Consider the following 126,999-nt stretch of genomic DNA (forward strand, 5'->3'; position numbering starts at 1 on the left):
GGATGTGAAAATAATGTTCATGTGTTACAAAAATAAATAAATATTTTCTGTGGTCAGTGTAGACACTCCTGAAGGAACAACAGGAGGAGGGCACAGAGCCTTAGGAGGTGACAAAAATTAATCAAAAGATAACGTTTGAGTTGAGAACTACAGTGAGGTCAATAAGTATTTGATCACCCTGTGATTTAGCAAGTTCTCCCACAGGGGTCTAAAATTTCCATCATAGGTGCATTTCCACAGTGAAAGACAGAATCTGAAGAAAAATTCAGCAATCAAGTTGTACGATTTTTTAAAAACTATTTGTATATTACTGTGACAAATAAGTATTTGATCACTTGATTATCAGATAGATTCCTGACCAGCAAAGACCTGCTGTTCTGCTTTGAAATAGTCCAACTCCACTCTGCTCATGATTCTAAATGAGTGGCACCTGTTTGAGGTGGTTAGCCTGCATAAAGGCACCTGTGCCCCACAATCAGTCAAGTCTATCAACCAACATGGGCAAAACCAAAGAGCTGCCAAAAGACACAAGAGACAACACTGTGGACCTTCACAAAGCTGGAAGTGGCTACGGGGCAATTGCCAAGCAGCTTGGTGAGAAAAGAACAACTGTTGGAGCAATTGTCAGAAAATGGAAGAGGCTAATGATGACTGTCAATGTCCCTCGGACTGGGGTCCCTCGCAAGATCTCACCTCGTGGGGTATAGATGATGCTAAGGAAGGTAAAGAATCAGCCCAGGACTACACTGGAGGAGCTGGTTAATGACCTGAAGAGAGCTGGGACCACCATTTCCAAGGCTACTATAAGTAATCCATTAAAACGTCATGGTTTAAAATCATGTATCACACGGAAGGTTCCCCTGCTGAAGTCAGCCCATGTCAAGGCCCGTCTGAAGTCTGCCAATGATCATCTTGATGATCCAGAGGAGTCATGGGAGAAAGTCTTGTGGTCAGATTAAACCAAAATAGAACTTTTTGGTCTTAACTCCGTTCGGCGTGTTTGGAGGAGGAAGAAGGAGCATCATCCCAAGAACACCAAACCTACAGTGAAGCACAGGGATGGAAGCATCATGCTCTGGGGGTGTTTTTCTGCACAGGGGACAGGACGACTGTACTTTAAGGAGAGGATGAACGGGGCTCTGTATTCTGAGATATTGGGCAAAAGCCTTACCTCAGTCAGAGCGTTGAAGATGGGTCGTGGCTGGGTCTTTCAGCATGACAATGACCCTAAGCACACAGCCAAGAAAACCAAGGAGTGGCTCCGTAAGAAGCATATCAAGGTTCTGGAGTGACCTAGCCAGTCTCCAGATCTAAATCCAACAGAGAATCTTTGGAGGGAGCTGAAACTCCGTGTTGCTCAGCGACAGCCCCAAACCCTGACAGATCTAGAGAAGATCTGTATGGAGGAATGGGCCAAAATCCTTGCTGCAGTGTGTAGAAACCTAGTGTAGAACTACAGGAACAGTTTGACCTCTGTAATTATTAACAAAGGCTTCTGTACCAAATATTCAAGTTGTTTAACTCAAGTGATCAAAACTTATTTGTCACAATAATATACAAATAGTTTAAAAAATAAAAAATAAAAATCGTTCAACGTGATTTCTGAATGCTTCTTCAGATTCTGTCTCTCACTGTGGAAATGCACCTATGATGAACATTTTAGACCCCTGTGGGAGAACTTGCTAAATCACAGGGTGATCAAATACTTATTGACCTCACCGTATGTTGTAATATTGGCCAATATCAAAAACAAAAAAAAAAAAAAAAAAAAAAAAAAGGTAGTTAGCAGCTTTGAGAGTAGGGGCAGTAACGCAATAAAGTTTGGAACGTAATATCCAATGGGAAAGATGGTGAAGATCTGAGACCATCAGGAAGCTTCTTCCAACGTCGTTCTACCAGCTAGATGTTTCTGCAGAAGCAACACCTGCTGAGCGTTGGAACCACAAGTAGATCATCTAAAATGGTTTCACGGTTTCCCAGATAATGAAACCATTTCAAACTAGTTTTAGTATTTAAGGTCAACAATCCTGAAATGGCACCAGTGTAAGGACTGGAGAGGTCAGATGTCCAGGATCAGGCTAAATGCTGCAGATTTCTAACATCATTAGAGCAGACAGAACATCATTGTAGTGTTTGAACCTGCAGGAGAATGACAGAAATCTGTATCCTATTTTGAAATGAATTGCACTGTTATGACATTACCATACATGTTTTTCCATATTCATTTTTCTATTAGTCAATAGTGTGATAGAAAGACTAAGTTGAGACTGACACAAGACAACTGCATCTGGTTTCTGGGAGGAAGGGAAGGAGGATCCAGAACAGCAGATCCTCAACAACAAAGTTTTTATTCTCAAAGACAAAACAAATCAGACTTTTATTGGTCATAACATTTGTTCATTAGCAGCAGCTGGAAGTCATTCTTTCTCCAGCTGACTGGAAACCTCTAGTCTCTGGTTTGCTTGCATTCAATGGAAAACCGCTCCTTCCAGATGATCCATTGGGCGCCTTGTAGATCTGCTTCCAACAGAATCATGACCTCCAGGGTTTGGTCTTTTCATTGGGTCAGGACTCCTGCTGCTCCTCCTGCTTACAGATCTGGAGTAACAACAAAAAGGTTAAGAAAAATAAGTGTGTAACAATTTTACTGCACTCACCCACAGAAAAAGTCATTTCTGTTTTAACCAAAATCAGAATAATGTATGCAAAGGCTGAGACAGACAGAGCAATTTAAATAAAATGATAAAAAAGTAAAATTAAATAATTTTATTTAAATAAAATATATATGTTAAAAACTTAATCTAGCCACAGGGGTTGCAAGCCAGTTACTTCTGTGCCGGTCCCAAGCCCGGATAAATAGAGAGGGTTGCGTCAGGAAGGGCATCCGGCGTAAAAATTGCCAAAATAACAATGGGAATCATCCACAACACTTTAGACATACCGGATCGGTCGAGGCCCCGGTTAACAACGACCGCCACCGATGCTGTTAACCTACAGGGTGTCTGTGGAAATTTGACTACTGTTGGTGGAAGAAAGAGGGGAGGCAGAAGGGTCCGTGGCCAGAGAGAGAAGGGAAAAGGCAGGAACATAGGTTTGAGAATAGGGACTCTTAACGTTGGCACAATGACAGGGAAAGGCAGAGAGCTGGCAGACATGATGGAGAGAAGGAAGGTAGATGTACTGTGTGTGCAGGAGACAAGGTGGAAGGGCAGCAAGGCACGTAGTATTGGAGGAGGATACAAACTGTTCTATCATGGTGTTGATAGGAAGATAAACGGGGTAGGAGTGATTCTGAAGGGGGAGTTTGTAAACAGTGTTCTAGAGGTGAAAAGAGTCTCAGACAGGATGATGAGCCTAAAGTTAGAAATTGAAGGGGTGATGGTGAATGTAGTCAGTGGGTATGCGCCACAGGTTGGCTGTGAGTTAGAAGTGAAGGAGAGATTCTGGAGTGAGTTGGATGAGGTCATAGAGAGTATCCCCAGAGGAGAGAGAGTTGTTATTGGAGCAGACTTTAATGGGCATGTTGGTGAGGGCAATAGAGGTGATGAGGAGGTGATGGGCAGGTTTGGTGTGAAGGAAAGGAATCTGGAGGGACAGATGGTGGTGGACTTTGCGAAGAGGATGGAAATGGCTGTGGTCAACACTTACTTCCAGAAGAGAGAGGAACATAGAGTGACATACAGAAGTGGTGGTAGGAGTACTAAGGTGGACTACATCCTATGTAGACGAGGTCATTTGAGAGAGGTTAATGACTGCAAAGTGGTGGTAGGAGAGAGTGTAGCCAGACAGCACCGCATGGTGGTGTGTAAGATGACTCTGGAGGTCAGGAAGAAGAAGAGAGGGAAAACAGAAAAGAAGACCAAGTGGTGGAAGCTACAGAATGAAGAAACTTGTGAGGAATTTAGGCAGAAGTTGAGGCAGGTCCTGGGTGGTCAGGATGAGCTTCCAGAGGACTGGGAAACTACAGCAGAGATTATCAGGGAAACAGGTAGAAAGGTGCTAGGTGTGTCATCTGGAAAGAGGAAAGACGGTAAAGAGACTTGGTGGTGGAATGAGGAAGTACAGGAATGCGTCCAGAGGAAGAGGTTGGCTAAAAGGAAGTGGGATGTAGAAAGGACTGAGGAAGGTAGACAGGAGTACAAGGAAGCGCAGCGTAGAGTGAAGAGAGAGGTGGCAAAGGCCAAACAGAAAGCTTACGATGAGCTATATGACAGGTTAGACACAAAGGAAGGAGAAAAGGACTTGTACAGGCTAGCCAGACAGAGAGACAGAGATGGGAAGGACGTGCAACAGATAAAGGTGATTAAGGACAGAGATGGAAAGGTGCTAACAACCCAGGAGAGTGTACAGAAAAGATGGAAGGAGTATTTTGAGGAGCTGATGAACGAGGAAAATGACAGGGAAAGAAGGGAGGAAGATGTGGTTGTTGTGGAGCAGGAAGTAGCAGAGATTGGAAAGGATGAGGTTAGGAAGGCTCTGAAAAGGATGAAGAGCGGAAAGGCCGTTGGTCCTGATGACGTACCTGTGGAGGTATGGAAGTGCTTAGGAGAGACAGCAGTGGAATTTCTAACAAGGTTGTTCAATAGGATTTTAGAGAGTGAGAAGATGCCTGAGGAATGGAGGAGAAGCGTTCTGGTCCCGATCTTTAAGAACAAGGGTGACACGCAGAACTGCAGCAACTATAGAGGAATAAAGTTGATGAGCCACACAATGAAGCTGTGGGAAAGAGTAGTGGAAGCCAGGCTTAGGAAGAAGGTGGAGATCTGTGAGCAGCAGTATGGTTTCATGCCCCGTAAGAGCACCACTGATGCCATTTTTGCTTTGAGAATGTTGATGGAAAAGTACAGAGATGGTCAGAAGGAGCTGCATTGTGTGTTCGTAGATTCAGAGAAGGCGTATGACAGGGTGCCGAGGGAGGAGCTGTGGTACTGTATGAGGTCGTCTGGAGTGGCAGAGAAGTATGTCAGAGTAGTTCAGGACATGTATGAGAGAAGTATGACGGTGGTGAGATGTGCTGTAGGTCAGACAGAGGAGTTCAAGGTGGAGGTGGGACTACACCAAGGATCAGCTTTGAGTCCCTTTTTGTTTGCTATGCTGATGGACAGGCTGACAGACGAGGTAAGACAGGAATCTCCCTGGACAATGATGTTTGCGGATGACATCGTAATTTGCAGTGAGAGTAGAGAGCAGGTGGAGGAACAGCTAGAGAGGTGGAGGTTTGCTCTGGAAAGAAGAGGCATGAAGGTCAGTCGTAGTAAGACAGAATACATGTGTCTGAACGAGAGGGATCAAGGTAGAAGCGTTAGGTTACAGGGGGCTGAGGTGAAGAAGGTGCAGGAGTTTAAGTACTTGGGGTCAACAGTTCAGTGTGATGGGGAGTGTGGATAAGAGGTGAAGAGGCGAGTGCAGGCAGGTTGGAGCGGGTGGAGGAAAGTGTCAGGAGTGTTGTTTGACAGAAGAGTGCCAGCAAGACTCAAAGGAAAGGTGTACAAGACAGTGGTGAGACCAGCTCTGCTCTATGGGTTAGAGACGGTAGCAGTGAGACAGAGACAAGAGGCTGAGATGGAGGTAGCAGAGATGAAGATGTTGAGGTTCTCCTTAGCAGTGAGCAGGTTAGACAGGATAAGGAACGAGTACATGAGAGGGACGGCTCATGTTGCCTGTGTTAGCGACAAAGTCAGAGAAGCCAGACTGAGATGGTTTGGACATGTTCAGAGGAGGGATGGTGGATATATTGGTAGAAGGATGTTGGAGATGGAGCTGCCTGGCAAGAGGACGGCCAAAGAGGAGATATATGGATGTCTTAACAGAGGACATGAAGTTGGCTAATGTTAGGGTAGAAGATGTTCATGATAGAGTGAGGTGGAAAACGATGATTCGCTGTGGCGACCCCTGATGGGAAAAGCCGAAAGAGAAAGAAGAAGATATATGTTAAAAACTTCCTCTGAAAAACAGACTAAACCTTCATTCTTCAAGCGGGACGACACTCTTCACAGTCCTCCATGTTGGACTGTCAACCTGCAGATGAGTTTTTTCCAGCCATTTAAGTTTTTAAGTTCAGGGACTTTTTGACAAAGTATTTTAAAGAATGTCATGTTCTGCATTCACCCCATCTATTTTTTCTGATTGTTTTCTATTCACGGCCCATTGAAGGACCACGGCAGGGATTTCCCATTTCTAACAACTGGATGTGGTTCACGTTTTACGTCGGATAGTCACCCGACAACCCTCTGCATTTACCCGGACTTGGGACCGGCACATGAAAGCGTTGGAGAGCGCCCCCTTGTGGTTGCATTACCTAACCACTAAAGTATTTTTTCTAACTAAATGTTTTCATCTGTTTCGGGACAAACTGCCACACTTGGGTAATGTTTACATCACCAAGCAATGTTAAGTTATTCATTTAATTTAATTTTAGGTCTATATAAAAATAAAAGCCTTCACATTAGATTTGTTATTAAAACCAACTGCTTAGTTGGGATGTTTTTTTCTAGTTAAACCGTTGTTTTACTTGTCTAGACATTTAGGTTTTTTGTGTTGCCACAAACTACAACTATTTTTTATACGCTTAAAACTCTTTAGTCTAAAATCTTAAATTTTGTTTATTTTTTAAAGTTACTCAAACTTCAGCTGCACTGTAGAGGATTTTTTTTAAATACACAAAGCTAAAACCAAGTTTAAGACCAAACTAAATGCATTTAAAAACCTTTAGTACTCAAGTAAAAATGGTCACTTTACTAATTACTTTAGCTTCCATTTTTTTTGCTTCAGAAAATTACTCCACACAAAAATACAGTTCCACATTCACAAGCATTAAAGTAAACAAAATAAAATAAAGTGATAATGACATTGGTCAGCAGTGATTTGGGTCTCACTGGCACAGGTAGGGTCCATCTTTGGTGCAGGTCAGTGTTCCAGCAGGTCCAAACAAACCAAACGCTGAAGAAATGTTTTTCCAAGTCTTTCCAGAGTGTGTTGATTATTCTGCAGCAATTCTTTAAATAAAAGACATCAGCCTCCTCAGATAGAGGTAAAAAGCCTTGAGGTCCAGCTTGGCTCCAAAGTCGCATTATCCATGTTTTACAGGACTCATTGATTTGGGGGGTGGGGGGGGGGTAATTCCATTTATGATCATCTGTCTCCATCTTCTGAGGTTAGAAGAATTCCTATCCCATCCAACATTACTCTGGACTCCAGCTTCCTTGTGGTTGTAAAGTTCTAGAAAGTGTCCATTTGAACAGTTGAGTACATTCATACGTTTTTAGAGCTTATGGAAGTTTCTCCTTTTACCAACAAGTTAAGATTTTTCCTCTTAAGGCTCAAATGAGCCTTTGCCTTTACACTTAAGTGCCAGCGTTTTCCCATCAACTCAAATATCCAGAGCAGAGGTTGAAGAAATCCAAACATTGAGATCAAAAGTTGAACATCTAAACATCTTTTCTGGTGGACATTTTTCCAGAACAATCCACTCTTCAGATGATCAAGATTCCATATGTTTAAAATAAATCTGACGCGTCACCTCTGCTGCACCGCAATCAACCTTGGTTTGTACTGAAGTGTATTTTTGTGTCCCAGTGAAAGTTTTACATTGGACAAATCAGCCTCGACCACAAAATGCTTTGTTTCAACAGCAACTTCACCCTTGAAGTAAACCTTTTGAGGCAACAGTTGTACCTTTAGAAAAACACTCGTTTTGTTTGTTTTGCAACACAACAGAATTTCTTCCACACAAACAGAACCTCACATTCAACCCAACATTAAGAGATGTGCAAAGTTAAATGGACCCATTTAAATGTTCTGGTAAATGAGGCAAATGCAAACCCACCCTTGAATCAAGAAACTTCAAGATTTAGATTTTGTAAATAAAGAAATGCTTTAAAACCAACAATGCTCAAATCAAACCAGAAAGTTTGTTTTTATACAGAAAATAAAAGTGTGCACACAGTGGACTGCCCCACCTGACCATGTTTAAAGCAAAGTTGGTGTCATCAACAAAGAAATGCCGACACCTGGAGTCCGTCAGTGAGACTTTTCCAAATGAAATTCCCAGGCACTTCATTCTACCCTCAGAAAGAAAGTTTGTTTTTTGCAGTGTAGCAAGAACCGCAGAAGAGCAGCCAAATGTTCTTCTACGTGCCTTCAGTCACTGTGTTTGATATGTTTAGTTATCCACACGTCGCTGAACACACTTTGGTGCCAGCGGTTTCCCATCAACTCAAATATCCAGAGCAGAGGTTGAAGAAATCCAAACATTGAAATCAAAATTAAACATCTAAACATCCTTTCTGGTGGATATTTCCCCAGGAAGAAACAATCCACTTTTCGGATCATGAAGATTCCATATCATTAATTTTTTTCCCCCATCTTCTAATCTGTTTTTCCCCTTTTTGGGTCATGGGGCTGCCGAAGCCCATCCCGTCCACATATGTTTAGAAATAAATTAGTGCACTTAGTTTGTACTTGAGTGCATTTTTGTGTCCCAGTGAAAGTTTTACATCGGACAAATTAGCCTTGACCAGAAAATGCTTTTTTGTTTCAAGAGCAACCTCACCCTTGAAGTAAACCTTTTGAGGCAACAGTTGTAACTTCAGAGAAACACTCGCTTTGTTTGTGGAATTTCTTCCACACAAACAGAACTTCACATTCAATCCAACATTAAGACATGTGCAAAGTTGAATGGGCCCATTGAACTGTTCTGGTAAATGTGGCAAATGCAACCCAACCTTGAATCAAGACACTTCAGTAGGTTTCTCAAAAATGCTCAAATCAAACCAGAAAGTGTGTTTTTGTATAGAAAACAGAGGTGCAAACGGTGGACTTCTCCACCTGACCATGTTTACTTCAAAGTTGGTGTCATCAGCAGTGAAATGCAGACACCTGGGACCCTTCAGTGAAAATTCCAAATAAAATTCCCAGGCAGTTTATTCTACCCCTGAGAGAAAGTGGTTTTTTTCTTTTTTACAGTGTAGCAAGAACCGCAGAAGAGCAGCCAAACACTGAGCGGAACACTGTGTTCAACACATGTTTAGTCATCCATGACATGCATTGATGAACAACTTACTGTGGATAGATCTTAGAAAATATTGGTGCTTTTTGGGGTGGAATTTTTTTTTCAAGCAGGTCCTCATAACTCACCCACTCAAAATGCAGGAAGTGTGGATGTTAAAAAATAAAATAAAAAATTAAATAAAATATAAAACATTCTATTTATCACCAATGATTGGCAGTAAAAACCCAGTAAAACAGTTTTTGATCCTGGAGCAAACCCCACTCAGAGTTCACAAAACATTTTAACCTGAAAGAAATTTTTTTAACAAGCCTTTCAGGCTTGAGACATTGACTTTAGGTAAGAGACGCACCTTTGTAGAGATCAAACAATTATGGTTTGTGTAACACACATTACACAAACCAAAGAGTTAATAGGTTTTTGATTTTATGAATACAAAAATGAGACCAACCAACAAGACCTGAAAAGATTAAGCTTGAAGCCCATTGAAAAGAATGCTCTAGCTGGAACCCATATATACTCAAGTCAACCATGTTGTGGTGTGATCAGAGTGCAACAGGGAAAACATACAAGCTCATGAAATTGAGGTGGACTTCAGTCGACCATGTTTACCTCCACATTCCTTTTGGCGATGAGGAACTAAAGAGACTTTGAGGCTGCAAGAACATTTCCCACAAAAAATGAGGCAGCTTATTCTGCCACCAGAAAGAAAATGAGACCAGATTGAATTTTCATCATGACAGAAAAGTGTGTCGACTGTACGCATATTCATGCACAGTCAACCCAAAAGCACAGGTTTGACCATCGTAAATACAGTTGTCTCTAAGGGCATGAGGCAGCCGAGGTGTTTCCAGGCCAGCCAAGAGACGTGGTCTCTCCAGCATATCCTGGTCCTCCCCGGGGAGGCATCTGGATAAGATGCCCGAACCAACTTAACTGGCTCCTTTTATTGTGCAGGAGAAGCGGTTCTACTCAGAGCTCTGCGGGTGACCGAGCTTCTCCCCCATCTCTAAGGGAGCGTCCAGCCAGTCTAAGGAGAAAGCTCATTTCAGGCGCTTGTATTCAGGACCTCGTTCTCATTAGAGCTCATGAACATAGGTGAATATTGGAACGAAGATCGAGCGGTATATTGAGAGCTTTGCTTTTTGGCAACACGTCATTAAATGCATTTCATGGTTGCAGAGCTTAATTTTGGAATGGCTGGAAACAAAAAATAAAAAAACATTTAACCTTTAAAAAAGAAAACTAACGTTAGAATGCACTCCAGAACAGCTCTCGTGGTGAACTCCCAACCACACAAACCACTTTAACCCTGAAAGAACAAAAGAGTTTAAGTTCGTTCAAAAGAATGTTGTGGCTGGAGGCCTGATCTTCAAGGTCCCATCTTAAAGAAGTTAACCTTTTGAACAAAAGTCAACCAAGTTTGGGGCTGAACAGAAATTTTTTGATTAAAAGACGAAGATGGAATATACCCACAATGTTGCTGACAGAAAGTCAGAAGCTTGAGGCAGACTTCAACCATTTACTTCACAGGGAAGTTGCTTTGGGCTTTAAAGAAAGGCAGTTACCTGGAGGATGCATGACAAAAACTCACGCCAAACAGGAAGGTTTTTGTGCCACCACAAAGAAAAAACCCAAATGAAAAATACATTGAAGCATCAAAAGGCAAGGTTCTCCACAGTCAGCTTTTGTTTTTAAAATGACCACGTTTGGCTTTAAAACCTTCAGTTTTAAAAATATCATTATAGACCATTGAATGAGCTGCTGCTACCCAAAGAAAATAAAAACCATAAAATAGTTAAATTAAAAAGCTCTTACAGGCCATTGAAATTTACCTAGAGTTCTGAGATCCAAGTGCTCATTACCATTGTCTTTAGGTGGATAATGCTGTCGTGGTCTGGGAGAGCGCTGTGGTAAAGACATGTGGTCGAGCCAGGTCCTGTAGTAAAAACAGTACCAGAAAACCGTTTCTTTACCAGGACATAGCAAGATACCTCTTAAAAAAAACAAAAAACCACCAGGTATAAAGAATTTATGTGAGTGTAAGTTCAGTGTGTACAAATGTTTTTCCCCCCCGAGGTTAGGCGAGCACTTGCTCAAAAAACAGCGTAGGATGTCACGTGCAGTGTGGACTGAGGTGATGGTAGTGTGTTTTTCCCGAGGTTAGGTGAGCACTTGCTCAAAAAACAGTAGCGTAGGATGTCACGTGCAGTGTGGACTGAGGTGATGGTAGTGTGTTTTTCCCGAGGTTAGGTGAGCACTTGCTCAAAAAACAGTAGCGTAGGATGTCACGTGCAGTTTGGACTAAGGTGATGGTTGCATTTTCCCCGAGGTTAGGTGAGCACTTGCTCAAAAAACAGTAGCGTAGGATGTCACGTGCAATGTGGACTGAGGTGATGGTAGTGTGTTTTTCCCGAGGTTAGGTGAGCACTTGCTCAAAAAACAGTAGCGTAGGATGTCACGTGCAGTTTGGACTAAGGTGATGGTTGCATTTTCCCCGAGGTTAGGTGAGCACTTGCTCAAAAAACAGTAGCGTAGGATGTCACGTGCAATGTGGACTGAGGTGATGGTTGCATTTTTCCCGAGGTTAGGCGAGCACTTGCTCAAAAAACAGCGTAGGATGTCACGTGCAGTGTGGACTGAGGTGATGGTAGTGTGTTTTCCCCGAGGTTAGGCGAGCACTTGCTCAAAAAACCGTAGCGTAGGATGTCACGTGCAGTGTGGACTGAGGTGATGGTTGCATTTTCCCCGAGGTTAGGCGAGCACTTGCTCAAAAAACAGTGGCGTAGGATGTCACGTTTAGTGTGGACTGAGGTGATGGTTGCATTTTTCCCGAGGTTAGGCGAGCACTTGCTCAAGAAACAGGGTAGAATGTCACGTGCAGTGTGGACTGAGGTGATGGTAGAGTGTTTTTTCCGAGGTTAGGTGAGCACTTGCTCAAAAAACAGCGTAGAATGTCACGTGCAGTGTGGACTGAGGTGATGGTAGTGTGTTTTTCCCGAGGTTAGGTGAGCACTTGCTCAAAAAACCGTAGCGTAGGATGTCACGTGCAGTGTGGACTGAGGTAATGGTTGCATTTTTCCCGAGGTTAGGCGAGCACTTGCTCAAAAAACAGCATAGAATGTCACGTGCAGTGTGGACTGAGGTGATGGTAGTGTGTTTTTCCCGAGGTTAGGTGAGCACTTGCTCAAAAAACAGCGTAGAATGTCACGTGCAGTGTGGACTGAGGTGATGGTAGAGTGTTTTTCCCCCGAGGTTAGGTGACCACTTGCTCAAAAAACAGCGTAGAATGTCACGTGCAGTGTGGACTGAGGTGATGGTTGAGTGTTTTTTCCGAGGTTAGGCGAGCACTTGCTCAAAAAACAGCGTAGAATGTCACGTGCAGTGTGGACTGAGGTGATGGTATTGTGTTTTTCCCGAGGTTAGGTGAGCACTTGCTCAAAACACAGTAGCGTAGAATGTCACGTGCAGTGTGGACTGAGGTGATGGTTGAGTGTTTTTTCCGAGGTTAGGCGAGCACTTGCTCAAAAAACAGCGTAGAATGTCACGTGCAGTGTGGACTGAGGTGATGGTAGTGTGTTTTTCCACGAGGTTAGGTGAGCACCTGCTCAAAAAACAGCGTAGAATGTCACGTGCAGTGTGGACTGAGGTAATGGTAGTTTGTTTTTCCCGAGGTTAGGCGAGCACTTGCTCAAAAAACAGTGGCGTAGGATGTCACGTGCAGTGTGGACTGAGGTGATGGTTGCATTTTTCCCGAGGTTAGGCGAGCACTTGCTCAAGAAACAGGGTAGAATGTCACGTGCAGTGTGGACTGAGGTGATGATTGCATTTTTTCCGAGGTTAGGCGAGCACTTGCTCAAAAAACAGGGTAGAATGTCACTTTCAGTGTGGACTGAGGTGATGGTAGAGTGTTATTCCCCGAGGTTAGGTGAGCACTTGCTCAAAAAACAGCGTAGAATGTCACGTGCAGTGTGGACTGAGGTAATGGTAGTGTGTTTTCCGAGGTTAGGTGAGCACTTGCTCAAAAAACAGCGTAGGATGTCACGTGCAGTGTGGACTGAGGTAATGGTTGCATTTTTCCCGAGGTTAGGCGAGCACTTGCTCAAAAAACAGCGTAGAATGTCACGTGCAGTGTGGACTGAGGTGAAGATTGCATTTTTTCCGAGGTTAGGCGAGCACTTGCTCAAAAAACCGTAGCGTAGGATGTCACGTGCAGTGTGGACTGAGGTAATGGTTGCATTTTTCCCGAGGTTAGGCGAGCACTTGCTCAAAAAACAGCGTAGGATGTCACGTGCAGTGTTGACTGAGGTGATGGTAGAGTGTTTTTTCCGAGGTTAGGTGAGCACTTGCTCAAAAAACAGCGTAGGATGTCACGTGCAGTGTTGACTGAGGTGATGGTAGTGTGTTTTTCCCGAGGTTAGGCGAGCACTTGCTCAAAAAACCGTAGCGTACAATGTCACGTGCAGTGTGGACTGAGGTGATGGTAGTGTGTTTTCCCCGAGGTTAGGCGAGCACTTGCTCAAAAAACAGCGTAGGATGTCACGTGCAGTGTGGACTGAGGTGATGGTAGTGTGTTTTTCCCGAGGTTAGGCGAGCATCAGCTCAATACAAAGCGTAGAATGTCACGTGCAGTGTGGACTGAGGTGATGATTGCATTTTCCCCGAGGTTAGGCGAGCACTTGCTCAAAAAAACAGCGTAGGATGTCGCGTGCAGTGTGGCCTGAGGTGATGGTAGTGTGTTTTTCCCGAGGTTAGGCGAGCACTTGCTCAAAAAACAGCGTAAAATGTCACGTGCAGTGTGGACTGAGGTGATGGTTGCATTTTTCCCGAGGTTAGGCGAGCACTTGCTCAAAAAACAGTAGCGTAGGATGTCACGTGCAGTGTGGACTGAGGTGATGGTTGCATTTTTCCCGAGGTTAGGCGAGCACTTGCTCAACAAACAGCGTAGAATGTCACGTGCAGTGTGGACTGAGGTGATGGTTGCATTTTCCCCGAGGTTAGGCGAGCACTTGCTCAAAAAACAGCGTAGAATGTCACGTGCAGTGTGGACTGAGGTAATGGTTGCATTTTTCCCCGAGGTTAGGCGAGCACTTGCTCAAAAAACAGCGTAGAATGTCACTTGCAGTGTTGACTGAGGTGATAGTAGAGTGTTTTTTCCCGAGGTTAGGCGAGCAACTGCTCAAAAAACAGCGTAGAATGTCACGTGCAGTGTGGACTGAGGTGATGGTTGCATTTTTCCCGAGGTTAGGCGAGCACTTGCTCAAAAAACAGCGTAGAATGTCACGTGCAGTGTGGACTGAGGTGATGGTTGCATTTTTCCCGAGGTTAGGCGAGCACTTGCTCAAAAAACAGCGTAGAATGTCACGTGCAGTGTGGACTGAGGTGATGGTTGCATTTTTCCCGAGGTTAGGCGAGCACTTGCTCAAAAAACAGCGTAGAATGTCACTTGCACTGTGGACTAAGGTGATGGTAGAGTGTTTTTCCCCGAGGTTAGGCGAGCAACTGCTCAAAAAACAGCGTAGAATGTCACGTGCAGTGTGGACTGAGGTGATGGTTGCATTTTTCCCGAGGTTAGGCGAGCACTTGCTCAAAAAACAGCGTAGAATGTCACTTGCACTGTGGACTAAGGTGATGGTAGAGTGTTTTTCCCCGAGGTTAGGCGAGCAACTGCTCAAAAAACAGCGTAGAATGTCACGTGCAGTGTGGACTGAGGTGATGGTTGCATTTTTCCCGAGGTTAGGCGAGCACTTGCTCAAAAAACAGCGTAGAATGTCACTTGCACTGTGGACTAAGGTGATGGTAGAGTGTTTTTCCCCGAGGTTAGGCGAGCAACTGCTCAAAAAACAGCGTAGAATGTCACGTGCAGTGTGGACTGAGGTGATGGTTGCATTTTTCCCGAGGTTAGGCGAGCACTTGCTCAAAAAACAGCGTAGAATGTCACTTGCACTGTGGACTAAGGTGATGGTAGAGTGTTTTTCCCCGAGGTTAGGCGAGCAACTGCTCAAAAAACAGCGTAGAATGTCACGTGCAGTGTGGACTGAGGTGATGGTTGCATTTTTTCCGAGGTTAGGCGAGCACTTGCTCAAAAAACAGCGTAGGATGTCGCGTGCAGTGTGGACTGAGGTGATGGTTGCATTTTTCCCGAGGTTAGGCGAGCACTTGCTCAAAAAACAGCGTAGGATGTCGCGTGCAGTTTGGACTGAGGTGATGGTAGTGTGTTTTTCCCGAAGTTAGGCGAGCACTTGCTCAAAAAACAGCGTAGAATGTCACGTGCAGTGTGGACTGAGGTGATGGTTGCATTTTTCCCGAGGTTAGGCGAGCACTTGCTCAAAAAACAGCGTAGAATGTCACTTGCAGTGTTGACTGAGGTGATGGTAGTGGGTTTTTCCCGAGGTTAGGCGAGCACTTGCTCAAAAAACAGCGTAGGATGTCACGTGCAGTGTGGACTGAGGTAATGGTAGTGCGTTTTTCCCGAGGTTAGGCGAGCACTTGCTCAAAAAACAGTAGCGTAGGATGTCACGTGCAGTGTGGACTGAGGTGATGGTAGTGTGTTTTCCCCGAGGTTAGGCGAGCACTTGCTCAAAAAACAGCGTAGGATGTCGCGTGCAGTTTGGACTGAGGTGATGGTAGAGTGTTTTTTCCGAGGTTAGGCGAGCACTTGCTCAAAAAACAGCGTAGGATGTCACGTGCAGTGTGGACTGAGGTGATGGTTGCATTTTTCCCGAGGTTAGGCGAGCACTTGCTCAAGAAACAGCGTAGAATGTCACGTGCAGAGTGGACTGAGGTGATGGTAGTGTGTTTTTCCCGAGGTTAGGCGAGCACTTGCTCAAGAAACAGCGTAGAATGTCACGTGCAGAGTGGACTGAGGTGATGGTAGTGTGTTTTCCCCGAGGTTAGGTGAGCACTTGCTCAAAAAACAGCGTAGAATGTCACGTGCAGTGTGGACTGAGGTGATGGTAGTGTGTTTTTCCCGAGGTTAGGCGAGCACTTGCTCAAAAAACCGTAGCGTACGATGTCACGTGCAGTTTGGACTGAGGTGATGGTAGTGTGTTTTTCCCGAGGTTAGGCGAGCACTTGCTCAAAAAACAGCGTAGAATGTCACTTGCAGTGTTGACTGAGGTGATGGTAGAGTGTTTTTTCCCGAGGTTAGGCGAGCAATTGCTCAACAAACAGCGTAGAATGTCACGTGCAGTGTGGACTGAGGTGATGGTTGCATTTTTCCCGAGGTTAGGCGAGCACTTGCTCAACAAACAGCGTAGAATGTCACGTGCAGTGTGGACTGAGGTGATGGTTGCATTTTTCCCGAGGTTAGGCGAGCACTTGCTCAAAAAACAGCGTAGAATGTCACTTGCAGTGTTGACTGAGGTGATGGTAGAGTGTTTTTCCCCGAGGTTAGGCGAGCAATTGCTCAAAAAACAGCGTAGAATGTCACGTGCAGTGTGGACTGAGGTGATGGTTGCATTTTTCCCGAGGTTAGGCGAGCACTTGCTCAAAAAACAGCGTAGAATGTCACTTGCAGTGTTGACTGAGGTGATGGTAGAGTGTTTTTCCCCGAGGTTAGGCGAGCACTTGCTCAAAAAACAGCGTAGGATGTCACGTGCAGTGTGGACTGAGGTGATGGTAGTGTGTTTTTCCCGAGGTTAGGCGAGCACTTGCTCAAAAAACAGCGTAGAATGTCACGTGCAGTGTGGACTGAGGTGATGGTTGCATTTTTCCCGAGGTTAGTCGAGCACTTGCTCAAAAAACAGTTGCGTAGGATGTCACGTGCAGTGTGGACTGAGGTGATGGTTGCATTTTTCCCGAGGTTAGGCGAGCACTTGCTCAAAAAACAGCGTAGAATGTCATGTGCAGTGTGGACTGAGGTGATGGTTGCATTTTTCCCGAGGTTAGGCGAGCACTTGCTCAAAAACCAGTGGCGTACAATGTCATGTTTAGTAAGGACTGAGGTGATGGTAGTGTTTTTCCCGAGGTTAAGCGAGCACTTGCTCAAAAAACAGCGTAGAATGTCACGTGCAGTGTTGACTGAGGTGATGGTAGAGTGTTTTTTCCGAGGTTAGGCGAGCACTTGCTCAAAAAACAGCGTAGAATGTCACGTGCAGTGTGGACTAAGGTGATGGTTGCATTTTTCCCGAGGTTAGGCGAGCACTTGCTCAAAAAACAGCGTAGAATGTCACGTGCAGTGTGGACTGAGGTAATGGTAGTGCGCTTTTCCCGAGGTTAGGTGAGCACTTGCTCAAAAAACAGCGTAGGATGTCACATGCAGTGTGGACTGAGGTGATGGTTGCAATTTTTCCAAGGTTAGGTGAGCACTTGCTCAAAAAACAGTGGCGTACAATGTCATGTTTAGTATGGACTGAGGTGATGGTAGTGTGTTTTTCCCCGAGGTTAAGCGAGCACTTGCTCAAAAAACAGCGTAGGATGTCACGTGCAGTTTGGACTGAGGTGATGGTAGTGGGTTTTTCCCGAGGTTAGGCAAGCACTTGCTCAAAAAACAGCGTAGGATGTCGCGTGCAGTTTGGACTGAGGTGATGGTAGAGTGTTTTTTCCGAGGTTAGGCGAGCACTTGCTCAAAAAACAGCGTAGGATGTCACGTGCAGTGTGGACTGAGGTAATGGTAGTGCGTTTTTCCCGAGGTTAGGCGAGCACTTGCTCAAAAAACAGTAGCGTAGGATGTCACGTGCAGTGTGGACTGAGGTGATGGTAGTGTGTTTTCCCCGAGGTTAGGCGAGCACTTGCTCAAAAAACAGCGTAGGATGTCACGTGCAGTGTGGACTGAGGTGATGGTTGCATTTTTCCCGAGGTTAGGCGAGCACTTGCTCAAAAAACAGCGTAGGATGTCGCGTGCAGTTTGGACTGAGGTGATGGTAGAGTGTTTTTTCCGAGGTTAGGCGAGCACTTGCTCAAAAAACAGCGTAGGATGTCACGTGCAGTGTGGACTGAGGTGATGGTTGCATTTTTCCCGAGGTTAGGCGAGCACTTGCTCAAGAAACAGCGTAGAATGTCACGTGCAGTGTGGACTGAGGTGATGGTAGTGTGTTTTTCCCGAGGTTAGGCGAGCACTTGCTCAAAAAACCGTAGCGTACGATGTCACGTGCAGTTTGGACTGAGGTGATGGTTGCATTTTTCCCGAGGTTAGGCGAGCACTTGCTCAAAAAACCGTAGCGTACGATGTCACGTGCAATTTGGACTGAGGTGATGGTAGTGTGTTTTTCCCGAGGTTAGGCGAGCACTTGCTCAAAAAACAGCGTAGAATGTCACTTGCAGTGTTGACTGAGGTGATGGTAGAGTGTTTTTTCCCGAGGTTAGGCGAGCAATTGCTCAAAAAACAGCGTAGAATGTCACGTGCAGTGTGGACTGAGGTGATGGTTGCATTTTTCCCGAGGTTAGGCGAGCACTTGCTCAACAAACAGCGTAGAATGTCACGTGCAGTGTGGACTGAGGTGATGGTTGCATTTTCCCCGAGGTTAGGCGAGCACTTGCTCAAAAAACAGCGTAGAATGTCACGTGCAGTGTGGACTGAGGTAATGGTTGCATTTTTCCCCGAGGTTAGGCGAGCACTTGCTCAAAAAACAGCGTAGAATGTCACTTGCAGTGTTGACTGAGGTGATAGTAGAGTGTTTTTTCCCGAGGTTAGGCGAGCAACTGCTCAAAAAACAGCGTAGAATGTCACGTGCAGTGTGGACTGAGGTGATGGTTGCATTTTTCCCGAGGTTAGGCGAGCACTTGCTCAAAAAACAGCGTAGAATGTCACGTGCAGTGTGGACTGAGGTGATGGTTGCATTTTTCCCGAGGTTAGGCGAGCACTTGCTCAAAAAACAGCGTAGAATGTCACGTGCAGTGTGGACTGAGGTGATGGTTGCATTTTTCCCGAGGTTAGGCGAGCACTTGCTCAAAAAACAGCGTAGAATGTCACTTGCACTGTGGACTAAGGTGATGGTAGAGTGTTTTTCCCCGAGGTTAGGCGAGCAACTGCTCAAAAAACAGCGTAGAATGTCACGTGCAGTGTGGACTGAGGTGATGGTTGCATTTTTCCCGAGGTTAGGCGAGCACTTGCTCAAAAAACAGCGTAGAATGTCACTTGCACTGTGGACTAAGGTGATGGTAGAGTGTTTTTCCCCGAGGTTAGGCGAGCAACTGCTCAAAAAACAGCGTAGAATGTCACGTGCAGTGTGGACTGAGGTGATGGTTGCATTTTTCCCGAGGTTAGGCGAGCACTTGCTCAAAAAACAGCGTAGAATGTCACTTGCACTGTGGACTAAGGTGATGGTAGAGTGTTTTTCCCCGAGGTTAGGCGAGCAACTGCTCAAAAAACAGCGTAGAATGTCACGTGCAGTGTGGACTGAGGTGATGGTTGCATTTTTCCCGAGGTTAGGCGAGCACTTGCTCAAAAAACAGCGTAGAATGTCACTTGCACTGTGGACTAAGGTGATGGTAGAGTGTTTTTCCCCGAGGTTAGGCGAGCAACTGCTCAAAAAACAGCGTAGAATGTCACGTGCAGTGTGGACTGAGGTGATGGTTGCATTTTTTCCGAGGTTAGGCGAGCACTTGCTCAAAAAACAGCGTAGGATGTCGCGTGCAGTGTGGACTGAGGTGATGGTTGCATTTTTCCCGAGGTTAGGCGAGCACTTGCTCAAAAAACAGCGTAGGATGTCGCGTGCAGTTTGGACTGAGGTGATGGTAGTGTGTTTTTCCCGAAGTTAGGCGAGCACTTGCTCAAAAAACAGCGTAGAATGTCACGTGCAGTGTGGACTGAGGTGATGGTTGCATTTTTCCCGAGGTTAGGCGAGCACTTGCTCAAAAAACCGTAGCGTAGGATGTCACGTGCAGTTTGGACTGAGGTGATGGTTGCATTTTTCCCCGAGGTTAGGCGAGCACTTGCTCAAAAACAGTAGCATAGAATGTCATCTTCATTGTTGACTAAGGTGATGGTAGAGTGTTTTTCCCCGAGGTTAGGCGAGCACTTGCTCAAAAAACAGCGTAGAATGTCACGTGCAGTGTGGACTGAGGTGATGGTTGCATTTTTTCCGAGGTTAGGCGAGCACTTTCTCAAAAAACAGCGTAGAATGTCACGTGCAGTGTGGACTGAGGTGATGGTTGCATTTTTCCCGAGGTTAGGCGAGCACTTGCTCAAAAAACAGCGTAGAATGTCACGTGCAGTGTGGACTGAGGTGATGGTTGCATTTTTTCCGAGGTTAGGCGAGCACTTGCTCAAAAAACAGCGTAGGATGTCGCGTGCAGTGTGGACTGAGGTGATGGTTGCATTTTTCCCGAGGTTAGGCGAGCACTTGCTCAAAAAACAGCGTAGGATGTCGCGTGCAGTTTGGACTGAGGTGATGGTAGTGTGTTTTTCCCGAAGTTAGGCGAACACTTGCTCAAAAACAGTAGCATAGAATGTCATCTTCATTGTTGACTGAAGGGATGTGGCATTTTCCCGAGCACTTGCTTAAACAAAAACAAAACAGCGTAGGATGTCATTCAACGTGGACTGAGATGATTGTAGCATTATTCAGAGGTTCAGTTAGCACTGGCGCAATAATAGTAGCATTGGATGTGGTCCATGTTTAGTGGTTTTTTAGCTTTGGTTTGACTTCCAGTTCATCCACAAGACAGGTTTCAAGTTGCTCCATTGACTTATTGGGACAGTCCACTTTTCCAGTTTCCAACTGATCTTTTTTTGGGCCAAAATAGTTTAAGGTTTTTCTTCCTGCTTTTCAAGGCGTTTTCCTTGACATTCATTGCAGGCCTTTCCATGACTCAAGCATTGTTTGGATGAAGGTTTAGGTCCAATGGCTTTAACATTCAGTCTCTGCGCCTCTGTGTTGGTTTGTTTGAGAGCAACTTTTTCCAAGTTCCATCACTGAAAGTTTGAGCATTGTAAAGGGCCATTTCAATAGCTGGAGAAATCTTGACATTATCCATTAAAGAAGAGTCTTAGTCCATTTTTTATTTCCCAATCTGATGCTTAAAATCTGTCCTGGGTCCTTGAATCTTTTAGAACACAAAGTTGCACATCCTGGCTTTCGGTTTCAGGTCATTCACACAATTCTTTGTACACTGCTTTGTGAGAAAAAAAATAAAAAAAATAACTTAGTTTACATGTTTTACCAAAAATAAATCACAGCTCTTTAAAATCATAAAAAACAAAAACACATTCAGAAATATTACATTTGGTGTTGGGAAACTTCCATTTATGCTACAAAAGTTTAAAAACAAGTTACTAAGTTGTTGACCAGAATACAGCATTTAGTGAGTCGAGGAAGTGTGCTGGAGAATGAGAAATTAATTTTTAAAATTTTAACTACTACTAAACTTTGAAATATTTTTTTTAATGACTGTACAAGTCCCATTTTATCTTTGCTTTATACTAAGCTTATTTATTCATAGAAATATTAATTTTTAAGATTTTACTATTTTAAAGTTCCCTTTTTTCAAATTTTGAAAAAGAGGAGAGTAGGAAAGGAGATTATTCTACAAAACTCAGATTAGGAAGAGTAAAAGAACAAGAGAACAATTAACTGAAGAGATGCATCTCAATAGAGGAGGAACAGGCAGACAGGATGCATAGAAACATGACGGCTTCAGAGAAACAGATGTAGGCAGATGGACCAGCGGATCCAGACTTAAGAGAAATCAGAGCAAGTCAGCAGATCAAAAAACAGGAGATGCAGACACGAAAAGATCCAGACAGACCCAACATGAAAGTACCAGTAGTGTTAAGATCCAAGATCCAAAGAGGAAAGAGAGAGAGGATCTAAAAGACAGAAAAGAAATCAAAAGTTAAACAAGACAAACCAGAAGAGAAAATCCACAGATAGAGATAGCTCCCAAACTGCTCTGTGACAAAGAATGACTCAGACGAGCATCACCAACACCGGTGGATGTGGCAGATGGTGCATGCAGTCCTCCCTGACCTACAGCTCCCTGGTTGTGGGCTGAGCTTTTACTTCCATTGACACGACTGCACCAACAGAACCACAGGAACCTTAAACCTTCAGACCAGCATCAATGACAATGTTAATCTAGTAAACCAAAGAAAACCAGAGCAAGACCATGAACCAAAACCACTGAACCAAACCACTTTCAAACAGTCCCAACCGGACCATCACAGAAACTTTTTTTTAAAGCAGCACAGTAACAAAAAACTCAATGGGATTCAGAAACATCCAGATCAAATAGATTTAAACCACAGAGAAGTTACTGTGCATCAGCGTGCAGCACTTAACTAAACAGGGCTTGACCAAGTCTAGTGTTCAAATATCTATAGATTCAAGAAATTATACTTAAGAAATGTTCACTGAAGATGAGAGGAATAACGGGTCATATGTGATTTAATGTTTGCTGAGATGATATAAGTATAGATAGTGTGTGTGAATATTTCTTTTAGTTATGATGAATAATTGTTAAGATGGCATCTGACTTTTGTTTAGTGTATTACTTTATATCTGCTATAGTTTTGATACTTGTGTCCTATCATTTTAAAGCTTGAACTCAACATAACATAAACAGTGGGAGGCCTGAGCGCAGGCAGTAATGGAATAAAAAAATGGGGTCTTACCTGTCGTAGCTCTACCTGGAAAAAAAAACTGCACAAACTGATCCAATCACAGTGTAGGAAGAAGACTCAGCTGCTGAAAAGGAAAGATTTTCTCCTTGTTTAAACTCCAAACCAATAATCCTTCACCGATTCAGCTCCAGCCCAACAACCACAACCTCTAGAAACCTGAGAGCAGCTGCTGGTCAGAACAGCCTTCAAACTACAGACCTGCACCGAGATAATACAGGAGCGACACTTTCCTGAAGACCCAATCCTGACCAGACTGGACTCTTCTACACAAACAAGCTCCAGGAAGTTTGAGAGCAAACACTAAAGTCTGATGCTGAAGCTCAACTTTGACCTGACAGAGGAAACAGCACTGAAGGCGACTTCACCACAGATGAGGAAGAACTTATTAGAACAGGGTCAAAATTAAACAGATCATTTATCAGAAAGGGTCAGAACATCACACATTAACACAAAGACACAAGTAATAAGAAACAAGGTAAAGAGGGGCACGGCGGCCCAAAAGTCAGACAGTGGCGGCACGGCGCCCATAAAAGGAAATGCAGGAAAGAGGTAGATGGTACTTTTGAGGAGCTCCACGCAATGAGACGCTCCACGCAAGGAACCGCGCAACGCAACGACACGCTCCGCAATGAAATGTGGATGTGTGCATCAAAAATGTGTCACGTAAATGAAATGTCCAAAATTGCTGAAAATTCTAAATGAAGACCGCGAGCGCGTAAAATTCTGATGGTCCAGGTCGGAGGAAAATGTTGGAACATAAGAGATAAAATCTACAAACTACAGATTGTTCTCATAAAATCCTGGAAGTTCCAGATGAAATCTACATTCCTGAACCGATTCTATTTTATTGGACGGACACAAAACAGTTTTTATGCATGAAAGGAGGTTAAAGGAAGAAAAAACTACAAGTTCAAGCAGCACCTACCTGATCTGGAAGACCTGCAGGAGGAAAAGTTAGTTAAACATCAAAACACATTTCAGCTGAAAATACCCTGAAACAAGAAGTTCCATCCTCACTGTGACCAATAAAAACCCAGCAGGACGTTGACTGCTGCACTAAACGGCTAATAAATGTAAAGAAGTCGCCTTCAATGCAAGCTTAGAAAAAGAGGAAAAGAGAAAGATCGGCACGGCGGCCAAAACAAGAAAAGAAGGACTTACAGGTTGAAGATCTTCCTGAGGAGAAAGAAAAAAAAATTCTTTAGAAGTCAACTCTTTTTGAAATACAATAAAATGCGATTCTCTATGAGTTCTGGCTTTAATGAACTTTAGTAATAGTTACCTCTTTGTTCTGTTCTCTGTGGGCTCCACTTCATTTTCCAGTCAGGCGTCGTGTTTCCAGCAAAGAGTCCTGGGAAAGAGAGTCCAGCCATAAATCGTCTGCTTCATTTTTATTGTTTTAATCATGTTTATTTGAAATGTTTAATCATGTCATTCAATCGGTGACACTTCAGCAATTAAAGAGAAGAAAAAAAATCTAAATAACAGCTAAAATGCACCCTTTTCAGAAATTGACAAGCAACTTTAGGTCAATTAAAAATCCAAAAATATGTTTAACACAAAGATTTGTCTTATGACCAGTTATCCTCTTTGCTTTGCAGTGTAACTAAGTGTTTAAAATTATATTTCTACACATCAGTTTAAAACCTGTTAAACTTCTGAATAACTTGAAAACAAATCCATAATCCAACAGAACCAAGCAGAAAGCAGCGACCCAAATAATACAGAAAGAAAAAGAACATTCTGGAATATATTTAAGAATCTAAGAACAGTTTAAATTACAATACTGTGAAATATGCCATTTTTAGATTTACTAATTAAATCATTAAGTAGAGAAAAAAGTACATATTTGAAAGTATTGACAGTTAAAAACAAGGAAAATGCCGCCACAGAAAAGGCCTCAGACCTTTAAATTCAGGCTCCAAACTTTCTCCATGAAGAACCTCTAAAGTTCTTCCAGCAGGAGAACATCTCCATAAAACATCACATCTGACTGTAAAGTTCAGGTTCAAAAGCAGAATTTCACCAACAACCCGAGCAGAACACAAAACCACTGACCTGCAGCTCCGCCGCAGCCGCATCCCGGAGAACCGAGCCGAACACCAACAGCTGGACCCAATTACCGCTAATGAAGCCCCAGCAGCAGGTGTGTGGAGCACGTGACCCGCCGCTCTTCCGGGAGAACAGCCAATCCCTTTGAAGTTTACATAGTGACGCAGTAAAGGCGCCAAATAAAGCCCATCCGTAAAACATGAAAAATGAATGATTGAACGGCTTCCTCCCTGTCGTGTGCTCGTTTTACCAGCAGGGGGCGACAATGTTGAACTTCAGTGCCTCAGAGCTCCTCGTGATGCAGTCCTGTCACTTCTCAGAGAAGGAAAACATTGAGGGAGGGGTCACAGAAGACAAACAGATGAGCCTCAGTCCAACCTTCTTCTTTTTCTTCTGTTGGACAGCAGTCTTCCTGTGGAACATCCAGCAGGATCTGTTTGTCCATCAGTTGCTGCATGTGCTTTGTGACTCTTTAAACTCCAAGTGTGTTTGATTCCTGTGTTCTGAACTCCCTCAGTTCTGCAAATTCACTCTGATGAAGATGAGTAGCTTGGAGGAAGAGGAGGGAACAGAGCAATTAAAAAGTGACCGTTTCAAAGATCCACCTGATAACTTCATACATGGACTCCCAAATCCAATGTAAGGCTGTTTCTTTTTTTCCAAAGCTGCACTGAATTATGGGAAGCTGGGTTTCTTTTTTGGAAAGGACCTTCAGAGCTTCCAGTTGAAGCACACGTTTGAAGACTTTCCCCCAAAATCCTGTCACCAACCATTCCCTCTCTAGTCCTCTACTGTCTGTGGTGACATCACCCATGTAAACATTATACTGAAGCAGTCTGAATTTGCAATGACTGACCAGTTTTAGAGTTTTTCTTTCATGGTTCTAGTAAATAAAAATCAAAGTGTTCAGAAATCCCTCACTGAACTGGTTCTGTTCTTTCCCAGCAGGTTTTCAGCAGGTTTGATCAAATTTTTCTTTTCCCTGACTTTTCAAAAGGTAAAAATGAGAAACAACCTGCATTCATTACTGCAGTTTGTTTGTTTTTGGACTGTTTTTCAGCCGTACTCATGACTATTTCTGTTTAGTCAAACGATGACATTTATAGTTCCTGGAATGGAACAGGTCAGACTGGTTCAGATGTATTTTAGTCTCTTTAGGTATGAGGATGTCATCAGACGGACTGAGACTCTAACCACTGCAGAGGAACAAAAAGCTGCTGCTGCTTCTTCTTCCAGAAGTTTCTTCAATCCATGAATCCTGAAAGCGTGTGACGGTGGAGCAGCAGTGAGTGGAACAGGTGAGAATCTGCAGGTGTCCTCAGCATCTCTGTGTAGTTTGACTGACAGAAATGTTTCTCTGCTGTGTGGAAATGTGTGAGAGCGAGCAGGAAGACTCCAACGTCTTCTCCTCACAGCTGTGACATCAACCTGATTACAACTTAGACTTCATCTCTGATTCATCAAACCAAGACGCCAAACAGCAGCTGTGAGGGAGAACTGTCCCAGAGGAGGAAGATTTCTGCTCCGTGAGCGTGCACGGCAGTGTGGGTGTGCATGTGAGCATGCACACATTTTGCACTAATGTAACTCCATGAGCGCACCGCTGTGATGCTGTCACCCTACCTGTGGAGGCGTGGCCACAGACTGACAGCTCTGCTCTGATTGGACGGTTGTGGTTCATCCTGTTCCGCTGCTAACAATAGAAACACGTGTTTCTTATTAAAGCAGGAAATTCTGTATTTTTGAGTTTGATTGCAGATTAAGATTACGGTTTACCAGAAAGAAAACAAAAACAACAACAAAATTGAACAAAAAGTGTTTTCCTTGAATGTAAAGAGGAGCTGCTGATGGTAAAATATCACAGGAAGAAGATCAGATCTTCTTTATTCTCTGCTGTGTGTTTTATGTGTATGGGGGTGTAGTGGTCAGAGCCAGAAGGTCCTGGTTCAAATCCCAGCTGGGACCTTACTGTGTGGAGTTTGTGTGAGTTTTCCCATCCACTGTGTCTCTGTCACTACGACAGTGACTCGGGGTAAAGCCGCCTTTGTCCTACACTAGTTGGGATAGGCTCCAGCAACCCAGAACCCTAAACAGGAATAATGCGGTTCAGAAAATTGATGGAGGATTTTTTGCAACCTTCTGGAATCTGAGTGAGGGCTTGTTGTACCACAAATTCTTGGTGTGATTCTGTTTTCGTGATTGTTGTGTTCTGGACTCACAGGCAAGGTTGCCGGTTCATCTGCCAGTGATGAAGATGAGCCACTCAGAGGGAGTAGAACCTGCAGGTTCCAGCTGCATCTTCATGACGTCGATAGTCAGAGACAGACTGGAACCCTTCAAGACAGAACTCGATCTGCCAAACCCAAAGTAAACATTTTATTTGTATAAGAACAGAAAACACAGCTGACAAAAAAGAAAGATCTCATTAATTGATTGTGATGTGTTTGTGTTTGCAGAGGTCAGACGCTCATTCCCAGAGGCCAGTCATCAATATCCAGCTGTGTGTCCATGAAGAGTGACCTGTCCAAAGTTGACAATCCGGACTTCAGTGCAGAAACTAAACCTTTAAGCACAAAGTAAGAATGTTTCTGCTGTAAACTGAGCTGATCAGGGCGGATCATGTGTGAAACAGAGAGAACTTTTCTTACTTTTTGTGGGGAGCAGCAAACCATGATCAGCATGTTTCTTTTCTAAGCCTCAGTCATGTGCGCCCATACAGAGGGTCGACTGTGCAGGTGCCACAAACCTGCAGCACCTGAACAGGTCAAACGCACAAATGCTGTGGGTTTGTGTGTTGTCTGAGCCTGTGGAAGGTCATGGGGGGGGTCCATCTTCAGGGAAGTGCAGGTGTGTCTTGGAGCTCCCTTGAGAAGCGTATATTGAAAGTATCATGATGTATTTGTAAGGCCATGTAGGCACTCTAGACGCTAGTAAAGCCTTAAAACCTCACAGCTGGCCAGATGTGGGCTGTGTACAGGTGAAAAACTGTCGAACTTGGACGGGACACGGAAGGACCGCATACTTATCATGTTAGCAGCACTTACAGGCTCCCTGCAGAGTACCCAGGATTTTAGGGCAGGTTAACATAATGACAGATCCCTAAAAACATGCCTGGTCTCACCCTTACTTACCTGTACATGTTGAACAAGTGACTTGTCACCTGCAGCATTCCTGTAGAATTAATATGCGTGAACATTTTCTCTCTACAGGCTCACTGAACAGTCTACGACTTTGATATTTTGTACAGACCTTTTGCATAACCAGTACAGGTTCAACCATTTTCCCCCATAGACAGCCCACATCTACCCACAAAGGGAGTTGGGGCTAAGGCTTTCCTGGTTAATGTTCTGAACTTACAGCATATTTTTTTTTGAGTTGGCCTTCAGTTTCTCACACCTGTCACCTTTTCTCAACAATGAAAGCCTTGTCTTAAAGCACCAGGAAGTCCCCTGGGATTCTCTGAGTGAACAAAGACTCATTATAAGAAAGAAAAACTGGAATGCCTGAAATTCTGTGAACCAAAGGCAACGACAATATTTTGACAACTAGAAAAATAAACCTTTTTGAGTTATTGGCACTTTCCCCAGACTTTATTTGCTTTATATCGGTTGAAAAGGTAAGCCTTAGGGATCAGATTAAGCGCTTAAATGCTAAAAGTGTCTCTCTTAATGTAAGCAGATGGGGAGCTGCATTCTTCACCACCTATGATGTAGATGAACCCTCGCTGATAGATGCAACAAACCAATCTGACGTCCAATAGAGACGAGCAGCTTGGGATTTTGTTAAAACACTTCTATGCTCCATTTTAACTGTCAAACATAAGAAATAATTTATGGAGTTAATTCAGTCTCAATAATCAGAAATGTGAATCGGAGCGTGTGTATTTGTGAAATAGGTTGTGTATATTTCTGATTATTGAGACTGAATTAACTCCATAATAATTATCCAGATAATCAAAATATTTAAGCAGCAGGCTTAGTTTTTTATGTACCCTATAAAACAACCACAGATGTAAAAAAATTTTTTTAGGGAAAAGCTCTTAAACCGTTGATGTGTTTGTGTTTGCAGAGGTCAGACGCTCATTCCCAGAGGCCAGTCATCAATATCCAGCTGTGTGTCCATGAAGAGTGACCTGTCCAAAGTTGACAATCCGGACTTCAGCGCAGAAACTAAACCGTTAAGCACAAAGTAAGAATGTTTCTGCTGTAAACTGAACTGATCAGGGCGGATCATGTGTGAAACAGAGAGAACTTTTCTTACTTTTTGCGGGGAGCAGCAAAACATGATCAGCATGTTTGTTTTCTAAGCCTCAGTCATGTGCGCCCATGCAGAGGGTCGACCTGTGCAGGTGCCACAAACCTGCAGCACCTGAACAGGTCAAACGCACAAATGCTGTGGGTTTGTGTGTTGTCTGAGCCTGTGGAAGGTCATGGGGGGGGTCCATCTTCAGGGGAGTGCAGGTGTGTCTTGGAGCTCCCTTGAGAAGAATATATTGAAAATATCATTATGTCTTTGTGAGGCCATGTAAGCACTCTAGACGCTAGTAAAGCCTTAAACCTCACAGCTGCCCTTATAGCCACATATGGGCTGTCTACAGGTGAAAAACTGTCGAACTTGGACGGGACACGGAAGGACTGCGTACTTATCATGTTAGCAGCACTTACAGGCTCCCTGCAGAGTCCCCAGGATTTTATGGGAGGTCAACATAATGCGAGATCCACAAAAACATGCCTGGTCTCACCCTTACTTACCTGTACATGTTGAACAAGTGACTTGTCACCTGCAGCATCCCTGTAGAAATAATGTGCATGAGCATTTTCTCTCTACAGGCTCACTGAACAGTCTATGACTTTGATATTTTGTACAGACCTTTTGCATAACCAGTACAGGTTCGACCATTTTCCCCCATAGGCAGCCCGCATCTACACGTAAGACCAGTTGGGGCTAAGGCTTTCCTGGTTAATGTTCTGAACTTACAGCATATTTTTTTTTGAGTTGGCCTTCAGTTTCTCACACCTGTCACCTTTTCTCAACAATGAAAGCCTTGTCTTAAAGCACCAGGAAGTCCCCTGGGATTCTCTGAGTGAACAAAGACTCATTATAAGAAAGAAAAACTGGAATGCCTGAAATTCTGTGAACCAAAGGCAACAACAATATTTTGACAACTAGAAAAATAAACCTTTTTGAGTTATTGGCACTTTCCCCAGACTTTATTTGCTTTGTATCGGTTGAAAAGGTAAGCCTTAGGGATCAGATTAAGCGCTTAAATGCTAAAAGTGTCTCTCTTAATGTAAGCAGATGGGGAGCTGCATTCTTCACCACCTATGATGTAGATGAACCCTCGCTGATAGATGCAACAAACCAATCTGACGTCCAATAGAGACGAGCAGCTTGGGATTTTGTTAAAACACTTCTATGCTCCATTTTAACTGTCAAACATAAGAAATAATTATCCAGATAATCAACATATTTAAGCTTAGTTTTTATGTGCACTGTAAAACAACCACAGATGTAAAAAAATGTTTTTGGGGAAAAGCTCTGAAACCGTTGATGTGTTTGTGTTTGCAGAGGTCAGACGCTCATTCCCAGAGGCCAGTCTTCAACATCCACCTGTGTGTCCACGAGGAGTGACCTGTCCAAAGTTGACAATCCGGACTTCAGCGCAGAAACTAAACCGTTAAGCACAAAGTAAGAATGTTTCTGCTGTAAACTGAGATGCAGTTTTTTTCTGCTTTCAGGTTTATGAGGGTTGTAGGACTTTGATCAGCTTTTTTTTTTGGGATTTCTGGAAACTCTGTGGATCCCATGTTTCTAGTAGTCTTGTTTTACTCTCAATGATTTTTATGTTTCAGTTTTCCTTAAAATCCACATACAAATCATTTGGTGATGTGACTGTTCAGTGGGTATCTGGAAGATGTGTTGCTAGTTTTTTTGCTGATCACCATCCTGACAAACGTTGACATCAATAAACTCTGTGCTCTCCAAAAATAGACGTGTAGACGTGAAGAACTGGCCTGACAGCTTCTGGATTCTACCAGTAACTCTGCAGAACTGATGACTTGATATTCAACTGCCAGTAAAAAAAAACAACAAGCTTCCTTGTGACAATTTTCATTCAAAAACATATTATAAGCACAAAAAAATTGTAGGAAAATTAACAAATAAAGTTCCTATGAACATTAAATCTATCTAGAGGGGAAACATTAACTGTAACAACATCGACAAAATTTTTTTTCCAAAGAATGAGTTTTTTAAAAATCTGCTTTGGTAGGTTTAAAATGTTGTTTTCTTCAAAGCTGTGATTCTTTCTTTTCAGAAGTCAGCAGCTAACTCAGCCAGTCCAGCCCGTTTCCATGAGGAGTAACTTGTCGAAAGTGGACAATCCAGACTTCAGTGCTGAAACTGGATCTTTGGACACAAAGTAAGAGAAACTTTTCTGCTGTGAACTGATCTGCATGTGATTCTCTCAGCAGCGTAACGAATGTGTGAGAAACTGAGAACGTCTTGGCCTGTGTTGTCTGGAGGCGGAGTCTGCACTGACTAGAGAATCTCCGGTACCAACAGGTCGAGCTGGTGTCAGCAACAGAAAAAATCATTCTTTAATAACACAAGGAAATCAGCACTTTGTTAAATGGAAGAAAGCTTACACTATGAAAAAGAAGAAACTGTAATATTTGAAAATCAGACCATCAAACACTTCAACAACAACATATTAAACACAAGAAAGGCCACAGAAAGCTCAAAGCTACCAACTGCTGAATGTTTTTGTTCACCAACTTCACCCCTAATGAGTCATGTGGTCCATAGCTTTGTGACCAAATGTTTTTAACTGTTTGTTCATCTACAAATTCTTCCGGTGCTCCAATGTGGAAATGACCTGTTGGTGTTTGCAGAGGTCAGCAGCCCACTCCCAGACGCCAGTCTTCATCATGTGAGTCCATGAAGAGTGACCTGTCCAAAGTTGACAACCCAGACTTCAGCGCTGAGGCCAGAACCACAGACACCAAGTAAGGTCAAACCTACAGCTTAACCTGTAATCTGTGCCGGAATCTTTTGAACCCCAAAGTACTGCTTGTTTGGTTGGAATAACGTCCACATTTGGATTTAGAACTTATAATCTACTTACAAACTTGTTCACGATACTGTTCCCTGAGCCAGGAATGATACGGTTGTGCTGAAGGCGCCACATTTTATAGAGAAAAGAGGACAACAGTTGTGCCACAAAGGGGTCTATTCAGTGTAAAACCTAAGATGAAAATCAACTAAACTTGCTGTTCCATTACACCAGCTCAGTGGCTTTGTAGTAGAGTATCCGCCCTGAGAGTGGTGAACAACAAACTGAGACATTCCAAGGATGCAAAATTAGGACTCAACGACATGCACAGGAGGTTGAGAAGTACCAACTAGATAGAATCTGGCTCAGTTCCACACTGAAACTTAATCTCTCGACTGGTTCTGCAGGCACTGCATCACCTCGTACTGGGACCAGTCTGATCCATCAGGACTGTGCTCATGTCCACAGTGTGCAGATAGGTCCAGAAGCAGAGCTGGAACACAGACCATCAGTAAGAACAGAACAGTTCAAGGTAAAACTGAACACTTCTTTCAAGCAATATTTATTAATTATGTCTAATTATCCTAAGTTTGATTAGTTACTGTATGAATGTATAACTGATGTTTATATTGCTTTTGTGTATAACTTCTATTTGATTGCTTGAAATAAACCATTTCAAATCAAAAATCAAAAATCAAAAACACCTGTCTGATGATGGACCCATTTCTGACAACTGGACTTCTTCCCGCGTTGACTCTAACAGACAAAGAGATGTTGTTCTGTTTTCATTGTTTTCTTGTCTTTCAACAGATGTTGGTCTGCAGGAGCCTTTAGTTGAACATCAGGTCAGTGTAAAGAGAAGATATGAAAATGCAACTGAAGGAACTGGTGACACAGGAAGAGACACTCACCTCAATAGCATCTACACTGAGCTCTACATCACAGAGGGACTGAGAGAAGAAGTTAATACCCACCATGAGGTGAAGCAGCTGGAGAGAGTCTCCAAGATCCTTCATGATGTTCCAATCAGGTGTCAGGACATCTTCAAAGCCCTAACTGACCAACATGGATCCATCAGAGTGGTTCTGACCAGCGGAGTTGCTGGAGTTGGAAAAACCTTCTCAGTGCAGAAGTTCACTCTGGACTGGGCCGAGGGCTTGGAGAACCAAGATATCAGTGCTGTGGTTCCTCTGTCATTCAGGGAGATGAACTTGATCAGAGATGAGCAGCACAGTCTTCTCACTCTGATCCAACGTTTCCATCCAACCTTCCAGAAGATCCCAGCAGAGCAGCTGTCTGTCTGTAAACTTCTCTTCATCTTTGATGGTCTGGATGAAAGCAGACTTTCTCTGGACTTCAACAACAGTCAGGTGGTGTCTGATGTCACTCAGAAGTCATCAATCAATGTTCTTCTGACAAACCTCATCCAGGGACGTCTGCTTCCCTCAGCTCTGGTCTGGATCACTTCCAGACCTGCAGCAGCCAATCAGATCCCTCCTTCATGTGTCTCCAGGGTAACAGAAGTACGAGGCTTCACTGATACCAGGAAGGAGGAGTACTTCAGGAGGAGATTCACTGATGAAGATCTGTCCAGCAGAATCATCTCCCACATCAAGGCCTCCAAGAGTCTCTTCATCATGTGTGAAATCCCTGTTTTCTGCTGGATCACTGCTGTGGTTCTAGAAAACATGTTGACCACAGAGAAAAGAAAAGAGCTTCCCACCACTATGACTGACATGTACTCCCACTTCCTGATGGTCCAGACAAAGAGGAAGAAGAACAAATACCAGCAGGAACATGAGGAGAATCCACAGGAGCTGACAGAGGCTGACATGGAAGTTCTTCTGAAGCTGGGGAGGCTGGCATTTGAACATCTGGAGAAAGGAAACATCATGTTCTACCAAGAAGACCTGCAGCAGTGTGGTCTGGATGTCACAGAGGCTTCTTTGTACTCTGGAGTTTGTACTGAGATCTTCAGAAGAGAGTGTGAGATCTTCCAGAAACCAGTCTACAGCTTTGTTCATCTGAGTGTTCAGGAGTTTCTGGCTGCAGTTTACATGATCCACTGTTACAACAACAAGAAGACAGAGGTGGTGGAGAACTTCCTGGACAGTCAGATGAGAAACTCATTTCCACAAGAAAATTATTTAACCATTGATGAGTTTTTGAGCAGAATGTTGAGGAAATCCCTGGAGAATCAAACAGGCTGTCTGGATCTATTTGTTCGCTTCATTCATGGCCTCTCTGTGGAGTCCAACAACAAACTCTTAGGAGGTCTTTTGGGTCTGAAAGAGATAAATGCAGGAGCCATCCAGACAGTCATTAATAACCTCAAAGAAATGAAAACATGTCACCTACATCCTGACAGAGGCATCAACATCTTTCATTGTCTGATGGAGATGAAGGACCCCTCAGTTAATCAAGAGATCCAGGAGTTCCTGAAGTCTGACAAAACGTCACAAACCAGACTCCCAGATATCCACTGCTTTGCTTTTGCCCACATGCTGCAGATGTCAGACCAGGTTCTGGATGAAATGGACCTAAACAAATACAACACATCACATCATGGTTACCGGAGGCTGATTCCTGCTGTGAGAAACTGTAGAAAGTTCCGGTAAGATAGGTGGTCCTTCAACCATCTGCTATACACATTATAATTGGTTTCATTGGTTTCCTTCTTTTTTACCCTTGGATTTTCCATGGTCTTTGGACTACTGTAACTCTTCAGTCATTCATGCAAGTAATGTAATGTCAGCAGATTCTGAAGCTGAAAAAAGCAGCCTTGGACTGTTATGCAACACTTCACTAAGTAGAAACGTAAAGTGTTTACATTGTAAAGTTTTGCATATCAGCTCACAGTAACTTTTCTCCACATCAGAATTCAATGGAATTATGTTTATTGTGTAAACAGTTGAAGAGTTATGGTAGTTAAACATTGCTACATAAGTTTCTACACACGTTTCTACAGCTGTTTTGGGACTCTACGGACAAAACGCACAGCCATGATTAGAGTTAAACCGATTAAACTTTGACCAATCAGGGACTCTGGTTTGCAAAGGAAGTATGGATGGAATCCTTTTTAATCTACAGAAGTACCAACTGTTTGATAATTGATAACATAGGAGAAATTAACTGTTGCAGTTTGGGCCCAGATGGAATTCTATGATACCAGGACCTTCATATATCATAATGTAGCTGTGAAATAAAACGCCTGGAGCAACTGTGAAATAAAACGCCTGGAGCAACTTTCACCAAATTTTACACCAAACCTCTTTCAACTGTAGGCGGCTGACTACTCGTATCGGGTAGCAACAGTCCCCCATGAACACCATGGGCTAAATGCGATCGTAAAAATGTGCATTTAATGCACTCTTGAACGTGTGTCCCATGCCTGATGTGAACGTGCCATACTCTTGTCTCTTTTTTCAGACTCAGGTCAAGGTCACTGATGGATAAATTAAAAGGATGCAACAAGTAAGACACTAAATTTAAACGATATCTTATTATTGGCTGCTGTTACTAAAGGAGAAAAAACGGGTTGGTTTCTGAATGATGTTAGCGACTGTGAAAAGAACATCAATAAGTCATTTAAATTAAATCAGACTATATGGAATCTTTATTAAATTATGTTGCTTTCCTTCTAAATGAGAAGAAAAGTCTGCTGGACTGAATTAGAATAATATATTGACTGTTGACAACAACAACAACAAAAACTGACTAATTTATATCTACATTTGTCATCACAGGCATTTTAATATTGAACTCTCAGATATTTACTGGGAAATTCTGGCTTCAGCTCTCAAGTCTAACCCATCCCATCTGATAGAACTGGACTTAAGTGAGAACAACCTGCAGGATTCAGCTGTGAGAACACTGTGTGCTGGACTGGAGAGTCCAAACTGCAGACTAAAGACACTGAGGTTAGTACTCTGCTTCTCATTTTTCTGTTTCTAAATGAACTGAGGCACATTAATGTCAGACCTTTGATCAAAAAAGAAGAGTATTTTGAATTCCTCATTGTTAAAAATGTTTACTTTCTGAAGAATAAACATTTCTATGACAATGATTATGGTCACACAACATTCAATGTCATCCATTTCAGACATTTAGACTATATCTGTAGAAGCTGACATTATGATGCTCTATAAAGACTCATTGAGATTTTGGGCTAGAACACGAGGATTTTATCCAACAATATGGTGTCTGCGTGTTTTTTGTTACTGACTGTTTTTGCATTCAGGTTGAGGGGCTGCAGTTTGTCAAAGACCAGCTGTGACCTTCTGGTCTCAGCGCTGAAGTCCAACCCGTCCCACCTGACAGAACTGGATGTGAGGGAGAACAACCTGCAGGATTCAGACCTTCAGCAGCTCTCAGAACTGGTGAAGAGTCCAAACTACAAACTGGAGACTCTGAGGTCAGTAGAGACTGAATGAAACCAATCAGCAGAGGAAACAGACTTGATGCTGAAACATGTGAAGCTTTCTCAGCTTTGATTGAAAAACAATAAATACATTTCATACTTTCATTTTTTAAAGCTGCCTCTGATGGTGAATCAACTGGCAGCAGTTTGTCTGCAGATCTTCTGACAGGAGCGTGTTACCAGAAGAAGATGAGGAAAGAATTGGAGGAGTCAGAGGAAGAGGAGATGACTCCACTGTTTTGTTCACATTTAAATGTAAAAGTTAAAGGTTTAGGAAGAATCATTTTATTTACAGCTGTGAAATGTTACGAGACCATTAGAGCCCTCTGGAGCTCCATCTAATAAACTTATGTCAAGCTTCACCTCATAACTTCTACAGGAAAATGGAATTCCCTTTAAGATTTTTTTTAGATGTACATTTTTTTTATCTTGTTTTTCTTTTTGTTAGCCTATATTTGTATCCAGTTTAACTGCTTATTTGTAAATAATCCCTAAGGTGAAAAGCTTTTAGATCCGAATCAGTTCAATCTGTATATTTGAATGAGATCATCCATCCGTCTTCTGAACTCGCTAAATGCCTTTTGGAGTCACAGGGTTGCTGGAGCCTATCCCAGCTACTGTTGGACAAAGTCAGGGTTCACCCTGGACAGGCCCTCAGTCAGTTTAATAGTACAAGTGACATCACGTCTTTCAAATTCAAGATTCAAGATTCAAGATAGGTTTATTGTCATTTCACACACAGTATTTGCGGGGAAGTACACGGGTGAGACGAGATGTTGTTTCTCACTAGCAAGACAGTGCAAAAGAGAAAGATCCTAGAATAAAAAAAGATGAATAAGAATGTAAGTGAAATAAATACAGATAAAAAAGATTAATATAAAATAAAATAGAGTACAATAGAATCAGCATTCAGTGAGAAAAGTGACTATGTGCATAGCAGCAGTTCTTGTTTCGGGGGGGGGGGGGGTTAATTACAGTGTGTCCATTTATTGTGTCTTCGGGTTGTGTGGGGGGTTGGGGGGGTAATCCTTGGGTCTTTATTGCAGAGTGGAGTTTGTGAGAGCATGAATGCATGAGGACAGTCCGTTCAGCAGCCTCACAGCCTGCGGGAAGAAGCTTTTTAGCATCCTGCTGGATCTATGGATCTGCAGCTCCTGAACCTCCTCCCAAAATTCTAATCAGTCTGTCCGTTTAAACAGAAATCTACAGGCTGATCCAATGATTTACTCTGAAGTTGAAGTCGTTGTTTTTTTTTTAACCCTTGTGCTATCCTAGGCACTTTAACATTGGGAGTTGGGTCATCTAGACCCACTAGACAGTGCTCTGAACCTTTTTTCTTAAATGATTTGTGATCTTCACTGGTGTCCATGGATTACATGAAATCTTTCCACCTTTATCCACCTTTGTCATGGTAGGGAGAACACGTCAATGGAAGGGTGGGGTCATAGGATAGCACAAGGGTTAATTTAAGGGTAGCAAATTGGAGGCGTCAAAGGATGATGCATCTTTATGTTTTCTTGCCCCAAGTCACAGCTGCACCTGGATCAGTTACGTCAAGCCTGTTAGAATGTGCTAGAACAGTAATGTTGAGACACTAACAGGATTGCACATTTCTGTGTTAAGCAAAGGTTTGAACTGAGAAACTTAAGTTTGCATTTAATGCTGATACTCCCATGTTTTTCTTATAAATTACAGGTTTTTGGCTACAATCATGATAACTCTCTGCTGTAGAAATAAAAACTGTCTAAAACTGTCAGCCTGGTCTTTTAGAACTGCAGTGTTCCCTCAATATCTTGTGATTTATCTTTCACTGTCTTGTTGTTTTGGTAGTTTTTTCAATACAGCTTGTTGTGTTCTGCATTCTGATTGGAAGACAAGGTTGATCAATCTCTGTGTCGTGTCTCCTTCATGAAAAGTGTTCAGCTTTCCAAATTTTGATCAGATGTTTTCATTCAATAATTCTGGGAATATTTTTCTATAAGAGATGAGGCTCCAATGGGCTTCAAACCGGTGATTGTATAGTAAACATGAATCATAAAGAAAATGAAGTCATAGAATTCAATTGGTAATTGATCAACTAAACTAAACTGGACATCTCTGCCCTTAAACCCTCCTTCTCGGTGAGGAAAAACTCTTAAAAAAAAGAATTCTTGAAAAAACCTCAGGGGTGTCCACATAAAGAACGGATCCTCCCCCAGGACGGAGAGGCGATTTACCAGAACTGGCTTATCTAACTCTACAAATACATTGTAACCCTTGTTCTATCCTAGGCACTTTAACATTGGGAGTTGGGTCATCTAGACCCACTAGACAGTGCTCTGAACTTTTTTTCTTCAATGATTTGTGATCTTCACTGGTGTCCATGGATTACATGAAATCTTTCCACCTTTATCCACCTTTGTCATGGTAGGGAGAACACGTCAATGGAAAAGGGGGGGGGGGGTGTCAAGATAGCACAAGGGTTAAAATAGTCCAGCAGATGAGCTTCATCCAGACAGAGTTGGAACCACGGCCAAGTACAGAAGCACGAATGAGCCAACTGGAGTGGTTCCAGATTTCCCAGGTAGTGGGAAAGAATGCATGAATCACATACCATCAAACATCGCCTCACAGTGGACAGAAGAAGAACTGCAGTAACTGCAGTGGGGTTTTATAAAAGATGAAACTTGTAAAAGATTATTTACAAAACATTACAAGCAAATAAAATCGTTTTTAAATTATCTGTTTAATTTTCAAAATCGTCTAAGATGTCTACATATATAACATACAGTTTTATTTTGCAGCCCTAACTGATAAAACAAAACTGAAGTTACATATAAGAAAGCACATTTAGCTGTTTTAATGTTGATTAGACTAAGAAAATTCAGCTGCAATGATAGAAGTTAAAGTTAAACCACTGTGAAGAAACCTGGAAAAAAACAGATGATTACATCACACACATAAATACAGTATAAATATATGAAGTAAGAAACAAGCTATGGAGGGAAAATCATTTCTTAATCAACTCATAAAGAGAGAGCAGATTTATTATAATTAAAAAATAAAATCAAAACTCTGGAGACTGCTTATGCTGCTTCTGCACAGGAACACATTCTGGGAGATCTGAAAACATTAAAGCTGCAGTTAAATTACAATGTGTAAATGTTAAAAAAGAAAACACATGAAGAAGAAAAAACTAAAAATATAATTAACATATAAACGCCTTTCCAGTCTCCCAAGGATACTTTAATGATTGAAAAAAAATAAACATAAACACATTAAACTATTTTAGTTCTCAACTTTATATTTGACTTACTCTAAAGTTTGAGACACTAACATTGTTGTTTAGGTTGTTTTAAAGGCAGAATTAAAAAATTCAAACCCATCCCTTCAAGGGAATCCCCCTGATTGTTGTGACACGCTATTAAAACTTTTAAGTGCTCTGTAATAAAATCTATATAGGATTTTTCTGGTTTTATTTAAAGACAAACTGATCTAATGCGCGATAGCTCTGAACTCTTACTGTAAATTGGGTTTTGTTTGTGACGTGTTCTTCTGTGTATAAGAACAGACTTATAAGATCCCAATTGACAGTTTTTGTTGCTTCAGTTATGAAATGTTCAGAATTCCTGAGAGCAGCAGGTCGGACAGGTTCACATGAATGTGATGTATGTAATGCAGAGCAATAACAAGCTGCTGCTGCCTCTTCTAGAAGTTTCTTCAATCCATGAAGCCTAAAAGTGTCTAAAGAGTAATAAGTAAACCACCTTCCATGATCTGTTCCTCTGATGGATTCATTCCCGGTCCTCTCCATCCTCATCACTTTCAGAGAGAATCTCAGCATCTTCATCTCTGCTACTTCCTGTCTCTGCATCAGAGTCTCTAAACAAACAACATGGCTGCTCTCATTCTTTAGACACACATCACACCTGAAACTGTCCTTCACCTGTTCCAAACTACTGCCACACTCTTTTTAAAGTCCCCCTCCAATGGTCCTTTGATCTATTTTCCAAGTGTACCCAGTGGTCTTTTTATTATGATGATGCTGTTTTTGGCCCAAATCCAAAAACCTTTGTCGTTTTCTAGAACATAGTTTCTGCAGAGCAACAGGAGTTCATTAGAAATTCACCTTTGTTTACACACTCTCCCACTGGCCTACAGCCCCTCACAACTCCAACATCCATGGGCCTCATTCTTACAGGATATGATTTGTGCTGCTTGGGCATCCATGTTTAATGTTACAATGTACAGATACGCTCAGAGGTCCTGCTGCACCATTTCAGCATCAGACATGGCTGGATTTGAGCTCTGGGTCCAGCATTGTGTTCTTTGGACAGTGCCTTTTGGGCCAAACGGTGACAATTCTGACGCACTAGTTCAAATATCTGAACTTTGGAGACATGATTACCAATACTTTTGTAAAACTTTTCAAAAAAAATCAACCTTTTTCTCAACGTCATTCAGGTTTTCAATGGATGCTTTGTTAGTTTTGATAAAATCAGTACAACCCAAAGTTACAGTTTAGTCAAACATTGACATTCATAGTTCCTGGAACAGGTTGGACAGGTTCAGACGAGACTCTGATGTATTTTAGTCTCTGAAGGTATGAGGATGCGATCAGACTGACTGAGACTCCAACGACTGCAGAGGAACAACAAGCTGCTGCTGCTTCTTCTTCCAGAAGTTTCTTCAATCCATGAATCCTGAAAGCGTGTGACGGTGGAGCAGCAGTGAGTGGAACAGGTGAGAATCTGCAGATGTCCTCAGCATCTCTGTGTAGTTTGACTGACAGAAATGTTTCTCTGCTGTGTGTAAATGTGTGAGAGCGAGCAGGAAGACTCCAACGTCTTCTCCTCACAGCTGTGACATCAACCTGATTACAAATTAGACCTCATCGCTGATTCATCACACCAAGACGCCAAACAGCAGCTGTGAGGGAGAACTGTCACGGAGGAGGAAGATTTCTGCTCCGTGAGCGTGCACGGCAGTGTAGGTGTGCATGTGAGCGCGCACAGCAGTGTGGGTGTGCATGTGAGCGTGCGTGAGAATGCAGTCTGTGATGCTAACTGTTTCCCTCACTGTGGAGGCGGGGGACCATGGACTGTGTCAGGGTCCGCTCGGCAGAGATTGAGCCACAGGACAAAAATATCTTCAAATCAGGGGTTTTTATTTTACCCAGCACAAAAATGACATGGGCCTAAATTAAAATGGGGTCAACTTAACAAAATGTAACTGAGAGAATCAGTGACAAAAGCACAAACCAACTGAACCAAAACTGACCCCCCCCAACAGGAAACATTAGGGAGATTTTGCACTAGCTGATCAGACTAATGACACAATCAGTAGGGAATCACAAATTCAAAACATTAAAAATATTAACTAAAGTAGTAAATTACTCGTAATTTAATGCTTTTACCAAGAAACTGAACTTATGCTTCAAAACAATTTTAAAATATATACAAAAAATACAAACAATAGTCCAAAGAATAAACTTTGTCTTCCCCCTCCATCTTCTCCGGGTGGAAGTGTTCAGGAAGTTGTCTTTGCTCCCCCCTTTCCACGTCATCAGGAGGTTTCCCAGCTCCAGCCTCTGCCCCAGCATCATGCCTCAGACAGAACTCAAAAGAATAGAATTACTCAAAACAATATAAAATGAACTAAATGTGTGCACAAGTCATTAAGTTACTTTTGTTATGTTTTGTTATGTGTGAAATAAAATGAAATTGTTTATTCAACAACGAAAATTTAACAAATGAACTTAACTTGACTGTGGGGCAATAAGCAGTGAAGGTCGTGTGTGTTTTTGTGTGTGTTAGGATGCTGAAGATCCTGTTCCTCTTGAGAGTCATGAACAAATATGTTTGTCATGGTTCAAATCCAATAGATGAAGATGGCTTCAACTGAGGAGCAGCAGATACCAGTCCAGTCTTCAACGTCCAGCTGTGTGTCCATGAGGAGTGACCAGTCCAGAGAAAACAATCCATTCTTCAGTTCTGAAGAACAACAACAAAAGTGAGACATCTTATTATTTCACTGACCTGAGATGAGACAATTAAAACAACAAACGTGTGACCTATTGGTGAAAATCAATTGTTTGAATCTTGGAAAAGAAATGGATCATTCAAAAGAGTGGTTCAATTTAAGTTTTTTAATGCTGTATTTTTAATAATGTATTATTAATTATTTAAAATCAAATATTTAACCTCCATTCTCTAATTGTTATTTCCTGGTTTGCAGAGGTCAGCAGCTCAACCAGAGAGTCCAGTCTTCAGCTTCCAGCTGTGTGTCCATGAGGAGTGACCAGTCCAGAGAAAACAATCCATTCTTCAGTTCTGAAGATGAACAACAAAAGTGAGACACTTTCTATATAAGCCTGAAACCAAAACAACAGTGGCACCAAAATCTAAATATTAGTTGGTTAGATCTCTGTTTCTCTGAATCACCTCTACAGATCCACCTCTCCCTCCTTTATGTCTAACCTGTCCTTGTGTGACCTTTGTTTGGTTCACTTTCATCTTGTGCTGCATCTCTGTGTTCTTGTGTCCTCTCAGTGTACAGCCTTTTCCTTAGCTAACCTTCTTCATTCCACCAAAAAGTATCCTGATGTTCTTTCCTCATTCCAGGCGACACACCAAGTACCTTCCTCCTGGTCTCCTTGATCACTTGGAAAGCACTAGCTGTCCCTTTATCTAGAAGAACCTTCTGATCTCACAAAGTCTGTTTCTATTCCTCCCTAAAAGCTGTCTAGGACTCTTTTTCTTTCAGCTTCCACTAACTTAGTCCTCTGCTTTGACCATGTCCTCCTCATCTTCCTCACCACCAGAATCATTCTCACACCACCATCCTCTGCTGTCTATCTACACAGTCACTGATCTCTTTCAGATTACAACATCTGCACAAGATGGAGATTTCCAAAGTTTTTCCAAGGATCTGCTGTAGCCACTCCTCCAGTTTAGGGGTTCCTAGCCTCAACTGCTGACCTATTACTCAACTTAATTCTTCGGTTTTTATATTTCATAATCTCCCACCTACTGTCTGGATCTCTCAGAGGAGACTTGACACATCAGCGGGTATGAGGGTGGGGGCACCAGTCATACCCCAAAACTGTTTGAATCAAACAGAACAGAAGTAAAGGAAAAAAATCAGATTATTTATAATCAATATAAATAAGGTTTAGCCTAAATTACAAAAAGGGTTTATACAAATATCCACCTTGTGTGTAAGAAGATAAGCTTCTGTTGGAAAAAAATGTAGAGACGCTTTTTGAACTAACTTTGGTTTTGTAGCTGACCTAAACGTAACTGACTTACATTCAGACAGCGCTATGACATCATAGTTTTGCATTTTGAAAGGCAAGCAGTTGAAATTGTATTTTTAGCTGCAAATCAGAATCATAATCAGAGATACTTTATTGATCCCACACGTGGGAAATTTGTTTGTCACCATAGCAACTGACAGCAGAGGAAAAAAAAAGACTTAGAATTAAGTAAAAAGCAAGAACAAGAAAATGAAGCATAAATACAGACATCAAGGTATTATAATTTAAAAAGATATTTACAGAACAGTGCAGGTAAAAAGATGTGCAAAAGAAATGTGCAAAATAGAAAACAACTAAATAAATAGTTAATAAAAATGTGCAAAGGTTATCTTTTACATAGTGAGTTGTTGTACAGGGTTATTGCATTTGGTATAAATGATTTCTGGTACTGGGCAGTTTTGGAGCGGAGCTGTCTGAGCCTCCAGAGAAGGAGCTCCGCTGTTTGTCCAGAACAGGGTGGAGAGGATGCTCTGGGTTGTCCATGATTGAAAGGAGTCTGTTCAGTGACCTCCTCTCCATCACTGCTTCAAAAGTTTCCTGTTTGCAGCCAATGACAGAACCCGCCTTCCTGATCAGCTTCTTCAGTCTGTTGGTGTCACTGACTGCAATGCTGCTTCCCCAGCAGACCACAGATGAGAACAATGTGCTGGCTACCACAGACTGGTAGAAGATCCCCAGCATCTTGCTGCACACATTGAAAGACCTCAGCTTCTTTAGGAAGTAGAGTCTGCTGCAGGCCTTCTTGTACACAGCAGTGCTGTGGTTCCTCTAGCTCAGTCTGCTGTCGATAGTCACACCCAGATATTTATACTCCTCCACCGCTTCCACATCCTTACCCAGGATGCAGAGGGGTTGTCAGACAGTCCTTTTCTTCCGGTAGTCGATCACCATCTCCCTGGTCTTGTCCACATTGAGCAGCAGGTGATTCTCTCCAGCCCACTCCACAAATCCGTCCACCAGCCTCCTGTACTCCTCCTCCCGTCCACCGCTTATACACCCCACAACCACAGAGTCATCAGAGAATTTCTGTAGGTGACATGACTCTGAGTTGTGCTGGAAATCTGAGGTGTATAAGGTGTATAAATTGGTATATTATCTCATTTGTCAGCATGTATTTTTAATTTGGTCTAAACTTCTTGTGCAAAACTCCAACTATATTCCTGTACTGATATGATGTGTTAATATTTTATTTCAAACACATGCATTATAGAAAATATAGGACAAAATAAAATATTCATAGAACAACAAATGTCTGAAAAGGAGTGAGAAGAAGTAAAGCCTTAGAAAGTTCTCACCTCCATGCACTAAACCTATTGCCATAACCAGTGCACCCACTTCTTATTATAGCCATGTTCCCTCTCTAATAACTTCATGTTCAGACACCGATACATATATAACTATACATCTAGAAACAAACACACATGGAAACATCCGACACTCATTTGTCATGTACAAACACTCGCTTGGTTCTGTTTAAATATTTCCCCCCAACACATACAAGTGCACCACCACAGAATCCCAATTTATCTTCATAAATATTTACAGATGTATCACAGTATATCACCAGCTCAGTGGCCGCTCTGTGACTGGAAGGTTGGGAGCTCAAATCCAGGCTGATGCATGCCAAAGTCTAAAAATGGGACCCAGTGTGTTCCTGCTTGACACTCAGCATTAAGGGCTGTGTCTGCAGCTCACTGCTCCCCCAGGGGATGGGTCAAATGTGAAGAACAAATGGTGCTTTAACTTTTTTTGATTTATGGTCTGTATTGTACACATCTATCGATAATCATAGTTCTATATTTTCTCTTAAACTCATTCATGTTTGGACATATTTTAAACTGGTTTTGTTTGTTCCACATATGTATATTCAAAATCGTTTTTTGTTTGTGCGTGTTTCATGCATAATAAATTTATATTTTTACTTGATATCATATTTGTACTCTTTTAATGAATGTGTTTTGTATATATTTTGGTAAAACATTTGAATATTTTTTGAGCTGTATAGTATTCTACCAAATCATAAAGTTTGAGTTCTCTTGACTGTATAAATAAGTTGTTTACGTGATTAAAGAAGTATATGAAAATTTCATATTTAGGGGTGATTTATAAATCTTCTCCCAAACTTGTACCCAATACAAAAAATATGGTCAAATTAATGCACAATAGAAGGTGTAGTGGTCCAGAACCAGTTTAGCTTTATTTAAAACTGTGATTCTTATGATGCTGATGACAATTTCAGTTTGCAGATCTAACATGTGCTTTCCAGTTTAGGTTGTCATCAGTAAAACAAAACAAAGCATTTATTTTCATGATTTTTTTCAAATTTCCCCACATTTATGTGCATCTCAAATCCTATATATACGAATTTTTTTGCTCTGTCAGGGAATAAAACTTTGTTAATCTTTACTCTTCTGAATCCTGGTCATTTTTCCTCGATGCTTGAACACGTTTAGGAAAACTGCAAGACGAACATATTTTCCTACAATACCTTGAATAAATCATTTACATGAAAATAAAATAACCTTTGTCCCAGTATTGACCCCTGTGGGACACCACAAACAACATCCAAACATTGGGAACAAGCACCACCAATTATCACAAACTGCTTTCTGTTGGTTAAATAGCTTTTAATCCAGTTATATACTATCCCCCTGATGCCATAATGTCAGTGTAGTTAATACTTTACTAAAGTTAATAGTCATAACATTTTTTGGATCAACCTCATGTTAAGTTATCATGATGAAGTCATGATATAAGCAGATTGTATTATTCAGTCTGTTCTATGGGATTTTAAAGTTTAGCTTTAACTTTAATAACCGTTTGAAAGCACTTTTATGTGTTTTATTTAATATTCTGTGTTTGCAGAGGTCAACAGCTCAAACAGAGAGTCCAGTCTTCAACGTCCAGCTGTGTGTCCATGAGGAGTGACCAGTCCAGAGAAAACAATCCATTCTTCAGTTCTGAAGATGAACAACAAAAGTGAGACATTTTTTATTTCACTGACCTGAGATGACACAATTAAAGCAACAAACAGATTCCCAGATGTGAACTATTAGTGAAAATCAATTGTTTGAATCTTAGAAAAATATTGGATCATTCAAAAATGTTCAAATTTAAGTTTTTTAATGCTGTATTTTGAATAATGTATTCTTTTTAATTTAATATCAAACATTTAACCTCCACTTTTCTCTAATTGTTATTTCCTGGTTTGCAGAGATCAGCAGCTCAACCAGAGAGTCCAGTCTTCAACATCCAGCTGTGTGTCCATGAGGAGTGACCAGTCCAGAGAAAACAATCCATTCTTCAGTTCTGAAGATAAACGGCAAAAGTGAGACATCTTATTATTTCACTGACCTGAGATGAGACAATTAAAACAACAAACGTGTGACCTATTGGTGAAAATCAATTGTTTGAATCTTGGAAAAGAAATGGATCATTCAAAAGAGTGGTTCAATTTAAGTTTTTTAATGCTGTATTTTTAATAATGTATTATTAATTATTTAAAATCAAATATTTAACCTCCATTCTCTAATTGTTATTTCCTGGTTTGCAGAGGTCAACAGCTCAACCAGAGAGTACAGTCTTCAGCTTCCAGCTGTGTGTCCATGAGGAGTGACCAGTCCAGAGAGAACAATCCATTCTTCAGTTCTGAAGATGAACAGCAAAAGTGAGACACTTTCTATTACAACTGAGATAACAGTTTAAATTTTCCTAACCTAAAATGAGACAACATTTGAAATAACAATGGCATGAAATTCTAAATTAAAAGTGAATTATTTAAATAAAATTAATTGAAATCGCTCTTCATCAAACACTCCAGAAGTAGAGCTGGACTCCAGACCATCAGCCAAAGCAGAACTCTTCAAGGTAAAACTGAATATCTGTCTCATGATAGATTCTTTTCAGTGAACTGGATTTCTGCTGGTGTTGATTTGAAGACCTGATAATGACTTTCTTTGTGCTTTCAGGAGATGTTGAACTGCAGGAGAATTTAGATGAACATCAGGTTAGTGTGAGAAGAAGATGTGAACATGTGACTGAAGGAACCAATGACACGGGAAGAGGAACTTCCCTCAACAGAATCTACATTGAACTCTACATCACAGAGGGACTGAGAGAAGAAGTTCATATCCACCATGAAGTGAAGCAGCTGGAGACAACCTCCAAGATCAATTCCATTCCTGATTTTCCAATCAGGTGCCAGGACATCTTCAAAGTACTAACCTACCAACATGGATCCATCAAATTGGTTCTGACCATTGGCGTCGCAGGAATTGGAAAAACCTTCTCAGTGCAAAAGTTCATTCTGGACTGGGCCGAGGGCTTGGAGAACCAAGACATCAGTGCAGTGGTTCCTCTGTCATTCAGGGAGATGAACTTGATCAGAGATGAGCAGCACAGTCTTCTCACTCTCATCCAACGTTTCCATCCAACCTTCCAGAAGATCCCAGCAGAGCAGCTGTCTGTCTGTAAACTTCTCTTCATCTTTGATGGTCTGGATGAAAGCAGACTTTCTCTGGACTTCAACAACAGTCAGGTGGTGTCTGATGTCACTCAGAAGTCATCAATCAATGTTCTTCTGACAAACCTCATCCAGGGACGTCTGCTTCCCTCAGCTCTGGTCTGGATCACTTCCAGACCTGCAGCAGCCAATCAGATCCCTCCTTCATGTGTCTCCAGGGTAACAGAAGTACGAGGCTTCACTGACTCTCAGAAGGAGGAGTACTTCAGGAGGAGATTCAGTGATGAAGATCTGTCCAGCAGAATCATCTCCCACATCAAGGCCTCCAAGAGTCTCTTCATCATGTGTGGAGTTCCAGTTTTCTGCTGGATCACTGCTGTGGTTCTAGAGAACATGCTGACCACAGAGAAAAGAAAAGAGCTTCCCACCACCATGACTGACATGTACTCTCACTTCCTGATGGTCCAGACAAAGAGGAAGAAGAACAAATACCAGCAGGAACATGAGGAGAATCCACAGGAACTGACAGAGGTTGACATGGAAGTTCTTCTGAAGCTGGGGAGGCTGGCATTTGAACATCTGGAGAAAGGAAACATCATGTTCTACCAAGAAGACCTGGAGCAGTGTGGTCTGGATGTCACAGAGGCTTCTTTGTACTCAGGAGTTTGTACTGAGATCTTCAGAAGAGATTGTGAGATCTTCCAGAAACCAGTCTACAGCTTTGTCCATCTGAGTGTTCAGGAGTTTCTGGCTGCAGTTTACATGATCCACTGTTACAACAACAAGAAGACAGAGGTGGTGGAGAACTTCTTGTTGGATAAATCAGAAAACTCATCTTTAAAAGATTTTCTGAGCAAAATCATGAGGAAATCACTGCAGAGTCAAACTGGTCACCTAGATCTGTTTGTTCGTTTCATTCATGGACTCACAGTGAAGTCCAACCAGAAAGTCTTGGGAAGCCTTTTGAGTCAGACAGAGATGAATCCAGAAGCTACGCAGACAGTCATTGACTACCTCAAAGGAATGGTAACATGCAGATATTCTCCTGACAGAAGCATCAACATCTTCCACTGTCTGTTGGAGATGAAGGATATCTCAGTTTATCAGGAGACCCAAGAGTTCCTGAAGTCAGAAACCAAATCAGTCAAGAACCTCTCAGACATTACTTGCTCTGCTCTGGCCTACATGCTGCAAATGTCAGAGGAGGTGCTGGATCAGTTGGACCTGAACAAGTTGACCACAAATCCTTCAGGTTGTTTGAGACTATTGCCAGCAGTGAGGAACTGCAGAAAGTTTCGGTGAGACTTGATTCTTTCTAAAATCATAAAATATTCATCTTAAATTCTTACATTCTTACATCTTACACTCTCCAATTAAGTTAAAGTTGTTTATTCAAGTACAAGGAAGTGCAGTCACAGTTTTTCAGTTCGAAATTATTTATTTCCTTCATTGACATGCTACCAATAGTTAATTTTTTTCTTTTCTTTTCCAGGTTTAACGAGAGAGCAGTTATACAAAATTCTCACAAATGTTGGTAAGAGACATATTCACTCACAGTGGTTAAATTTGGACCAGTGGATTTACTCTGTCAATGTATCCATCAAAGCTCTGAGTGAATGCAAGACAACTATCCGTGTCTAAACAGGAACAAGACTAACATACCGTGATCATCTTTGGCCCGGAGTAAAGTTGTTAACAGCTAATTTTAGTCTGTCTATGAAAGATAGTTAGTTTACTTAGAAGTAGTTTTGGACATAAATTCTATCAGTCATTAAATCTACAACATTAGCATATTACGATTAAAACACTGGCAAAACTAAAAATATGTATAAACCTGAACTTAAAAAACCTTTCCATACATTTGAAATACTGTAACGCTCTGCTCATTGTAAAGGACTAATCAGTTAAACATAATGAACAGTAAATACTGTTGGCTGCTATAATGGACTGGCCAAAATGGACCAGGGGTAGAAAGTCCAGCTCAGTTGTCTAGTGTCTGCCCTGAAATTGGGAGGCTTCAAATCCATTGTCAGGTCATACAGAAGATTGTAAAAATAAAATCCAGTACCTTCCTGAAACCATTACTGACCCACAACCAAACAGGTGATGTTGGATGTTGTTGCAGGGAGCAAAACAAGTCTCCAGACTCTGTCACATCTGTCACATGTGCACAGTGTGAATCTGCTTTCATCTGTGAAGAGCACAAGACGCCAGTGACAAATTTGCCAATTTTGGTGTTCTCCAGCAAATGTCTTGGTCACCACTTGCAGAGCGACTCCTTTACTGGAAGTGTCTTTCTGATCGCCTATTATTTCCTCATGTTCTGTATTCCACTTTCTCAAAAACATGTAAAATTCATACTCACTGTTGCTTCCTTATTGGACAGTTTGATTACACAGAAGTGTGATTGACTTTGAGGAACAGTGACTTGTTTAGGTGTTCTATTTATTTTTTTGAGCATTGTACATCATATGTCTGATCATTTTTTATTTACCAGAAATCAGCAAAAGCTAACCAGTTTGTTCTTATGTTTGTTCATCAAAGCCCATATTATCCTGGATCTCCTGAGCTTTATTGGAATGTTGTGGCCTCGGCTCTGAAGTCCAACCCGTCCCACCTGACAGAACTGGATCTGAGTGGGAGCGATCTGCCTGATATAGCTGTGACGTTACTGTGTGAAGGAATAAAGAGTCCAAACTGCCAACTGGAAATACTGAGGTCAGAGCTATGGATTATGTTGTTAGAGAAATTTGTTTGTTTTTAAATAACCTAAAGGTTTTTTTTTTATCATTGACGTTTGATAAACATGGATTCAGAGTTTACAGTCCAATATTTGTGAAAGTAAGTGTTTATGGAGCCTTAGACTTAAACACCCTGGAAAAATTTATGTTTTTTTAGGGTATTTTTTTATAGTTGTCCTAAGCAAACCTTAACTAGAGAGTTTAGAAGCCAATGTTTTCATTTTTGATATTTCTCAGTTTCTTAAAATGTATAGAAACTGTCCCACTGGACTGGTGGTGTAGGACCCAAAAATGCAGAAGACCAGGCTTGGTGAGGGAAACTTAGACATCTAATAAAAAAAATGAAAAAGACAAAACTCATGGAGCAACAAAAAGAGAAAAGGACAGAGGAGATCATCTGACAAGGAAGACCTGAAAATCCAGACACTTAAATAGAATCAGGCTAATTAACTGAAATGAAGACAGCTGTGAATCATGACAAACCTGAAACTGGTTTGACTGGGAGACAATTCAAAACAGAACATGACAAAAATCATAACATAACCCACAAAAACCAAACCAAAGTTCAGAATCCTCACAGAAACATGTTGCACTTGAAAGTAAAAACATTTATTGTTACCCATTAAATTGTTTTCTTTATTACTCAGGTTGAAGGACTGTGGTTTGTCAAAGATCAGCTGTGAGGTTCTGACCTCTGCCCTGAAATCCAACCCATCCCATCTGACAGAACTGGACCTGAGGGAAAATAATCTGCAGCAATCAGATGTTCAGCAGCTCCTGGATCTGGTACATAATCCAGACAGCAAACTGCTTACTTTCAGGTCAGTAGATGGCAAGCCAAGGCAAGGCAAGGCAAGGCAAGTTTATTTGTATAGCACAATTCGTACACAAAGTAATTCAAGGTGCTTCACAAAACCGAAAATTGCATCAAAATCACAATACATCATAAAAATAATCAACGTAAAATTTACTTTAAAAGAGAAAAAAAAAAAATTGAAAATTGATTTAAAAATAAAGAAAGGAAAGAAAAGTGCAGATAGGACCTTTCAGTCATATACACGGCTAAACAGAAATGTTTTAAGTCTAGATTTGAACATGAACACAGAAGACGCCTGTCTTACGACTTCAGGGAGGCTGTTCCAGATTTTAGCTGCAGAATATTGAAACGCTGATTCCCCTTGTTTAGTTCTGACTCTGGGAATCAACAGGAAGCCGGCCCCTGAGGTCCTCAGAGTACGAGATGGTTCATATGGCACTAACATGTCAGAGATGTACTTTGGTGCTCGGCCATGGAGAGACTTGTACACAAGCAGAGCTGCTTTGAAGTCTATTCTTTCAGGTACAGGGAGCCAGTGCAAAGACCTGAGCACAGGACTAATGTGATCATACTTCCTGGTTCTGGTCAGGACTCGAGCAGCAGCATTCTGGATGTACTGAAGCTGTTTTACAGCTCGTTAGGAGAGGCCGGTGAGCAGGCCGTTACAGTAGTCTAACCTACTGGAGACAAATGCATGAATAAGTATCTCCAGGTCTGGCTTTGACACTATGTTTTTGATTTTGGCAATGTTTTTCAGGTGGTAAAATGCCGCTGATGTTACTGACTTGATATGGCTGTTAAAGTTCAGGTCAGAGTCCATGATTACCCCTAGATTTCTGACTTGATTTGAGGGTTTAAGAGAAAGAGAATGAAGGTAGCTGCTGAGACTTTCTCTTTGTTTCTGTGGGCCAAAAATAATAACTTCGGTCTTGTTTGAGTTTAGCTGGGGAAAGTTGTTCTGCATCCACGCACTGATCTGTTGGAGGCAGTGGCTGAGTGAATCCACCGGCCCATATTCACCTGTTGTCAGTGACACATAGATCTGAGTATCATCTGCATAGTTGTGATAAGATATGTTATTACTGCGTATTAACTGCCCTAGTGGCAGCATGTAGAGGTTGAACAGAAGGGGTCCCAGGATCGATCCCTGGGGCACACCACAAGTCAAGGCCATGTAGTCTGAGACACAACTCCCAATTTCAACAAAATATTTCCTGTCTTCTAGATAAGACTTGAGCCAACTTAGGGCAGATCCAGAGATGCCAACCCAGTCTTGGAGTCTGTGCAAAAGGATCCCATGATCAACAGTATCAAAGGCAGCACTCAGGTCTAGCAGGATTAAGACAGTGACTTTGCCATCATCCGTGTTCAGGCGGATGTCGTTGGTTACCTTGATAAGAGCAGTTTCTGTGCTATGATGGGATCTAAAACCTGACTGGAAAACATCAAATGAATTGTTTAATGAGAGAAAATCAGTGAGCTGTTGGTAAACAACCTTTTCAAGGACTTTTCCTAAAAATGGCAGATTAGAGATAGGTCTGTAATTATTCAGTACAGTGGGATCAAGACCGCTTTTCTTCAGGAGAGGTTTAATGACTGCAGTTTTTAAGGCCTCTGGGAATATTCCAGATTGAAGAGAATATTCCCAGAGGAATATGGTTGGACTTAGTCCAGATGGGGTGGCTGTGGTGCAGTGGTAGAGGGGTCGACCTTGGATCGGATGATTGCAGGTTCGATTCTAGCCTTGCCCGCCCAAGTTTTGTAGTGTTCTTGTGCTAGACACTGAATCCCACCTTGCCCCTGGTAAAAGGCTGGTGCCAGGATTCAGCTGCCACCAGTGTGTGAATGTGTTTGTGACTGATCAGTGCTTTGGGCTTTCGAAGAAGGAAAAAAAGCACTTTCTAAGTATACGCCACTTACCAGATGGTTTCACCAAAATTGTTGCTCTTTTTTTGTTGGTTCACTGATGAAGATGAGGAAACTTTCTTTCATGTTCTATCTTCTTTTACGTACAGTTGCCTCTGATGGCCCATCAGGTGATGAAGCAGCACTTTGTCTCCAGATGTTCTGGATTTTGCTGCTAAAGGAGGAGAGGAGAGTGATGGAGTGAGAGGAGGAGGAGATGACTTTCAGAGCTTCAGTGTGAACTCTGACATCAGCTCCATTCTTTTAAATGTAATCGTTTTGATTCAGTTTCACGCTGTGGAAAGATGCTTTTGTGAACCTTCAAACCTGAAGTTTGTAGGTTTAACCAAAATATTTTAGTGATGAAAATGAAAGACAACAAGTCATCCACAAAGACGCACATATTTGTACACATATTTATCAAACTCATTACAGAAATGATGAAATGCATAGATCAACAAGACAGAAAATAAGACAAAACAAAAAAGTCACTTAAATCACATTTGCTCAATTAAATACAGTGATCATTAACAAAAGTTAAGTAGAGCTTGATTTATTGCTTGAAAAGGAGTGGGAACAAGTAAATTTATATAATCCTATCCATAAAAATCATACAAATTATAAACTGAACCGGAAAACTGAATAAAATTTCTACAACTGTTAAAATCTGGTAAACTTCTGAATTTGCTGTCAATAGAAATGAAGAGAAATACCCTGGCGATGTTTCTCTAAATATATGCATAGAAGGCATGATGGTTGCAGTGGAATGGCCCCTGGACATAGAAGAATTGGTTTTCATTTAAGAAATCAATAATAACCTATAACCACCAATAATCCTCAACTGGAACCAGAAGTCCCCTCATTTTGCTAGAAAAAAAACTCTATGTTAACTGGTGACCCTAACAGTTAATTTTTGTCCGTTTTAAGATTTGATAAGAGTTTTCTTTTTCAACAATTGTGGTTAGGGTGGGGCTGATTGGCATAATTTCTGCTTCCAGGTGATGATGTCAGGTATCATCTTGTCTACAGACAAGTCCCTCTCCAATTCACATTGAAAACACTAGAATAAATTACATTAAGATTTAATTGGCAAAATTGACATCCAAGGGTGAGTTTTGAATTACGGAAGTCTAACAAAAAAGAGGGAGAACGTTGACTATCTGATTTAAAACTTTACTACCTGTGGACATCCCAGAGATTTCTGCTTTTTTTGGTATCCGTATCTTTTTTAGGAGTTTTTCCTTACTGAGAAGGAGGGTCTAAGGGCAGGGATTCCCTGTTTAGCTTAGTCTGTTTAGTGTAATTACCTATTTATTCCTATTACTTCATGTTGTTTATGATTTCATGTTCTTAAATGTTTCTCAGAACTGCAAAAACAGTTCTCTGTGCCCCCAAATGACATGTTTAGATGCCCACGGGTTATAAATGATGTAACAAAACATCCAAAATAGAATATGGTTTGAAGGGATCCTACCAACAATGAAACTTATTTGTTTTTACTTGTCTAAAAATCCAGCTCCAGTAAAGAAATTAATAGCTGAAATGTACTGAAAATTTATAAAACACATAATGGAAGCTTAAGATGAATGTACTTTTAGCAGATGAGACGTGGGAAAAGAAATCTACTGTTGTAAAAGAATTGGAAGTCAACCCTAGAGGGAGTTTGTTTGCAAGAAAAGCCATCAGTCTAAACTGGTTTACCCCCCCCCCCCCCCCTCACCACCACCACCACCAACTGAAGCTCAGTGAACACAAAAGCTAAGGCAGGTCTGTTTGACGGTATTTGTCAGCCCAACTTCAGCTACAAATGTACTGTTTTTCAAAAAAGATGGTGAAGAGTGTCCGCTCTTAGGGACAGATTTTTATTTGGTACCTAAATGTATACTGTGATACTGTCCCCATTCTACATCTGTATCCAGTGTTTTTTCTATATTTGTTAGGTAAGCCTAATCTCAACTTGTGTTAATGTTCGTTATTGTTATGATTGCCTGTAATTTTGTATCTTATTGCAATAAATAAAAAAAGGAGATCTTGCTTTTTTATTAGGATTTTTCTCCATAAAATGTTGTTTTAACCCTTGTGCTCTCCTAGGCATTTTAACATTGGGAAATGGGTCATCAAGACCCACTAGACAGTGCGCTGAACCTTTTTCTTCTATGATTTGTGAACCTCACTGGTGTCCATGGATTACATGAAATCTTTCCACCTTTATCCACCTTTGTCATGATAGGGAGAATACGTCAATGTAAGGGTGGGGTCATCTAAGATAGCACAAGGGTTAAAATAAGATCAATGTACCAATTCCTGACTTGTAATTTTACTGTTTAGAAGGTCAAGCTTTTTTCTACACTGACCACAAGTTGCTCTTTTTGTTAAGTTGCTATTTTTTCTTTATTTTTTAACTCTTTAACATCTGAGCTTTAGTGCCATAGTTGATATTATTTCAGCTACCATAACTCTTCAATTATTTGTGCAATTAACGTAATTCCAGTAGATTTTAAAGCACTGAAATGCAGTTTTACATTGATATACAACACTCTACAGAAGTGAATTGCTGAAACAATCAACTTAAATCGTCTGATTCTGTCTCAGAGAACAGTGGGGCTACAATGTTATACAACGCCTTGCTAAATTAAAGTGTGTATCTGTACATGTCGCATCAGAAGAAGCAGATTCAAGTTGGTTGCATAAATGGTTTATAAGTTTGATTAGTAAAAAAGCGTGTCTCATCTAGATGGTGCTGGCAACATCTCATATTGAACGGCTAAATGACTTATGCTGTTGTGTTTTAACCTGTTGGTCATTTAACCATCCATCCACGAGTCTTCTTCCACTCATCCGGCACCGGATTACAGGGGCTGCAGTCTAATCAAAGATACCCATACTTCCCTCTCCTCAGCCTTTCCAGCTACCTTGAATGTACCCTAGAGGTGTTCCCAGGCCAGCTGAGTGACATAGTCTCTCTGACTTGTCCCTGAGGTCTCCACCCAGTGGACATGTCAGGAACACCTCCCCAGTTACCCTATGGAGGAAGCTAATTTTGAATGGCTTGTTTTTGTATTTGGGACCTCGTTCTTTGGGTCATGACCCAGAAACCATGACCATAGCTGAGTATTGGTACAAAGAGTGGTAAATTGAGAACTTTGCTTTGTGGATGGCCTCTGGATGAGCTCCAATCTGCCTGTCAATCTCCCGCTCTGATCTTCCTTCACTCATAAACAAGACCCCAAGTTACCTGATCCCTTTCACCTGTGACAGAGATACAGCCTCAGTAAGGCTCCCCGGACCCCATACTCCCAGAGAATCCTTCACAGGACACCACAGGAGCCCTGGATGAACACTTCCTACAAATGCACAAAGCACATATGGACTGGATGAGCAAAATCCCACAAACCCTCCAGCAACCTATGGAGCTGCTACATCGTTTCAGAATCAGGACAAAAACAGCCCTGTTGTTCCTAAATCTGAGGTCATTTAACCAGAGAAACAATAACGTGGAAGTTTCCTCAAAGAAACATGTGTAACATCTGTTTTTTGTTCTCCCGTCTGGGAACCATCAGCGAAGGAAAAGTCTGATACTGCCACGACAGGAAACAATAAAAATAATTCTTTACAAAACTGCATGTTGATGCTTTGTTAAGAGAAAAACATTTTAATGATGAAACAAACCAGTGTACTGTAGTTGTCTTACAGCACCACATGGTGTACAAAGGAAGAACATCAGTTAAAGTTCATGTTTCAGGTGACAACGCAGTCTGCACATGCTCAATTTACAAGTTTAACTTGAATTTCTTTCATGAAATATAGAAAAAAACATAACATCCCAGCTTTTAATGTTTGTGATTTGTTCATAATCATTTTAAATTATTTAAGATCTTAATGTATAACAAAGAAGTATGCAGATTTACAGCAGCAAAAAAATAAAAAAATTTCAATATATTGGTCCCTAAATCTTTGTCAATCAATCATTTATTTAAACACAATTATTTATTATTTTAAACTTCATTTCTATACATCACAAAACCTGCTTTAACAAGAATCAGAGAGGTATGTCATATTCACTGCCCTCCAGTTTTCATCAAGTTGCAGGAATGTGGGAACCCATCATACACATGCACATCTGCACATCTTAGCTTTTTTCACATTTCCATAGAGCAGGAACCATTAGTCATTGGGACCAAAAGTTAAAAAATTGGTCTTTAGGTCCTCAAAAGGTCAGTGAAAATGGTCCCAAAAAGATACAATGATAAGTACACACACACACACACACACACACACACACACACACACGTACAGTTACCTTAAATATAAATATTTGAACTGTTTAGTAGAAAATGGCATCCTCATCACTTCTAAATAGAATCTCAGCATCTTCATCTCTGCTACTTCTCTGCATCAGAGTCTCTAAACAAACAACATGGCTGCTCTCATTCTTTACTCAAACATCACACCTGAAACTGTCCTCCTGTTCCAAACTGCTGCCATTCTTTTTAAAGTCCCCTTTCAATCGTCCTTTGATCTGTTTTCACAGTGTTCCCAGTGGTCTTTTTATTATGATGATGCTGCTTTTTGGCCCAAATTCAAAAACCTTTGTCTTTTTCTAGGACATAGTTTCTGCAGAGCAACAGGAGTTCATTAGAAATTCACCTTTGTTTACACACTCTCCCAATGGCCTACAGCTCCCCACACCTCAACCTAACATTATAAGTTCAGCAAAAAAAACAGCAAAGAACATCAGAGCTATGCAGCTGTACAGCTTAGATCCAGATTTCAGCTCAGACCAGGAAAACAAAAACGGTCATGGATCTATTGGTCTGCAGGTAAATGCATCAGAATGGAGCAGAGCAGGGAGACTGTGGCCCACTCAGCATATTTTCTATCATCTATTTTCTTTTTCAAACAGCATTTTTTTTGGTCTGCTCCTGATTCAATTTGACATGTGTCAAAAGAGAGACATCCATTAAGCTACATTCACACCGGATGTGATTTGTGCTGCAAGGGCATCCATGTTTAATATTACAAAGTACAGATACAATTATATCATTTCAGCATCATGCATGGCTGGGTTTGAGCTCTGGGTGCATCATTGTGTTCTTTGGACAGTGCCTTTTGGGCCACAAGGTGACAATTCTGACGCACTAGTTCAAATATCTGGACTTTGGAGACATGATTACCAATGCTTTTGTAAAACTTTTCAAAATAAATCAACCTTTTTCTCAACGTCATTCAGGTTTTCAATGAATGCTTTGTTAGTTTTGATAAAATCAGTAAAACCCAAAGTTACAGTTTAGTCAAACATTGACATTCATAGTTCCTGAAACAGGTTGGACAGGTTCAGACGAGACTCTGATGTATTTTAGTCTCTGAAGGTATGAGGATGCGATCAGACTGACTGAGACTCCAACGACTGCAGAGGAACAACAAGCTGCTGCTGCTTCTTCTTCCAGAAGTTTCTTCAATCCATGAATCCTGAAAGCGTGTGACGGTGGAGCAGCAGTGAGTGGAACAGGTGAGAATCTGCAGGTGTCCTCAGCATCTCTGTGTAGTTTGACTGACAGAAATGTTTCTCTGCTGTGTGGAAATGTGTGAGAGCGAGCAGGAAGACTCCAACGTCTTCTCCTCACAGCTGTGACATCAACCTGATTATAACTTAGACCTCATCGCTGATTCATCAAACCAAGACGCCAAACAGCAGCTGTGAGGGAGAACTGTCACAGAGGAGGAAGATTTCTGCTCCGTGAGCGTGCACGGCAGTGTGGGTGTGCATGTGAGCGTGAATGTGAGTGTGCACACAGTCTTTGCGGTAATGTGGCTCCATGATCGCACAGTTGTGATGCTAACTGTCTCTCTCCCTGTGGAGGCGGGGCCACAGTCTGAAAGCTCTGCTCTGATTGGACAGTTGTGGTCCAACACGTTCAGCTGGTTGTGACTGAAGAAAGACAGAAGTAACACCAGGAAATAAACGTTTTCACATTAAAATAATAAATTAATAAAAAATATGGAAACTTATTTTGAATGATTTACAAAAAAATTCAAGAGGAAAAAAAATTCACATTAGTCTGATCTGCTGTTGTGAAAGGAGACAGAAGCTGCTCCATGAAGGGAAAACTGTTCTTTTATTTAACTCAAAGGTGGAAAAATCCAGATGTGGTGATAGTGGTGAGCAGTAATCTCTAAAGGATGAAGGTAATCCAAGGGTTTTGGTCTGGCTAGATGACAAACAATTGAGATAAAAATATGACTGAGGACGGAGGAACTCTTTTAGCACAAGTGGAAAAACTGTCAGTAGAGGTTGGCTGATGGACTGGCGGTTAGGTGCTGGCCTAAAAACAGTCCTAAAAACATGGTGGGTGAAGATGTGGTACAGGTGTGTTAAAGTCTCTGCCAGTAAACTTGCTCACCTGTGGAGACAAAACAGGAAGCAGCAGAAGGAAGTCTAGAGGACAGTAATGGTAGAAGTGACCAGAAGAGGGAGACAGAGAGACAAGGAGCTACCAAACCATAATAAGACCACTTCCTAATGAACTCCAGCTGTTTGAACAAACTGCAGTGAAGGCTGTGTGTGTGTGTTTGTGTGTGTTTGTGTGTGTGTTAGGATGCTGAAGGTTCTGTTCCTCTTGAGAGTCATAAACAAATATGTTTGTCATGGTTCAAATCTGATAGATGAAGATGGATTCCACTGAGGAGCAGCAGATAAAAGTGGAGTCTTCAGCGTCCAGCTGTGTGTCCATGAAGAGTGACCAGTCCAGAGAGAACCATCCATTCTTCAGTTCTGAGGATGAAAAGCAAAAGTGAGACTATTTCTATTAAAACTGAGACAAGCCTGAAACCAAAACAACAATGTCACTGGGGCTTATCCTGCTGCACTTCTCTGTTTCTCTGCATCTCCTCTACAGATCCACCTCTCCCTCCTTTATGTCTGACCTGTTCTTTTGTGACCTTTGTTTGGTCCACTTCCATAAGGTGCTGCATCTCTGTGTTCTTCTGTCCTCTCAGTGTACAGCTTTTTTTTAGCTAATCTTTTCTTTTTAACAAACTCCTGAACTTCTTCATTCCACCAAAAAAGTCTCCTTATATTCTTTCCTCATTCCAGACGACACACCAAGTACCTTCCTGCTGCTCTCCTAGATCACTTGGAAAGCACTAGCAGTCCATTTATCTGGAAGAACCTTCTGATCTCTCAAAGTCTGTTTCTATTCCTCCCTACAAGCTGTCTAGGATTCTTCTTTTTTCAGCTTCCACTAACTTAGTCCTCTGCTTTGGCCTTGTCCTCTTTATCTTTCTCACCACCAGAGTCCTTCCATCCTCTGCTGTATATCTACACTGTCAGCAGTCATGACAGTCATTGAGATCTTTCAGATTACAGCATCTGCACAAGATGGAATCAACTTGTGTCCTCCTCCCTCTACTCTTGTGTCTCCCTATGTTCCTCTCTTTTCTGGAAAAATGTCTTCACCACTGACTATTCAGTCAAATAGATGTCAGAGGTTTGGTAAGTCTGTGGTCCCAGTGAAAACCAACATACACGGGGAGAACATGCAAACTCCACACAGAAAAGTCCCCCATTGTTGTTTTTTTTGAGGTCCTCCAGCCGGGACTTGAACTGGGGGGCCATCTTGCTGTGAGGCAAGAGTGCTAAAAACTGTGCCCCCCTTCATTGGTGCATTGATTTATGACCATTCCCCACAAACTTCTATCCAATACTATAGTTCATTGTATCAAAAACCATTTTTTTTCTTTTTTTTTTGTCACTTGTCCTGTCCAAACAATCAAAAACCATTTTTTAGATCAACTAGATGTTATATTATCATGATAAGGTCATCGTTTCTGTAAACTATGTTGTTTAGTCTGTTTCTATGGGATTTTGACGTTTAGATTTAACTTTATTAATCTTTTGCAAGCACTTCTATGCTTCTTCTGTAACGTTCTGTGTTTGCAGAGGTCAACAGCTCAAACAAAGAGTCCAGACTTCAACGTCCAGCTGTGTGTCCATGAGGAGTGACCAGTCCAAAGAGAACCATCCATTCTTCAGTTGTGAAGATGAACAGCAAAAGTGAGACTGACTTTATTTTACTGAACGTAGATGAGACAATTAAAACAACAAAGGGATTCCCAAATGTGAACTTTTAGTAAAAATCAATTTTTTGATTCTTGGAAAGGCAATCCATTATTAAAAAAAGTTCAAATTTAGTTTTTTTATTGCTGTATTTTGAATAATGTAGTCTTAAAAAATTAAAACCAAATATTTAACCTGCACTCTTCTCTAATTGTTATTTCCTGATTTGCAGAGGTCACCAGCTCAACCGGACAATCCAGTCTTCAGCGTCCAGCTGTGTGTCCATGAGGAGTGACCAGTCCAAAGAGAACAATCCATTCTTCAGTTCTGAAGATGAACAACAAAAGTGAGACTTTTTCTAGTGACAATGATTCAACTCTCAGTTCACCACAGTAGGAGGAGCAGAGTTTTCACTCTATAAAAAAAGTTTAACTAATGTTTTATTTTTATATTTTATATATTTTTATATATTTTTTGTAGTGGATTTTTTGGTTTCTTTTAAGGTGCTCCAACTTGAAAGGAATTATCACCATCAACTATGCAGAACATCTCACCTCAGTTTTACACCTTCAATATGTAAACGTCCTGCTCTAACATGATAGTCATTCATCAGCACTCCTCTCCTTTAGTTTTTGCCAATTACTTAATTTGAAGAGTTTATTCTTTTTAGCTTAAAATCAAATCATTCCTCCTCTACTATTCTTTATTTTTTATTTCCTGGTTTACAGAAGTCGACAGCTCAACCAGAGAGTACAGTCTTCAGCGTCCAGCTGTGTGTCCATGAGGAGTGACCAGTCCAAAGAGAACCATCCATTCTTCAGTTCTGAAAATGAACAGCAAAAGTGAGACAATTACCATTTTACTGACCTGAGATGAGACAATTAAAACAACAAAGGGATTCCCAAATGTGAACTATTGGTGAAAATCAATTGTTTGATTCTTGAAAAGGAAATCCATCATTAACCCTTGTGTTATCCGATGGGGTCAAGATGACCATTGCTGTGTTATTCCTACCACGACAAAAGTGGATGAAGGTGAAGAGGATTGCGGCTGGGTAGCTCGGTTGGTGAGGTGGAAAGCTACCATGCAAGAAACCAGGGTTCAATTCCTGGAGGGGAATGAGCAATGGTACTGGGGGCAAATACCACATCAATGGTGAGCAATTAACATCACCCAGTGAGGGTCCTTAGGCAAGACCCTTAACGAATAAAAAAACACAGTGTATAGAATTGTTTTTTATGTAATCCATGGACACCAGTGAAGATCACAAAGCATTGAAGGAAAAAGGTTCAACGCACTGTCTAGTGGGTCTAGATGACCCAAGTGCCCAGGATAGCACAAGGGTTATAAAAATTTCAAATTTTATTTTTTTAACGCTGTGTTTTGAATAATGTATTCTTTATCATTTAAAATCAAATATTTAACCTCTACTTTTCTCTGTTCGTTATGTCTTGGTTTGCAGAGGTCAACAGCTCAAACAGAGAGTCCAGACTTCAGTGTCCAGCTATGTGTCCATGAGGAGTGACCACTCCAAAGAGAACCATCCATTCTTTAGTTGTGAAGAGGAACAACAAAAGTGAGACAGTTTTACTAGCCGAAAATAAGACAACAGTTTAAATAACAATGGTACTAAATTCTATTACAAGTGAATTATAAAAAAAAAACTAATTAATATAGTCTTTAGTCAAATTATCAGTTTCAAAGGTAGAGCTGGACTACAGACCATCAGCCAGAGCAGAACTGTTCAAGGTAAAACTGAACATTTATCTATTGATGGACTCTTTACAGTAAACTGCTGGCATTGACTTAAAGGCATGAAAATGAACTTTGTACTTTCAGCAGATGTTGATCTGCAGGAGAATTTAGATGAACATCAGGTCAGTGTGAAGAGAAGGTCAAAAAACTCCCTTCAACAGAATCTACACTGAGCCCTACATCACAGAGGGACTGAGAGAAGAAGTTTATATCCACCATGAAGTGAAGCAGCTGGAGAGAGTTTCCAAGATCCTTCATGATGCCCCTATAAGAAACAAGCACATCTTAAAAGCTTTAACTGACCAACATGGATCCATCAGAGTGGTTCTGACCATTGGCATTCCATCCAACCTTCCAGAAGATCCCAGCAGAGCAGCTGTCTGTCTGTAAACTTCTCTTCATCTTTGATGGTCTGGATGAAAGCAGACTTTCTCTGGACTTCAACAACAGTCAGGTGGTGTCTGATGTCACTCAGAAGTCATCAATCAATGTTCTTCTGACAAACCTCATCCAGGGACGTCTGCTGCCCTCAGCTCTGGTCTGGATCACTTCCAGACCTGCAGCAGCCAATCAGATTCCTCCTTCATGTGTGGACAGACTGACAGAAGTAAGAGGCTTCCATTATGCTCAGAAGGAGGAGTACTTCAGGAGGAGATCCAGTGATCAAGATCTGTCCAGCAGAATCATCTCCCACATCAAGGGCTCCATGTCGCTCTACATCATGTGTGAAGTTCCAGTCTTCTGCTGGATCACTGCTGTGGTTCTGGAGCACATGTTGACCACAGAACTGAGAGGAGAGCTTCCTAAGACCCTGACTGACATGTACTCCCACTTCCTGATGGTTCAGACAAAGAGGAAGAAGAACAAATACCAGCAGGAACATGAGGAGAATCCTCAGGAGCTGACAGAGGCTGACATGGAAGTTCTTCTGAAGCTGGGGAGGCTGGCATTTGAACATCTGGAGAAAGGAAACATCATGTTCTACCAAGAAGACCTGGAGCAGTTTGGTCTGGATGTCACAGAGGCTTCTTTGTACTCTGGAGTTTGTACTGAGATCTTCAGAAGAGAGTGCGAGATCTTCCAGAAACCAGTCTACAGCTTTGTCCATCTGAGTGTTCAGGAGTTTCTGGCTGCAGTTTACATGATCCACTGTTACAACAACAAGAAGACAGAGGTGGTGGAGAACTTCTTGTTGGATAAAACAGAAGACTTATCTTTAAAAGATTTTCTGGACAAGATCATGAGGAAATCACTGGAGAGAGTTGTTCGTTTCCTTTATGGCCTCACAATGGAGTCCAACCAGAGAGTCTTAGGAAGCCTTTTGTGTCAGACAGAGACAAATCCAGAAACCATCCAGACAGTTATTGACTACCTCAAAAGACTGCAAATATGCATATTATCTCCTGAAAGAAGCATCAATGTCTTCCACTGTCTGTTGGAGATGAGGGATCTCTCAGTTTATCGTGAGATCCAAAAGTTCCTGAACTCAGAAAGAAATTCAGACTCGGACCTTTCAGACATCAACTGCTCTGCTCTGGTCTACATACTGCAAATATCAGAGGAGGTGCTGGATCAGTTGGGCCTGCACAAGTTAACAACAAACGCTTCAGGTTGTTTGAGACTATTTCCAGCAGTGAGGAACTGCAAAAAGTTTCGGTGAGACTTAATTCTCTCTAAAATCATGAAATCTTCATCTTAAATTCTTACATTTTCTTTTACTCGCTAAAGAAGTTTAAGTTGTTTACTCAGGAAGTGACGTCATTGATTTTAGTTGAAAAGTTGGTAAATTCTATAAACAATTATTTTTTTGCTTCATTGTCATGCTACCAATAGTTGCATTTTTTAATTTTCTTTTCTTCATTTTTTCAGGCTTCAGGCAAGACCAATGGTGGCAATAGTGGAAAAACAATATGGTAAATGGTAAGAGTCCATAATAGCAACCAACAGTATTCACTGTTCATTCTGTTTAACTGAATATTCCTTTACAATGAGCAGAGCGTTACAGTAGTCGAAGTGTTTGAACAAGTTTCTTTAGGTCAGGTTTAGACATATAATTAGTTTTGTTAGTGTTTTAATGGTAACATGCCTAATGTTTTAGAAGTTTGTGTCCAAAACTACTTCTATGTTTCTAACTAACTTTTATAGACGGACTAAAATTAGCTGTTATGCTGTTTACTCAGGGCCAAAGATGATTATCTAAATCTTGTTCGTGTTTAGACACAAACAGTTGTCTTGCATTCACTCAGAGCTTTGCTGGATCCACTTACAGAGTGAATCCACTGATCTATATTTACCCACTCGGGGTGAATTTGGTCCTGGGATAGAAAGTACCTTCCTGAAACCATTACTGACCCACTACCAAACTTGTCATGAGGATGTTGTAGGCATTAAAATGTTCTCCACTGCGTCTTCAGACTCTGTCACATGTGCTCAGTGTGAATCTGCTTTCATCTGTAAATGAGCACAAGACGCCAGTGACAAATTTTCCAATCTTGGAGTCTGGTTAAATCAGTTTGAGCAGACACAAACAAATTTGTGACCTGCTGGAGGTCATTTTGCAGGCTTCTGGCAGTGTTCCTCCTGGATCTATCAAAGGAGGTGGTGGTGGTCCTGATGCAGGGTTGTGTCCCTTCCACGGCCTCCTCAACATCTCCTGGTGTACTGGTCTGTCTCCTCTGGACACTACGCTGACAGACATAGAAAACCTTCTCCCCAAAGCTCTCATTGATGTACTGTCCTGCAAGAGTTGCACTATCTGGGCCACTTGTGTTGGTTGTAGACGCCGTCTCATGGTACAGCAGGAGTGACAGCACTCTCTGCATTTAAAAGTCACCATGAGATCATCCAGAAAAAAAAAAAGATGGAGGAAATGTCTGTGGTCACCGCTTGCAGAGCCACTCCTTCACTAGAGATGTTTTTACTATTGCCTATTATTTTCCACCTGTTGTCTATTCCACTTTCTGAAAAATCATTTCAAATTGATTTTCAGTCAGTGTTGCTTCTCAATTGGACAGTTTAATTACATGGAAGTGTGATTGACTTGGAGGAACATTGAGTTTTTTAAGTGTTATCTTTATTTTTTGAGCAGTGTAAAACACATCTCTGATCACTTTTTATTTACCAGAAATCAGCAGAAGCTAACCAGTTTGTTCTTGTGTTTGTTCATCAAAGCTGGGGTTTTCCTTGGCCACCTGAGATTCATTGGAATATTGTGGCCTCGGCTCTGAAGTCCAATCCCTCTCATCTAAAAGAAATGGATCTGAATGGGAGCGATCTGCATGATATAGCTGTGACGTTACTGTGTGAAGGAATGGAGAGTCCAAACTGCAAACTGGAAATACTGAGGTCAGAGCTATGAAGTATGTTGTTGGGGAACTTAGCTTGTTTTTAAAATAACCTAAAAGGTTTTGTTTTTGAGTCATTGAAGTTTGATAAAAATAGAATCTGAGTTTACAGTCCCATCTTTGTAAAAGTTAAGTGTTAGTGGACCCTTACAGTTGAAGACCCTAGTTTAGTTTTCTAACTATTTAACCCCACTGCACAGAAAAACTGACAAAGAAATAATGGGATGTCTAATGATTTAGTGAACAGAATTACATTACCAATTTCAGATTATTAAATGGAGGAATATATATTTCTTTAGAAGTATTCTTTTTAATTGTCCTATGCAAACTAGATCTAGAGTTTAGAAGCCAATATTTTCATTTATGACACATCTCAGTTTCTTAAAATGTATAGAAATTGTCTGGGACTGGTGCAGGAGACCAGGCTTGGTGATGGAAACTTAGAAATTTGATAAATAAACATGAAAAAGACAAAACCCATGCAGCAACAAATTTTTTTACAGAAGCAGAGGAAATGATCTGAAAAGAAAGAACTGAAAAACCAGACACTTAAACTTACTCAGGGTAATTAACTGAAATGAAGACAGCTGTGAATCATGACAAACCTGAAACTGATGTGACTGAGGGACAATTCAAAAAAGGACATGACCAAAAATCATAACATAACCCACAAAAATCAAACCAAAGTTCCGAATCCTCACAGAAACATGTTGCACTTGAAAGTAAAAACTACTTTTATTTTGAACCATTACATTGTTTTCTATATTTCTTTGCCTTCAGGTTGAAGGACTGTGGTTTGTCAAAGAACAGCTGGAAGGTTCTGACCTCTGCTCTAACATCCAACCCGTCCCATCTGACAGAACTGGACCTAAGTAAAAATAATCTGCAGCGATCAGATGTTCAGCAGCTCATCAGTCTGTTACATAGTCCAGACAGCAAATTGCTGACTTTCAGGTCAGTAGATGGTTGAACTAAGTCCAGATGGTTTCATCAGAATTTATGCTCTTTTTGTTTGTTCACCGATGAAGAAGAGGAAACTTTTATTCTTTTATGTACAGGTGGCTCTGATGGTCCATCAGGTGAAGAAGCGGCCGTTTGTCTCCAGATGTTCTGGACTTTGCTACTGAAGGAGGAGAGGAGAATGATGGAGGAGTCAGAGGAGGAGGATATGACTTTCAGAGCTTCAATGAGAGCTCTGACATCAGCTCCATTCTTTTAAATGTTCTTTTGATTCAGCCCCACGCTGTGGAAAGATGCTTTTGTTCAGCTTTAAACCTTTAGTTTGTTGGTTTAACCGAAATATTGTAGTGATGAAAATGAAAGACAACAAGTCATCCACACAGATGACTTGTTGTGTTGTGGTCTCTCATTGGTCCATCAAGATAAAAACTTCAAATTATAAACCGTACTGGAAAACTGAATTAAATTTCTACAACTATTAGAAACTGGTAAACTTTCAAATTAACAGTCAATAGAAATGTAGAGAAATACAATGGCGATGTTTCTCGACTTAAATGCTGAGAAGGCATGATGGTTGCAGTGGAATGGCCCTCGACATAGAAGACTTGGTTTAATTTAAGAAATCAACAAATGGATTTCAAAATCTAACATTCCTAAACTCAAAAAGCACACAACTGTATAATTTAGATTAAGAAAAAGCTCTGAAGGAAATGAAAGAAGATATTGACAGCTATTGACCTTTCACTTTTGTGAAGAATAGATAAGTTGAAATTTCTTACAGATAATATTGTTCTTGTTTCAACCTCTCCCCATCTTAGTGTCTCAATCCTTCACAAAGCCATGAACTGTAAATCCTCGAGTGGAACCAAGAGTTCCCTCATTGTGTTAGAAAAAAAATGTTATATTAACTGGTGACCCATTTAAGATTTTTTTTAAGCTTTAAAGAGAGTATTTTTCTACAATTGTGGTTAGGGTGGGAGTAAATTGCATAATCTCTGCTTTCAGGTGATGATATTAAGTACCATGTTGTCTGCAGCCAGGTACTTTCCAATCTACATTGAAAACACTATAAAAAATTACATTAAGATTTATTTTGTAAAAAAACAGAGACTGGTTCTAATATTAACCCACTCTGGAGGCTCTGACAGTCCGAACGGGAAAGTGAGCCCCCAAATGAAGATCCGCCGTCCTGGAGAGGATCTCTCCTGTGGTCAGAAATGTAATCACAGGAAAGGTTCAACACTAACATGCATGTTTTACTGGTATGTTGTGTTAACGTGCCCACGCCTTAACACCCAGTGCGCCTTTTGTATGTGTCAAATACCAAAAAATTACCCATAACTGAGACCGCTCCCTATAACCCAGTGCTACCTATGGTCGTGAAAATACGGTAGTCTGTTTTTTTTTTTTTTTTTTTTTTAACTTGTCCTGTCCAACAGCTGGGCAGACAGATGAGAGCTGAGGGCCTCTTGTGTTGGACAGATTTTACTTTAACAAGAGGGGTTATTAATCTTCAGACAAACCAAAGGTATGTCTGGATAAACCCCTTTTGTAATTGAGGCCAAACTTTATTAATTTCAATCATGTCTGAAAATCTTTGGTGTTGGACCGGACGGAAAAGGAAAGAGGGGAAGAAGACAGAGGGACGATAGAGAGAGGGGGGGTAGGGGGTGATTATAGGAGGGGAAGGGGGATAAGACCATGAAGCAGCATAAAGCAACAAGTTTACTGGTTGTTAATCATTATGGTAAGGTTCAAATGTAGTACAATAAGGGCGGAGCCTGTCCACACACACACTCAAATGTTATAAACACACCTGCTAGCTGCAAAAAATGTCCACCTGTCGACATGTATACAAAACAGATAGTGTTCACACGCATACTTATGCCTGATAACCAACTAGTGTGAAATATTTCAGTCATTCAGTCATGCAAACTGTTAGTGCAAAGGTGAGCTAACACCTGTGCTCAGGTGAGTGTTTATGTTCTTCTAAAATGGATGGTGGAACGTGGAAAGAAGGAGGGAGAGTGCCCAGCCATTACCACCCCAAGACCCCGACCGCAGCAGCAGCGGCAGCCGGAATCCCCCCAACGCCACACGGGAACCGGCAGGGAACAACCGCCGCCCGGGCGACCAAGCCCGCCACCCAGGCCAGGGCCAGCAGGACCGCCGCAAGGCCCCTAGAGCCAGAGAGCAGGGAGGCACGGAGGGAGAGAGAGCGCCGCCCCAGCCCAACCAGGAGAGCAGCCCCCCCGCCGCGCCGGGAGAACCCAACGCAGGGCCCCACCGGAGAAGGACGCCCACAGCCCCAGACGAGCACCCCACCACCACCCAGGAGTTCCGGGCATCCCCCCGCCCCAACCCCAGGTACGAGCCAGGACCCCCCAAGGGAGACCCGCTCCGCACTCCAGGCAGCCATCCGCCCGGCCCACGGTTGGTCCAGGGAGGAGCGAGGCAGGGGCCCGCCGCCCCCGCCCAAGAGGGGGGAACCCCCGGGGAAAAAAGAGGGCCCACAAGGGGTGTTGTAAATATGGCCCGACCAGGCTCGGCCACAGTTGGAAATTTGGCGGGGCCCAGCACTCAGGAGCAAGGACCAGAACCCACCCCCCAGGGACACGAACACTCCCGGCTCAGATGTAATGTGAACCCCCCCGCCGCGCGGAGAGAGCACCGCCGGGCCCAGGAAGCCGGTAGTCTGTTTAGTGCAAAAACAGTTTTCTGTGCCTCCAAATTATGTTTGGAGACATACAGGTTAAAAATTATAAAACAAAACTGTCAGGAGCCGGGGCCAGGGCGGTTCATTTTTGTCTCACTTCCGGTTTTCGGGCTTTTATTTTGTTAACTCATGTTCTGTCTTCCGTTGGTTCTTTAGGTAACTTACCCCGGTCTTCACCGGCACCTGTTTACCCACCTGTTTTCAATTTATGATGTGTGTAAATAAGCTCCTGTTTTTGTTTCACTTGTCACCGGATCGTTCTACTTGTTTTACCTTGGTCTTTACGAGTTTAATAGCCTTCCTTGGATTAAAGGATCCTTTTTTGATTCAAACTTCTGCCGACCTGCTTTTGTGTCCGAATTCAAATCCCTGACATTACGATCCGGTCATCATGGACGCAGCGGATGCAGGAGTCCCACGAACGAGCAGCAACGCCCAGGAGAGGGTCATTCTTCAGCAGGAGGAACAGCTAAATTACCTCAGACGAGGTATGCTGGAGATGGCTGGGCGCCAGGAGCAACAGCTGAGCATGATCGGTGATCGCATTGAGACATTGGCAAAGCAGCTTCAGCAGCCGCCGTCATTCCATCCGACACATCCCTCTACCTCTGCGCCGACACCGGTGGTTCCGGTCCAGACGACGTCACTCGCTCCGGGGGTTCAACTGGCCCGACCGGAGAGGTTTTCCGGCGACTCAGGGGATTGTCGGGCGTTTATCACTCAATGTGAGCTCCATTTCGAGCTGCAGGCAGCCAGTTTCCCTACAGATCAGGCCAAGGTGGCATTTAAAATCTCACACCTCTCCGACAGAGCCGGAGCATGGGCCACTGCGGAGTGGCAGCATGGAGGAGGGACCTGCGCCTCTCTCTCTGCCTTTCTCGACGCCTTCACCCAGGTTTTTCAACACACGAAACCTGGCAGAGAGGCGGCTCGGGCGCTGATGCGGCTGACACAAGGTAACCGTCGGGTGACGGATTATGCTATTGAGTTCCGGACTCTCGCTTCAGAGAGCGGGTGGAACCCCGCAGCGCTTACGGACGCTTTTCTGGAGGGATTATCAGAGGATCTGAAGGACCACTTAGCTCCCTTGGAGCTGCCCTCATCCCTGGAGCCTCTTATCGCCCTGGTGATTCGTATCAACAATCGACTGCAGGATCGTCGGCGGGGGCGTCGGGTGGACGTTTCCCAGTTCAGGGGACACCCTGACGTTTACGTCCAGCCCTCCCCTCATATGTCTTCTGTTACCCCCACAGTGCCTCCTGCAGCCCCGTTGGAGGAACCTATGCAGCTGGCTCGTGGCCGTTTGTCCCCCACTGAGCGTAGACGAAGGATGGCAGCTGGTGAGTGCCTTTACTGTGGTCGGCGGGGTCATTACTGTCAGAACTGCCCAAAAGCTTCCGCTCGTCATTGAAAGTGGGCACACTGACGAGCGGAGGCCAGGCGCCCGTCGATTCTAAATCCACCTCCTGTCTTTTGGAGGGTCACATTATGTCTAAGGGTGGGGGGTTTCCTGTTCGGGCCTTGTTAGATTCTGGGGCTGAACAGAATCTTATGGATGCTGAGCTAGCCAAACAGGCCGGTCTTAGGACCAAGTCGCTTCCCCGCCCTTTGCAGGTAATCTCCCTCAATGGTGAGATGGTGGCCACCGTTAACCAGATCACTGAACCTGTTCACCTCATTCTTTCTGGGAACCACCACAAGCATACCAGTTTTTTTCTTTTTGAGTCATCTCATAATCCGGTGGTTCTAGGGTTTCCCTGGCTTCTTAATCACAACCCAGTCATTGATTGGCCAACCAATCGCGTAGTCAGTTGGAGTACTCATTGTCACGGGGCCTGCTTACGCTCAGCTCGGCATCCATAGTCTGATCCCGCTGACCCGGTAGGGGAGCCGCCCTCACCTGACCTCTCCAAGGTGCCTCCTGAATATCATGACCTGGGGGAGGTATTTTCCAAATTCCGTGCACTCTCTTTGCCCCCGCACAGGCCGTATGACTGCTCTATTGAACTGCAGCCGGGTGCCACACTGCCCAAGAGCCATCTCTATAGCCTGTCCAAACCTGAGAGGGAGGCAATGGAGCAGTACGTAACTGACTCTCTTCGGGCGGGTCTTATCAGACCTTCTTCGTCTCCTGTGGGGGCGGGGTTTTTCTTTGTGGGGAAGAAGGATGGAACATTACGCCCATGCATTGACTACAGAGGGTTGAATGCCATTACGGTAAAGAACCATTATCCTCTTCCACTTATGAACTCCGCTTTGAGTCGCTGCAGGAGGCTAGGTGTTTCACCAAATTGGACCTACGGAATGCGTACCATTTGGTACGCATCAGGGAGGGTGACGAATGGAAGACCGCCTTCAACACGCATTTGGGACATTACGAGTATCTGGTGATGCCTTTTGGACTATCTAATGCCCCAGCGGTATTTCAGGGCATGATAAACGATGTACTCAGGGACTACATCCACCATTTTGTTTTTGTGCACCTTGATGATATTCTTGTTTTCTCCAGGAGTCCCGGCGAACATAGGCGGCATGTTCGTCTGGTTCTTCAGTGCCTATTGGAGAACAAGCTCTTCGTCAAGGCAGAAAAATGTGACTTTCACTCCTCCAGTGTGTCATTTTTGGGTTTTGTGATTGCGGAGGGGGAGGTGCGACCGGACCCAGCTAAAGTCAGCGCGGTGGTTGATTGGCCTGCTCCGGTCAATCGGAAGCAGCTTCAACGATTCCTGGGGTTTGCCAATTACCTACGCCGTTTTATTAGGGGTTATAGTTCGGTCGCGGCCCCCCTTACGGGTCTGACCGCCATCTCCTCTCCTTTTGTTTGGACAGAGACTGCAGAGGCCGCTTTCCGGCGGCTCAAACACCTTTTTACCACCGCCCGGGTTTTCACCCAACCGGACTCCTCCGCCCAGTTTATTGTGGAGGTTGATGCCTCGGACGTCGGGGTTGGAGCTGTGCTGTCCCAGCAGCAGGGTGCTGACAACAAGCTTCATCCTTGCGCTTTTTTTTCCCGCTGGCTTACTCCGGCGGAGATGAGATACGACGTGGGGGATAAGGAGCTTTTAGCTATCAAACTGGCATTGGAGGAGTGGCGGCACTGGTTAGAGGGGGCGGGACAGCCTTTTGTGGTCTGGACGGACCACAAAAATCTGTCTTGTATCCGGACCGCAAAATGGCTTAACCCGAGGCAGGCACGGTGGTCACTTTTTTTTCCGCTCGGTTTGATTTTGTGGTGTCTTACCGGCCTGGCTCCAAGAACATTAAACCAGATGCTCTCTCCCGGCAACTGGAACCTGCTATGGAGGATTCCCTCCCTCAAACTGTAATTCCTGCCTCCTGTGTTCTGGGTACCCTCTCCTGGCAGCTGGAGAGGGAGATCAAGACTGCACAGGCCCGGGAGCCAGACCCTGGTGGGGGTCCCCCTAACAGACTGTTCCCAGGGCCGTAAGGAGCCAGGTTCTCCAGTGGGCGCACGTTACTCGGCTTACCTGTCATCCCGGGGTACACAGGACTATCGCCTTCCTGCGTCGCTGCTTCTGGTGGCCCAGTTTGGTGAGGGATGGCCGGGAGTTCGTTTCTGCCTGCACCCAAAACAAGGTCAACAATCGACCCCCAGCTGGCCTGTTGCATCCCTTACCTGTTCCGAGCCGCCCTTGGTCCCACATAGCCCTAGACCTTGTGACCGGCCTGCCCTCATCTGCTGGCAGAACTGTGATCCTGACTGCGGTGGACCGCTTTTCCAAGGCAGCTCACTTCGTGCCCCTGAAGAAGCTGCCTTCGGCCTCAGAGACCGCCAGACTCATTGTGGAACACGTGTTCAGACTGCATGGGATCCCGGTGGATATCGTTTCTGACCGTGGACCACAGTTCGTCTCACAAGTGTGGAAGACTTTTTGTGCAGCTTTTGGTCCCACGGTCAGTCTCTCTTCGGGCTTTCACCCACAGTCAAATGGGCAGGCAGAGAGGACCAATCAAGACCTGGAGGTGGCTCTCCGATGCATCTGTTCCCGGCCCCAGACCTCTTGGAGCACCCTTCTGCCCTGGGTTGAGTATGCCCACAACTCAATGACGTCCTCTGCTTCGGGTATGTCCCTATTTGTGGGTTCTCTAGGCTACCAACCCCTATTGTTTCCAGAGCAGGAGAAGGAGGTGGCGGTGCCATCAGTACAACACCTCTACCGCTGCTGCAGACGGATCTGGAGGGAGGCTCGCGCTGCTCTTCTTCGCTCGTCCGCAGCTAACAAAAGACTGGCTGATCGGCATCGGTTACCGGCGCCTACCTACGTGCCAGGTCAGTTATTACTCCTGTCCACTGCCAAGATCAAGCTGCGGACAGAGTCTAGGAAGCTGTCTCCATGATTCATCGGGCCGTTCGAGGTGGAGAAGGTCGTCAACCCTGTGGCGATCCGACTACGCCTTCCTCGGTCCATGCGCATACATCCAGTTTTTCATGTTTCCCAACTCAAACCCCATGTTACTAGTCCTCTCCAGCCCCCCCCATCTCAACCCTCGCCACCTCGCATCATCGACGGTCTGCCTGCATGGACGATCAAACGTATCATGGACATAAGACGTCGGGGCCGGGGTCTGCAGTACCTGGTTGACTGGAGAGGTTACGGTCCTGAGGAGAGGTTCTGGGAACCAACATCGAGGATCCTGGACAAAGGCATGCTCAGGGAGTACCACAGACGTCACCCTGACAAGCCCGGTGGTGCGCCCAGAGGCACCCCTTGAGGGTGGGGTACTCTCAGGAGCCGGGGCCAGGGCGGTTCATTTTTGTCTCACTTCCGGTTTTCGGGCTTTTATTTTGTCAACTCATGTTCTGTCTTCCGTTGGTTCTTTAGGTAACTTACCCCGGTCTTCACCGGCACCCGTTTACCCACCTGTTTTCAATTTATGATGTGTGTATATAAGCTCCTGTTTTTGTTTCACTTGTCACCGGATCGTTCTACTTGTTTTACCTTGGTCTTTACGAGTTTAAGAGCCTTCCTTGGATTAAAGGATCCTTTTTTGATTCAAACTTCTGCCGTCCTGCTTTTGTGTCCGAATTCAAATCCCTGACAAAAACATTCAAAGTGGAATATGGTTCGAAGGGAACCTATCAACAATTATTCTTATTTTGTTAACTTCTCTGAAAATCCAGCTCCAGCAAAGAAATTAATAGCTGAAATGTGCTGAAAATCTATAAAACACATAATGGAAGCCTAAGATGAATGTACTTTTAGCAGATGAGATGTGGGAAAAGAAATCTACAAACTTCCATAAAAGAATTGGAAGCCAACTCTACAGAGGGTTTGTCTGCAAGAAAAGCCATCAGTTTAAACTGGTTGAGCCCCCCCACCACCACCGCCACCACCACCACCACCACCACCAACTGAAGCTCAGTGAACACAAAAGCTAAGGCAGGTCTATTTGACGGTATTTGTCTGCCCAACTTCAGCTAAAAATGGACTATTTTTCAAAAAGATCGTCAAGAGTGTCCGCTCTTCGGGACAGACGCCGCACCACTCCGCCTGTCAATCTCCCATTCTGATCTTCCTTCACTCATGAACAAACCCCAAGATACATGAACTCTTCCACCTGGAACAGGGAAACAGCCCCCAGTAAGGCTCCCTAGGCCCCATACTCCCTGGAGGCCCTTCACAGGACACCACGGGGGACCAGGATGAACACCTCCTCCAAATCCACAAAGCACAAATGGAGTAGCTAACTCCCACAAACCCTCCAGCAACCTATGGAGCTGCTACATTGGTTCACAATCAGGACAAAACCGTCCCAGTTGATCCTGAATCTGAGGTCATTTAACCAGAGAAACAATAACGTAGAAGTTTCCTTAAAGAAACATGTTTATCATCTGTGTTTTGTTCTCCCATCTGGGAACCATCAGCGAAGGAAAAGTCTTGTTCTGCATAAACAGGAAACAATAAAAATGAATTTTTACAAAACTGGATTGTGATGCTTTGTTAAGAGAAAAAACATTTTATTGATGAAACACACACGCCTACTGTAGTTGTGTTACAGCACCACATGGTAGTCAAAGAAAGAACTTCAGTTAAAGTTCATGTTTCAGAAGACAACGCAGTCTGCACATGCTCAATTTACAAGTTTAACTTGAATTTCTTTCATGAAATATAGATAAACATAACATTCCAGCTTTTAATGTTTGTGATCTGTTCAGAATCATTTTAAATTATTTAAGAACTTAATGTATAACAAAGAAGTATGCAGGTTTACAGCAGCCAAAAAAAAAACATTTTTCCAACAAACTTCTATATATTGTTTCCTAAAATTTTGTCAATCAATCATTTATGAAAACACAGTTATTTATTATTTTGATCTCCCTTTCTGTACATCAAACCCGCTTTACCTATCAGAGAGGTATCTCATATTCACTGCCCTCCGGTTTTTCTTTAAGTTGCAGGAATGTGGGAACCCATCATACACATGCACATAGACACGTACATACACATCTAACAACTGAGCTTTTTTCACATTATAGTTCCATAGAGCAGGAACCATTAGTCATTGGAACCAAAAGTTTTAAAATTGGATTTTAGGTCCTGAAAAGGGCAGTGAATATTCCAGAAATTGTCCCAGAAATACATAATGTTAGGTACACACACACACACACACAGTTTATTTTAAATCTAAGTATTTGTACTGTAAATTGCTTTAGAAGTGATAGTCTTTGCATAAAATGGAATTAAATGCTAAATAAGTTTCTGTTTTTCAACATTCCTGAGAGCAGCAGGTTGGACTGGTTCAGGCGAGGCTCTGATGTATTTTAGTCTCTGAAGGTATGAGGATGTCATCAGACTGACTGAGACTCCAACGACTGCAGAGGAACAACAAGCTGCTGCTGCTTCTTCTTCCAGAAGTTTCTTTAATCCAAGATGTATAAAAGTGTCCCAGAAGTAATAAGTAAACCATCTTCCGTGATCTGTCCCTCTGATAGATTCATTCCCGGTCCTCTTCATCCTCATCACTTCCAAATAGAATCTCAGCATCTTCATCTGTGCTACTTCCTGTCTCTGCATCAGAGTCTCTAAACCAACAACATGGCTGCTCTCATTCTTTACTCAAACATCACACCTGAAACTGTCCTCCTGTTCCAAACTACTGCCACTCTTTTTAAAGTCCCCCTCCAATCGTCCTTTGATCTATTTTCACAGTGTTCCCAGTGGTCTTTTTATTATGATGATGCTGTTTGTGGCCCACATTCAAAAATCTGTGCCGTTTTCTAGGACATAGTTTCTGCAGAGCAACAGGAGTTCATTAGAAATTCACCTTTGTTTACACACTCTCCCACTGGCCTACAGCCCCTCACACCTCAACCTAACATTAGCAGTTCATCAAAAAAACAGCAAGCAATACTGGAGCTATGCAGCTGTACAGTTTAGATCCAGCTCAGACCAGGAAAACAAAGATGTTCATTGATCTATTTATCTGCAGGTAAATGCATCAGAATGGAGCAGAGCAGGGAGACTGTTGCCCACTCAGCATATTTTCTACCATCTATTTTTTTTTTTCAAACAGCATTTTTTTTCGTCTGCTCCTGATTCTATGTGATTTGTGTCAAAAAATAGAAATTCACAATGGATGTAATTTGTGCAGCAGGGACATCCATGTTCAATATTGAGTCAAAGTAAAGATACGATCAGAGGTCCTGCTGCACCATTTCAGCATCAGGCATGGCTGCGTTTGAGTTCTGGGTTCAGCATGGCGTTTTAGGACAGTGCCTTTTGGGTGACCAGGGGCCTCATTTATAAAACTTTGCATAGGATTTGCGTCAGAAGTGGCGCACAGAAATATTCAGATTTATAAAACCGTGCGCACGCACATCCTACGCATCTTTCCCTTAATAAATCACAACCGATTCTAAATGCAGCGCAGCTTTTGCGGCTTCATGACACGCCCATAGTTGCCCATAAGTAGTCCGCGAAACTCCCACAAATGAATATTTATGACTTGCGTAATCATGGCAAACACAGAGAGGAAATAAAAAAAAACGTAACTTCACTCAATGTGAAGAAGTTATTGTTGGCGAGGTGGAAAAGAGGAGAAAATGTTGTGTGGAGGGCACATTGTGGGCATTACTAATGCCAAAAAGGCACTTGAGTGGCAAACGGTGGCAGACGCTGTAAACTGTAGCCTCACAACCTCGGACCGTGGCCGAAATAAAAAAGAAATGGTCGGACATCAAAGTCGAGGCAAAAAAACGTCTAGCGCTCCATTGCCGGAGTGTCTCTGCCACCGGGGGGGGGGCACCGGAGCGCCAGATGCACCGCGTGACACGCGTGGTTCCTCCGAGTGCTCCTCTGTGACGCCGGGCCCAAAAGCCCGCAGAGGTCCAAGAGGACGGCTCAAGGAAGTCGGAACCGGCTCATAAGCCACTCGTCCTTGTTTGCCAGCAAGTGTTCTTGCTGTCTAAAGATGCGTTCACTGCTGATCGATCAAACGGGTGTTCGTGTAGGCTGTTAATTGTAAGACTTGTTTTGTGAAGTCTTCATGTTGTTTCTGAGAGGCAGTAGAGTCATTTTCACTTTCACGTGTTTCTTTCATCTGCCGACGGTGTCGCCGTTTCTCATTTCATCCGTTTTTGTGCGTACGTCTGGGTCAGAGCTTGCGTGAAGGACCGCACATTTTCCCGTCAAGTTTGCTTTTTATAAATCTCGACTATTGCGTAGAGAGTGGCGTACGCCTTCTTTTGTGCGTACGCAACGTTTATAAATGAGGCCCCAGGTGACACATCTGGAGCACAAGTTCAAATATCTGGACTTTGGAGACATGATCACCAATGCTTTCGTAGAAGTCTTCAAAATAAAACAACCTAATTTCTTGGGTTTTCAATGGATGCTTTGTTAGTTTGATAAAATCAGTACAACCCAAAGTTACAGTTTAGTCAAACATTGACATTCATAGTTCCTGGAACAGGTCGGACTGGTTCAGATGATCTGATGTATTTTAGTCTCTGAAGGTATGAGGATGCGATCAGACTGACTGAGACTCCAACGACTGCAGAGGAACAACAAGCTGCTGCTGCTTCTTCTTCCAGAAGTTTCTTCAATCCATGAATCCTGAAAGCGTGTGACGGTGGAGCAGCAGTGAGTGGAACAGGTGAGAATCTGCAGGTGTCCTCAGCATCTCTGTGTAGTTTGACTGACAGAAATGTTTCTCTGCTGTGTGGAAATGTGTGAGAGCGAGCAGGAAGACTCCAACGTCTTCTCCTCACAGCTGTGACATCAACCTGATTATAACTTAGACCTCATCGCTGATTCATCAAACCAAGACGCCAAACAGCAGCTGTGAGGGAGAACTGTCACAGAGGAGGAAGATTTCTGCTCCGTGAGCGTGCACGGCAGTGTGGGTGTGCATGTGAGCGTGAATGTGAGTGTGCACACAGTCTTTGCGGTAATGTGGCTCCATGATCGCACAGTTGTGATGCTAACTGTCTCTCTCCCTGTGGAGGCGGGGCCACAGTCTGAAAGCTCTGCTCTGATTGGACAGTTGTGGTCCAACACGTTCAGCTGGTTGTGAATGAAGAAAGACAGAAGTAACAACAGGAAATAAACGTTTTCACATTAAAATAATAAATTAATAAAAAATATGGAAACTTATTTTGAATGATTTACAAAAAAAGGTCAAGAGGAAAAAAAATTCACAGCAGTCTGATCTGCTGTTGTCAAATTTGCAAGAAGCTGTCTTGTGAAGGGAAAACTGTTCTTTTATTTTACACCATGGTGGAAGAATCCGGATGTGGTGAAAGTGGTAGTCAGTGTTCTCTAAAGGATGAGGGTAATCCAAGGGTTTCAGTCTGATTAGAAGACAAACAAGTAAGATAAATATGGACGGAGGAATTCTTTTAGCACAAGTGGAAAAACTGTCACTAGAGGTTGGCTGATGGACTGGCGGGTAAGTGCTGGCCTAAAAACAGTCCTAAAAACATGGTGGGTGAAGATGTGGTACAGGTGTGTTAAAGTCTCTGCCAGTAAACCTGATCACCTGTGGAGACAAAACAGGAAGCAGCAGAAGGAAGTCAGAGGACAGTAATGGTAGAAGTGACCAGAAGAGGGAGACAGAGAGACAAGGAGCTACCAAACCATGATAAGACCACTTCCTAATGAACTCCAGCTATTTGAACAAACTGCAGTGAAGGCTGTGTGTGTGTGTGTGTCTGTGTGTGTGTGTGTGTGTGTGTGTGTGGGTGTGTTAGGGTGCTGAAGTTTCAGTTCTTCTTGAGAGTCATAAACAAATATGTTTGTCATGGTTCAAATCTGATAGATGAAGATGGCTTCCACTGAGAAGCAGCAGATAAAAGTGGAGTCTTCAACGTCCAGCTGTGTGTCCATGAGGAGTGACCAGTCCAGAGACAACAATCCATTCTTCAGTTCTGAGGATGAACAACAAAAGTGAGACAGTCTTTCTGTTACAGCAGAGATAAGCCTGGCCTGAAGCTCCAAATTAAAATAAATTATTATGATCACTGCAGCACATCTCACCTCATATGAGTGCATGTCAAAGCTCAACCAGCTGCACATTTTTTCAGTTTCGATTAACTTAATCCTCTGCTTCGGCCTTGTCCTCCTCATCTTCCTGACCACCAGAGTCCTTCTCACACCACCATCCTCTGCCTACTATCTACACTGTCAGCAACATGACAGTCAAGACAAGACAAGATGGAATCAAGTTGTGTCCTCCTCCCTCCGCTCCTTTCTTTTGAGAAAAACTGTCTTCATCACTGATGTTTCCAGCCTATCTGTCCTAAATTTCTGTGCAGAGAGATTTTCTTGAGGATCTGCTGTAGTCCCGGTGAAAACCCACCCATGCACAGAGAGAACGTGCAGGTTCCACACAGAAGGTCATTGGTGGAAAGATCCCATTGATGTTCTGTTTAAGGTCCCCAGCCGGGCCTTGAAGCGGGGGAGATTAGTGGTGCAGAACCAGTTTGGCTTTATTGAAAACTGTGATGCTTCTGGGCAATTGGTTTGCAAATATCTATTATGTGCTATCCAGTTTAGTTTGTCATCAAGAATAAGAAAATGAAAGGTATTTTCATGAATGCTTTCACATTTCACCCCATTTATGTGCATCTCAACATTTATATGATTTTTTATAATGTTACCAAACAGCATCATTTAGTGAAAGTTTATTTACATCAAACCATATTTCCAGTTTGTCCATTTTCTTGTGACGTTTTCTATGAGTTGCTGTAAGCCGTCCTCAGCCCAAAAAAACACTTGTGTCATCAGCAAACAAAATAACTGTAGACTGTTGGATACATAACAATTAAACAACCTAGGTCCCAGTATTGACCCCTGTGGGACATCATAAACAACATCCAAACATGGGAAACAAGCACCACCAATTATCACAAACTGCAAAAATAGCTTTTAATCCAGTTATATATCTCCCTAATACCATGTCGTCAGTTTATATAAATTTACTATAGCTACTTCTATCAAAAAATATTTTTAGATCAACTACATGTTATGTTATTATCATGAGGTCATAATTTCCGCAGGTTGTATTCTCCAGTTTTTTTTCTATAGGATTTAATTTTTTTTCTTCAACTTTAATAATCTTTTGAATGCACATCAATGGTTCTTCAGTGATGTTCTGTTTGCAGACGTCTGCAGCTCAAACAGAGAGTCCAGTCTTCAACGTCCAGCTCTGTGTCCATGAGGAGTGACCAGTCTAGAGACAACAATCCATTCTTCGGTTCTGAAGATGAACACCAAAGGTGAAACTGTCTTCGTTTTTACTGACCTGAAATGAGAAAATTAAAGCAACAAACGGATTCCCAAATGTGAACTATTAGTAAAAATCCATTGTTTGATTCTTGGAAAGGTAATGGATCATTCAAAAAAGTTCAACACTTTTTCTGTATTTGTTCTTTCCTGGTTTGCAGAGGTCAGCAGCTCAACCAGAGAGTCCAGTCTTCAGCTTCCAGCTGTGTGTCCATGAGGAGTGACCAGTCCAGAGACAACAATCCATTCTTCAGTTCTGAGAATGAACAGCAAAAGTGAGACACTTTCTATTACAACAGAGATAAGCCTGAAACCAAAACAACAATGGCACCAAAATCTAAATATTAGTTGGTTAGATCTCTGTTTCTCTGAATCACCTCTACAGATCCACCTCTCCCTCCTTTATGTCTAACCTGTCCTTGTGTGACCTTTGTTTGGTCCACTTCCATCTTGTGCTGCATCTCTGTGTTCTTCTGTCCTCTCAGTGTACAGCCTTTTCCTTAGCTAACCTTCTTCATTCCACCAAAAAGTATCCTAATGTTCTTTCCTCATTCCAGGCGACACACCAAGTACCTTCCTCCTGGTCTCCTTGATCCCATTAACTGTAGCTGTCCCTTTATCTAGAAGAACCTTCTGATCTCACAAAGTCTGTTTCTATTCCTCCCTAAAAGCTGTCTAGGACTCTTCTTTTTTCAGCTTCCACTAACTTAGTCCTCTGCTTTGACCATGTCTTCTTCATCTTCCTCACCAACAGAGTCATTCTCACACCACCATCCTCTGCTGTCTATCTACACTGTCAGAGAGATGTCAGAGGTTCTTCCAAGGATCTGCTGTAGCCACTCCACCAGTTTAGGGGTTACTGCCCTCAACTGCTGACCTATTACTCAACTCGATTGTTATTTGTATTATTATGGCCCGCAGCAGCAGTCACTCACTGCAAGGACCATATTGTTTTCGCAGTTGGAACGACGATTTTGAGATTTTCGCGTTTTTACACAATATGGAAAAATAAACTGCTTTTCAAGCGATTTTCATGAAATTTGACTCGCATGTCCCTAGCGTAAGTCTACAATAACCTCTGGAGTTTCGTCAACCTTTGACCTCAGGAAAAGGCCGCCATCTTGAATTTTCTATAAAAAACGCCTTTACCACTGGATTCAATCGTAAACTTGTCGTTGGAATTTTCAGCGATCGTCTCGAAACATTTTGGGCATCAACGGCAAGTTACTCTGGAAAAAATGTTGCAATCAGAAGTTGTAGATTTTGAACGGCGTCCGCGTGGCGAGCTCGCAAAGTCGCACACTGCTATTCCTCATTCCTTATTATGGCCCGCAGCAGCAGTCACTGACTGCAAGGACCATATTGTTTTCACAGTTGGAATGACGATTTCGCCGCCTTTCAGCGAGAATGTGACCCCCGCCGCATGCTCGAAAAGTCACCAAAACGTGCACACACCTGGGATAAATTGCAAATGAATTATTCACAAAGTCAACATCCCCTCCCGAAGACGATGACATCACGGCCAGCGATCCCGTCCAAAAAATTAATGGGCCGAAAATCGCGTATGAGGCCGAACAAAATGTATTTCAAAATACAGTTGCGAAACCCAAACACACGTGTCGGGGATATCCCACAGAAGTTTTGAAATCATTTTTTTTTTTATTTAACCTATAATTTAACCAGGAAAGTCCCGTTGAGATTAAAAACCTCTTTTTCTAGGGAGTCCTGGCCAAGCGGCAGCAGCGACAAAAATACAGTTACATAATTACAAAGAGCAAAATAACAGGAAGTAACAAAAAACAAGTGCATGTTATGGAGTCAGCCTCGAGACCTCTCTGTTTAACTTTAAAAGCACTCAAGGAAATCAACTCCGTCAACTTCCAATCCTTCTGCAACATGTTCCATGCATAAGGTGAAGAGTGGAAAAAAGCCTTTTTGCCCATTTCGGTGTGAGCACATGGAACAGAGAGCAACACATGATCACGTGAGGGAAGAGAATAAGAATCAGCGCACCTCTGTGACAGTAAGGAACAGATGAAGGTCAGCAGTAGTCCAAGCAGTGCCTTATAAATGAAAGTGTACCAATGAATCCTCCTCCGAATGGCCAGGGCAGGCCAACCCACTCGAGAATACAACTCACAGTGATGTGTCTATGGCTACGTTCACACTGCAGGGCTTAATGCTCAATTCGGATTTTTTGAAAAAGTCTGATTTGTTTGCTAGACCGTTCACATTTCCAAGTAAATACGAACTTTTGTGATCTCCAGTGTGACCGTGACACGACCCAAACGAGACCTGCATGCGCAGAAGCCAGAAGAATACTCAACGGTGAACGACGTCACTTGTTGTTTGCGGAGCAAACGTTAACAATGAATGTCAACAACAGTGTTGTGAAAAGCGGAGCTCTTTTTGTAATATTAAATTTATTTTCACCAAGGAGCAGCACAATTACAATCTTCTCATTTTAAGAAGGCAATGGAGTCGGGATCGTCTGTACCCACTGTCGTGGAAAGGAAATGTGCATGTGTTGGGCCCGCGCGCCCGCGTGTGTGTATGTGTGCAAGCGCGTGCCGCGATAGAGAATGGGGGGGGCAGTGTGTGCGCGCATTCATGTTGTGTGTTACGGAGGACGGTAATAAAAGAAGGTTTCCCCCAAAATAAATGCTATGGACTCTTTATTAACCCGTTCTGGAGAATCTAAGGATCAGAACAGGGAGGAGGAGGAGGATCGCCTCGGGTCCCCCGCGCTTCTGAACACGGTCGGAAAGGGGAGAAAGAAAAAAAAGTTATCGCCAACACCACGCTCTGCCATTTAGCTGGAATTTTTTTCAAAAACCGCCCAGTTGCGATAAGAGCCCTGGAGTTTGGCCTGAAAAGAGCGATCAGCCCAAATATTAATCCAATCAGTGACCTCCCTTCCCTTCCACTGACTGGTCTCACTAGCATCGTCCACCATGGATGATGTTTACATTCTCGTTCCCGCCTACTTCAACGCAAAATGATGACGTTTGTTGCGTGTCGATGACGTACGGTTCGGAATCAAGTCGCCTGGCCGGTCAGACGGCGGTCGCAATTGAAAAGAACGGCTACAATTCGGAATCAGGACGGCAAGCCCACGGGGCCTGGGTTGCAATTGAAAAGATCGGATCTGTGTCATTCAGACTGTCATGAAAAGATCGGAATTGGGCCGCTTAGGGGCAAAAAATTCGGAATTGGGTCATTTCAGCCTGCAGTGTGAACGTAGCCATTGTTTTACAGTTAGTAATGAACCTCAGACAAGAATGATAAACCGTGTCAATTTTTCGAAGACATTGAGCTGCAGCATTCATGTAAAAAAGGTCTCCATAATCCAACACAGAGAGGAAAGTCGCAGCTACATGTCGCTTCTTTACTTCAAATGAAAACACAGCTTATTTCGAAAATAACAACTCAATTTTAGTCTCAGTTTCTTAAAAAGATTCTACACATGAGGTTTGAAAGTGAGGGAGTCATCAAGACACCAAGGTATCATTATGGGACACGACCTACGACCTGGCGGCCATTTTGTGGCGAACTCTGAGAATTAGAAGTTGTAGATTTTGAACGGCGTGCGCGTGGCGAACTAGCAAAGTGTTGCAGTACTAAAGCTCCTGTGTTTTTAATGGACTACTGTGAAATTTGAATGCATGCATTCATGCCTGACACTGAATACATGGAAAAACACTGGATATGGACATATAAGGAATGTGGGCGTGGTTAGCATAAAACCACTGTTGCTGAGGACAACAAAAAGTTTACTTTTACCGATTTGTCTGAAACTAACGTCAATCTGTTCATCCTCCTGAGGGGACCAAAACATAAAATGGTTGCTATGGAGATAAAATCAACAGAAAAGCCGCCATTTTGAAGAAAAACTTTTTTTTTTTATTAACTTATGACATATAGCTTTCACCAATGGAGCAATGTGATTTTCTGAGTAAGTTGATGATGCTGATTGCTATGCTAGCACCTTTAGCCACATTAGCATAGCTAGCATAGTTAGCATTATTAACATCTTCAGGAATGTTTTTTTCTGAGTCAGTAGATGATGCTGATCGCTATGCTAGCACTTTTGGCCAAATTAGCATAGTTAGCATAATTAACATATGCTGCTTTGACCAGCCTTGATCAAAGGTGGGCGGTGAGGGTGGCTAGGGCGGGAAGGGCGGCGGTGGTGCGTAGAGTTCGGCGTGGAAGGCGGGTTGCGTCTGCGGGCCATACAATGCTGCTTGCGGCTTTAATTTTTAATTTTTTTTACCTTGTCTTGTCCTACAACTGAGCAAATAGAGAGCTGAAAGCCTCTTGTTTTGGACATATTTTATTGTTACAGTAGGGGGTTATGAATCTTCTGACACACCAGGTGTATAGTTGAATAAACCCCTATTGGAATTTAGACTAAACTTGATTCACAGTATTTATATTTGTAACAAAGTTTTTGTTGGACTGGATGGAAGAAAAAGAGGGAAGAAGAGAGAGGGATGTTAGAGGGGAGATAGGAGGGTGATTATAGAAGGGGGGGGGGGTAAATCACAAAGTATCATGAAGCAAAACAAGTCTCTGGAATTTAATAATCATTAATGTCAGGTTTAGATGTATGACAAATCTGAAAGGGGCGGGCCTGTCCACACACAGACTGGAATGTTACAAACATGCCTTTTGGCTCCAATGATGTCATTGAATCATTTAAAACATTTCCTTCAGTCGTAGCACCTGTGCTGGAGTGAGTGTTTATGTTCTACAGTGGATGATGGAACGTAAAAAGAAGGAGGGAGGGTGCAGAGTCATCCCCACGCCAAGACCCCTGCCGCAAAAGCAGCGGCAGCCATTATCCGTCCAACACCCACATGGTAGCAAGTAGAAAAAAAATGCCTGCTGGGTGATCACATCTGCCACCCAGGCCAGGGCCAGCAGGGGCCCCCAATATCAGAGAGTAGGAAGGCATGAGGGGACAGAGAGTGCAAGCTCCAGCCCAATCAGAGGGGCAGCCCCCCTCTGCATCAGTAAGGCCCAACGCAGGACTCTCCCCAGGAGAGCATCCCTCGCCCCAGACGAGCACCCCACCACCACCTAGAAGCTCTGAGCATCCACCCACCCCAACCCCAAAGAACAGGCATCCATCCAGCCAGCTCATGGTTGGTCCAGAAGAGGGGAAGGCAAGGTCTGGCCACCCCTGCCCAGGAGGAAGGCCGGCGCCACCACAGAGACCACCACAGAGACATGAACACCCCAAGGCTCAGATGTGATGTTAACCCTGGCTCTTGGCCTCACCAGAGAACTTAGGGATCCCTCTTCCTGCACGGACAGAGGGTCGCCAGGCCCAGGAAGGCAGCACCCAAGGGATACAGCCCATGTTGCAGAGGGCCTGGTTCCCCCCGCCAGGGATGGGGTAGGGGACAGATAGTCAGAAGTCCAACCTTCCTTGTATAATGTATGTGTGTTTGTGAGCGTGTGTTGGGGTGTATATTTTTGAGGGGTAAAGGGTGTCTGTACTAGAGGGTGCAGTTAAATTGATAGGTAGTGTAGAGTCTAGAGTTTTGGTCTCCCCCAGCTCCTGTCTGACTCAATAGACCATGTTTTCCAAAGGACATGGAATCAACTCAATCACACATCTACATTGCTTTGCCTTTGTATTTATTTTGGCAGGTCGATCTCTAATATTCGATGAACATGATAGGTTGAAAACCTTAAAAAGACAGAAATCTGAATTTCCATTTAACATTTCAAAACTTAACATGTCAAACATCAAAATGCTCATGACATTCAAATTATAAGCAATAACCAGCATTCAACATAAAATCGATTCTTAATTCAATATCAGTCCATACCAGTTGTGTCTTTGGCTTGGTTTCTGGAGCTGGAGTGGAAACAGACCAAACAAAGATGCAGGTGCAAGTCTTCTCAGTAATGAATAAGTTGAGTTAAGTGTCTGGTTGCTGTTGACATAGGCATATCTGGCCCGGGTGGAGACATTCCCAATAGCTACATGACAGGTAGGGCACTGAGAGGACATCTCCTTATTGCTGGCAGTGATGTCCAAGCACCCACCCACCAAGGGTCCCACATTCTAAGGTGCAATTAAACCAAGATGGGGAGGGGGACTATTCCATAAGGCTACTATGGGAGGGGGACTACTGCGAAGTAGCTTCTTTCCCCAAGGTGCATCACAGGTTGACCCCCCCCCCCCATCAACCTTATAAGTTATTATGAGCAAGAGGGTGAGTCGGGGACAGCTGGGAGACTGGCCCCGGGTTGGTGAAACAACCGTCCCCCAGCCTCCCCAGTATCAGGCCCAGGGCTCCCCACCCCAGTGGTCCCATCATTGACCCCCCCAAGCCCCAAACAAAGAGAGAGGAGCCAAGAAAGCACAGCTCCCCGGACTAAGCCCAGGCCCCTTCCCCCTTAGCACCACCTCTGAGAGAACCCCGGTCAGGCCTCAGCGGGAACAAGGCAGCCAACCAGCTGGGGCGACCACAATTCATCTCAGTGGAGACGCCAACCCGCCAAACCTTCAGGGTCCCAAACCGATACTGCCCCCACCAAGAACAGGACCAACCAGCCTGCCCACCCCAGTCCCCACGGCCATAGCATCAAAATAATACCTAGAAAATAAAACCTTTGGGCGGCAGTGGCTCAGGCGGTTGAGCTTGGTTGTCTGTTTATAATGGAATTTTGAAGTTTGGTTTAACTTTATAATCACTTCTATGCCTCTTCTGTAATGTTCTGTGTTTGCAGAGGTCAGCAGCTCAACCAGAGGGTCCAGTCTTCAGCGTCCAGTTTTGTGTCCATGAGGAGTGACCAGTCCAGAGACAACAATCCATTCTTCAGTTCTGAAAATGATCAACAAAGGTGAGACACTTTCCATTTTTCTGACATAAGATGAGACAATTGAAGCAACAAAGGGATTCCCAAACCTAAACTATTAGTAAACGTCAATTGTTTGATTCTTGGAAAGGTAATAGATCATTCAAAAAAGTTCAACTTTAAGTTTTTTTAATGCTGTATTTTGAATAATGAATTATTTATAATTTAAAATCAAATATTTTAACCTCCACTTTTCTCTATTTGTTATTTCCTGTTTTGCAGAGGTCAACAGCTCAACCAGAGAGTCCAGTCTTCAGCGTCCAGCTGTTTGTCCATGAGGAGTGACCAGTCCAGAGACAACAATCCATTCTTCAGTTCTGAGGAAGAACAACAAAAGTGAGAATTTCCATTTTACTGACCTAAAATGAGACAACAGTTGAAACAACAATAGTACTAAATTCTAAATTACAAGTGAATTATTTTTCAAATATAATTTAAATTATCCTTTATCAAACTCTCAGTTCCAGAGGTAGAGGTGGACTACAGACCATCAGCCAGAGCAGAACTGTTCAAGGTAACTGAACATCTGTCTATTGATGGGTTATTTTAAGTAAGCTAAAATTCTGCTGCTGTTGACTTAAAGACATGAAAATGAACTTCTTTGTGCTTTCAGCAGATGTTGATCTGCAGGAGAATTTAGATGAACATCAAGTCAGTGTGAAGAGAAGGTCTGAATATGTGACTAAAGGAACCAATGAAACAGGGCAAGAAACTCCCCTCAACAGAATCTACACTGAGCTCTACATCACAGAGGGACTGAGAGAAGAAGTTCATATCCACCATGAGGTGAAGCAGCTGGAGAGAGTCTCCAAGATCCTTCATGATGTTCCAATCAGGTGTCAGGAAATCTTCAAAGCCCTAACTGACCAACATGGATCCATCAGAGTGGTTCTGACCATTGGCGTTGCTGGAATTGGGAAAACCTTCTCAGTGCAGAAGTTCACTCTGGACTGGGCCGAGGGCTTGGAGAACCAAGACATCAGTGCAGTGGTTCCTCTGTCATTCAGGGAGATGAACTTGATCAGAGATGAGCAGCACAGTCTTCTCACTCTCATCCAACGTTTCCATCCAACCTTCCAGAAGATCCCAGCAGAGCAGCTGTCTGTCTGTAAACTTCTCTTCATCTTTGATGGTCTGGATGAAAGCAGACTTTCTCTGGACTTCAACAGCAGTCAGGTGGTGTCTGATGTCACTCAGAAGTCATCAATCAATGTTCTTCTGACAAACCTCATCCAGGGACATCTGCTTCCCTCAGCTCTGGTCTGGATCACCTCCAGACCTGCAGCAGCCAATCAGATCCCTCATTCATGTGTGGACAGACTGACAGAAGTACGAGGCTTCACTGACTCCCAGAAGGAGGAGTACTTCAGGAAGAGATTCAGTGATGAAGATCTGTCCAGCAGAATCATCTCCCACATCAAGGCCTCCAAGAGTCTCTTCATCATGTGTGGAGTTCCAGTCTTCTGCTGGATCACTGCTTTGGTTCTAGAGCACATATTCACCGCAAAACAGACAGGGGAGCTTCCAAAGACTCTCACTGACATGTACTCCCACTTTCTGATGGTCCAGACAAAGAGGAAGAAGAACAAATACCAGCAGAAACATGAGGAGAATCCACAGGAGCTGACAGAGGCTGACATGGAAGTTCTTCTGAAGCTGGGGAGGCTGGCATTTGAACATCTGGAGAAAGGAAACATCATGTTCTACCAAGAAGACCTGGAGCAGTGTGGTCTGGATGTCACAGAGGCTTCTTTGTACTCTGGAGTTTGTACTGAGATCTTCAGAAGAGAGTGTGAGATCTTCCAGAAACCAGTCTACAGCTTTGTCCATCTGAGTGTTCAGGAGTTTCTGGCTGCAGTTTACATGATCCACTGTTACAACAACAAGAAGACAGAGGTGGTAGAGAACTTCCTGGAGGATAAAACAGAAAACTCATCTTTAAAAGATTTTCTGGACAAATTCATGAAGAAATCCCTGCATAGTCCAACTGGTCACCTAGATCTGTTTGTTCGTTTCCTTTATGGCCTCACAATAGAGTCCAACCAGAGAGTCTTAGGAAGCCTTTTGAGTCAGACAGAGGCGAATCCAGAAACCATCCAGACAGTCACTGACTACCTCAAAGGACTAGGAACATGCAAATTATCTCCCGACAGAAGCATCAATGTCTTCCACTGTCTGTTGGAGATGAGGGATCTCTCAGTTTATCAGGAGATCCAAGAGTTCCTGAAGTCAGGGAACACATCAGTCAAGAACCTCTCAGACATCAACTGTTCTGCTCTTGTCTACATACTGCAAATTTCAGAGGAGGTGCTTGATCAGTTGGACCTGCACAAGTTAACAACAAACGCTTCAGGTTGTTTAAGACTAATGCCAGCAGTGAGGAACTGCAGAAAGTTTCGGTGAGTCTAGACTGGTTTTTCTAAAAATCGTAAAATCTTTATCTTAATTTTAACAATTTTTTTTACTCTCTAAGGAAGTTTAAGTTGTTTATTCAGGAAGTTCAAAAGTTTGTCAGTTCTATAAACAAACATTTTTTTTGTTTCATCGTCATGCTACATATGATCACTTTTTTTCTTTTATTTTCTTCATTCTTTCAGGTTTCAGACAAGACCAATGATGGAATTAGTACGCCACATAAGGTAAGAGACTTTATCAGTCCATCAAAGCAGCCAACAGTACTTACTATTCATTCTATTTAAGTGATAACTAATTTACAATGAGCGGAGCGTTACAGTAGTCGAAGTGTTTGAAGAAGTTTCTTTAGGTCAGGTTAAGACATATCTTTTGTTTTGCCAGTGTTTAAATGTGTAATATGCTAATGTTTTAGATTTAATATGACTGATAAAGTTTATGTCCAAAACTACTACTAAGTTTCTAACTGTTATGCACCCTATGTCTAGGGGTGTGGAGGCATAACATAAAGAAGAATAAAAATAAGAAAAATGACCCAAAAGGCAAAAAGTAAGCCCTCAAAAACCATCAAATTTAATAAAGCTGCCAAAACCAATTTCTGTACAAATGAGGGTTTATTGTCCCAAATGTAAAGGTGACAAAAGGAAAGAAAAAGGATCATCAAACTTCAGGGTGAACACAGGCCAAAATAATAAACAAAACAGAAATAACTCAAATGTCAAATGCTCTATCTGACCTTCCAGAAACCAAAGTAAAAATAAATGACAGAGTCTGACCTGTTTCCCTGAACATCAACCAAAACAGGAGAAAACAGTCAAACAAAAATGGCAGTTCACCCCTACTGCTCTACAAACAACAACAATCCTAATACAAATTGACAAGAAGCTAAGCTTCACAAAAGAGTTTACATAGCCAAAAGGCCTCACACAAACACTTAAGGTTTGTCAATGGGGGGAAGTACAGACAGACAGAAATTCCAGCAAAAGACTTCAGTGGAGATGCAAGGTTTTTAAAGTCCCATCCTCCAATCACGTACAGCCATCAATCATCCTTCCTCCAATCCTGAGCAGCCACAAGGGCTTAGTGCAGCAATCCAGGTCACCTGAAAAAAAGAACAGAAGCTACAGACATATAAACATACTTTCACCCCCTACACAAACTCTCAATATACAAAACATTAAATACAAATAAAAAAACATACACAACTACGACAAGGGTCGTAACCCTAACCTAACTAGCTTTTATAGACAGACTAAAATTAACTGTAAACAACTTTACCCAGGGCCAAAGATGATTATGTCAGTATTGTTCATGTTTAGCCACAGATAGTTGTCTTGCATTCACTCAGAGCTTTACTGGATCCACTGACAAGAGTGAGTTCACTTGTCCATATTTACCTACTATAAGTGAATATTGTCCTGGGGTAGAAAGTCCAGCTCAGTTGTCTAGTCTCTGCCCTGAAAATGGAAGGATTCAAATTGTTCGTCAGGTCATACAGAAGATTGTAAAAATGGAACCAGATGTGTTCCTGAAACCATTATTGACCCACAACCAAACCAGTCATGTTTGGTATTAGAACGTTCTCCACAGTGTTTCCAGACTCTGTCACGTCAAGGAATGGGTACCGAGCCCCGGTTTTGAACAAGCCCCGGGGCAACATTCTTCAAGACCACAGGATCGTTAAGATCTGACCTCAACGGTTCTGCTATCAGTACTGGAGAAGTTCAATTTTTTTGTTTCCCACAGTATATGAACGTCATCTGCCATATTTAACTCACCAAGTCAGTCAATTTTAGATAATCAATGAGGATATTAATTTTGCTATTCTCGATGAAGAGGAGAGGTCTGTCTGGCTACTTGTGTGCACGACGGGCGGGGCTGTTGTTCAGACACTACTGCTTTCATCTGTGAAGAGCACAGGACGCCAATGACGAATTTGCCAATCTTGGTGTTCTCTAGCATGGTGTTGGGCTTAAACAAAACTCATACTCGTCGATGTTGGACCCTAAACCACCCCTCATGGAGTCTATTTCTAACAGTTTGAGCAGACATGAGCACATTTGTAACCTGCTGGAGGTCATTTTGCAAGACTCTGGCAGTGTTCCTCCTGGCTCCACTCGCTCAAAGGAGGAGGTGGTGCGCCTGATGCAGGTTGTGTCCCTCCTATGGCCTCCTCCACAAACCGCAAACTTCCACAAACCTTCTCCCCAAAGTTCACATTGATGTGCCGTCCTAGATGAGTTGCGCTACCAGGGCCACTTGTGTGGGTTGTAGACGTCGTGTCATGGCATCGCTGGAGTGAAAACACTGTCTGCATTCAAAAGTCACCAAAAGATCAGCCAGAAAACATAATGATGGAGGAAATGTCTGTAGTCACTGGCACTGTGAAAAAAACCTTCACTGGCTGATGGCCTATTACTTACACCCGTTGTCTATTCCACTTGCACAAAAACGTGCGGAATTGATTCTCAGTGTTGCTTCCTAATTGGATAGTTTGATCACAGAAGTGTGATTGACTTGGAGGAAAATGTAGTTGTTAAGGTGTTCTTTTTATTTTTTATATATCTGTGATAATTTTTTATTTACCAGAGATAACCAGAAGCTAATCGGTTTGTTATTGTGTCTGTTCATCAAAGCCCAGATTATCCTGAGCCACCTGAGATTCATTGGAATATTGTGGCCTCGGCTCTAAAGTCCAACCCGTCCCATCTGACGGAACTGGATCTGAGTGGAAGCAATCTGCCTGATATAGCAGTAAAGTTACTGTGTGAAGGAATGGAGAGTCCAAACTGCAAACTGGAAATACTGAGGTCAGAGTCATGAATTATGTTATGTTATGTTGAATTAATGTGTTTGTTTTTAAATAACCTAAAAGATTTTGGTTTTTTTGAGTCATTGATGTTTGATAAAAATAGAATCCAAGTTTAAAGTCCCATCTTTGTGAAAGTTGAGTGTTAGTGGAGCTTTAGAGTTCAACACTCTAGTTTAGTTTTCTAAGTATTTGACCCCACTGTACAGAAAAACTGACAAAGAAATAATGGGATGTCTAATGATTTAGTGAACAGAATTATATTATAACAATTTTTCGTTTATTAACTGGAGAAATAGATATTTCTTTAAAAGTATTTCTATAATCCTCCTTTGCAAACTTAAAATTGATTTAGAGTTTAGAAGCTAATGTTTTAATATTTGACATTTTAGAGTTTCCTAAAATTTATAGAAATATGTTGCACTTTAAAGTTCACACAACCTCTGTTTGACCCATTACATTGTTTTCTGTATTACTCTGTATTCAGGTTGAGGGACTGTCGTTTATCAAAGATCAGCTGTGAGGTTCTGACCTCAACTCTGACGTCCAACCCGTCCCATCTGACAGAACTGGACCTGCGTGAAAATAATCTGCAGCGATCAGATGTTCAGCAGCTCCTGGATCTGTTACAAAGTCCAGACAGCAAACTGCTGACTTTCAGGTCAGTAGATGGTTGAACTAAGTCCAGATGGTTTCACTAGAATTGATTCTCTTTCCTTTGGTTCTCTAAAGAAGATGAGGAAACTTTTATTCTTTTATGTACAGGTGGCTCTGATGGTCCATCGGGTGAAGAAGTAGCCGTTTGTCTCCAGATATTCTGGACTTTGCTACTGAAGGAGGAGAGGAGAGTGATGGAGGAGTCAGAGAGCTGGAAATGACTTCAGAAGCTCCAGACACGCGTGCAAAAGCACCATTCTCATTGGTCGAATAGATTTCGACGCTGCGTGTCGAACCAAACCAAAAAAACGAACCCGATGGCGTTTTTCGCGTTGGTGTGCACACTCACATTGGTGCCCTTTGTTTAGTCACGAGGCGTTAAACGTCGGCAAATATCACGCCCAAAATTCGTCCCGGTGTGTACGGGCCTTAACAGTTGTGTTTTTTTCCATTTTTTGAAGATTTAATGAGAGTTTTTTTGTCTACAATTGTGGTTCGGGTGGCAGTGAATTGCATAATTTCTGCTTTCAGGTGATGATGTCAGGTACCATGTTGTCTGCAGACAGGTCCCCCTCCAATCCACATTGAAAACACTAGAAAAAAAGTTCCATTAAGATGTATTTAGCAAAATTGGAATTCAAGGGTGAGTTTTAAAATTCTGCAGACCAGCAAAGAAAAGGGAGAGCTTTGGCCATCTGATTTAAAGCTTTACTACTTTTGGACATCCCTGAGGTTTCTGCTTTATTCTTGGTATCCGTTTTTTTAGGAGTTTTTTTTTCCTTACTGAGAAGGAGGGTCTAGGGGCAGGGATGTTCTGTTTTGCTTAGTCTGTTTAGTGTAATTACCTATTTGATTCTATGACTTCATGTGCTTTATGATTTCACGTTCTTAAATGTTTCTCAGAACTGCAAAAACTGTTATCTGTGCCCCCATATGACATGTTTATATATATGTAACCAAACATACAGAGTGGAATATCCTTTGGAGGGGGGGAACCTTACAAAAATGAACATTTTTTTTACTTGTCTGAATATCAAGCTCCAGCAAAGACATTAATGGGTGAAATGTACTGAATATTGATTATACATAATGGGACCTTAAGATGAATGTACTTTTAGCAGATGAGATGTGGGAAAAGAAATCGACTGTCATAAAAGAATTGGAAGTCATTTCTGGAGGGAGTTTGGTCGCAAGAAAACCATCAGTCTAAACTGGTTTAGGCCCAACCCAACTAAAGCTTAGTGGACACAAATCTAAGACAGGTCTATTTAATAGAGTAGTTGACTGACCAACTTCAGCTACAAATGGACTGTTTTTCAAAAAGATGGTGAAGAGAGTCTGCTCTTAGGGACAGATTTTTATTTGGTCCTCAAATGTCTATTTTCATACTGTTTGTTGTTGTTATAAGTGCCTGTAATTTTACATCTTATTGTAATAAAATACAAAAGAGATCTTGCTTTTTCATTTTTTAGGAAATTTCACTGTAAAATGTTGTGTTTTAGAATAAGATCAATTTACCAATGCACTGTATTCCTGCCTTATGATAAACCTGTTTAGAAGGTCAAGTTTCTCTTTTTGTTAAGTTGCTATTGTTTAAATTAATTAACATCTGAGCTCTAGCGCCAGCATTGACATTATTTCAGCTACTATAACTCTTTTTATTTATTTATTTATTTTAACCTTTATTTACACAGGAATTGTCCCATTGAGATTAAGAATCTCTTTTTCGAGGGAGTCCTGGCTAGGGGGGAAACAATAAATTACATTAACAATAAAAATGTCAACATTAAAAACATAAATGAAAAATGAGAGCTCATGTAAAACAGGTACAGTTAAAAGTGACTTTCTCCTCCAATCTCAGCTTGGATTTAAAAATATTCAGAGGAATGAGTTCTTTACTTTCCATCTTTTTTGTAGTGTTCCATGTAGAGGGGGGAGAACAGACAAAAGCCTTTTTTCCCAGTTCTGTACGAGCAAATGGAACAGCGAGTGATAGATGGTCATTTGAGCGCAGTCCGTATGATTCCACAGTCCTCAGCTTGATCAGGCTGCAAATGTAGGAAGGCAAAAGTCGAAGAAGAGATTTGTAAATAAAAATGCACCAGTGTGTGAACCTCCTGGTGGACAGAGAAGACCATCCCACTGGAGAGTACAGTTCACAATGATGAGTCGAGGCCTTGCAGTTTGTCACAAACCTCAAAGCGGCGTGATACACGGAATCAAACATTGAGCTGTTGCATTCATGTATAAAAGGTCTCCAAAATCTACAATGGATAAAAAAGTTGCTGTGACAAGTCGTTTTTTAATCCCAAATGAAAAACAACACTTGTTTCGAAATAAAAAACCCAGTTTCAATTTTAGTTTCCTAACAAGATTTTCAATGTAGGGCTTGAATGAGAGTGCATCATCAATCAAGATTCCCAGATATTTGTACACGTGAACCAACTCAATTTCATTTCCTTCCAGAGTGGAAAATGTAAAGAAACCCTGTGGTGTTTTGTCTGCATTAACCATTAATTTTAGCTGGAAAAATGTGTGTTGTTCCGTGTCAAAAGCTTTTCGCTGAGATTTAACAGACAACCCTCAATTATTTGTGCAATTATTGTAATTCTAGTGGATTTTGAAGCAGAAAAATGCACTTTTACACTGATATACAGTACTGCAAAGTGTAGAATTGCCTAAGCAATCAACTTAAATCGGCTGATTTTGTCTCAGAGAAAAGCGGGTTTGCAATGTTATACAACGCCAGAAATGTTTCTCTGCTGTGTGGAAATGTGTGAGAGCGAGCAGGAAGACCCCAACATCTTCTCCTCACAGCTGTGACATCAACCTGATTACAAATTAGACCTCATCTCTGATTCATCACACCAAGACGCCAAACAGCAGCTGTGAGGGCGAACTGTCACGGAGGAGGAAGACTTCTTTGTGTGTGTGTGCTATGAAAGAATATATTAGCTAAGGTCTGTATTCCATCTTAACCCTTGTGCTATCCTAGGCACTTTAACATTGGGAGTGGGGTCATCTAGACCCACTAAACAGTAATAATAATAATGGATTAGATTTATCTGTTCTTTTCCAGACGCTCAAAGTGCTTACATTGTGTCCATTATTCATTCACTCCTCATTCATTCTTGGTGACGGTAAGCTACTGATGTAGCCACAGCTGCCCTGGGGCAGACTGACAGAGGCGTGGCTCTCATTTCGCGCCTACGGCCCCTCTGACCATCACCGGGACATTCATGCACATGCACACGCCAGTGGAGCCACACTGGAGGCAAGGAGGGTGAAGTGTCTTGCCCAAGGACACAATGACATTTGGTTGGTGGGAGCGGGGATCGAACCGCCGACACTTTGATCATTGGACGACCCGCTCAATGACCTGAGCCACTGTCGCCCCAGTGCTCTGAACCTTTTTTCTTCAATGATTTGTGATCTTCACTGGTGTCCATGGATTACATGAAATCTTTCCACCTTTATCCACCTTTGACATGGTAGGGAGAACACGCCAATGGAAGGGTGGGGTCATAGGATAGCACAAGGGTTACATCAAATAAACATTATTATTGACATGTTATTGTTGACTTTTTTCATCACAAACTGAAAAAAATCACTTATCTCTTTTCAACTTGAAGATGACAGAAATGTAAGAAAAGTAAGTACTCATCGAAGCAGGAAATTGACAATTTACAGAAGTTATGTTTTTATGCTGTTGGTGTGCTTTCATTTTTTTGGTGGGGGTGGGGTGCTTCGAAACTTCTGCTATTAGACAAAATCCCTTTTAACTTATATGTTTAGGTTTCTTTTAGAAAAAAATCAAAGTCTATTTGTAAATGAGTTATCAATAACCTTTTTGTTTTAGCCTTTGCAGCTGGAACATTACAACCAGGCCCTAAACAGTGATTATACGAATAACCACAGCTGCGACAAAGGTCATTTATATCCAAACCAGACAAGGATGCTAAACTCTCAACGTTCTGACAAATGTTGTCCCTCAGTCATCATCCTTTAACCGTGGTCGCTGGAATAAAATTTAGAATGAAACCAAATGTTTCATGGAAAAAACCGGCATCAATGCAAACGGTAGGATTGAAGCTTTTGTGGTGGTTTTAGCAGAACCAGGAGAGACAAAACTCAAGAATAAGATTAGCATCCCATCCAGGATGGGGTTGGCTGCTGTTATAACAGTACAAACAAGGTTTGGCTGTCAGAGACATACTGGGAGGACAATGAGCCTAAAACATGTGTTCACCAGAAAAGACCTTGTGAAAATATAGAGAATGATATAGAGGTTTCTTCTTCCAAAAAAGTTGAGGATGTGGATTCTCAGGGAAGCCACATTCTAACGTTCTTTCAAAATTCTTGTGAGAAATGATGGGAATTCAGTTGGGATCCATTGTGTAGTGGAGGTTAACGTTGTCAATTATGAAGAAGATCATCAGCATTTTGAATTCAGGGTTGTAACTAACGTTCCAGGTTTGTTGGAGCCTTTTTCTGTTATCTATTTACTTCAAGGGTTGAAAGCTTTTGTTGACTTTTATTGCATTTAGCTTGTTGCTTTGCTTTTAGCTACATTTTATATCAAGAATCTATAATCCTAGATCTTCTAGACTTTACGTTTCACTTCTAGAAAGTGAAACATAGTGTTTTGTTCTTTTGTTCTGCCCTACAATGCCCTTTTTATGAATTACATTAATTTATGAATTACTTATGAATGGATGAAAATTAGTTTACAAATGAACTTATTGTACATTAAGCAGGAGTCAGCAGGTTGTTCTGGTCAGTTCAACAAAACTAAAACAGTCACATCATGTAGAAATGGACAGAAATCTAGGGAAAGCTAGAGAAGGTCAGTTATTAGTTTTTTTATATATTAAAGTCAAAATTGGTGTGAAATTAGGTCTGTGAAGAATAGTTAGAAACTGCCTTTAACTTTTATTACACTAATGGTTAAACTTAATTCACTGAGCATGTATTGTCATCTAAAATTATATTACATTTGAAGACAGCACAGCCAAACTATTGTTCTAACAGTTTCTTCTCATACTCCCTTTTTCTGTGCATGTGTTTTCTGCTGAGCAGGCCTCAGACTTATCTTCACTTTAGCCTTGGAGGTTCTCTCCAGCAGTAACCTGTGGGCGTGATTTTCACACGAGGTCCATCGGACGATCTTCTGAATATGCAAATGTAGGGTTTATATACCAAACCCATCTCTGAGCTCGTTGGTTCGGACTTTGAATGCACCATGTTCATCTGTCTGTCCCCTTCGTGTTTGTACGAAGTAAAACCTCCACAAAAGATAAGTAACTGTCTCTGAGTCGTTATTCATTATTTCTGTGTGCAAGAAACTGACGGGTACGAACCTAAAATTTAATACAGTCCTTTCTAGAGAATCCAGTTTCTTCACAAGGACATTTAATTTATTTTGTGGAAGGTGTTGTTTTGTTTTTACAATTTTTGGAAACGGTGGTCAAAGCATAGACCAAGAAAGCAACAACTTTACTACTTGTCTACACCAGTTGTCTTTTTTGTAAAGAACCAATACTGTGCATCTAGCTAGAGTGAGAGATGCAAGAAGAACTGAAAAACCACAACAAGATATCGCTTGGTTGACCCTTTGTCTGCGTAAAACACAAAGGTGGTGCTAAACCACAAATATTCACAGAATTTAGATCTCTCATTCACACCTGATGCCTCACATGGTTGACCATTAGTGGCCTTTTCCTTTTTGGTCCCACTAGACGACATTAACCAGTTCATGAAGAATGGGAATGCAGAAACACATTATGAGGTGCCGTGTAGGACATTATTCAGAATTAGCATTCACATACACATGTGAAATCTCTCACACACACTAGTGAAATGCTTGTATACATACAACTGAAAATGTATTCATTCACATACACATGTGAAATCTCTCACATACACATGTGAAATCTCTCACATACACATGTGAAATGCTCTCACACACACTACTGAAAATGCTCTCACATACACATGTGAAATGCTCTCACACACACTACTGAAAATGCTCTCACACACACTACTGAAATCCTCTCACACACACTACTGAAATCCTCTCACACACACTACTGAAATCCTCTCACACACACTACTGAAATCCTCTCACACACACTACTGAAATCCTCTCACACACACTACTGAAATCCTCTCACATACACATGTGAAAATCCTCTCACATACACATGTGAAAATCCTCTCACATACACATGTGAAAATGCTCTCACATACACTAGCCAAAATGCTCTCACACACACTACTGAAATTTTCGACAGAAACGGAAGGCATTTCAGTAGAAACGGAAGTTGGCTGATTATCGCGAGATAATCATTCGTCTGAATCATTCGAAAATGGCAGCCGGTTGCGCAAGGAAAACCACCGAAACGTGTAAGTATATTAAAAAATATCCAGTATCTGTTGTAAAATATATTTGTAAATACTTAGGATGATGTGTTTAATATGTTATATTCCTCAATCAACAACCTAGATTGTTTTGAAGCTCATCAATTTCAGTAATGCTAAAGCTAACGCTAACGCGAATTAGCGCCGAAGGCTAAAAACAAACGCTAGATATTACATCAAAAAGCAGTGACTTCTAACCGTAGTCACAAGTTATTAACACATGTTTTAAATGTGTTCATATATGTAGGGACAGACGAGGATGAGGAAAATCCGATCCATTTGCGGATGGAGAAAGATAGCCTGTTTGTTTTCAAGCTAGCTCGTGCCAGATGGGTAGAGACACATGATCAGATTTGACTTCATTTTAATAAACGGTTAATCGTTGTCGTACTGGGTTAAAGGTTTATGTTAAAGACCCAGAAGAGAGAGGGGGAAAGGGCTAGAAGGGAGGAACAGCGACAGGAGAGTCTGTTAAGTTTACTTGAGTTGAAATTATTGTTCTAAAATGTAATGCAGCCATTGTTTTTCCAATGTGTTTAATAAATGTATGAACAAAAATGAATAATTTACATGTATTATTTAAATCTGAGCTATTTTTAACAATCTTAAAAGGATTTTCATATAAATATCAGATGTACATATTTAGAATTTCGTTTTATATGTTAATATTTATTTTTATACATGTTAACAATAATCCTGGTCTTCTAGAGTCATGTGTGTCACAGTTGGAGCTGAAAGGAAAGCAAAGATTTGTCCTTGCAGACAGACGTGACTCTGCTCGTCCTGCATGTTCCTGGTGTTGTCCTGCTGTGGCTCAACATCTGTGGCTAAGCAGTCGCCTTTGCTGATGCACAGAATGTGCAGAATTGAGCTGCAGGCAATGATTTTCATTGCAAAGGTTGGTTTTACTTCCAGTGCCCCCAGAAATATTGCTCTCCTCCTCATCTTTATCATGCCAAATGCTCTCTTCACAACAGAGCGTGTTCTGGAGTGGTTCTGGTTGTAACTGCCTCAATGGCATTCCTCATGGGTTCCCTGTAGGGTGTCAGCAGCATGATGGGATGTGCAATGCAGGGATACCCACCATCACCCAAAAGGATCCTTCAGGTGGGTTTGTTTGATTTACATAAATTGGGCTTTTACGTAGAACCTGTGAATCATGGATTGATCCTGGATTCTCAACAAAAATATCTATAAATTTGGCATTAGAGTCACATACAGCATGCATTTTAATGGAATAAAAAAGCTTCCTGTTAAAATAACAAGCTGCATTTTCTTTTAGGGCCTTTATTCTTATGTGGCAGCCATCAATGCTCCTTGTGACCCTTTGGAAGGAGAAAGACCAAGCGAGCTGCTAAAATCCAGAGGCGACTTATGGTAGTTCATTCCCACTGGGAAGCTGGGTGACCCTGCTCATCAGCTGGAGGATGCGGTCTGCCGTCCTGTGGACAACATCGCTCACGGTGGACCGTGTCATGTCAAAGACTCTGGCTACCACACTGTAAGATGTGCCACATGCCAGCCAGAAAAGAAAAACCAGGACGTCAGTCTCCTGTGACCCCCCAGAGTGTGAGGAACCCGAAGCTGATGCTTCAGGACCATCGACCCAGATGCTCGATGGTCCTGCGGGTCAACCGAAAATCCAGTCTTGTGTCGGACTGACCGTCAGCGTAAAGGGCCAGGACAGACACCTTTGTGTTGGTAAAGCAGTAGAGACGTGGAAGACCCTGGAAAATGCAACATTAATTATTTCATTGAGGAAATTAAATCACATTTTTTTAATGTTTCTATTTATTTTGATGTCTTACATTTTAGATTATGAAGTATTTATTAATTCTGGAAAATCTCGTGGTTTTTATTTGGCTGGGTTTTTGGATTTTCATTTAAACTTTTAAAAATGAAAGTTTTTGTTTTGTTTTTGTTTAAAACAAGTGATATGGTTTGACTCTTAATAAAAAATTCTAAACTTTGAACTCACAAGTGTTTCATGTAATTGGACTACACAACTCACTTGAAAAAGAATGTTAAACTCTTACCCAGCAGACTGTGTAACCTTGAGCATGATTAGTAACAAAGTTTAAGTTAAAGTTTAGGTTTAACTAAAAAAAAAGCTTTAAGTTTAACTAACAAGTTATTCTGTCTGGTCAGGGCATCCAGAGGAAATCTTCTGAGATGTTTGCTTCTCCTTGCCGTCCTGTGATGCTGCATATCTGCTCGTTTTCAGTTTGATCTCACGAAAAACGGTTGAATTATTGCCAGGAACACGGACAGATTCATTTTCAAAGCCATTTTCAGTAAGGTGTAAGAAAACTACAGAAAAAAATGCCTCCTTGCAAGAGCCCGTTAATCGTTCAGTGGCACAAAAACAAAATAAATATTGGCATGAAAAAATAACTTGGGGGTTTATTTATGAACAAATACATTAAATCAACACCAAAGTGTTTGTAATTTAATTATTTATAAATCAGTCACGTTTTCCATGATCAGAACACAGCAGATTCATAAATAGTCTCTGTAAAATGTTCATATTTATTATGTTTTTACTCTGACAAATAAGTGTCATTCTCCGCGTTAAATAGGAGTAGTTCGCCTCCAGACCAGGTGGTGGCGGTAATGCGCCACTTTGTTTCCGTGTCAAGCGCGTTATGAACAACACCCAAAAGAAAAAAGTACTGAGCACGGGTGTCTGAATTGCTTTTAAATTCAGAGAACTATATAGAACTATATAGTTCTGCACTATATAGGGTTTTAGTAGTTAGGGATCAGGGCAGGAATTCGGACACAGGTTCATTTCCACTGAAATGCCTTCAGTCGAGCAACTTCGTTTCTAAAAATAAAGTAAAAAAAAAAAAACGTTGTTTCTACTGAAATGCCTTCCGTTTTTATTGAAATTTTCACATGTGTATGTGAGAGGATTTTGGATAGTGTGTGTGAGAGCATTTTCACATGTGTATGTGAGAGGATTTTCACATGTGTATGTGAGAGGATTTCAGTAGTGTGTGTGAGAGGATTTCAGTAGTGTGTGTGAGAGGATTTCAGTAGTGTGTGTGAGAGGATTTCAGTAGTGTGTGTGAGAGGATTTCAGTAGTGTGTGTGAGAGGATTTCAGTAGTGTGTGTGAGAGGATTTCAGTAGTGTGTGTGAGAGGATTTCAGTAGTGTGTGTGAGAGGATTTCAGTAGTGTGTGTGAGAGCATTTTCAGTAGTGTGTGTGAGAGCATTTCACATGTGTATGTGAGAGATTTCACATGTGTATGTGAGAGATTTCACATGTGTATGTGAGAGATTTCACATGTGTATGTGAATGAATACATTTTCAGTTGTATGTATACAAGCATTTCACTAGTGTGTGTGAGAGATTTCACATGTGTATGTGAATGCTAATTCTGAATAATGTCCTACACGGCACCTCATAACACATGCTCTCTCTCACACACACACACCCACACACACACACACACACCCACACACACACACACACACACTGGGCTTATTGGCGTGAGAATCAGTCCCAAACAGGAAATGTCAGCATTTGTTCTTTGAAAAGAGAAAGATGAACTTTTAAGGGGGTCAGCCAAGATTAAAAACATATCTGCAAAGCTACTTTTGGTTCCTGTTTTTGGAGGTCAGGCCTGTTCTGGGAACACAAATCCAAAATCTGTGACTTTTTTTGCTCCACTGAATAAGTGGGGCACACCCACTTACAACAGTAAGTGGCATAGCCAATTATAAGCAACCTCGTGACTCCTGAAAGAGATTGAGCAGGTTTGGGAAATGGATGGAGAGATTTCCCAGTGAACATGTAACAGGTCACAGCTGCGGTTTCTTAGGCAATAGTAATGTGAATAGGCAAGGCAAGGCAAGGCAAGGCAAGTTTATCTGTATAGCACAATTCGTACACAAAGTAATTCAAGGTGCTTCACAAAACAGAAAAATGCATTAAAATCACAATACATCATAGAGATAATCAACGTAAAATTTACTTTAAAAGAAAAGAAAAAATTTGAAAATTGATTTAAAAATAAAGGAAGGAAATGAAAGAAAAGTGCAGATAGGACCTTTCAGTCATATACACGGCTAAACAGAAATGTTTTAAGTCTAGATTTGAACATGAACACAGAAGAGGCCTGTCTTACGACTTCAGGGAGGCTGTTCCAGATTTTAGCTGCAGAATATTGAAACGCTGATTCCCCTTGTTTAGTTCTGACTCTGGGAATCAACAGGAGGCCGGCCCCTGAGGTCCTCAGAGTACGAGATGGTTCATATGGCACTAACATGTCAGAGATGTACTTTGGTGACCCAACTCCCAATGTTAAAGTGCCTAGGATAGAACAAGGGTTATAACCTCTGTGCGGTCAATGCCGTGTTGTGCATCTTTGCTGCTCATAAATATGTGGGAATAGCATCAGTCTTTAATTTGTCTAGACACGAGTGGAAACACAAAGTCATGTGATTGTTTACACTGTTTCTCAGTTCTGCCGGAAACAGCGTTTCTGCATTCAAAAGTCGCCTCCACCGGCCCACACACCGTCCCGCACAGTCGCTCCAAAGCCTCATCTGGAGCGCCACTCTGTCTACGCGTGACGCAAACTCAGCGCAGTTGTGACCCACAATCGCAATAAATTGTTCATATGCAACCCGATCGGATCAACAGTTGGCATAACCCACCCATCTCGATTGGAAGGAGATTTTGAGCAGAGTGAGTCTGATGGGGCAGAGAACGGAGTGTTTACATGATGCATTTTTATTCTGATCAGTAGCTCCTCCCCCTGCAAAAGAGTGCAGACGCTTTTTCCCCTGCTCCTGCCGCTTCCTCCTTTATTTGCTTTTTAATCATTTAATAAATCATTTTTTATTATTTTACCTCATCCACAACTCCTGGAATATCAGACTGGTCATCCTTTTTTCTGACTTCCACCTATACAAATCAATATTTTTACGTCTGACAAGCCAGCGACATGTCCGGAAGAGGAAGAAAAACAAACTCCCACTGTGAACGCTGTCGGATCTACCAACAAGAAATAAAAGAGCTACAAACACGGATATTTACTTTGGAAACTGAAAATGGACTTCACAAGACCCTTCCAGTAACATCGGGTGGTAAGAAGGCCACTCTTACTACAAATGAAAAGAATAACAGTGACATAGACCTGAGTGATGTTGTGTCCTTTCCGAAACTTTGTGCGGAGGAACTCTGTGTCAAGCCAAAGCATAAAGATGACAGAACATCCGAAATAAAGCTCACAAACAGATTTTTAACCCTAACACAATGTGATGTTAAAGAACAAAGTGAAATTGGACCACAGAATAGGAGTCATAATGTTGGCAACAAATCACAGGCAGAAAGAAAATCTGTGCCAAACGTCAAGGTCAGAGATACGCTGCTGCTTGGAGATGGCGCTATCAGTGGAGTCAGCCACAGAAGAATGCAAACTTTATGTTGCCCAAGTTCTACTGTTCCAGTGATTACAGGACTCTTATATAAAGTCTTGTACCAAGGAGTCAAACGAATAATCATCCATGTAGGTGCTGTCGATATCAAAAAAGAACAATCTGAACGTTTGAAAAAAGACTTAATCAAGTTATCTGAAGAGATTGACAAAGTAGAGGTGGAACCATTCATCAGTGGACCTCTTGCTAACATCGATGGGGTGTCACTCAAGTTCAGCCGTCTGTTTCAGCTGAACAATTGGCTCTCCAGAGAGTGTGCTTCCAGAGGATTCCATTACATTGAGAACTTCAATACATTCTGGAAACGAAAGGACCTATTCATGGGAAGAGGCCCTCACCTGAACAGAGGTGGAGCAAGAGAGTTAGTGAAGAACCTCCTCCACGCTCTGGGGCAAAGAGGCCAAGGCCCTGAAAAGGCAGTAAGGAAGGACCGAGCCAGTGTCCCAGGAACCACAGCACAACGGCAACAACAACTACCTCCACCACCACCACCGGTCAAAGACTTGGATCCGGCAGCACCAGCACCACAACCACCTCCATCTAAGGACTCAGCTGCACCAGCATTACAACAACCACCACCTTTCAACAGGTCAAAGGCAGAATGAAGCAGAGGGAGAGGGTAAGTATTACGGACAGTGATATTGTTTAACCCCCTGTAGTCGATGCAGGGGCGCAATCCACCATCGCGTTTCCCGAAAAAGAAAAATCCTGCTCCTGCTGGGGAGGAAGAAGGCCGTATGATGCCAGCTTGAAGGCTCTCATGAAGATACTGCTCCATGGCTTCACGTTCAGGGGAACTAAGTGGGTAGAGATGTCCCCTGGGTGGTTGAGTACCTGGGAGAAGATCTATAGAACAGTCATATGGTCGATGGGGAGGCAGAGCCTTTGCTCGAGTCTTACAAAACACCTCACCCATGTCGTGATAAACAGAGGGTACCTTGCTGAGGTTAGGTGACTCGGGACAAGGGGTACTCAGGGCTGAGGAGCCTGTAGTGGCAGCATTTAGACAGTTCATCAAGCAAAAGGAACTCCAGGTTAAGACTCTACCTGAGACCCAGTCAATATGGGGCTTATGTCTGCACAGCCATGGATAACCTAAGATGACTGGAGGTCTCATGGACTCAACCACAAAAAAGGACATAAGTTCATTGTGATTACCGGATACCGTCACTTTCACAGGTACAGTACGAGCAGTCACTTTGTGGATCAAAGAGCCATTGATTGCGTTAATATGTAGCGCCGTACTTAAGGTGTGAGTGGGAATCCTGAGTCTGTCCACCACTTCTTGAGAGATCAGATCTCCATCTGAGCCAGAGTCAATAAGAGCGTTAAACTCACCTTTTAGCTGATCATGTGACACCAGGAGGCTTGTAGGAGGTCGAGAGGGCGAAAAGGAGGCGGAGACGCGGCTCACCAGTTGCCTTCTCACTGGCGAGCCCTGGTGTTTGATGAACAGCTTCGGATGAAATGACCGGACTGCCCGCAGTAGAGACGCAGACCATCTCTCATGCGTCTTTGCCTTTCAGCTGGCGAGAGTCGGCCTGCACCCAGTTGCATGGGTTCAGAAGACGGGATGGAGACAGGAGAAGGGTTGACACTGGAGAGATGAGCAGGAACAGGGCCCATGGGTGCTGGAGGAAGACCTGCTCCACGGGTGGTGCTGGAACGTTCCTGGAGTCTCTCCCTCATCCGTCGATCGATCCGAGTGGCTAAGTCGATCAACTCCTCCAAGTCCTCTGGAAGCTCCCTTGCTGCAAGTTCATCCTTCAGGAAGCCAGATAAACCCTTACAAAACACATCCACTAGGGCGTCTTCTGGCCAGCGAGTACTGGCAGCGAGAGTCCTGAACTCCACAGCGTAATCGGAAACAGATCGAGATCCCTGTGAGAGCCGGAGCAGTTGGGAGGCAGCTGCCCGATGGGGAGTGGATGGGTTAAAAACAGTTAGTAGCTGGGCAGAGAAAGCTCTAAAAGTGTGACAGTGGTGTGCCCCCCGAGACCACTCAGCCAAACCCCATCGCTTCGCTCTGCCAGTCAAAAAACTCAATGCGTAAGCAACTTTGGAAACTCGCAGGGGTTGAAGTCAAACTGTAGCTGACAAGAAGCAAGAAATGCCTGACAGTCGTCAGCATCTCCACCATACGGCTCAGGTGGTCCCAGTCGCATCTGTCGGGGCATAGGAGTAGGTCTCTCTAAATGTCTTAAACGGTTATGAAGCTCCAACATACCCGCCATACAGCCACGCAAGTCCTGAGCCAAAGAGGCAAGTACTCCATCAGACCCACTGTCACCATCTGCTGGAGGCAGTGGAACGTCACAAGCCTGAACGAAATCTGCTGGGTTTGACATGGTCGGTGCGTAATGTCACGGCTGGAGGGACGGAAACCCAAGTGCAGATAGAAATCAGGCTGAGACTCAGGAATGCGCTTTGGGGCGATTTAATGCTAACAGAAAGCGCCACAATGTGGGATCACAAAAACACAAAAAACTCCTCAAGAGAGGGAAAACTGCAAAAGGCAAAAAAAGGGAACAACTAAGCTCAGAAAAAGGCCAAAGGACAAAACAGACCTCAGTGTCGGCTGAGTAGGAAAACCACTGACTTAACAGGGACGCACCGACACTGAGGACTGAGTAGCATCAACTTAAATAAGCAAGATTGCAAAGTGCAGGCAGCTGTGCACTCCTCCACAGAGAAGACCAGGCAGGAAAGGGAGGGGCCATCCAGGAGGAGCGACAGCTGACCTGCAAAACACAGAGACAGTCAGGAAACAGAACAGAAGAAACACCACACTGTGTCAAAATTATCCCATGTGCTATCTTGAATGACCCCACTCTTACATTGACGTGTTCTCCCTACCATGACAAAGGTGGATAAAGGTGGAAAGATTTCATGTAATCCATGGACACCAGTGAAGATCACAAATCGTTGAAGAAAAAAGGTTCAGAGCACTGTCTAGTGGGTCTAGATGACCCAACTCCCAATGTTAAAGTGCCTAGGATAGCACAAGGGTTACATGGATCCCTCCAAAAAGAAACATTGTGAAAAAGAATGTAAATTAGTCAAGGAAGATTCAACACAACTGCCCCTCCCACCACCAAAGACAAAACATCAGAAACACCAACAACTGTCATGAAAATGCCAAAAATGACCACCACTCTACCAGGAACCAAAAGACAACTCAAACTGCCACATCCACCACTAAATCGACTACCAAGAAACAGCACTGTTTTTTCATTCCTCATTCAAGAGAATGAGGATAGAACAGAGACAGAGGTTTCTTCTTCCAAAAAAGTTGAGAATGTGGGTTGTCAGGGAAGCCACAATCTCACATTCTTTAAAGATTCTTGTGAAAAAACGATGTGAATTCAGAAATGGCTCCATTGTGGAATGGAGGTTACCGTAGTCAATAATAAAGAAGGTCTTCAGCATTTTGAATTCAGGGTTGTAACTAACGTTCCACCATTATTGGAGCCTTTGTTCTGTTATCCATTCACTTCAATGGTTGAAAGCTTTGTTGGCTTTCATTGTATTTAGCTTGTTGCTTTGCTTTAAGCTACATTTTATATCAAGCATCTAAAATCTTAGATCTTCTAGAATCCTTCAAAACCGCAAAACTAGAAAAGTAAAGTCGTTTGCTTTTACTTTGTAATATTGATTTTACAGCAAAATTGTAACTTTTCATTGACAGATTGTTTCTCATATTATATGAAATGATTTTGACAGAAATGTTTGTCAGAACTGTTTTTTTTTTTGTTTGGAGGGGGTAAGGACACAAATACAGCATCAGCTAACATGAAAGTTTTAGATGCTTTTGCTTTGAATTCCACCTCAAACAACGTTTTGTTCATTTTTATCTATCCAATGGATGTATTAGAGATACTGTATTCCTATCATAATTAATACAGAATTACAAGTCTGATTTCGATATTTTTCTTCTGTCTTAATTGTTGGAAGTCGTTTTTCTGTAAAAAAAAATGAACAAAATGTTTTAAAAACAAGGTTTGTGGTTTTTAATACCTTCATCTTTGGACTGATGGTTGTAGTCCTCCTCAGAAGAGACACGTCACCAAAAGGGGTTGACAACAGGTTATGGTTAAAAATTCTAACCTTCCTTCTTCAATAAAACATTATCGTCCAGGAAAATAAGACTAAATCTTGATGCTGTTTTGGTGTTTTGTTTGACAAATGTGATATTTCTGTGATGAAAGAAGAGAAAAGGGTTGTGTTTCATTTGTAACCTTACCAGATGGAGATTCTCCTGAAGTCTTTTCAGTGATGTGTGGTGAGGTTCACGGCTGGTGAGGAAGTGATGTCATCAGCCAGATTTACAAACAAATGAATCCCACAGAGCAGTTTATTCACTGTTTTATTGGCAACAGTTAAAGTGTGTTGATTAAAATAACATTTCAACATGTATCTTCCTTTTTCAATCTGTAGCATAGATATAAAACCACACAAATAGTTCCTATTGACTAACGTATAAATGAGGTCCGTGTTCTGCTCCATCTGAGAGACGTGTCTCCTCAAATTCCTGAGTTTAGACACGTAATTCTCCATTTAAAAAATGATGCAAAACAACTTTAAAGAAGAACCGGACGGCTGCACTTGAGTTGCTGCAACTAATTCTGTTATTCTTTAGCAGCAGGATCATTCTCTGGGATCACCAGCGCCCTCTGCCTTGAGACACGTGTACTGCGGGCCTCACCTAGTGTATTTCCAATGCGCTATTTTAGAGAATGTGTTTTTGTTAAATAGAAATATATTTTTAAAATTCATTATAAGAGTTTATACATTGTCATCTTTGAGTTTGCACAGAATAACCATTTTTAATGTTAAAGAAGAAATACAGTAAATGCTCATAAAGTTTCTCTGTCCCTGTGACCTTAAGAAACCTCCAGCAGAATCCTTAGTGTAAAATATAGGTATTTTGTTTCATCAAAATGCAGAAAAATCATAAATTTAGTGTTTGTATTTCAAACTAGTATTTCCATTCTCGGTTTGTAAAACATGACTTTTTCAGGGTTGCAATTTTAGGGATTGGCCACTTGAGGCAGCAAAGAACATATGTTAAAAAAAAAGAGTAAAAAATTAAAGTAACTGAATTTTTAGTCTGTTCACCTGCAAACCAGCAAGTTGATTCTAAATTACTTTAAAGCATTTTTTAATAAACAATTAATACTTTGAAATTTTTGTCTAATAAACTTTAATTAAACCTTTTATTTCACATCTCACCTTCTTTTTTGCTTTTTAATGACTTCTTTATTAGTGCGACAACTTTTTAGTTTGCTTTTGAAGAATATATTTCATAGACAAAAGTGTGAGATTTATATAAACCTTAAACTCTCATTTAATGATTTATTCATTTTCATTTTTCAAACATTCCTTTAAGTTTAAATGTTTCCTCTTTCTCAAAGAAATTGACCCCCTAGGGTCAGGGGGTTGTAAGAAAACACAAACCAGATTGAAGTTTTTATTTCTTAACATTAAAGAAATAAAAACAGTCCAAGCTGAAACTGTAAGTAAAAAGATCTTGATTGATCCTCATTTTTTATTTTCTTTGCCTGTAAAACTTTATGTTGTGATATACAATAAATCTGACTATTTATGATTTTGCTGTTTCTTATAAGTTTCCTAGATGTTAAATTCATTTAAACACACCGGTTTACCATTTGTTTTAAACATAAAGCCTGAAATAACTAAGTGTTTTACTTCAACTTTGTTAAAAGTCAGATTTCTATGTTTTTATCTTGTTTTATTTGTTCTTTATCTGTCTTGTTTCATCCTGTCAGTCATTCATCCAGAGAAACAACATAGTAGGTTTTTCCTCACAGAAACCTGTGCATAAATGTACTATTTACTCTCAGAACTTGCTTATGGATGTTCGTTCCAGTTCCACTTCACGTTATAACTGGAACTAACAGGGGGGTGGTTGGAAGAAGAAGGGAAAACTCCTCAGAGGTCAGACAGGAGGTCTAAGCAGACTGTGCTTTTCAGTATTTCTAGTTAGCCAGGATCCCGTGAGTCAGCAAACGCTTTCAATAAGTTTAGCAGAACTGACTGTTAAATCACATCTGCATCAGTACGGGGGCCTTGACCTGTATGTGTGCTGCAGGTTTTTGGGTGGTCTGGTACATGGAGGGTTGTAGAGAGGAGCAGCTGCATCTTAAGAGGAGGGCAGATGTGTCTTGCAGTTCCCTGGAGGCCCATACAAGAAAACACCTCAAGGGAAATCATGAAAATGGAATATACCATTGCTGTGGGGTGGTAACTGTATTGTAAAGTATCTGTAAGACTAATAGAAGTTACACGTACTTATGATGTTCAGATAATGCGATCGTACATTGTTCTTTTGTCCCACTCTAGTTGTCAGTGAGATGGTCCTCACTGATCCCACATGAATGCTGCATATGCTTGGAGGAAGGTGATACATAAGTACTTAGGGCTGTGACGATAACCGCATCACCGCGGTGATGAGGTCATCACCGCATCACCGCACTTTTTTTTTGAAAGTTTTTTTTTTGTTGTTGAAAGTTTTGCATATGGTGCGTGATTGGAACTACAATAAACACATTAAACACATTCATCTTTGCTGATAATTTACTCTCTCTGCAAGTCCTGTGTTCAGACATAAAGGGTTTCTATATGGGAAACCTTTCATCACTCTTCTTCTCTCCTTGTCGCACCCGTCTGCGGGCGCCCACGGCTGTCACTGTCTCAGAGAAGCACGCGGCACGTGCGCACTCTACTTAAACACGCACACGTGCGCTATTTTAGAAACACACACGTCCTAGTTCTACAAAAGTTTGTGTCTTGCGAGGAAATACGACAAATTTACTGCGTTCTAATTATTCATTTCCATTGTATTCATTTCCATTACACGCTGCGTGCATTCTTGAGTGCGCGACACGGCCGCCCGCCGGAGGATTTTGTGTTGGGGGGGGGGGGGGGGGTATTACTGTTGTCAGTCACTCTGTAACACCAAACATGAACGCGTTCTGTTAGATTTCCATGAATATCACTACATTTTCTTGGTGGGAACTATTTTGTTTGCAGCAAAGTTACGTGTCTGAATAAACAAAGGCGGAGCCTCCTGTCCCGCGTTCTTCATGTGTGTCAGGCTTCACGGCTACCGGAGAGGTGACAAAGTGTCTGCAGTCTGTTTATTACTGGGCAATATCTAATATTCTGGGAAGATGTCTGTACCAGAGAGCACAGGTGAAGCCTCACATGCAGCCAGAGGGCAGAAGAATCAACACGCCCCCCCCCAACACACGTGTTGCGCGCTTCTTCCTCCTAGTCCTACACAAGACGCAGCGCGCAGACACAGTCACAGTCAATCTACAACACCTACATAGTTAAGTCATTAGTTAGATAGGTATTAGTTAGTTGTTACAGTTATTTGTTAATAAAGAATAGTACGTTTTAATAGTATTGATTTATTTCCGATGCAGCCGCCGGGGAATTTCGTTTTTTTTGTTTTTTTTTTAGGGGGGGGGCGACACCGCGCCCCCTGGTGGTTCATCACCGCGGTGATGCAAAATCCGACACCGTCACAGCTCTATAAGTACTCCTTTACGGTGACCCACAGGGCTCACACTATACATGCAAAAGAAAAAATGCAACCCGCAACACAACGACATAACCGCAGCAACAGCATTAACATCAGCACAACGTTTCAAACTATTCGGTGCAACGGAGTTTTAAGGCCACCAAAAAAAAACACAAATTACGAGATTTTAAACCGTAAATTTACGAGAAAAAACTTGTAATTTTACGAGATTAAAGTGCAGGTGAGCATAGAGAGCAGGAGGTGAACTCCGCCCAGCAGCAGATCAGACCGACTGAACTTAGTGGAACAGGTGAGCTGAATGTTTATTGATAACGTTCCAAATGTCTGGAAGCTCATTTGTTTGATTTATGATTTATTAATGTTTTATCTATTGATGGGTGGTTTGCAGGATCTCTGCAGCTCGATGAAGCCATCGCTGACGGCCTCAGTATTGGAGTGGGGGTGTGTGTGTTGTGGGGGGGTGTTGGGGAGTCCGCGTGTGTGTGAGAGGAGGAAGAAGCGCGTTAGAGAGAGGGGGGTGAGTGCACGGAGCGGAAGAGTGCGCGTTTATATTGTGTGTTCGGAGGACGGAGAACTGTAATAAAAAGAAGAAACTGCTCATCTTGTCCTGTGCTCTCTTATCGGAGTCCTGACGCTGATGTAGAAGTCCCAGTCCGAGGAATATGGTGCCTCCTTTATTCAACAGATATAATCCAAAGTTTTGTTTCAGCAAATAGAAAAAGATGAATTTACTCCTTAACCTTCCCATTTGAGCCATAACTTTGAAATGATTCAGCTACTAGAAGTTAATCTCCGGGTTTTATGCCTGTATTTTTCCACTGTGGTACGGGGCGGCCGTGGAGCAGCAGTATTGCGGTCGACCCATGATCGTAATATTGCAGGTTTGATTCCCGCTTTGCACGCCCATGTGTAGAAGTGTCCTTGGGCAAGACACTGAACCCCACATAGCCTCTGGTGGGAGGTTGGTGCCAGTGTTCGGCAGCAGAGCTGCCATCAGTGTGTTAATGTGTGTGTGTGTGCATGGGTGAATGGGACTGTGACTGTAAAGCACTTTGGGCCTTTGTGAGAAGGTAGAAAGCGCTATATAAGTATCCGCCATTTACCGCTTTTACTTACTTTTATTTTATTTGTATTGATCTTATACTTTTATTCTTTTAATCTGTTTTTAGTGAATGTGATTATTTTATGATTTTATCAATATTTATTACTCAACTACCTTTTAAATTTCTATTGAATGTTTGTGTATTTGAGGAGCAATGGATGGATATGCAAGTTCCCTCGGGATTCATGCTTTGGTGTTTGTCTATATGTATGTTTAAGGCCCTTTACTTTCTTGTAAGCCAGAAGGAAGATGGAGGGAAAGCACTATAGCGGAGACCCCCCCCTTTCAGCTCCAGACGTGGGGCCCACATCCTCCTGGAATCCTGGTGAAAACTGTCATGGATTTGTACTTGTTCTGGAAGGTGACCCCCCCCACAAGCTGCTTGTTTATTGCACATCAGCTCATTTCTTTGTTCAGGTCTACAATCTTGTCCCTGGTGTCCTTTGACAGCTCTTTGGTCTTGGTGGCATTCTGAATGTTTAAGGGTGTGGACAGGTGTCTTTTATACAGAAGACCAGGTAACGAGTGGAGGATAGAAGAGCTTCCTAACCCTTTAACACCGGATCTCTAGTGTTTCTGTTCTTTCATTTACTCTGACCCTTCATCTGTTGACGCGGTCATTGTAATCCCAGGGGATCAAGAGTACGCAACTCCTGCTGCTTCATTTTGCACATTTCTAATTTGTTTTTGTTTCTTGCAGTTTTGTGTGTTCAGTTTCACAAATCAGAAGCTAGATACATGGAAAATTGTCGACAGATTCTGCTTGATTGACATAATTATTTTTATTAACTAACAGTTTAAAGTGAGACATTTGCTCGAGCTTCCACAATCAGCGCTGACTTCCTAATTTGTCTGTTCTTAGAAGAAATGTTTCAGGACAAACTCTGAGAAATTTGATAGAAGGAAGTGAAAATGCTCAAACAGGGAGGTTTCATTACTCTGACGCTGTGTGAAAGATCCTCTGTGATGTGAAAACGTTATACACAGAACAGAGGAATGCAAGAAAGAAGGATGAAAGTCAGGCTGTTCACTTCCTCATCAGCCTGAATGTGGTTTGTTCACAGAGGTAAGACTCTGCCAGAGTTTATGACCTTCAGACTGTCAGAGATCAGATGTGACCTCCTCATCTGACTTATAGGTTAAATCAGCTTAAAAAATGACAAATTTAGGAATTTGCATTTGAAAATATTCATACCAGCAGAGGCGAGAAAAGCTTTAGTGAAATAAACTTTAAAATATTTGTATTAATTTATTTTATATTAATCTGAGAGCTTTTGAACAAACTCAAACTTTAAATCTTCTAAACCAGGGGTCGGGAACCTTTTTGTCCGAGAGAGCCATAAACGCCACATATTTTTAAATGTAATTTCGAAAGAGCCATACAATAATGTAGTGTCCCTTTCCCACACTGAGGCACGGAGACTTAACCTCTCTTAAGGTTCTTTATTCTGGTTACTGCAGACCACAACAAACGCCGTACAATTAATTCAGCAACTCCTGAATCTCTCCAGCGAGATGAGAGCGCTTCTCCCAACTTTATATTCCCCCCTCCCGCTCTCCCATTTCCCTTATTCGGCCCATAGCTGAACCCCATTGGTCCAAACTCCCTAACAGGCTGAGCGACAGAACTGAGAGCCAATCAGATCTCTGCTTGATGCGTTCAATGACCTCCAGAACTTTTAACGCGGCCCAACAGCCAAGTTAAACTCAGTCCGCGACAATATGTTTAAAACTAAATATACAAGTGAATGTGTGCATTTGATTTAATTTCAACATTTTTAAAGTACAATAAGTCTGTGGATTATTTTTAATAACATGGTTACGCTGTTGCTAATAAATGATGAGTATTTCTCGTGGTGGTTTTGCTGATGGTCTAGTCTGGTTGATACGTGGGGAGTTTCAGCTTCATGCAGGCGTTGAGACGTTAAACGTGATGGTAGGTCTGAATGTTCTTTAGATGTGAGACAGACGGCTCACATGCAGACGGGGAGCCAAACACACACTCACACGCTGCAGTGAGTGACGGGCAGCGGGTTTTACGTTTTTACAATCCCTGCGCGATTCACCTGCTGCCGGTCCCCACCACCCCCACCCTCTGCTTTCTTCCTCACACATCCCGTCTCCGCAACGGCGCGCTCTTCCTCAGAGACGGGAGCGCGCCGTTTTAGGCACGGCAATTCACAGGTTTCCGGGTGGTACAAACTCTGTGAAATAATAGATAATAGTAAACTGAAAGTGCTGGCGCAGATTTCTCTCTCTAAGCACCGCTACTACTGCGCGCCTCTGGCATCGCATCGTGCCCGAGAAGGACTGGTCTAATGAAAAAAAAAAAAGTATAATTAAAGATTTGTCTGCGAGCCACATGTGACCATCAAAAGAGCCATATATGGCTCGCGAGCCATAGGTTCCCGACCCCTGTTCTAAACCATCAGTTGATTCTCACCTTCGGGTTGGAAGGATCTGCTTCCACGTTTGTGCCTAAAAAGGTCAGAAAGATGCCAGTTTTCTATATGATCTTCCTCCATAAAAGTGCTTTATAAACTTTAGTAAAAGTAAAAATGTTTATTTTGTTTATTGTCTGAATCTGTTCAGTTTATTTATGAAGTGATTTTCTTTTCTGTCTCTGTCAAAAATGTGCAGAGTGTGAAAAGATGCTGCTCTTCCTGCTCCTGGTGTTTCTGCCCGTGGTTCCCATAGAAACAGAGGTGGTGAGGACTTTGGCCGACTGTCCCGGGTTCTTTCTTGATGAAACACCACCAGTGATCCCACGGATCTTAGTGGGGGGCAAAATCCGGAAACCGAACCGCTACAAAATCCTCTGCAAAACATTTCTGACGCTGTATGACACAAAAAAGAAGATTCCATTTTTTTCTGCGTACCGCTTCACAGGAGGAGCAAAGGGAAGACCAAAACAAAAGTGGAAAACCGAGCGTCAGGTATTTTTGGTTTTTCTTTTTCTATAAATTCTCAAAAAGGCAAAAAAATTAAAATTTGATTTGGAATATTATACAACTCTTTATTTAACATAAAACCTGAGGTCTGTTTTCCATTTCAAATCAAATCCACAACATCATTAACAATTGTTGTTGACTTTTTTAACACAAAATAAAAGAAATCACTTTTTCTCTTTTTTACCTTGATGAGGACAAAAATATGAGAAAGATAAGCATTCATCCAACCAAGAAGTTATAGTTTTATGCTGTTGGTGTGCTTTCAGTGTGTGTGTGTGGGGGGGGGGGGGGGGGGGGGGGGGCATGATTAAAAACTTCTGCTATGAGAGAATATAATTTTATAACTTTATTAATGTATTTGACTTTATAAATACAATAGTCTATATGTTTTAGTTTTGTTTTAGAAAATAATCAAAGTCTCTTTGTAAATGAGTTATCAATAACTTTATTGTCTTGACTTTTGCAGCTGAAAGTTTCCAAACAGGCCCAAGACAGGGATTATAAGAATAAACAGGGCTACGATAGAGGTCATTTATATCCAAACAATCATGCACCAGACAACAATGCTAAACGCTCAACATTCACTCTGACAAATGCTGTCCCTCAGTCGAAACGTTTCAACAGGGGTAAATGGAGAACAATGGAGGGATGCATCAAATGTGACATGGAAAAAGACTGCAAAGATGAAAATGGTAGGTTTGAAGCCTTTGTGGTTGTAGGAGCAAAACCAGGTAAGACGAAACTCAACAACAAGATTAACATCCCTTCCAGGATGTGGTCGGCTTTCTGCTGTTATAACAGTAGAGAAGGTGTTTGGCTGTCAAAGGCATTCTGGGGAGACAATGAGCTTGAAAAATGCGGTCTGACTGAAGGGTCTTATACAGACATAAAGAATAAATTTGAAATTGAGATTTTTCCTGGAAGCCAGTGTTCTTCCAAAGAAGATTTGAATCCACCAAGAAAAAGAAAAATATCGAAAAGAACAATTTTTTGTAGTAAAAGTCCTTGTGAATGCTTACTGGAAAACTCAACCACAACTGCCCCTCCCACCACCAAAGACCAGACATCAGAAACACCAACAACTGTCATAACAACGGCAAAAATGACCACCACTCTACCAACAACCACAAAGACAACTCAAACTACCACATCCACCACCACAAAATCAACTACCAAGAAACGGAATGACAATGATGAAGAAAATAAGGGCAGGAACCCAGGAAATAACGGTGGTGGAGGAGGAGGAGGACCAGCCATTACAGGAATTTTTGGGAGTATTTTGGGACTTTTAGGAGGATTTTCGAGTGGCATAGTGGCAAGTATTACAGGGGCGATTGCTATTGCCATAGGTAGTGGTGGACCAGTTGTTACAAGGGTTTCTGGTGGTGGTAATGGAGGAATAAGATACCCTATTATCAACACCAAGTTTACTTATCCTACAAGTAAAACACTTGTTACAAAATCTTCTAGGACAACATCCATTATTGTACCAACAGCCAATGAAAAGACCAAGTCTACCACATCTGTGACCCAGACAACAGAGGATGATAGAACAAGGAATGCAGATGGAGAAGGTGGTGGTGACTCATCTACAGCACTTCTCACACCTACGACCCCCAAGTTTACTGCTTCCCCAAGAGAAACACATGTTTCAACAACCTTTAGGACAACTGTATTGACTACACCAGAAACATCCAAAACTGTGCCAACAACCAATGAAAACACTAGGACTACTCCATCTGTGACTCAGACATCAGTGGAAATTAGTACAGGGAATGCAGACGGAGAAGGTGGTGGTGAATCATCTACATCACTTCTCACAGCAACAACCAAGAAGCTTACTTCTTCTCCAAGTGAAATACCTGTTTCAACAACTTTTACGACAACTGTCTTGACTACACCACAAACATCCTGCACTCCAACAATAACCAAGCAGGAAACATCCACTGCAAATATTTCTACAACAACTTTACCTGGTTCTGGGACAAACATACAAACACTGATATCTTTTATTTTTACAAGCAGCCAGACATTTGAAACATTTTCTCTTTCAACATTTGCACCTGCAACCTACATGTCCAGTCAAGCACCGTCAACCTTCAGTCAACTTAATTTAACCCATCCCATTGAGCTGAAAACCATAGAAAGACCAACTGAAGATGATGATTTTTACTACTACTATTACTATAATTACTATTATAATGCCTTGAATAATCAAGCAAACCATTACTTAAGCTGCAACTGAAAAACCTTTGCTTTTGGCCTATATTCTAAAGGTACCTGTTAGTTCAGATAAGGAGATAGTTTCTGCAACTGATACTTTCTTCAAAGATGTAATTGTGTCTCAAAGGGGACTGTATCTGATGTTTTCGAGAAGACAAATGTAGGAAGTGGAGAAAGATTAAATCCCTATGAGATAGAATAATAAGGAAAACCTGGGGGCTTTTTAAAGTCTTTAGGAAAACATGAGTTCCTTCTGATCAAATTCTTAATGTAAAAGCCAATTATAAACAAGGTCTTCAGCATTTCAAATTCAGGATTGTAACTAACGTTCCAGCTTTGTTGGGGCCTTTGTTCTGATATCCAATAACTTGAAAGCTTTCATTGTATTTAGCCCATTGCTTTGCTTTTAGCTTCATGGTATATCATGCATCTATAATGTTAGATTTTCTAGAATCATAGAAAATTGCAAAAATTGGAAAGGGAAAAAATGTTTATTTGATTGAGTTCATAAAGATGATTTCTAGGCAACATATTAATTTTTACTGACAAACTTGTGTGTTGCTGCTACTTTAGGACACAACGGCTTTAAAGACAGAACACAGATGAAAACAAAGGTTTTCTTAATGCTAGTGATGCAGCATTGATGAATTAAATGTTCTATGATTTAATTTGCATAGACACGTTTTTCAGAACAGTTTTCTTTGTTTGGAGGAGTAAGGCCACATTTATGTGTTCAGCTAACATGAAAGTCTTTAGACGCCTTTAATTCCCCTTTAAACAACTTTTTGTTTCAGCAGTTCACCACTTGTTGGATTGTTCACCCACTAATAAGGAACGTGAGCTGGGATCAGACCGTCGTGAGACTGGTTAGTTTTACCCTACTGATGATGTGTTGTTGCAATGGTAATGGTGCAGATCTTGGTGGTAGTAGCAAATACTCAAGAGAATGAGGATAGAACAGAGACGGAGTTGGAGGTTTCTTCTTCCAAAAAAGTTAAGGATGTGGATTCTCAGGGAATCCACAATCTCACATTCTTTCAAAATTCTTGTGAAAAACAATGTGTACTCAGGAAGGGCCTTTGTGGAGTGGAGGTTAACGTAGTCAATAATGAAGAAGATCTTCAGCATTTTGAATTCAGGGTTGTAAGTAAGGTTCCAGCTTTGTTGGAGCCTTTGTTATGTTATCCATTCACTTCAATGGTTGAAAGCTTTTGTTGACTTTCATTGTATTTAGCTTATTGCTTTGCTTTTAGCTACATTTTAAATTAAGCATCTAAAATCTTAGATCTTCTAATCCTGTAAAACTGCAAAACTAAAAAAGTGAAAAGTCAAGTCTTTTGCTTTTCTACTTTGTAATATTGATTTTATAGCAAAACTGTAACTTTTGATTGACAGACTTGTTCCTTTTCTGTAATATGATTAGATCTTCATAGACTGTTTTCTTTGTTTGAAGGGTGGTAAGGACAAACATACAGCTTCAGCTAACATGAAAGTTTTAGATACTTTTGCTTTGAATTCCACCTTAAACAATGTTTTGTTCGTTTTTACTCATCCAGTGTTTGTATTAGAGATACTGTATTCCAATTATAATTAATACAGAATTTTAAGTCGGATTTCAATATTTTTCTTCTGTCTAAATTGCTGGAAGTCGTTTTTCTGTAAAAAAAAAAAAAAAAGAAGAAAAATCAATAAAATGTTTTAAAAAAAGAGGGTTGTGGTTTTTAACACCTTCATCTTTGGACTGACGGTTGTAGTCTTCCTCAGAAGAGACATGCCCCCAAAAGGGCTGACAACAGACTATGGTTAAAAGTTCTAACCTTCTTTCTTTTCAAATTATACTCAATAAATCATTATCATCCAGGAAAATAAAAGACTAAATCTTGATGCTGTTTTGGTGTTTTGTTTGACAAATGTGATATTTCTGTGATGAAATACAAACTGCTGAAAGAAGATCAACAGAAAAGAAAAGCGTTGTGTTTCGTTTGTAACCCTACCGGATGGAGATTCTCCTGAAGTATTTCCAGCAATATGTGGTGAGGTTTACGGCTGGTGAGGAAGTGATGTCATCAGTCAGATTTACAAACAAATGAATCCCACAGAGTAGTTTTGTTCACCGTTTGATCGCCAACGGTTAAAGTGTGTTGATTAAAATTACATTTCAACATTTTTATTTCTGTTATCAAACTGTAGCATAGAAATAAAACCACACAAATAGTTCCTATTGACTTAATTTTACTCACAAATGAGGTCCGTGTTCTGCTCCAACTGAGAGACGTGTCTCCTCAAATTCCTGAGTTTAGACATGTAATCCTCCATTTAGAAAATGATACTGAACAATATTAAACAATACCTGGACTTGCTGCCACTAATTCTATTATTGCTTAGCAGCTGTATCATTCTCTGGGATCACCAGCGCCATCTGCCTTGAGACACGTGTGCTGCGAGCCTCACCTGGTGTATTTCCAATGCGCAATTTTAGAGAATAAGAAAAAACTAAACGAGTCACAAAGTGGCACCAAAATGACACGAAAAATGGTGAGAAATAGAAAAATGCAGGTGAGGCACAGGGAGGGGGGGTGTGCATTCTCATGTATTTGAACTGAAAATTAGTAAATTCACTCCTTTTTTTAACTTAAGAAACATTGAAAACCCATACAGAAAAAAGTAATCATACAATAGACATGTTTGAAAAATGATAATTTATTTTTATTTTAAAAAACTATATTCTTATTTTCATTGATTTATTAATGTTTATTTGTTTTATTTATTGTTTTAAACCACAGTGGTATTTTCAACTTCCTCTTCTTCTCACCCCTTAAACCCAAAATTAATGATTGTCCCTGTATTTCTTTGAGATTGAACGATTAAGATTATCTTTCTTTTTTCTGCACATTTTTTTAATTTTTACTTAAATAATTTGATATTTTTAGCTTTTTTATCCATTTGCATTTTTAGGAAATTATTTTATGGCTTCAAGAATATAACCAAATTTGAGCTCCACAGGAGTGAATAGCAAGTTTATAATTGCTTTAAAACCGTTTTTCACATATTTTCAGCTAGGGGGGAGTATTTCACCTTTAAGTGTTCAGAGTTTTCAAATGTTGTGTGCTTTTTACATGATTACAGTTCAAGTTTCATGAACATTTACGGTCATTTCTTATGGAAAGCATTAGAAACCGTCATTCAGTGATCTGAATGTTCTGGAGCTGGACTTATGACATCATCACTTTGAGTGGGGAGAGGGGATTTTTGAAGATGTTTTATTTTTATTTTTATGGTAAACTGCCAAAACTCCACCCCCCTTTGTCACAGAGTAACGATTTTTTTAAGCAAAATGTAGAAAATTCCTTTAGATTAATGAAATCCAACTCTTAAGGCTTTGGGACAAACACTTTCCCCCCTACAGCCCCAAATCTGGCACAAACTTCATTTGACTCCCCTGCATATTATAAAGCTGGTGACTTTTTAATCCTAAATCTTGTTTTGAACTTGTTATTGTGAGATCAAAATGAAGTCCAGATACCGTAAACCAGCACATGTAGTAGCCCAAAAGGTTGATCTAAACTTTACAACACTGAAAAAGGTTTTATTTTAATCCAAATATGATTTAAAATTAATTTATATATTTTTAACTTTGAGTTTTCACCTAATCACCCCTTTTAAGATTAAAAAAGAAATATCTTTAAAGTAATATAAAAGTTTTTAAACATAAAGTTTTTAGTAGTGCCAGTGAAGCAGCAGTGATGCATTGTGGGATAAAACTCATTCTTACCATAACAATGGGACAGTCTCTATGTTGCCTCTTACAATAAAGACCCCAAGGTTAAAATGTCAAAATGGACCAAAATCAGTTTATAGATGTTTTTTCTTTCATAAAATCCAAAGTTTTGTTTCAGCAAATGGAAAAAACTAAATTTACTCCTTAATCTTCCCATTTAAGCCATAACTTTGAAATGTTTCAGCTACTTCAAGTTTAGAAAAATACTTATTTATTTGTTTTTTTGTAAGCCAGAGGGAAGATGGAGGGAAAGTGGGATAGTGGTTGTTCTGGAAGTTGACCCCCCCACCCACCCACACACACACACACACACACCTACACACACACACACACACATACACACACACACACACACACACACACACACACTCACACACTGGGCTTAGTGGCGTGAGAATCAGTCCCAAACAGCAAATGTCAGCATTTGTTCTTTGAAAAGAGAAAGATGAACTTTTAAGGGGGTCAGCCAAGATTAAAAACATATCTGCAAAGCTACTTTTGGTTCCTGTTTTTGGAGGTCAGGCCTGTTCTGGGAACACAAATCCAAAATCTGTGACTTTTTTTGCTCCACTGAATAAGTGGGGCACACCCACTTACAACAGTAAGTGGCATAGCCAATTATAAGCAACCTCGTGACTCCTGAAAGAGATTGAGCAGGTTTGGGAAATGGATGGAGAGATTTCCCAGTGAACATGTAACAGGTCACAGCTGCGGTTTCATGGGCAAAAGTAATGTGAAGGAACTACTGATCAGAATAAAAATGCATCATGAAAACACTCCGTTCCGAATACTCTGTCCCCCATCAGACTCACTCTGCTCAAAATCTCCTTCCAATCGAGATGGGTGGGTTATGCCAACTGTTGATCCGATCGGGTTGCATATGAACAATTTATTGCGATTGTGGGTCACAACTGCGCTGAGTTTGCGTCACGCGTAGACAGAGTGGCGCTCCAGATGAGGCTTTGGAGCGACTGTGGGGGACGGTGTGTGGGCCGGCGGAGGCGACTTTTGAATGCAGAAACGCCGTTTCAGGCAGAACTGAGAAACAGTGTAAACAATCACATGACTTTGTGTTTCCAGTCGTGTCTAGACAAATTAAAGACTGATGCTATTCCCACATATTTATGAGCAGCAAAGATGCACAACACGGCATTGACTGCACAGAGGTTATAACCCTTGTTCTATCCTTGGCACTTTAACATTGGGAGTTGGGTCATCCAGACCCACTAGACAGTGCTCTGAACCTTTTTTCTTCAATGATTTGTGATCTTCACTGGTGTCCATGGATTACATGAAATCTTTCCACCTTTATCCACCTTTGTCATGGTAGGGAGAACACCTCAATGGAAGGGTGGGGTCATCTAAGATAGCACAAGGGTTAAAGACATCCACGGCTAAATGTTTGGCACGTAACCCTTTCTTTTGGCCACATAGATTTAGAAGATCATAAGTGAACAGGCCCTTAATAATAATCATAACAATAATAAAATCTTTTTTAGAAGATCATCTCACTCTATGCTGCAGCTCTGTTTGCTCACAACAAAACTCCCCATTTCTACTGCTGCAACCGTTTGTAGTATTTTAGAGAGTTCTGCGCATGTCCAAAATATTTATTCTGACCGTAAGTGTGGCGCATGTAAACGTTGTTTATAATTGGATGACGTTTTTCTGAGCCCATGTACACAGTTTAGTTCTAATCAAAGACATTTTGCACCACAGTTAATGTTTTAAAAATGCATCAGAAAAGATTAATTTCTAATTTGTTTATTTTTCTTGCAGTTTTGTGTTTCCAGTTTCACAAATCAGAAGCTAGATGGAAAATTGTCTTCGTTATAGGATTCTATCTGCTTGATTGACATAATTATTTTAATCTACTTACAGTTTAAAGTGAGACATTTTCTTGAGCTTCCACAATCAGCGCTGACTTCTTAATCTGTCTGTTCTTAGAAGAAACGTTTCAGGACAAACTCTGAGAAGTTTGATAGAAGGAAGTGAAAATGCTCAAACAGGGAGGTTTCATTACTCTGACGCTGTGTGAAAGATCCTCTGTGATGTGAAAACGTTACACACAGAACAGAGGAATGCAAGGAAGAAGGATGAAAGTCAGGCTGTTCACCTCCTCATCAGCCTGAATGTGGTTTGTTCACAGAGGTAAGACTGCCAGAGTTCATGACCTTCAGACTGCCAGAGTTCATGACCTTCAGACTGTCAGAGATCAGATGTGACCTCCTCATCTGACTTATAGCTCCTATACTTGATTTGATTGAATTATTTAAAGATGATCTGCAAAGATCACACATATAGTTGGAATTGAAAAGTTTGAATTTAGATTTCATTTTTATTTATTAAAATTAAGTCTAATTCAAGTTATCTATCATCTATTTATGTTTAAAAAATGACAAATTGAGGACTTTGCATTTGAAAATATTCATACCTGCAGAAGGGAGAAAAGCTTTAGTAAAATTACCTTTAAAATATTTGTATTAATTTATTTCATGTTAATCTGAGAGCTTTTGAACAAACTTAAACTTCAAATCTTCTAAGACATCAGTTTGATTCTCACCTTCAGGTTGGAAGGATCTGCTTCTACTTTTGTCCCTAAAAAGGTCAGAAAGATGCCAGTTTTCTAAATAATCTTCTTCCATAAAAAGTGCGTTTTAAACTTTATCAGAAATAAAAAAAATTCTTTTGTTTAGTATCTGAATCTGTTCAGTTTATTCATGCAGTGATTTTATTTTCTGTCTCTGTCAAAAATGTGCAGAGTGTGAAAAGATGCTGCTCTTCCTGCTCCTGGTGTTTCTGCCCGTGGTTCCCATAGAAACAGAGGTGGTGAGGACTTTGGCCGACTGTCC

The 126,999-nt window shown here is 41.9% G+C and overlaps 6 protein-coding genes and 2 long non-coding RNA genes across 15 annotated transcripts in view; 7 read left to right on the top strand and 1 right to left on the bottom strand.

Annotated features, from left to right (window-relative positions):
- Positions 1-2,458: 2,458 nt before the first annotated feature.
- LOC105353764 (uncharacterized) lies at positions 2,459-24,697 on the bottom strand. 2 transcript variants are annotated; one of them, XR_013650857.1, is made up of 4 exons: positions 24,630-24,697; positions 23,854-23,922; positions 23,733-23,747; positions 2,459-2,598 (listed from the first exon to the last, which is right to left on the bottom strand). It is a non-coding gene; the product is annotated as an uncharacterized LOC105353764 (long non-coding RNA). The 2 variants fall into 2 exon arrangements; XR_002875287.2 differs by lacking the exon at positions 24,630-24,697 and adding an exon at positions 24,478-24,608.
- A 1,100-nt stretch (positions 24,698-25,797) lies between these two features.
- On the top strand, positions 25,798-36,467 carry LOC105353768 (protein NLRC3-like). 4 transcript variants are annotated; one of them, XM_011473406.4, is made up of 13 exons: positions 25,798-25,921; positions 26,845-26,990; positions 27,080-27,199; positions 28,692-28,811; positions 30,192-30,311; positions 30,940-31,044; positions 31,517-31,630; positions 32,085-32,209; positions 32,488-34,291; positions 35,107-35,151; positions 35,424-35,597; positions 35,918-36,091; positions 36,213-36,467. In XM_011473406.4, the coding sequence occupies exons 2-13, from the start codon at positions 26,872-26,874 to the stop codon at positions 36,220-36,222; spliced, it is 3,030 nt and encodes a 1,009-aa protein (XP_011471708.3). In that variant the 5' UTR covers positions 25,798-25,921; positions 26,845-26,871; the 3' UTR covers positions 36,223-36,467. The 4 variants fall into 4 exon arrangements, with proteins under 4 accessions (XP_011471708.3, XP_023821844.1, XP_078791928.1 ...); XM_078935800.1 differs by lacking the exon at positions 25,798-25,921 and adding an exon at positions 26,144-26,179; XM_023966076.2 differs by lacking the exon at positions 30,192-30,311.
- Positions 36,468-40,696: 4,229 nt separating this feature from the next.
- On the top strand, positions 40,697-55,354 carry LOC101159334 (protein NLRC3-like). The gene is made up of 12 exons (XM_023966080.2): positions 40,697-40,819; positions 41,961-42,088; positions 42,314-42,427; positions 46,260-46,373; positions 46,609-46,722; positions 46,948-47,061; positions 47,215-47,261; positions 47,363-49,154; positions 49,349-49,390; positions 50,401-50,574; positions 51,245-51,418; positions 53,430-55,354. Exons 2-12 carry the CDS (start codon positions 41,961-41,963, stop codon positions 53,437-53,439), a joined length of 2,823 nt encoding a protein of 940 aa, XP_023821848.1. The 5' UTR covers positions 40,697-40,819; the 3' UTR covers positions 53,440-55,354.
- A 3,350-nt stretch (positions 55,355-58,704) lies between these two features.
- LOC101160055 (protein NLRC3-like) lies at positions 58,705-96,102 on the top strand. 4 transcript variants are annotated; one of them, XM_078935808.1, is made up of 12 exons: positions 58,705-58,828; positions 59,983-60,110; positions 61,259-61,372; positions 61,608-61,721; positions 62,104-62,217; positions 88,999-89,112; positions 89,238-89,290; positions 89,390-91,175; positions 91,374-91,415; positions 93,825-93,998; positions 94,485-94,658; positions 94,763-96,102. In XM_078935808.1, the coding sequence occupies exons 2-12, from the start codon at positions 59,983-59,985 to the stop codon at positions 94,770-94,772; spliced, it is 2,823 nt and encodes a 940-aa protein (XP_078791934.1). In that variant the 5' UTR covers positions 58,705-58,828; the 3' UTR covers positions 94,773-96,102. The 4 variants fall into 4 exon arrangements, with proteins under 4 accessions (XP_078791934.1, XP_078791936.1, XP_011471703.1 ...); XM_078935810.1 differs by having other exon boundaries at positions 89,393-91,175; XM_011473401.4 differs by lacking the exons at positions 58,705-58,828; positions 59,983-60,110; positions 61,259-61,372; positions 61,608-61,721; positions 62,104-62,217 and adding exons at positions 79,128-79,267; positions 80,432-80,559; positions 81,777-81,890; positions 82,059-82,172; positions 88,648-88,761 and having other exon boundaries at positions 89,393-91,175.
- Positions 63,476-67,662, top strand: LOC111949265 (NLR family CARD domain-containing protein 3-like). The gene is made up of 5 exons (XM_023966101.2): positions 63,476-64,786; positions 65,000-65,050; positions 66,302-66,475; positions 67,255-67,428; positions 67,533-67,662. Exons 1-5 carry the CDS (start codon positions 63,837-63,839, stop codon positions 67,540-67,542), a joined length of 1,359 nt encoding a protein of 452 aa, XP_023821869.1. The 5' UTR covers positions 63,476-63,836; the 3' UTR covers positions 67,543-67,662.
- A 4,823-nt stretch (positions 96,103-100,925) lies between the features above and the next one.
- LOC144987009 (uncharacterized) lies at positions 100,926-102,572 on the top strand. The gene is made up of 4 exons (XR_013650854.1): positions 100,926-101,059; positions 101,783-101,972; positions 102,052-102,181; positions 102,357-102,572. It is a non-coding gene; the product is annotated as an uncharacterized LOC144987009 (long non-coding RNA).
- A 13,586-nt stretch (positions 102,573-116,158) lies between these two features.
- LOC144987000 (uncharacterized) lies at positions 116,159-121,152 on the top strand. The gene is made up of 3 exons (XM_078935820.1): positions 116,159-116,261; positions 117,836-118,131; positions 118,613-121,152. Exons 1-3 carry the CDS (start codon positions 116,243-116,245, stop codon positions 120,389-120,391), a joined length of 2,094 nt encoding a protein of 697 aa, XP_078791946.1. The 5' UTR covers positions 116,159-116,242; the 3' UTR covers positions 120,392-121,152.
- A 5,010-nt stretch (positions 121,153-126,162) lies between these two features.
- LOC101160302 (endonuclease domain-containing 1 protein-like) overlaps positions 126,163-126,999 on the top strand; it is a gene marked incomplete at its 3' end in the record, with an annotated part of 2,319 nt that continues 1,482 nt past the window's right edge. Inside the window, exons 1-2 of the mRNA XM_020701915.3 lie at positions 126,163-126,298; positions 126,909-126,999. The exon at positions 126,909-126,999 is cut by the window's right edge and continues 232 nt beyond it. Coding sequence (XP_020557574.2) covers positions 126,280-126,298; positions 126,909-126,999 — 110 coding nt within the window. The remainder of the gene's footprint in view (positions 126,299-126,908) is intronic.

Source organism: Oryzias latipes, chromosome 18 (assembly GCF_053564925.1).
Source record: "Oryzias latipes strain Hd-rR chromosome 18, Olatipes_Hd-rR_3.1".
Classification (NCBI taxonomy): Eukaryota; Metazoa; Chordata; class Actinopteri; order Beloniformes; family Adrianichthyidae; genus Oryzias; species Oryzias latipes.

Coding starts and splice junctions, on each gene's coding strand:
- LOC101160055 (XM_078935808.1), top strand. CDS start 59,983: ATGAAGATGGATTCCACTGAGGAGCAGCAGATAAAAGTGGAGTCTTCA. Junction 62,218..88,998: donor TCTGAAAATGAACAGCAAAA/GTGAGACAATTA, acceptor CCTGTTTTGCAG/AGGTCAACAGCTCAACCAGA. Junction 89,291..89,389: donor CCAGAGCAGAACTGTTCAAG/GTAACTGAACAT, acceptor TTGTGCTTTCAG/CAGATGTTGATCTGCAGGAG.
- LOC111949265 (XM_023966101.2), top strand. CDS start 63,837: ATGTCGCTCTACATCATGTGTGAAGTTCCAGTCTTCTGCTGGATCACT. Junction 65,051..66,301: donor GAAAAACAATATGGTAAATG/GTAAGAGTCCAT, acceptor TGTTCATCAAAG/CTGGGGTTTTCCTTGGCCAC. Junction 66,476..67,254: donor TGCAAACTGGAAATACTGAG/GTCAGAGCTATG, acceptor CTTTGCCTTCAG/GTTGAAGGACTGTGGTTTGT.
- LOC101159334 (XM_023966080.2), top strand. CDS start 41,961: ATGAAGATGGCTTCAACTGAGGAGCAGCAGATACCAGTCCAGTCTTCA. Junction 47,262..47,362: donor CCAAAGCAGAACTCTTCAAG/GTAAAACTGAAT, acceptor TTGTGCTTTCAG/GAGATGTTGAACTGCAGGAG. Junction 50,575..51,244: donor TGCCAACTGGAAATACTGAG/GTCAGAGCTATG, acceptor TTTATTACTCAG/GTTGAAGGACTGTGGTTTGT.
- LOC105353768 (XM_011473406.4), top strand. CDS start 26,872: ATGAAGATGAGCCACTCAGAGGGAGTAGAACCTGCAGGTTCCAGCTGC. Junction 27,200..28,691: donor ACTAAACCTTTAAGCACAAA/GTAAGAATGTTT, acceptor TTGTGTTTGCAG/AGGTCAGACGCTCATTCCCA. Junction 30,312..30,939: donor ACTAAACCGTTAAGCACAAA/GTAAGAATGTTT, acceptor CTTTCTTTTCAG/AAGTCAGCAGCTAACTCAGC.
- LOC144987000 (XM_078935820.1), top strand. Junction 118,132..118,612: donor AGTGGAAAACCGAGCGTCAG/GTATTTTTGGTT, acceptor TGACTTTTGCAG/CTGAAAGTTTCCAAACAGGC.